Source organism: Capra hircus, chromosome 4 (genome assembly GCF_001704415.2).
Source record: "Capra hircus breed San Clemente chromosome 4, ASM170441v1, whole genome shotgun sequence".
Taxonomy (NCBI): Eukaryota; Metazoa; Chordata; class Mammalia; order Artiodactyla; family Bovidae; genus Capra; species Capra hircus.
Genome location: NC_030811.1, coordinates 48,178,972 through 48,323,150, shown reverse-complemented (window position 1 = coordinate 48,323,150; position 144,179 = coordinate 48,178,972). Strand labels below are relative to the sequence as shown.

General features: G+C 37.9%; 1 protein-coding gene across 2 annotated transcripts; it reads right to left on the bottom strand.

The window, feature by feature from the left end:
- On the bottom strand, positions 58,242 to 143,237 carry STK31 (serine/threonine kinase 31). 2 transcript variants are annotated; one of them, XM_005679294.1, is made up of 24 exons: positions 143,162 to 143,237; positions 141,065 to 141,111; positions 140,924 to 140,976; positions 134,996 to 135,094; positions 130,215 to 130,289; positions 128,569 to 128,727; positions 126,374 to 126,732; positions 125,086 to 125,260; positions 122,992 to 123,107; positions 118,475 to 118,634; positions 115,533 to 115,655; positions 101,799 to 101,978; positions 100,128 to 100,244; positions 99,043 to 99,162; positions 94,780 to 94,911; positions 93,468 to 93,569; positions 91,878 to 91,958; positions 90,077 to 90,202; positions 89,345 to 89,470; positions 87,465 to 87,551; positions 86,599 to 86,748; positions 82,866 to 82,988; positions 65,103 to 65,171; positions 58,242 to 58,629 (listed from the first exon to the last, which is right to left on the bottom strand). In XM_005679294.1, the coding sequence occupies exons 1-24, from the start codon at positions 143,209 to 143,211 to the stop codon at positions 58,399 to 58,401; spliced, it is 3,060 nt and encodes a 1,019-aa protein (XP_005679351.1). In that variant the 5' UTR covers positions 143,212 to 143,237; the 3' UTR covers positions 58,242 to 58,398. The 2 variants fall into 2 exon arrangements, with proteins under 2 accessions (XP_005679351.1, XP_005679352.1); XM_005679295.1 differs by lacking the exons at positions 65,103 to 65,171; positions 143,162 to 143,237 and having other exon boundaries at positions 58,245 to 58,629; positions 141,065 to 141,105.

Here is a 144,179-nt window from a genome sequence, read left to right as displayed (position 1 = left end):
TGGCTGCTGGCTTCCTCAGCTGTAACCACTCTCTGCCTCCATCTTCACAAGACACATGTCAGATCTGTCTCTGCTCTGTCTCTTGTAAGGACAGCTGTGATATAATTAAAAATAATCTCCTCATCTCAAGACCCTTAATTTAAATTGCACCTGCGAAGACTCTTTCCAGATAAAGTAAACACTTCAGACTTTGGGGATCAGTACCTGGATATAATTCCCTGGTAATCTGCTTGCCAATGCAGGAGACGTGGGTTCTATCCCTGGTTCAGGAAGATCCCCTGGAGGAGGGCATGGCAACCCGCTCCAGTATTCTGGCCTGGAGAATCCCCGTGGACAGAGGAGCCTGGCGGGCTACGGTCCATGGGGCTGCAAAGAGTTGGACACAACTGAGAAACTAAGCACAAGCACCAGTATTCTTGCCTGGGAGATGCCATGGACAGAGGACCTGGAGGGTTACAGTCTATGCGGTTGCGAACAGTCAGATGTGACTTAGCGGCCAAACAACAACAATAACAATCCCTTAGTGAGCCATTTTCATGCCTATCATCTACAAAGGTTTATTTCCACATGCTAATTGGGATACAACAAAATCGCATATGTGATCTGTATAAATGCCATCTCCAAACATAAATTTAATACATTTAACAAAGGGTTGTCCTTTAAAAGCTATTTTCAGCAAAGAAGCATCAAAATTTCAAAGAGTGCTCCATGAGCCAAACCCAAAGACTCTGAAATTTCCTTCTATTATGAAGTCACAAACATAGCCCTTACCCACCTGGGCTCCCATCACATATTCAGATTTCTATGATTCACCTGCAAGATCCAAGTCAGCAAACAACGGTCTGCGAGTCTGGATTTTAACACGAATCCTGGTAATTCTACTGGTAATTCTAACCATCAGACATATTTGAGAAACACTGCTTAAACCAGCAGTTCTCATCCTTCACTGCACATTACAATCATTTGGGGAAATTTTTAAAAAAATACTGAGTCCCAGGTCCACCCAGACCAATTCAATCTGATTCTCCTGAGGTGGATATTTTGCAAAGCTCCCTAGATGATTCTAATGTGCAGCCAGGCTTGAGAACCACTGATTATACCTCTCCAGAGCCAGTTAAGTGAGTTAGAGGTGATTTAACAGACTGAGGTAAGCCACCCATTATACGAAAGACTCTCTGGGCTACTGCCCTTTTCAGAAGATTTGCTTAAGGATCCCTCTTCACATGATGGACCATGCCTGTGAAGCACTAGGCAATTATGAAAGTGCTTTGGAAAATCAGCGCCACAGGAGTTCCCAGCCCAGCCACGAGAGCCCATGCACAAATGGCCTTCTCCAGCCGCTCATGAGCATTCTGCATCGAAGAGCAAAGCCACGCCCAATCAAGCCTCTAGCTCATCCCAAATCTTGCCCTTCTTTATGAAGGGGAATTTATTTTATTCTCTTTTCCACATCCTTCCCCAGTCTCCATCATGCCACATACACTTACTTCTAGTCCGACAATACCAAAGTAATAAAGCTAAAGAAAAAAACTGTTCAATTACTAATCAAAATATTCCCTAATCCAGTAAAGGTGCTGGCCCTGTCCACTCAGGGTTTAGCCAGTCAGTCCTTAGGGTTTTGTAACAGAAACATAAAATATAACCACAGTTGTAGCTAAAGAAAACAACTTACAGCACATTAAACAATTAGCTCCTGAGTAACAAGCTTGATATGATTTTATTTTGCATTTTGTGATGACACAGGAGTAATAAAGTTGCTTTGGATAGACGGGATCCTCCTCCAAAGTTAACAAGACATGGGGCTCATCTAAAAAGAAAAATTTGGCTAAAAGTTCTAGAGGTTTATTTACTCAGCAGCCTAGAGTTAGATACCATCAAAAGTTAGAAGCTGGAATAATGGTGTCCTTGCAGAGAAAGCAACACCATGAAAGATGTACTGAGCAGTCAAGAAACTGCACTGTGAAAGTAAAAGTCCCACTCATTTTGCCATCATGGGCAATGAACAGCTTCTTGCAATATTTTTTCTGTGATGTAGGACAACTGAGGAGTCAGAGAGACTGATTAAGGAGACTATTGGAAAAACCCATATGCAAGATGATGGCAGTTTGCACCAGGACAGTTTTGGGAGAGGTGTATGGATTGGGAATTACTTTGGAAGTTTAATCAGCCAAACTTATTGATGGATCAAATGCATGAATGGAAGGATTGAGAAAGGCTCCAGTGCGTTTGGCTTCAGCAATTGGGTGTGTAGAAGTGGCATTTTCTGAAACAGAAGAGCTAAAAGGGTATGACCGAGATTCCACAGTTCAGTCTTGGGCACTGAATGGTTTTTTCACTCCTGGCACCAATCATGTGGTATCTTTTCCAACACTTCTCCAGCATTCCCACATCAATTAGGTGTCCTACAATCCAGTTTAATTCTGACATAAACCACCTGTAGTTAGCATCAGACATCACAGGTTTCAGGCCTCAGTCCCACAGGACTGCTTTCATTTCAGAGGCCAACCACAAGTGTCAAGTCACCATACTCTGGCCAACCAGCTATAAATCAGGGGTTCCTAACAACCCCCCACTCAGTTCCCATAATTTTCCAGAACAGCTCCTCACAGGACTCAGGAAGCCAGTCTTCTTACATTTACAACTTATTACAAAGGGTACAAATAAGCAGCCAGACAAGGAGGTACACGGGGCAAGATTTAGAAAGGTTCCAAACCCAGGAGCCTCTGTCCTCATGAAGTTGGGATACACCATTCTCCCAGCACAAGCATGTGTTCAGCAACTCAGGAACTCCAGGAACTTTACTGAGGAGTTTTTGTGCAGGCTTTATTACATAGGCTGGGCTGATTAAATCATTGATCGCTGATGATTAACTCAACCTCTAGTCCTTCTCCCCTTGCTGGAGGTTGGGACAGAGTTGCCTCATTACAGTCAAAGACTATTTTATTACCCTTATCACTCAGCAAACTTAACAGGAGCATAGATCTTTCTGATGCCACAAGTACAGTTTCTGATACTATCACTACCATTTCACCAAGTAGGTAGTTACATAAAACCCTGGAACTCAGGTAGGCCAGCTTCAAATACTGTTTCTGTCATTTATTAGCTTCTGTGGACAGGTGCTTGGTCTCTCCATGCTTTAGCTTCTCCATCCCCAAAATACAAATAATAACCAGCTTGCAGTGTTCTATTAAAATAAGAGAAATAGCATGTAAAGTAATGATCCACTCAACACATATGTACAGTCTCTACTGTGAGATAAGAATTATGTTTAGGGCTAGAGGTAGAACATGGGACAAAACAAATAAAAATCCAGCCCTCATGAACCTACATTTCAGTGGGAAAGGCAGAAAACCAACAAATTAATGAGAGAACACATACCATACCACTGATGGTAATAAGCGCTCTAGAAAAAAATAGTAGGAAAGAAGAATAGGGAGTGCATGGTGGGTAATGCTGTCATCTTAAATAAAAGAGTCAGAAAAGGCCTCATTGAGAAGGGGCTTTACGAGCAGAGACCTGAGGAGGTGAGGAAAGAATCAGGCAGACATTTGAGTGGGGAGTGTTACAGGCATTGAGAAAAGCAAGTCCAAAGAGCCCTTAGGTAGAAACTTGCCTGGATGGGTACTGAGCCCAGCAAGGAGGCCAGTGTGACCAGAGGTGACCTACTGAGAAGTGACAGCCCCTTTTCAGGATTCCCAAAATATTCACTGTGAGGATGGTTGTTTGGCCTGCATCCTAAGCTACTACTTTCCAGATATATATTGTTTTAACTTCTCAATTTCACTCTAATTATTTATCTGCTAATTAATACATTGACAGCAGAGCCCAGAATACTTTTTTTTAATTGCTATTCCTATCCTAACCAAGTACCTCAGATAGGAAAGATCAAACGTCATCTGGAAACTGACCAAACATACACAGACACATGGACACACACACACACACACACACAAATTGCCAACTCATTCTACTCCCTGAATTATTAGTTTGTTTGCCCAAGTGTCCTTATCTACACAATATAACTAAATCATTTTTAAGTTTATTTGCATTAAGAAGTGTTTACTCTTAGGAATTCACTTTTAACATGGCAATTCCACCAAGACTGGCTTTCCTGAAATTCCTTCAGCAAGGATACTGCTTGCATGGGCTGCATCAACAGTTAACCTGACCCTGGCAAGAATGAATCTGAATATCACACACCAGAATGCCTTAGCATTCAGGGTGCTTTATTAGCAACATGTGTTTTCTCTACAGTTCATAAATACTGATTGTTCCAATGACCATAATTTGAGGAGTAAGTTTCTAAAGAACTAGAAATGCGTGTGGAGAAAGTTAGGAAGGATCATGTGTCTTCATAATTGCCCTGTTAACAAAGAATATGTATCCCAGGGAAAATAATCACTACCATTTATTGAGCATTTATGATCAGCCATGTAATAGTGCTAAGTGTTTCAATAAGCTCATTAAGTTAAATCTTTACAATATCCTGCATAGTAGGTATTAGCCCCATATTACAGATCAAGAAATGTCATCTCAGAGAGGTTAAATCATTGGCCCAAGGTTACATAGCTAATGAGGGGTAGAATAAAGATTTGAACTCAGACAAACCAGTAGTAAAACAGCACACCCAATGTTTATGAAACAAAGATCCAACAAGTGATTTCATTCTGAGACTTAGGGCAAAGTTTCTCTTTGCAGAAGTAGAAGGGTTGTCCCTACTGGTAGCCATGAAAAGTTAGAGCTGAATACCTGAATGGATCATGATCAATTCCCAAGACAAGAGGAAGAAACATGCTGAGTGACTGGACTCCTTTCCACAGGAGCAAATTGACAGATAAGCTGAATTTGGGTCCATGGGGCTGGAGTCTTTCCCCACGAATTAGCTGTGGGTGCTTAATGTTGATGACTGAGAGCAATTACACCACTCAGAGCAGATGGGAGCATATGGCACCAGCCAAAATGAATCAATGTGTCACAGCAGCAAGGCTCTTGAATAAGATTTAGAAAATGTTACCAAACAGTGATTATAATACAACCATGGGGTGTAGGGCCAGCAGTTACATCTTTCTGCCAATAATTTATGGCACTTTCTTTCACCCGTATCCAGTTGCCATTGTTACAGCTCCAGTCTGCTGGTGGAGAAACGGAGGTACAAAGCAGTTTGACTCAATTTACAGAGTAAGTCATTGGCAGAATTTGTAGGGTTTTGAGAGAGACTAAAAAAAGACTCCTTTTTCCTGACTGAGTCTTGAACCAATTTAAAAACAAAAGAAATAAAATAGCAGAGGTGGAGGTAGAGCACAAGATGCCATCTTATTATAAATAAAGCTAGCTTGGGAGACAAATGGCCAACTCCCACACAATCAACTCAGCTACAGACAACCCAAGGGGAAGGTGAGTCTGGCCAGGTCACTGCCCCTACTCACTGGCCTGGACAGAAGAGAAAGGAGAAATCCCCTCTTCTCAACACCTTGGCGAGAGAGATTAGTTTCCAGTATAAACAAGGACCAAACAGCCAACAAGATAACGCACTTCATCCACCTGGGGAGTCAGTCCTTTTAGGGATGTCACTCTGCCCTGTGATTTTTCTCATCAGGGTCTTTAGGTCCAACCATAGTGTTCTAAGTGGGAGAGGGCCTTCTGCTGAAGGAAATAGATGTAACTGTTATTAATCATCCTGGCAAGAGGTTGACCCAGACAGGAATTTAGAATTCAAGAAAACATCTCTTCTTTCCAGGGATGAACATATTATTAGAGCAACTGTCCTGTCTCGAGGGAAGACACAAAAGGAAGCATCCATGCCACCACATTGGCTCACTCCTTAGATTCACGTTTCCAGGCCCACTCTTTGTCAGTGTTGCCTGATCCCACGCAGGCATAGGTCCACCCTCAGCACTAGGCAAGAAGAGTAAACAAAAATCTCGCGGAGAGCTGGGCAGCGCTAAAAGCCATTGTAGCAGGGAGCAGATACCATCAGTTTGGACGGTACATTCGGAAGCCTCAGGTCCACAGACCAAGCCTCACCAGCTCTGAGCATCACCCTCTCTCCTTAGTCTCTAATCTGCAGTCTGTTGCCAAGTTCTCAACTAAGATTTCTCATCTCAAATCTCCTTCTTCAGGGTACTTTCAAAGGTAAAAGCATTTTATGCTCCCAACCAAAATATCCTGCTATTCCACCCAACTGATGATGACATTCATTTTCAGAGTTTACTTTAGACATTTACTTCAAACAGAAGCAGTTTAGCCTCTGGCTGCATTAAACCTTTCCACTCCAAAATACACTCTTTCATTTATCTTTACATAACCAGAAGGCCTATTCAAGTGTTGCTTTTGTTGTTAAAGGAGAAATCTGACCCCAGAAGTCAAGTCGGACTTCCATCTGCAGGAAAACAGAGAAAATGCTGGCAATTTTTAAACAGTTATTGCCCACCTCTATCCCAGACATTGATTCTAGCCCTCAAGGTTTAAAAAACAGGGATGGTCCCATCTAGTCCCATTACAAAAGTCCTAGTCCTATCTCAGAGTGCAAACAGAGACAAACATTGTCCTTCTGACCTTAACAGAATCTTCATATTTTCAGAGCTCTTTTAACATCTTTTTCTGCCCCAGTACACTTAAGGAAGATAATAAACTCTGTCAGTAACAGCACCTTACAGACTCAAGAATTCTTTTGGGGGATGGAGTGCACAGACATAGAATCTTTAAGGAGAAAGAATTCTGCAGTTTGGAAGGTAATTATACCTCTCCACTCTAAATTCCTATCATCCCTGCAAATAAGAATAAACTGGAGGCTCTAATTTGCATGCTTTCTTTTACCGCGGCCATTATTTAATTCGGCTGGATATGTTTTATTGCAAACCTCACCACTCCTCAGAAGCCCTTATCTTTGGGTCACTTTAGTGTCTGCTTTCATTTTCCCTTATTCTCTGCCCAGCAACTTGTTAATACCTCAAGGTTCAGGAGGAACCCTACTGAGAAGCCTAATGCTCACCTCATTAGAACCAAAGTTTACATTCGCAGAGCAGAAATACTGCCTCCCAACACAAGGATCTGATTTCTTCCAAATTCCCTTATAGGTGTCCTAAAAAATATTGTGATTTTCTCAAGTGTTTGGAAGAGTGCTGCCCTATAAACTTAAAGCCTTTCTGTGGTTTTTCACCCTTAATTTTCAGTGGTTTCAAGAATATTCCTCCTTTAAGCAAGATCAATACATGGAAATTACATTACATGAATGAAAAATGCATATTCATTCTGCAAAATCATTTACCCATTTACTCAATTTATTTGAAATTTTGATTTACATACACATGAGGGGAATCACGTAAAAAGTTAGATATGTATGCGTGGGTGAATGCTAAGTTGCTTCAGTCGTGTCCAATTCTTTGTGACCCCATGGACTGTAGCCTGCCAGGCTCCTCTGTCCATGGGTTTCTCCAGGCAAGAATACTGGGGTGGGTTGCCACGCCCTCCTCCAGGGGATCTTCCCGACCCAGGGACTGAACTGCATCTCTTACGTCTCCTGCTTTGGCATGCAATTTCTTTACCACTAGCACCACTTGGGAAAACCAAAATTAAGTTATACCTACACCCATAAAGAAAATTCTTCCCAAAGATTCTCCAGTCCTTCTCCATACATGCTTTATATCTGTTATAGTCGCATATATCCCAAAGATACAAAATATGAATAACTACACAAAAATATCATTGCTAGCTGTTATTTTGGGAACTTGCTGCAAGAAAACCTCAGGTTTCCACATCACATCAAAAGTGACTGAGCTAAAATGTCTGTTTTCAGAATAAATACTTCAAAATGTGTGAATAGGTGAGTTAGGATCAGGTATCTTAGGTGCCAAAAGGCTCTGCCCTAAAATTTACTCTCTCTTAGAGAAGACAGCTATTTGAGTCAGAGGCAGGAAGATAAGAAAAGCTCTTTACATCTTCAAATTAAGTGAGTTGCCCGTTTTGCAACTGTGTTCACTTCTGACAGCCTGATAAACAAATATTTCAGGGGAAACTGTATATAAAGGAAATAAATTGCCCCTTGGAACTTTCATGCCCAGCACCCTTGAGAAATAAAGAGTCCCATCCTTATTCTGCACACAGCACTTCCTGCTGTTTTGTTCTTTATTTAGTTCTCTTTAAAGTTCAGCGGCATATTTATTCTTTCTCAAATTCTCCAAAATTCCAAAGCACTCCATACGTGACAGGATTTTGAATAAATCCTCAAGTTCTCAAAATACAAAGTCCTGAGCCGCAGCTGAAAACAGCAGCTGGTGGCTTTGTCAGGTGCCCCCTCAGCCCCTCTGGCCCAGCTTAGTGCCCTCGGTGGGCACATCTCTCCCTCCGAGTGACCACAGCAGCCTGCAGCCTCCCAGTCTCCTCGCTTCCATCTCTTGCTTCTCTCCTCATTGCTTGCATATTAGTTGCATCACCCTCCCTCACCTCCTTCCTCAGATTCATCTACTCAATCCCATTCATGCGTGCTGTTTCACCAGCCATTCTTTCCATGTAATGTTCCCTCCCCTGCAGTCCCCACACCCACCCACCTCCCACACACACACACAAGTTCTCCTTCTTCATCCAGACGAAGCCCCTCTGACTTTCAGCTATTGTGTCAGAAAGAGTCCTCGCCTACCTCTTCCCGTCCTCAGCCAGGCCACAGGTTCCTCCTCTGTGCTCAGAACTCTGTGCTTGAACCTGTCAAAATATTTATCTATCTCGCTGTTCTGGGAATGTGTCTGTTTACCTCCATTTTGCTTCCTTGGATGTTGAGGTTGTGAACTGTGGCCCACTCACAGGTGGGTTCTCAATAAATGACTGCTGAATGAATGAATATTCTGGAAGAAAGAAAAGAAGAACAATAGGAAGAAAGATGGAATTAGTTTAATACAAAAGAATAGACTGCATTTGAATCTTCAAGATTCAGAAGAAAATTGTGAATGAGACCTGAGAAACATTGTATCTCCACCAAGGGGTGTCTAAGACCTGAAGTGACCCTCCCTCAGCCACACCTCTGGTTTGACCCAAGGATGTGTGTCATACTACATGCCAATTTTCAAATTATGTGTACTATAGAATTATTATTGGGGCTTCCCTGGTGGCTCAGATGGTACAGAGTCTGTTTGCAATACGGGAGACCCAGGTTTGATCCCTGATTTGGGAAGATCCCTTGGAGAAGGAAATGGCAACCCATTCCAGTACTCTTGCCTGGAAAATTCCATGGACAGAGGAGCCTGATAGGCTATAGTCCATGGGGCTGCAAAGAGTCAGACATGACTGAGCGACTTCACTTTCTTTCTTTCTTATAGAATTATTGAATTCAACAAAAGATAATCCAATATGAAATTACCTGGTTTATCTAAACCAAGTCTTCCTATTAATACACATACCACACTTGTCTGGGATGGGGGTAAAAGACCACAGCAGCAGCCTTTAAGTGGGATCTGTGATTGTGCACTATCGCCCTGTAGTTAACGATGTGCTCCATCGCTCACCTGTTACTGGGGATTGGACCCAATAGGAAGGCCTCACTGGAGCAACGCCAAAAACCTTTCTCAGAGGCTCAGTCTCTAGGCTCAGGTAAGGAGGAGGAAAGCATACATTCTTGTAGTGAAAACAAGTATTAATATCACATGGCTATGAAAGCTTGAGAGTCAATGTAATACACTGTATACTGATAGAATAAAAATAAAACTCATATTTTCTTAATCGATGCAGAAAAAGCATTTGACAATATGCACTATTCCTTCTATGACTAAAAACACTTAATGAACTAATAGTAAGGAACTTAACCTGATAAATAGTATATATAAATCATAGCTAACATCATACTTACTGATATGTCAATTTCAAGGTACACTTCTAGGACACAATTTCCCTATACTTGAACCCTTAACACTTATAGTTAGCACAATTTTTCTTGATGTCCTAAGAGGAAAAAATAAAATTATAAAAAATTACAGGTCAACAGGCTGATGGTCCCAAAACAAACAATATCTTTCAAATAATACTGATGCAACACATAGCCATACAGTAATATAAAAGGCAAGGAGACAGATTTCCCATTGTTTATACAAGCCCATTAGTTTCAGTTCTGCAGTTGTGCCTCACATGTCAAAAGTATTCAGAAGGGAGAACTGGTCACCTAGAGGTATAATACCCTTACTTTCCAAAGAATCAAATACCTTCATTCACTATGGTGACAGGAAAGTACACCATGTACTGGTCATCCTTCTCCCCTCCCTGGTGGTGGGACATGGAGAGGTCATGGAGAGCATCAAGTCGAGGCATAAATAGAGCTTATCTGGGGTTCCCTGGTGGCTCAGATGGTAAAGAATCTGCCTGCAATGTGGGAGACCAGGGTTCGATCCCTGGGTTGGGAAGATCCCCTGGAGAAGGGACTGGCCACCCACTCTAGTATTCTTGCCTGGAGAGTTCCATGGACAGAGGAGCCTGGCAGGCTACAGTCCATAGGGTTGCAAAGAGCTGGACACAGACTGAGTGGCTTTCAGTTTTTTCATCTCCCTAAAGGCCAATTTAACTGAGTGATTTGAAGGGGGAACTGATGTCAAAAAATGGAAAGTAGCTTAAGACACTATTTGATATAAAAATAATTTATATATATTATAATGTCCAGGAATTTTAAAGATTTAAAAAAAAAATGTGAGCTTGTCAAAAGCAATTTCAGCTTCTGACTCCAGTCCCCATTTTCCCCAACCCCAACCAGGCTGGTAATCACTCCCTTTTACCTTGGGGTATTTTTACCTTGGAAAAGCTTAAGAAGCACTGAATCCCTATATGTTTTAAGAAATATTGAATGAGAATGAGGGCTGAAACCAAAAGGAGTGCTTGTGTGTACTCTAAATGTATGGAAAATACATCTAAACAGGATATAGGTCTCTCCATTCTAGAATCTGGTATCCTTTTTTTTTCTTGTATCACTGTAACTGCCCCAATCACTGCAAAAAAATAAACTCACATACATATTTCTGTTGCCCTCAAGCATTCTCAGTCAGCAAAGCTTTATTTGCACTAATGATAATGTGCATTACCCACGGACATATCCATCTATCCCCACACCTAACAATACCTGGACTGGACACCTCTGAGGATACAAAATGAGTGTGACGTTATCTCTACTCTGGAGAAATTCACAGGTAGGTGAAGTGAGTGAAGTGAGGTGAAGTCGCTCAGTCGTGTCCGACTCTGCGATCCTGTGGACTGTAGCCCACCAGGTTCCTCCGTCCATGGGATTCTCCAGGCAAAAATATTGGAGTGGGTCGCCATTTCCTTCTCCAGGGGATCTTCCTGACCCAGGGATCAAACCCAGGTCTCCTGCATTGCAGGCAGATGCTTTAACCTCTGAGCCACCAGGAAAGCTTTTTAAATGACTTTATAAAGTGATAGATTCATTAATAAAGCTCTGAAAGTGCTGTGGGCACAGAGTGGGATGAGGGGTTCGCCAGTCCTCATGGGAAGGCTTTTCAGGGAAGGCTTCTCAGATGAAGCAGCATTCAGGGCTCCACACTTACAGTCTCCGTGGCAGCAAGGGGAGCCTCCAGCTGAGCGGAATCCAGATGTGCTCTGGAAACTCCTCTGTCCAGCTGGCTTCTTGCTTATGCTTCTCCCTCACCCCAGCCCTTAGTGTTGCCACTGCCTGAACTCCCCTCAGCAGCCCAAAGACACTTTTTTACTTTATAAATTATATTATCATTATACCATTTGTTGAATATCTATCCTATGAAAGGAGGCCCTTGAATAGATTTTACCCAAACACTTAATACCTAAGGAGATTGAGCCTCACAGAGTTTCAAACCTAGATGAGTCTACACTTTCCACTGCACCCACTGTCTCCCCTGGTCATAGAGCTGCCTTGGCATGCAGGTATTTGACAAGCTTATGTCTATGAATGAGATACCAATATCTAGCCTGGCTATTAAAAATGATTCAAGAAGGAGAGGGTCATTTTTGATGATGGAATTAAGGATTAAAAAACAAATCTTTCTGCTTTTATAAGGATCTAGAGATTGTCACACTAAGTGAAGTAAATCAGAGAAAGACAAGTATCATATGATATTGTGTATATATGAGACCTAAAAAAATGATACAAACGAACTTATTTACAAAACAGAAATAGACTCACAGGTGTATAGAACAAATTTATGGTTACCAAAGGGGAAAGTGGGGTGGGAAGGAATAAATTACAAGTTTGGATTAAGATGTACACACTACTATACATAAAACAGATAACCAACAAGGACCTATTGTATAGCAGAGCATATTCAATATCTTATAAGTAACCTATAATGGAAAAGGATATAAAAAAGAAAAAATATATACAAATATAAAACTGAATCACTTTTCTGTATACCTGAAACAAAACACTGTAAATCAGCTTAATTTCAATAAATTTTTAAAATTGCCTTACCAAGTGTATAATATTTATAAAATGGAAATTGCACATTATTTATTTCTACTGAAAGAAGCATGGCTTCCCTGTAGCTCAGTGATAAAGAATCCACATGCCACTGCAGGAAAGGCAGAAGATGCAGGTTCGATCCCTGGGTCAGGAAGATCCTCTGGAGAAAGAAATGGCAGTCCATGCCAGTATTCTTGCCTGAAAAATCCCATGGACAGAGCAGTTTGGCAGGCTACAGTCCATGGGGTTGCAAAGAGTCAGACACAACTGAGTGACTGAAGCTGTGTGGCACTTAAGATAATTAGTCAGTTCAGTTCAGTCACTCAGTCGTATCTGACTCTTTGTGACCCTATGAATCACAGCACACCAGGCCTCCCTGTCCATCACCAACTCCCGGAGCTTACTCAAACTCATATCCATCAAGTCGGTGATGCCATCCAGCCATCTCATCCTCTGTCATCCCCTTCTCCTGCCCCCAATCCCTCCCAGCATCAGAGTCTTTACCAGTGAGTCAACTCTTCACATGAAGTGGCCAAAGTACTGGAGTTTCAGCTTTAGCATCAGTCCTTCCAATGAGCACCCAGGACTGAGCTCCTTTAGGATGGACTGGTTGGATCTCCTTGAAGTCCAGGGGACTCTCAGGAGTCTTTTCCAACACCACAGTTCAAAAGCATCAATTCTTCTGTGCTCAGCTTTCTTCTAGAGAAGCTCAAATTAGAAGACGCAGGGGGAGGGGGCACAGAAAAAGAGAAAGAAAAATAAGCAGGCAGAGAGAACTGAAGTGAAGCAGACTTAGAGGAAAAGGTCACACAGCCTAATCTCCACGTGCTTTGAAATTTTCAAGCCCAGGAACAGTGTTCATAAAATACTGACACGTTAGACTGCAAGGCAAACCTGAGAAATGTCAGAGAAGCAAGGCTCTTGAATCCAATACGCAATGGCTCAACTAGGCAACCCCTGGTGGTCACAAAGCACAGCGGTACTCAAGAGGGAAGACAGCATGGGCTTCCTGTCCCTTAATCAGAAGTGGAGAAGGAGCTTTCACTTGTGTTGGCACTGTCAACTTCTCTGAGCTTGGATGCAAAGCCAAAGCTGCAACATGATTTCCTACCCCAGAGTGTGCTGGACCCAGAGGGAGAATAGTACTTCCTGCAGAGCCAGGATCCAGACCCAGGCTATCAGGGGATGCCGGGAGACAGTGAGCCAAGAGGAGAATCCCTCCCCTTGTTGAATCCCTGCCTCCTGTCATTCCCTGACAGTGATGAGGGGCAGTACGTCCACTGCCACTTTGTCAAAGAACATTTCTCAGGATGGGTTTGTCAAGAGGTGGTGGGTAGAGCTTTCCATCAGAGCCTTCCTCATTGTGACTCTGGTGGCTGCAAGAAGGGATCTCAAGATAAAGACTCAGCAACAGGAAAGCAACCTAAATTTGACATGTTCAACTCCATTTTGATCCCTACTCTACTTCTGTGAGGTCCTTTTCAAATTCCAAGTGGGGTCATTAAAGCTCGCTTAGACTTATTAGAAGTTGAAGTGGAAAAAAAATCAGTAACTCCATTACTCTTTTTTGTAGCTGCCACATCAAAGGGCTGGGGGATTAATAGTTGCCATTTTCCAGGAGCTAGTTATCACAAAAGAAAAGGATTTTATTTGAGGTGAAAAAATAAAAGCCAGAAAATTGACCAATTTATGTTTCTTGGAAGCAGCAAATGCTGGGGACTGGATGCAGATAATATTATCTGAACTAAAAGTGTAGCAGATAGCCTGTTTCCCGGTCCATTTCTCATATTCTACTGCCAGTTAGAGAGAACCTCAACCTTGTATTTCTGAAAAGGGAGAGTCAGTAGTCAGACAGAAACTCAGATGAGAAGTATTAGTAGCTTTCCAGGAAGTAATTGAGAGAAAAACAGTTATACTATATAAAACTATATATATATATATATTTATATTTATATATATATGCTATAAACATATAGCCACTCACTAGCAAGTTTTTCTTTTTTAATTGAAGTATAGTTAATTTACAATATTGTGTTAGTTTCAGGTGTACAGCATAATAATATACTATTTTTACAGGTTTTATTCCATTATAGGTTATTACAAGATGGCTATAATTTCCCGTGCCACCTAACAAGAATATTTTCTTTTTCTCTCTTCCTTTTTTCTCCCACCCTGTGCACCTCCTTCCTTCTACACCCATCCCCCAAACTTCTTTTCCTTTATTTGACAAAAAGGGGATGAGTTACATGGTAATCACATGAAGCTTCATCCCATATGAGTTTCCAGGGGGTTAAATGAAACTTGGATTTCACACTCATGTTTTCACTGAGCTGATTGAAACCCAGATTTTAAGAATTTGGAGACATGGCAGATAGTAAAACTATAGGAATTTACTGGCTGCATAAAGATTGCATCTAGCCCTGCTGGTAAGGAGATATAGTAGAAAGAACATGAGTTTTTTGAAGCCTGCTAGACTTGGAAGTCAGAAACAACTAGATTCAAATCCAAGATCCACCACTTAATAGCTGTACAACCTTGAACAAATTGTTCAGTCATTCCGAGTCTCATTTTTCTCATCTCTAAAACAGTAGTAGCAATGTCTGATTTTCCAGTTAGAAAATTGTATTTCCAGTTAGAAGGTTGTATTAGTGAGGTGATAAATAAATGCAATACATGTAAATGTGGGTTTGTTTTTTTCTTTCCCAATAATTCACTCTCTTTTCTTCCTCTTGATCAAAGTATTAGTGGTTTTTTTAGATTTTGACAGCAGAGAGCTCAGTTCCCAGTTCCAGTTCTGGGATCCTGTGTCTTCAGCTGAAAATGTAGCTTTCAATATGGGCATCGGGTATCACATGCTGTAATCAGATGAAATCGATGTCAAATACCACGGAACCAGATGAAAACTACTGCCAGGTTCTGTAACACATCTCTTCCTATCTTTATTTTCAGAAAAGTCTACTTGAATGATTAAAAACAACAAAATATCACCTTCTATCTGAAGCCATTCAAAAGAGTAACTGACTACTCTCTGTTCTTACTGGACAATGTTAATAAAATGGTAAGCAAAACAGATGAGTCCTGCCTTCCAGGAGTAAATAGTGTATTCACAGATACGCCCCTTTCATGAGACTCCAGAGTCAGAACCAACTATTTTCTTTTTGAGCTTAGCATCAGTTTAGTTCAGTTCAGTCGCTCAGTTGTGTCTGACTCTTTGCGACCCCATGAATCACAGCATGCCAGGCCTCCCTGTCCATCACCAACTCCCAGAGTTCACTCAGACTCACATCCATCGAGTCAGTGATACCATCCAGCCATCTCATCCTCTGTTGTCCCCTTCTCCTCCTGACCCCAATCCCTCCCAGCATCAGAGTCTTTTCCAGTGAGTCAGCTCTTCTCATGAGGTGGCCAAAGTACTGGAGTTTCAGCTTTAGCATCATTCCTTCCAAAGAAATCCCAGGGCTGATCTCCTTCAGAATAGACTGGATCTCGTTGCAGTCCAAGGGACTCTCAAGAGTCTTCTCCAACACATAGGTGTTCGAAAAAAGTTTTGTTGAATGAATGAACAATTGGTTAAATACAATATTTCACAAAATTTGTCCTTTTTTTAAAAAAGGGGAGAAATCTTTCAGCAGATGTAATTTATGGAACTGGAAGTCAAAGAAAAGTAGAGGAATTATCTAAAGATAGTCGGTGTTCCTCAGGGAAAATGACCAAAACAGGTGAATATACCAAAAATCACTCGGTATGAAACAACCAGGAAGGACCTACATTCCTGCTCTGATTCATCTGTAAAGCACAAAAGCAAAGGAGTCAGGCAAAATGGTTGCTTAATTAACCAATTAAAAATGAGTCTTTGAAAAAACTACATTACTGTTCAGAAAGAGAGTAGAATGGTGGCTGTTTCATCAAAGACAATTAGAAGTAAACTCAATGTTCTCGAACATTCTGAAAGTGATACTCTTGGCTCTGATTCTGAATTTCAAGAAAGCATCCATACTTTATCACACCTGACATAGGAGTAAATCTTTTAAAATTATGTTTTTGACTTCAAATTTTAATAAATTACTTGTGTTTTTATAAAAAAGAAGTCAGGTATAGTTTAAATATATATATATATATATATATATATTTGTTTTTACTTTTAAAAAGTAGTGTTTATTACTAATACATCTCTAGTGGATTGGTTACTGTTTTGGCCTGCTGGGGCTACCATAACGAAATACCACAGCCTGAATGGCTTATTAAACAACAGAAGTTTATTTCTCATAGTTCTGGAGGATGACTAATCCAGGATCAAGGTGCCAGCCAATTCAGTCCCCCAGCTAGAGATCCCTTCCTGTTTTTCAGATGACCACTTCTAGCTATGTCTACACACAGCAAGAAAGAGAGATCTCTCTCTTTCCATGATCTCTCTCTTCTTATCAGGGCACTAGTCCCATTATCTGGAGAAGAAAACAGCACCCAACTCCAGTACTCTTGCCTGGACAATCCCATGGACAGAGGAGCCTGGTAGGCTACAGTCCAAGGGGTCGCTAAGAGTCGGACACGACTGAGCAACTTCACTTTCACTTTTCACTTTCGTACATTGGAGAAGGAAATGGCAACCCACTCCAATATTCTTGCCTGGAGAATCCCAGGGACAGAGAAGCCTGGTGAGCTGCCGTTTATGGGGTTGCACAGAGTCGGACACGACTGACGTGACTTAGCAGCAGCAGCAGCAACAGCAGCAGTCCCATCATCAACAAAGGTCCATCTATTCAAAGCTATTGTTTTTCCAGTGGTCATGTATGGATGTGAGAGTTGGACTATAAAGAAAGCTGAGTGCCAAAGAATTGATGCTTCTGAACTGTGGTGTTGGAGAAGACTCTTGAGAGTCCCTTGGACTGCAAGGAGATCCAGCCAGTCAATCCCAAAGGAGATCAGTCTTGAATATTCATTGGAAGGACTGATGCTGAAGCTGAAACTCCAATACTTTGGCCACCTGATGCAAAGAACTGACTCATTGGAAAAGACTATGATGCTGGAAAAGATTGAAGGCGGAAGAGAAGCAGACAACAGATGATGAGATGGTCGGATGACATCACCGACTCAATGGACATGAGTTTGGGTAAACTCCGGGAGTTGGTGATGGAAAGAGAGGCCTGGCATGCTGTGGTCCATGGGGTCACAAAGAGTGGGACACGACTGAGCAACTGAACTGAACAGAACTGAGTCCCATCATGGAGAGGCCCATGCTCATGACTTCATCCAGACCTAGTTATCTCCCAAACGCCCCATCTCTGAATACCTTCACTATAAGAATTAAGCCTTCAGCATATGAATTTGGAAAGGACACAGATATTCAGTCTATAAATGATACTTTCTTTCATCAGTCACCCAACAAAGTCAAAGGGTATATTTTTTAAATGATGAGTTTGCTTTAGTTTTAAAAAAGAAAGATATAAAGTTTCCCAGGGGCAAATATCACATTTCATGGAACAGTCAGTATCTGTAGATCCTAACACTCACTCCCTAACAAACTATGTTAGACTTTGATCAAGTCATTTCATTTTCTTATTCTTAAAAGGAAAGGAGATTGAATAAGTGAGTCTCAGGTCCCTCTCTAATTCTGCCATGCTGGGATTCTTGTGGTAGTAGCCATCATAACCATTATTTTTTAAATTTTAGAGTCCTTATTATTGCTTTTCTTTACTACAAAATGAAAATGATAGCTGTTTTCACTTAGGACTGCATGATCTGAAAGTTGGCCAGTTGTTTTTAAGTCAATGAATTTAGAACACACTCTCACACCCTACACAAAAATAAACTCAAGTTGGCTTAAAGACAAATATAAGATATGGCACTATGCAACTCTTAGAAGACAACATAACCAAAACATTCTCTGACATAAAATTTATCAGTTTTTTTTTAGGTCAGTCTCCCAAGGCAATAGAAATAAAAGCAAAAATAAACAAATGAGACCTAATCAAACTTATAAGCTTTGTACAGCAAAGGAAACTATAAACAAAATGAAAAGATAATTTACAGACTGGGAAAAAATATCTGGATATGATGCAACTGGCAAGGGCTTAATTTCCAAGATATTCGAACCGCTCACACAACTCAATAACAAAAAACAACAAACAAACAATCAAATCAAAAAATAGGTAGAAGAACTTAATACATTTCTTCAGAAAAGGCACAAACATGGCCAATAGACTGCCAAAAAGATGCTCATCATTGCTAATTATCAAAGAAATGCAAATCAAAACTATAATGAGGTACCACCTCAAACTGGTCAGAATAGACATCATTAAAAAGCCTACAAAGAACAAATGCTGGAGAGAGTATGAAGAAAAGGAAACCCTCATACACTGTTGGTGGGAATGTCTGCTGGAGAGGGTATGAAGAAAAGGGACCCTCATACACTGTTGGTGGGAATGTCAGTTAGTGCAGCCACTGTGGAAAACAGTAGAGAGGTTCCTCAAAAAAACTAAAAATAGAATCACCATATGATTCAGAATCCCAGTCTTGAGCATATACCCAGACAAAACTATACTTCAAAAGATGCACCCCAATGTTCATAGCAGCACCACTGACAATAGTCAGGACATGGAAGCAACCTAAATGTCCATCAAGAGCTGACCGGATAAAGAAGGTACAATGGAATACTACTCAGCCACAAAAGAATAAAACAATGCCATTTGCCGCAACATGGATGGATCTAGAAATTATCATACTAAGTGAACCAAGAAAGTGAAAGATAAACATATGATATAACTTATATGTGAAATCTAAAGGATCACATAAATGAACTTATCCACAAAACAGAAACAGATTCACAAACCTAGAGAACAGACCTGTGGTTGTCAAGGGGGAAGAGTGGTAAGGTAGGGATGGATTGGGAGTTTGGGATTAGCAGATGCAAAGTATTATATATAGAATGAATAAAGACAAGGTCCTACTGTATAACACAGGGAACTATATTCAATATCCTATAATAAATCATAATTTAAAAATGTGAAAAATATGTGTGTCTATATATATATATATATATATATGAATCACTTTGCTATACACCAGAAACTAACACAACATTGTAAATCAACTATATTTCAATAAAATAAAATTTTTAAGAAACAGCTCAGGAAAGCAACTGCCCTCTCTTTCCCCTCCCCTACATATGTTCCCAGGTCTCTGATTAAAGCACACAGATTCCTACTGGAGGCAATTTGTACTCAGCTTTTTCAGTGAAAAGACAAAAATTGAAACAAAACTTAGTCTCCTTCAGAGGTTATCTGGAATTTGAAAACATAACCAATTCCACTTACATAAAAGATACTCCTTGGCAGTTTGTAAATGCTTATATTCAAGCCTAATATATTTTAAAAAAAACAACCATATAATTTCTAAATTTTTAAAAAGACTGAAACTGATATAGTGCTGTTATTGACATATGCTGTATTTCTATTTCAAATTCTGCTAATGTGTAACTGCAATCAAAAAAGATATACTCATAGAATCCTCAAAGTACAGAAAGCCCCAGTTGACCTACTATTTAGAATATTCATGTTGCTAGTTCAGATTTCCTCTCTGTGTTTTCCCCAGATAACCTTAATCTCAGTTGGGAATTTTAATTAAGTTAGATTGGTAATAAAAATTAAAAGGACCTCTTTCCTTCCCCCTGCTGTTTTCTATTAGCAATATTTTACATTGTATTATTTCCTAATGTTTACTTAAAACATCTCATAAATATCAGAGAACTTGGCTAGCAAGAATGGTGACCACAAAATAATGAAGAGTTGAAAGTCAGATATTTGAACAGAAGAAGTTCACATACCATATTCACATGTGTAAAGGCAGTCCAGGTCCCCCTTCAATGCAGTACACTCTGTGAAATCACCTGGGAAAGATGTAGATTTGCTTTCTTTTGCATTGAATCCTATGGTTACTCCCTTTTTGCTGGTAGATGGTGACTCTAAAGTAAAGTACAAATCAGCAAAGTACATGCCAATATGCAAAACTAACCATTTCTGATCACCCACCACCTGGCAGACCCAAGGCCAGAAACCTCCACTGTCTCATGCAATTCTCAAATATTATGTTCATTTTACAGGTAAGAAAACTAAAAGATTGTAAGAGATTTCTCCAGGGTCACTCAATTGGTAGGTGATAAACCCCCAGCTCTGATAGATTACTAAACTGTTTGTTTTTCTTCACTGTGAACAGAGAGCACAAGTGCTGTCATAGTCGTTGATGGATCAAAAGACACCCTATGCTATAGACTAAACTATCTCCCCCCACAAATTCATATGTTGAACTCCCAATCCCAATGTAACTACATTTGCAGAAAGGATCCTTACAGAGGTAATCAAGGATAAATGAAGTCATAAAAGTGAGGCCCTGATCCAATAGGATTAGTGTCCTTCTGGGAAGAGACACCAAGGAGCTCCCTCTCTCTCTCCCCTCTCTCCAAGAGCACATGAAAAGAAGTCATGTGAGCACACATCAGGAAGGCAGCCATCTATAATCCAGAAAATGGACTTTAACCAGAAACTGTATTGGCTGGAACCTTGATCAAGGACTGTTAGCCTCTAGAATTATGAGAAAATAAATTTCTGTTTAAGCTAACCAGTCTTTGGTATCTTGTTACGGCACTCTGAGCAGACTAAGACATTTTCATATCCTGTGCACCTACTCATCCTTCTCTAATCCTACCATTTCATCTCTCTTCTATTGCACTGTCCTTGGTCCTCCCCCTATCCTATCACCAATGTGATCTTTCCAAAAACAAATCTGATCCTCACTCTCCATGAAACATTCCCGTTGGCTTCTGAACTATTAATAAGAAATCCACTCTCATAGACTTTTCTGTGTCATTGGGAGAAATTGAAAACAGACATTAAACTTGAGCATAATAAACTCCAAACTCCTGAACTACTGAGGCTCATCACAAAATCCCAGTCTGCTTTTCCATTTTTATCTCTGATCATTCATACCACATTCCAATACATACCCTAACCAAATATATCCTAAATGTTTTTATACCATATTCTCTCCCCACCAGAAATACAATTTCTCCTCATTCCATATTCTCCCCATCCATTTGGATAATTTCTATTCATTCTTCAAGACCTAGTTTACCTCCTCCTTGAAAACTTCTCTGGCAGAATCTTCCCTCCTCCTGGGATTCCATAATAAATGATGCTTGCCAGATGATAAGTATTTATAAATATCTGGTTCCCTAGTAGGCCCTGGCATTTATCCCTATGCTTGACACACAGAAGGTCCAAATAAATGTCTGTTGTATAATTTTAAAAATATGTTTTGCAAGAGGATTAAAAAGGCTATATCATTAGTTTCCAAACATTGCTGCATATTAGTGCAGTGCTTCTAAATCTGACTTGTTATTGTTTGGTTGCTAACATGTCAGACTCTTTCGTGACCCCATGGACTATAGTCTGCCAGTCTCCTCTGTCCATGGGGTTTCCCAGACAAGAATAATGGCAAATGCCATTTCCATCTCCAGGGGATTTTCCTGATCTAGGGATCAAATCCGAGTCTCCTGCTTAGCAGGCAGATTCTTTACCGTCAAGCCACCAGAGAAGCTCAAACTTTACCTGAGAACTTACAAAAATCTCAGTGCCCCAGACAAGTTATGTTAGAATGTCTATAAGCATTGATCAGACAACAGCATTTTTTAAAAAAAATCTACAAGTGATTCTAATGTTCAAGATTAGAAACCACTAATATATAATATATAATATATATTATATATTATATTAATAATTATATAATATATTAATAATTATATAATAATTATAATTATATAATAATTATAATTATATAATATTTTTATATATAATTATTATATTTATAATATATTATAATATATAATATATTAATAATTATATATAATATATATATTTTTTACTTTGTGGATTTGGCAGTGAGGCACATGGTAAATGTTGTATACATGTTTTTCATTATAAAATAAATTTATAATCACTATCTTGTTGCCTGGGCTTTAATTATACACAGCTGTTGTATTTTGTCTAATTTTACCAATAAAAAATGAAAGTTTCATGATTATAGGTCACTCACACCAAACTAAATCCTTCTGCCACTGTTGTCCACTGAATGCAATGTCCATGTTGCCCTCTGGTTGTGCCAAGAGAGAGGAGAGCAGAGGGACTGCCTCCGTCTGGTTTGGAAGTCAAATGGCTCTTTCTCACCAGCAGGAAGGCTGCAGGAATTATGTTGAGATACATTTTCTATACATAATTTGGTTAACAGTTTTTATCAGGAACAAATGTTGAATTTTGTCAAATGCTTTTTCTGTGTTTATGAGAAGATCGTATGATTTTTTTCTTTCATCTATTAATATGATTTATGATATTTACTGGCTTGTGATTGTTTAACCATCCTTGCATCCTAGAAATAAAAATAAATTGCACTTATTTGGCTTTGATATCAGGGAAATCCTGGCCTCATAAAATGTTTAGGAGTGTTCCCCCTTTTTGAAAGGGTTTGGGGAAAAATGGAAATGATTCTTCTTAAAATGCTTAATAAAATTAGCCAGTGAAGACAAATGGTCCTAGGCTTTTCTTTACTGGAAGATTTTTGATTCAATCTCCTTATTAATATTGCTCTGTTCATATTTTCTATTTCTTCATGATTCAGTCTTGGTAAGTAATATACGTCTCAGAATTTTTCCATTTCTTCTAGGTTGTTCAGTTTGTTAGCATACAATTGTTCATAGAAGCCTCTTGTTCAGTCGCCAAGTCATTTCTGACTCTTTGCAACCCCACGGACTGCAGCATGCCAGGCCTCCCCATCCCTCATGATCTCCTGGAGTTTGCTCAGACTCATGTCCATTGAGCCCGTGATACCATCCAACCATCTCATCCTCTATTGCCCCCTTCTCCTCCTGCCCTCAATCTTTCCCAGCATCAAGGTCTTTGACAGTGAGTCAGCTCTTCACATCAGGTGGCCAAAGTATCGGAGCTTCAGCTTCAGCATCAGTCCTTCCAATGAGTATTCAGGGCTGATTTCCTTTAGGATTGACTGGTTTGATCTCCTTGCAGTGCAAGGGACTCTCAAGAATCTTCTCCGGCCCCACAGTTCAAAAACATCAATTCTTCGGTGCTCTGCCTTCTTTATGGTCCAACTCTCACATCCCTACACAACTACTGGAAAGACCATAGCTTTGACTATACAGATGTTTGTCAGTAAAGTGATGTCTTTGCCTTTTAATACACTGTCCAGGTTTGTCATAACTTTCCTGCAAAGAAGTTAGCATCTTCTAATTCATGACTGCAGTCAACATCTGTTGTGATTTTAGAGCCGAAGAAGAGGAAATCTATCATGAGCTCCACCCTTTCCCCTTCTATTTGCCATGAAGTAATGGGACTAGATGCCATGGTCTTAGTTTTTATAACATTGAGTTTTAAGCTGGCTTTTTCACTCTTCTCCTTCATCCTCATCAAGAGGCTCTTTAGTTCCTCTTTGAGCCTATTAAGATCCTTTTTTTAAAAAATATATAAATTTATTTATTTTAATTGGAGGCTAATTACTTTACAGTATTGTAGTGGTTTTGCATACATTGACATGAATCCACCATGGATGTACATGTGTTCCCCATCCTGAACCCCCCGCTCCCATCTCCCTTCCCATTCCATCCCTCTGGGTCATCCCAGTGCACCAGCCCCGAGCATCCTGTCTCATGCATCGAAGCTGGACTGGAGATTTGTTTCACATATGATAATATACATGTTTCAATGCCATTCTCCCAAATAATCCCACCCCTTGCCCTCTCCCACAGAGTCCAAAAGACTGTTCTATACATCTGTGTCTCTTTTACTGTCTCGCATATAGGGTTATTGTTACCATCTTTCTAAATTCCATATATATGCGTTAGTATACTGTACTGGTATTTTTCTTTCTGACTTACTTCACTCCGTATAATAGGCTCCAGTTTTATCCACCTCATTAGAACTGATTCAAATGAATTCTTTTTAACGGCTGAGTAATACTCCATTGTGTATATGTACCACAGCTTTCCTATCCATTCGTCTGCTGATGCATATCTAGGTTGCTTCCATGTCCTGGCTATTATAAACAGTGCTGTGATGAACATTGGGATACACATGTCTCTTTCAATTCTGGTTTCCTCGGTGTGTATGACCAGCAGTGTGATTGCTGGGTCATATGGCGATTCTCTTTCCAGTTTTCTAAGGAATCCCCACACTGTTCTCCAGAGTGGCTGTACTAGTTTGCATTCCCACCAACAGTGTAAAAGGGTTCCCTTTTCTCCACACCCTCTCCAGCATTTATTGCTTGTAGACTTTTGGATAGCAGCCATTCTGACTGGCGTGAGATGGTACCTCATTGTGGTTTTGATTTGCATTTCTCCGATAGTGATGTTGAGCATCTTTTTATATGTTTGTTAGCCATCCATATGTATTCTTTGGAGAAATGTCTGTTTAGTTCTTTGGCCCATTTTTTGATTGGGTCGTTTATTTTTCTGGAATTGAGCTGCAGGAGTTGCTTGTATATTTTTGGGATTAATTCTTTGTCAGTTGCTTTATGTGCTATTATTTTCTTCCATTCTGAAGGCTGTCTTTTCACCTTGCTTATAGTTTCCTTTGTTGCGCAAAAGCTTTTAAGTTTAATTAGGTCCCGTTTGCTTATTTTTGCTTTTATTTCCAATACTCTGGGAGGTGGGTCATAGAGGATTTAGGATCCTTTTTATTTCTGTAGTATCAGATTACATTTTTCATTCATTTCCTTACAGAAATGACAATATACTATTAATGCCCTTCTGCATCTTGATTTTGTTTAACTTAACAAATAAACTTGAAGGCCATTCAATATCAGTACACAAACAGCATCTTCATTTTTTCAGATGTTGATAGTTTTCCATTACATGGATATATCATAATTATTTACTCAATCTCCTTTTGTTGTATAGTTAGGTTGTTTGCAGTATTTCTCTACTACAGCAAAGTTGCAGTGACTAGCTTTGTGCATGAATCATCCCATAAATGAATACTTACTTATTTTTGCCCATTGCCCAGGCATAATATTTACAGGTTCCAGAATTTGCTCTTGGACCTTCAGAATTACTGTTAAATGATTCTCCCAGGTGCCCATTTTCTTGCCATTCTATTTTTTCTCTTGTTTACTTTCACCTCCATCATAACAAATGCCTTTTTAACTAGCACTGTCAACGTTCTTTTTGTTTTATATTAAAGAAATATGATGAGGTTAATAATATTCATGTATGACTTCATGGACTGTCAGGCTCCTCTATCCACGGAATTCTCCAGGCAAGAGTACTGGAGTGGGTAGCCATTCCCTTCTCCAGGGGATCTTCCCAACCCAGGGACTGAACCTGCATCTCCTGCATTGCAGATTCTTTACCATCTGAACTACCAAGGAAGCCTATATGACCTCAAAGCTAGATGCAAACAAGGCAAACATATTGAAGACAGTTAAGCAATGCAGTGAGTACACACAATCACAGAAATAGCAAAGACTATGTATTCTTTTTTTTATGACATCACCATTTAATAAATATCATGAAGGAAAAAATATTGGGAGTTATGGAATATTTAACATGAGGGAAGACTATGTATTCTTCATGATAGAGTCTTTAAATTCTCAGAGCCTGTGTCTACTTGGTGTATAGGCAATTCTAATGAATAAAGTCCTCTGGGTTCTCTCCCAGAAGATTAAGAGTAGCACATAATAAAGCTAGACATAGACACTAATAACAGCCAGAGTGATATTTTACAGTGAAGGTGAGGCATCTAAAGCTATAAAAACATAAAAGAACACTCTAAGATAATTTAACGTATAAGAAATAGCCCTATATAAGCAAACTGCTCCTGAGGGCACCACTTACCACATTACAATACAAATAGCTGATGAACCAGAGTTACTAAAATACTAAATTGTGTTTAATCTGCTCTTTTTGAGAAAACAGAATAAAAGGGGAGGGTAGATGTGTAATTTTCTTTTTTTTTAATTTTCTACCTATAAAAAGATAGGGATACTTTGAAAAGGATTTTCATATTACATTATCTCATTTGACCACCAATTGCTTTGAGGTAGACATTATCATTTTCATGTTAAAGATGAGATTCAGAGAGCATAAGTAATTTGCCCAGGGTTACCCAACTACTCAAATTCAGGTCTGATTCCAAAGTCCTTACTTTTTACATTGCATCACACACTGTGTCTCTCTTGCTGTGCTCACTGCTACATTGAGTACTAAAGTGCTGTGAGCTAACACAGGAATCTAATACCTGTTCATAGCATCATTTCTCTGGAAAGAATAGATGACCCGTATCAAGCACCCTACACATGGATTTTAAAAACTCAGCTTATTCATTCCTTCAGTTTTTCCTGTAGTACACTTGTTACCCCTTTGCCGGGGGCCAGTGTGAGGAACTCCGCCCATGGCAAAGGTCATGAGGAAGGAGGCTTGGCATACGCAAAGGCGTGATCAAGCCTCAGGAAACCCCCTATTTCCGAGCATCTAACCCCAAAACCAGAGTCTGTTTTATGCTCTCACCTACACCTCTGACTTTACGGGGGGCTCTCCCCCATAACCGTTTCTCTCGGAGAAGGAGTAAACGTGCAGCTCCAAGGCAATAAAAATTCCTGGGCGTGACAAGAGTGTTTCAGCTTACGGACTCCTCTGAAGGTTATCTAGCCCATCTGTATAGGTTCGTCCGGCCACATGTGATTGTTTACAGCCTCCCAACCTGGGAGGCACGAGATGTTTTAGACTTACTAAAGGCAAATTCTTTTGGGGAGTTGGAAATTATTAGTATAGTGGGTTGGTTAGGAATTATATTGGTGAAGGGTTTTTCATTTGTTGTGTCAATAATTGCTGCTAATTCCCTGCCCTGGGTGGGACAAGGATGTCTCAGGTCAAACCTCTCTGCTGACAGACTAGCTTGTGTGACAGGATTATCCATACTCCTGCCACTATGAACATGATTGTTTACTACTTCTTAACCATAAACAGCACAGAGAGTTTTCGAGTATTTTGAGAGTCTTAATTAGCATAGGGCTTTTTCTTCTTGTTGAGTCAATGATTGCTGCCAGGCCTCCATATCCTTAGGCACCTTGGAATATATTAATCAATGTATTTGGAATATAGAAAAGGAAATATAGTAGTTTTTAAGGTTAGCAATACTAGACTTTTTGAGTTAATGGATTTTCTCTTTTGTAGTAGATCACTGTGCTTTGTTGTAAATCACTGTGTTCTTGCTATGTAAAAATGTAATTTATCACTATCTTAAGACTAAATAGATCTTAAGGGGAACATTGGTGAAAGGATTTTCATTTGTTGGGCTGATGTTTGCTGCTAAATCTCCATGTTCCCTTCCCTTATAACGAATATAACTAACATATAGGAGAAATAAGTATTAACCTTTAAGCATATAGGAGAAATAAGTATTAACCTTTAAGATTAATCATGTTAACCTTGGGTTAAATAAATTCCTTTCTTGATTGTAACTCACTACACCCTCACCCTATAGGAATGCAACTTTATTTGGAGGGTGGTGCCTGGTTTAAGAAAAAACACCCTTGGAAAAAATAAGTTTTTTTGTTATCAGAAAGAAAGGAACATAAAATGTCAGCAGATCTCATGGCCAGAAGATGATGTAATATCCCTAAGATCTTTTTTTATACATTTATGTGAAGCACCTGATTTTGATAAAGGTCAGGACTGATGACCCCCCGTGTGACTCTGTATTCATCCCTATATGTAACAAAAGGTATATAAGCAAACCCAAAAATAAAGAAATTGGATCAGTTTCCGGAAAGACTGATTCCCCCATGTCGTTTCTTTCTTGCTCCCGGTTTTTCTGGCTGAATTCCCATCTGGAGCATGGATGCTATTCCACGTAATCCAAGTTATTCAGCCTCTTTTTCTCCACTAATCTTCCTACTACACTATCTGTTTCTAATCTCTCTATATATCTGTAATTAAATATGTATTATTCCAAGGATGCCGACGCCGTCCCCACCTTCGAATTCCCTGGATCCACCAGGGCTGGACCCCAGCACCCCTTAAAATACTCCTTAGGGCAATTCAGGAAAGAGAAAAGGCTTCATATATATTTGTTGGATTTTTAGATAGTTTAGTTTTTAGATAGTTTCTCATGTCTTCATATTATCTATTTAGACTTCTGTTTTAGGTATATCCTTGTAATTTTATAATATTGGGGAAATGTATTTCATGGAAATAAGTCATCTTTGTCGATTATGAATTACACAGTGGATGAAACCATTTCCTTCATCAGATCTATTGGCAGGAAGTTCTCTGTTAGAATAATGCCACACACACAGTAGGTTTTTTGAAAAATTGCCAGTGAATGAATGCATAAATTCTTCATAAATGAATGAAGAGTATGGCTTACAAAAGGCAACTCAACTTTGGCAAGCAGGTTTGCCTGGGGAATCAAAATCTGGAAGTAAATCAACTCATTGAAAATCAATTCATTGAATGAGCTATTTGCCAATGTTACAGCAAAACTGAAACAAATTGGTGAACTGATTTTCTTATGAATTCATCATTTGGCAAATTGATGTTGGCAAACTAGTTAATAGTTAAATTGGTCACTTGAAAAAGCAGTCTTGAGTAACAACTGAACCTTGCATTTTAAAAACAGGAATATAGCCTGGACTGTTTCTGCAGCGCTGTCCATCTGATCAAGTATATGTCAAAGCCCATCTATTTCGTTTTCCTCTCCCTTACCTAGGCGGCACTTTCCTTCCCTTTTTTTGCATGTGTGTCCCTCTACTCCTCAACCTACTGCCTCTTGTCACAATAAACTTCCCTTTCTCTTACCTCTGGTATGCATTTCCATCATTCCTGTCAGGTCTACAGCTCTGGGCACAAACTGTTGAATCTTTGTGTCCTTTCTGCTCTCACTCCTCATCCTAGTTCTACAATAAGCCTCCAACCGCATTATGGTCTATTTGGGCAAACATTTGGTGAGGGGGAAAAAATGTCTTTCAGTAGAAAACTATGCCTTGTCTAGGGGGTACCTCTCCTGGTCACGTGCTTGTGGCCTTTCATTGTTGAGCACTGTCTACATATAGCATACTCTGCCAAGTCATCTGATTTGAGCCCTTTTATTGTCTTTATTTTTTAATTCTATAAATTGAAATTTATTTCTATTTATAGTCAATGAATATATGTTTTATATGTTTTTAATTCCCTTTTGAACTGATTATAACATCTGTCTAGTTCCCATTTTGAATGGGTTAAATAATAAATCTTTAATATATGTTCATTTTTATACCTATATGCTTTTATCGTGTTTTGGAAAATTATCTTTTAAAATGTTGTTTTCCTCTGCTGCTGCTGCTAAGTTGCTTCAGTCGTGTCTGACTCTGTGCGACCCCACAGATGGCAGCCCACCAGGTTCCCTGTCCCTGGGATTCTCCAGGCAAGAACATTGGAATGGCTTGCCATTTCCTTCTCCAATGCATAAAAGTGAAAAGTGAAAGTAAAGTCGCTCAGTTGTGTCCAACTCTTCGCGACCATATGGACTGTAGCCTACAAGGCTCTTCCACCCATGGGATTTCCCAGGCAAGAGTACTGGAGTGGGGTGCCATCGCCTTCTCCATTGTTTTCCTCTAGTTTACCTATATTTGCACAATTTTAGAGTGTCACATGGAAATGGGAGTAAAGTGCACAATCTGCGTGTTGCTGTCTATGGTCTTGAATAGCCATTATGATTCAGAGTACTTTGGTTCACTGCTAACCTTTGGCTATTTACTGCTAGTGCTCATGGCGTCCTCTTTGCCTTTCGTTTCTGTCATAGTGAAAATATTTGCAAATAGTTGAACCATGAGTTACTTTCAACAGTGTTATCGATATATAATTTATATACCATCAAGTTCACCCATTTAAGTACATAGTTCAATGAAGTTTATCACATTCACAGAGCTGTACCATCATCATTATCACAAACTTGGGAACATTTTTATCACTCCAAAAAGAAACTCCATATGGATTATCAGTCACTTCCCATTTACCAACAACTCGCCAAACCCTTGGCAACCACTAATACACTTTCTGTCTCCATTAATTTGTCTATTCCAAGTATTTCATGTAAATAGAATCATGTAATATGTGACCACTTGACTTCACATTCCAAGATGTCTGGCTCTAGATTAGTGATCACATCATCATGATTATCTGGGTCGTGAAGATCTTTTTTATTCTTGCCACCTCTTCTTAATATCTTCTGCTTCTGTTAGATCCATACCATTTCTGTCCTTTATCGAGCCCATCTTTGCATGAAATGTTCCCTTGGTATCTCTGATTTTCTTGAAGAGATCTCTAGTCTTTCCCATTCTGTTCTTTTCCTCTATTTCTTTGCATTGATCACTGAAGAAGGCTTTCTTATCTCTTCTTGCTATTCTTTGGAACTCTGCATTCAGATGCTTATATCTTTCTTTTTCTCCTTTGCTTTTCACCTCTCTTCTTTTCACAGCTATGTAAGGCCTCCCCAGACAGCCATTTTGCTTTTTTGCATTTCTTTTCCATGGGGATGGTCTTGAGCCCTGTCTATGTACAATGTCACGAACCTCACTCCATAGTTCATCAGGCACTCTATCTATCAGATCTAGACCCTTCAATCTATTTCTCACTTCCACTGTATAATCATAAGGGATTTGATTGAGGTCATACATGAATGGTCTAGTGGTTTTCCCTACTTTCTTCAATTTGAGTCTGAATTTGGCAATAAGGAGTTCATGATCTGAGCCACAGTCTGCTCCTGGTCTCGTTTCTGTTGACTGTATAGAGCTTCTCCATCTTTGGCTGCAAAGAATATAATCAATCTGATTTCGGTGTTGACCATCTGGTGATGTCCATGTGTAGAGTCTTCTCTTGTGTTGTTGGAAGAGGGTGTTTGCTATGACCAGTGCATTTTCTTGGCAAAACTCTATTAGTCTTTGCCCTGCTTCATTCCGCATTCCAAGGCCAAATTTGCCTGTTAGTCCAGGTGTTTCTTGACTTCCTACTTTTGCATTCCAGTCCCCTATAATGAAAAGGACATCTTTTTTGGGTGTTACTTCTAAAAGGTCTTGTAGGTCTTCATAAAACCGTTCAATTTCAGCTTCTTCAGCGTTACTGATTGGGGCATAGACTTGGATAACTGTGATATTGAATGGTTTGCCTTGGAGACAAACAGAGATCATTCTGTCATTTTTGAGATTGCATCGAAGTACTGCATTTCGGACTCTCTTGTTGACCATGATGGCTACTCCATTTCTTCTGAGGGATTCCTGTCTGCAGTAGTAGATATAATGGTCATCTGATTCAAATTCACCCATTCCAGTCCATTTTAGTTCGCTGATTCCTACAATGTCGACATTCACCCTTGCCATCTCTTGTTGACCACTTCCAATTTGCCTTGATTCGTGGACCTGACATTCCAGGTTCCTATGAGATATTGCTCTTTACAGCATCAGACCTTGCTTCTATCACCAGTCACATCCACAACTGGGTATTGTTTTTGCTTTGGCTCCATCCCTTCATTCTTTCTGGAGTTATTTCTCCACTGATCTCCAGTAGCGTGTTGGGCACCTAATGACCTGGGGAGTTCCTCTTTTGGTATCCTATCATTTTGCCTTTTCATACTGTTCATGGGGTTCTTGAGGCAAGAATACTGAAGTGGCTTGCCATTCCCTTCTCCAGTCGACTCTGACGGCAAGGGCAGTGGGCTGGTGCACTAAGCATGGCCAAGAGCTACCCCACCTCCAAAGTCAGGGACAGCGGCCCAGAGTGCCAGGCTGTGACGGTGCAGGAACGGCAGGAGGAGCCACCCAGCGTCCGAGGTCAGGGGCAGTGGGCGAGAAGAGCTACCCCGCATCCGAGGTCAGTGGCAGCCGGGAGGAGACACCCCACGTCCGAGGTCAGGGGCGGCCAGGAGAAGCCACCTCGCGCCCGAGGCCAGGGATGGCAGCTGGGTGGAGCCACCCACGCCCAGGCCAGGGCCGTTGGCCGGGAGAAGCTACCCGAGGAGCGGTGGCTGAGCAAGCACAGGAGGGCCTAGAGGAGCTATCCCACGTTGAAAGTCAGGAACGGTGGTGGTAAGGAGATAGCCCTGTCCAAGGTAAGGAGCAGCGGCTGTGCTTTGCTGGAACAGCCATGAAGTGATACCCCATGCCCAAGATAAGAGAAACCCAAGTAAGATGGTAGGTGGTGCAAGAGGGCACCAGAGGGCAGACACACTGAAACCATACTCACAGAAAACTAGTCAGTCTAATCACACTAGGACCACAGCCTTGTCTAACTCAATGAAGCCAAGCCATGCCTGTGGGGCAACCCAAGATGGGTGGGTCATGGTGGAGAGGTCTGACAGAATGTGGTCCACTGGGGAAGGGAATGGTAAGCCACTTCAGTGTATATATACGTGATAGTAAAAAAATTAACAGTATGAAAAACTGCAACTTTTGAGAAGTGACAAAATATTGTAAAAAATTAATATCATGCATTTCTTAATTTTTAAAAAGCAATTTATTGTTGTTGTGCAGTCACTCAGTCATGTCCAACTCTTTGTGACCCCCAGGGACTGCAGCACGCCAGGCTTCCCTGTGCTTCACCATCTCCCAAAGCCTGCTCAAACTCATACTCACTGGGTCAGTGATGCCTCCAATCTTTCCCAGAATCAAGCTGTTTCCAGTGACCCGGCTCTTTCAGCTTCAGCATCAGTCCTTCCAATGAATATTCAGAATTGATTTCCTTTAGGACTGACTGGTTTGATCTCCTTGCAGTCCAAGGGACTCTCAGAGTCTTCTCTAAAACCACAATTCAAAATCATCAATTCTTCAGCACTAAGCTTTCTTTATAGTCCAACTCACACATCCATGCACGACTACTGGAAAAACCATAGCCTTGACTAAATGGACCTTTGTTGGCAAAGTAATGTCTCTGCTTTTTAATATACTGTCTAGGTTGGTCATAACTTTTCTTCCAAGGAGCAAGCGTCTTTTAATTTCATGGCTGCAGTTACTATCTGCAGTGATTTTGGAGCCCAAGAAAATAAAATCTGTCACTGTTTCCATTGTTTCCCTACCTATTTGCCATGAAGTGATGGGACCAGATGCCATTATCATTGTTTTCTGAATTTTTAGTTTTAAGCTACATTTTTCACTCTCCTCTTTCACTTTCACCAAGAGGCTCTTCAGTTCCTCTTCACTTTCTGCCATAAGGGTTGTGTCCTATGCATATATGAGGTTACTGATATTTCTCCTGGCAATCTTGATTCCAGCTTGTGCTTCATCCAGCCCAGCACTTCTCATCATGTACTCTGCATATGAGTTAAATAAGCAGGGTGACGATATACAGCCTTGATGTATTCTTTTCCCAGTTTGGAACCAGTCCATTGTTCCATGTCCAGTTCTCCCTGTTGCTTCCTGACCTGCATACAGGTTTCACAGAAGGCAGGTAATATGGTCTGGTATTCCCATCTCTTTAAAAATTTTCCAGTTTGCTGTGATCCACGCCAAAGGCTTTGGGGTAGTCAATAAAGCAGATGTTTTTCTAAAATCTCTTGCTTTTTCTGTGATCCAGTGGATGTTGGCAATTTGATCTCTGGTTCCTCTTCCTTTTCTAAATTCAACTTGAACATCTGGAAGTTCTTAGTTCATGTACTATTCAAGCCTAGTTTGAAGAATTTTAAGCATTACTTTGCTAGCATGTGAAATGAGTGAAATTGTGTGGTAGTTTGAGCATTCTTTGACATTGCCCTTCTTTGGGATTGAAATGAAAACTGACATTTTCCAGTCCTATGGTCACTGCTGAGTTTTCCAAATTTGCTGGTATATTGGGTGCAGCACTTTAACAGCATCATCTTAAGCATTTGATATAGCTCAACTGGAATTCCATCACCTCCACTAACTTTGTTCGTAGTGATGCTTCCTAAGGGCCACTTGACTTTGCACTCTAGGATGTTCAGCTCTAGGTGAGTGATCACACCATCGTGGGTATCAGGGTCATTAAGAACTTTTTTGTATAGTTCTACTGTGTATTCATGCACCTCTTCTTAACAGCTTCTGCTTCTGTTAGGTCCATATCATTTCTGTCCTTTATTTGCCCATTTTTGCATGATATATTCTCTTCGTATCTCTAGTTTTCTTGAAGAGATCTCTAGTCTTTCCCATTCTGTTGTTTTCCTCTATTTCTTTTCATTGATTGCTGAGGAAGACTTTCATCTCTCTCCTTGCTATTCTTTGGAACTCTGCATTCAAATAGATATATCTTTCCTTTTCTCCTTTGCCTTTCACTTCTCTTCTTTTCTCAGCTATTTGTAAGGCCTCCTTAGACAACGATTTTGCCTTTGTGCATTTCTTTTTCTTGGGGATAGCTTTGATCACAAAGCCTCCTATACAGTGTTACAAACCTCCATCCATAGTTCTTCAGGCAATCTGTCTATCAGATCTAATCCCTTGACTCTAGTCATCACTTCCACTGTATAATCGTAAGGGATTTGATTTAGGTCATATCTGACTGGCCCTCTGGTTTTCCCTAGTTTCTTCAATTGAAGTTTGAATTTGGCAATAAGGAGTTCATGATCTGAGCTATAGTTAGCTCCCAGTCTTGTTTTTGCTGACTGTATAGAACTTCTCCATCTTTGGTTGCAAAGAACATAATCAATCTGATGTTGGTATTCACCACCTGGTGATGTCCATTTATAGTGTCATCTCTTGTGTTGTTGGAAGAGGGTGTTTGCTATGACCACTGTGTTCTCTTGGCAAAACTCTGTTGTCCTTTGTTCTGATTCATTTTGTACTCCAAGGGCAAACTTGCCTGTTACTCCATGTATCTCTTGACTTCCTACTTTAGCATTCCAGTCCTGTATGATGAAAAGTACATCTCTTTTTTTTGGTGTTAGTTCTAGAAGGTCTTGTAGGTCTTCATAGAACCGTTCGGCCTCAGCTTCTTCAGCATTAGTGGATTACTGTGATATTGAATGGTTTGCCTTGGAAACAAACAAATCTTTCTGTCATTTTTGAGACTGCACCCAAGTACTGCATTTCAGACTCTTTTGTTGACTATGAGGACTATTCCATTTTGTCCAAGGGAGTCTTGCCCACAGTAGTAGATATAATGGTCATCTGAATTAAATTCACCCATTTTGGTCCATTTTAATTCACTGATTCCTAAAATGTCAATGTTCACTCTTGCCAACTCCTGTTTGACCACTTCCAATTTGCCTTGATTCATGGACCTAACATTCCAGATTCCTTTGCAATACTGTTCTTTACAGCATCGAACTTTACTTTCACTTTCAGACACATCCACAACTGGGTATTGCTCACACTTTGGCTCAGCTTCTTCATTCCTTCTGGAGCTATTTCTCTGCTCTTCTCCAGTAGTATATTGGAACCTGGAGGGTTCATCTTTCAGTGTCATATCTTTCTGCCTTTTCATACTGTTCATGGAGTTCTCAAGGCAAGAATACTAAATTGGTTTGCCATTTCCTTCTTCAGTGGACCACATTTTGTTCAAACTCTCCACCGTGACCCATCTGTCTTGGGTGGCCCTACACAGTATGGCTCATAGTTTCATTGAATTAGAAGAGGCTGTGATCCATGTGATCTGTTTGGTTATTTTTTTGTGATTGTGGTTTTCATTCTGTCTGCCCTCTGATGGATGAGAATAAGAGGCTTGTGTAGGCTTCCTGATGGGAAGGACTGACTGTGGGGAAAACTGAGTTTTGCTCCAGTGGGCAAGGCCATGCTTAGTAAATCTTTAATCCAATTTTCTGCTGATGTGTGGGACTGTGTTCCCTCCCTGTAGTTTGGGCTGAGCAATTAAAAAGCAATTTATAAATAATCAAATTTTCTTTTTTCAATTCAGTCAGAAGCTTAACATCATCAAAATGTCTACCTGGAATTTGATTTTCAGCTTCCTGGCTGCCATGGTCTTCAAAGGTCCCAAGTGTCTTAATTCCTAGAGGTGAGTTGCTTTTTGTCTCAGCGCCAATTGGTCCTTTCATCCCTTGCTATGTAGGCTTATTGTAATATAGGGCACAGTTCATTAGTGTACCACAAACCCTTCACAGGTGAACTACTATACATATAAAATTTACTTTTGCCATGAGTAAGAATATAAGGATATATACTGTTAACAATAACTAGTTATTAGACTTATATATTATGTGAGAGATTAGCACAGAGAAGATACAACTTGCTGCAAATTAGTAATAAGGTATGTGATGGAGTATATGGTCAGTTCAGAAAAAAAAATAATCCATGATTTGCTAAAACATGTAAGAACTGAAAGCCTCAGAGTATGAAGGAAAAAGTAGACAAAAAGATCAATAGTCTCAAACATAACAGCAAAGAATACAATAAATGTGAAATGCATTTTCTATTTCCCAGAACTTTTTTAAGAAAAAAAAAAATCCATCTTCTAAATTCCTCAAATCAAATGCCAAAATTTCTCTTCCAAAGTGCTTGACAAAAAAAGTTTTGAACGCTGAGATGGGTAACACTTTTTTCTAATCTCTCCATGTGTAATGCCTCTTTTCCTTTTCTCTCAAGCTCTGATAATAAAAAAGGAAAGCAAAACCTATGAAGCATATCTACTGTGTTTATTTGCTCTCAAACTGAGAAATATTTATCTCAAATTTGTATGAGAGCTTAATAAACTCATTTTAATCTCTTATTCAAACCAGAACTGGTAATTTTGAATTCCAAGCTTACCTATTTGTTACTTATTTGTTCTACATAAATGGTCCCTAGCAATGAGTTTGACCTCAAAAATGAGCTTCAATCGCAAACTGTTTCTATTAAAGGGATATCTCCTACAATAGTACATTTTGAAAAAAAAACAAAATTAAACATACAAAGAGATTAATAATTATTTCTTTATTAGATAGTGAATCTTTCTGCCAACCATTCAATAAAATTATCTTTACACTTGAAACTAACAAGCTTCACTTGCCAGAGCGGTCAAATAATATAGGATTTGATACCTAAGGTAAGAACATTTTGTTTCCTGTACAGAAGGTATCCTTCTAAGTGCTACTTCAAAAAAAAAAAAAATAGTCAGGAGACATGTATTTCAACTCTTCTAAGAATGCAATGGCTGGAAGGGAGTTTCAGGAGAAAAGGCACATCTGTATACTTCTATGGCTGATTCACGTTGTTGTATGGCAGAAACCTAAAGCAATTATCCTCCAATTAAATTTTTTTAAATTCTCAAAAAAAAGGATGCAATGGCAATAAACGGACTCATGCAAAAATAGCGGCGTTCCACTTCATTTTGGACTTCTCTGCTAAGACAGAGTTTTAGGTAAGCTCAATGACCCCAAGATTAATTCCCTTTTGTGGGAGACACTACTTTAGGATTAACAGCACTTAGCAAGTAATTCTTTTTTTTTTTTTTTTTCCAAAGATATGCCTTGTCTCAACCATACCAAAGGCTTTCTAAAAGAAAGACTCATACCACTTGGTGTCTTCAGCATCAATCTTGGTGTCTCACAAATAATTTCAAAGATGATAAATGTGATCCTTGCTAAAACGTACTCTCTCATGCATTTTCTTTCTTTTTCTGTAAATAATATTTGCACTTTATGGGGTTGCTGTGAAGACTATGAGATAATGTAGACAAAATACCTAGCATTTATCCACACTACCTACCTTCTACACTCTGGAAATTGACTCTATATAACCTTTTTTTTTTTTTAAACTTTTACATTTATATATGTATATTCTATATAACTATTATGCATTTTATATTTTCTTTAGAGTTATTCTTTCTTATTCAGTATTTACATTTTGGTATGTAGTGTTCCAAACCTGTTTTTATATATCTATACATCTTTTTCCATAAAAATGTGAGTATACATTTATATTCTAATTGACTATAAGCATAATACCTCTCTTAATAAAGATTTTTATTAAAAAAAAAGTATGAAAGTAAAAGTATTAGTTGCTCAGTTGTGTCTGACTCTTTGAGACCCCATGGACTGTATCCCACAAGGCTCCTCTGTCCATGAAATTCTCCAGGCAAGAATACTGGAGAGGGTAGCCATTCCCTTCTCCAGAGGATCTTCCTGACCCAGGAATTGAACTCTAGTCTCCTGCATTATAGGTGGGTTCTTTACTGTCTGAACCATCAGGGAAGTACAGTTGATTTACAAATTTGTGTCAAATTCTGCTGTATAGCAAAGTAATTCAGTTATACATACATACATTTTTTTTAATATTCTTTTCCATTGTGGTTTACATCGGCATATTGAATACGGTTCCCCATGCTTCATTGTAGGACTCTGTTGTTTATCTACTCTACATGTGATAGTTTGCGTCTGCTAAAGCCAGATTCCCAGTGCATCCCTCCTCCACTCCCCTTTGCCCTTGGTGACCATAAGTCTGTTCTCTATGTCTGTGAGCCTGCTTCTGTTTCATACATAATGTTCATTTGTATTGCATTTTAGAATTTGCATAAAAGTGATATCGCACGGTAGTTGTCTTTCTCTTTCTGACTTACTTCACTTAGTATGATAATCTCTAGTTCAACCCATATTGCTGCCAATAGCATTATTTCATTCTTTTTAATGGAGTGGTAGTCCATTGTGTGTGTGTGTATCACATCTTCTTTATCCATTCATCTGTTGATGATATTTAGATCATTTTGAAGTCTTGGCTATTGCAAATAGAGTTGCTATGAACATAGAGGTGCTGCATAGCTTTTAAATATGAAACAAAATATGAAACAAATGAAACATTTCCAGACTTTAGAAATTTTTAACACAAAAAGAGGGGAGAATTGAAAGCAGTAGATTAAAGAGCAAAGTATGTTTTTAGAATAAACTATTAGGGTCTAATGCACTTAAGTAAAGTCATCTATGGCTACTTTGGCTCAGAATTTTACTTTGAATATGTTACCATCATGTTAGAACAAACCACAGCCCTTCCCAACCTGCAAAAATGCGATGACATAATTTGTTCAGCTCATTAACTAATAAAGAATCATATTTAAAATAACCTCTAACCATGACTTTAAACACATCAAACAGGAAAAAAGATCATTTAATGGGGCATAAAGTTTATTATTTGCTTTAAAGAAAAGGCTAAAAATTCTTATAGCAGCCAAAAAAATTATCTAGGTCTGCCTACCAAAGCAAATTGTCCTCACATTTTTATACGGTATGACTGATGCTTATGTGAGACTGAAAAGGATATAGTGGAAATAAAATTTGTGAATCATAAACAGAACTGCAGGAGATGATGCAAGCCATGACTCAGGCAAGTACAACAATCAAGACCAAAATTATGCTTGCATTTTTCATATCTAGCTTGTCATAGCAATTGTGATTTGCAGTTGCCAGTTGGTTGCCATAAATGGAGCTGACATCAGATAAAAATAAATCGTGACGTTCAAGGAAAACCAAATAAGTGTTAAAATATTAATATGTATATTATTATGGGGCAGTTGCAAATACTTTGGCCACTTGATGCAAAGAGCCGACTCATTGGAAAAAACTCTGATGCTGGGATAGATAGAAGGCAGGAGGAGGAGGAGGTGACAGAGGATGAGATGGTTGGATGGCATCACCGATTCAATGGACATGGGTTTGAGCAAGCTCCAGGAGATGGTGCAAGACAGGGAAGCCAGGCATGCTGCAGTTCATGGGGTCGCAAAGAGTTAGACACAACTTAACAGCTGAACAACAACAAAAACATGATGGCAATAATAAGTGTACCTTAGTAGAAATTCAAGAAATATTTTATGTTTCAAACTTAATTCTTTCAGCAGCAATTAATCTTCCTCTAAGTGAACTATTAATACTGAAAAAAAAAAAGTTTTTAAAGGCCTAGGGAAAAGGAAAGAGGGCAAAGAGGAAAGCAGAAAAGGAGGAGGAGGGCAGGTATACACAAAATGGGTATACAATATAGAATATTACTTTCATTTGAAGGAAATGAAGGATAGTGAAGACTTTTGAAGTCCAAGCCCTACAGGCTGAATTTATATAATGACTCTTTTTTGTCAGGTACAGTTGAAAGAATACATAATAAGCAGTTGCTGTTAAGTTGCTAAGTCATGTCCAACTCTTCTGTGACCTAATGGACTGCAGCCTGCCAGGTTCCTCTGTCCATGGGATTTCCCATGTAAGAATACTGGAGTGGGTTGCTGTTTCCTTCTCCAGGGGATCTTCCTGACCCAGGGATCAAACCCACATCTCCTGCATTGGCAGGTGGATTCTTTACTGCTGAGCCATTGAGGAAGCTCGTAAAAGCAATAAACAGGACTAAAACAAAAAGTTAATCAACAATTGGATTCTTGAGCTAAGTAGTTTTGTAGTTTTGCTCCTCTGGCATTTCTTTTCTTTCTATAAAGTGAGTCCTGAAAACAACAACACTAATGTTTGTTCTTACGTTCTTGCTTGATGAATTTTTTTTACCATCTTATCTGAAATTCAAAAGAATGACACTAAATTCTTTGAGAAGGACATCTCTATTTACAATAAAGATTTCCCAAGACCTTAAATTCTGAATAGCTTACTTTTGTGAAAAAGACTACTGTGTTCATAGACTGTCAAATATTCTCCCCTTTAAAAAGGAAAAATACTTTAAATTGGAAAACCCTTTCCCTGGTTATTCCAGTAGACAGTTTAATTTATTTGACCATACTATTGAATTCTTGCTTCCATGGTTGTGTTCTCTGGGGTGAAGAAACAAATTGACAGTTGGTGGCATCTAATGCAGACAGAAATGGAGAATTTCTTGCAGGGAAAGAAGAGAAATCATTTTTGTTTAAAATGGATTTCAACAAATTAGGCTTTATTTTCCTTTTAGAATGACTATTCTTTTTTGCAACTAAAAACAGAAAAAAAAATTTAATCTAGGAGTTATTTTTAAACAATGAAGGGGATCTAAAATTAATCCTCACCATTATCATTAAAAAAATTAAAATGGAATAAGTACACTTTTTAAAGAGATTTATCAATTCTTACAAAATAGCCTTCAGTGAAAGTTTCGACTCACTCTTAAATTTATCAATTAACTAATATTTTTTGAGTGTCTGTCACTGTGCTAGTCCCAAACCTTATTGTCTACGTTTAAGGGAATACAGACATTAATCAAATAATCACACTAAAGAAAAAATTTAGTTTTGATAAGCTTTCACTGTATAAATTTGAAATTTTCTATTTCCATGACTAATTTAAACCTTCTTAAAGGTATCATTTCAAGCAGCTGGTAACAAACATAAGTAAAAAAGTCAAATTTCAGGTAAGAAAAACTGTGGCAAAGGTATTTTGAACAATAAAAGAAATATATAACCTAAATTTAACTTTAGATCTTAATGGAGGAGAAATTTACTCCAGGGGCTCTTCCTGGATCAGGAATCAAACCCAAGTCTCCTGCATTGGCAGTGGACTCTTTACCACTGTACCACCACGGAGGCTCGTAAAAGCAGTATAGAAGGATACAAAAAGTTTATCAACAATTTAACTCTTGAGCTAAGTAATTCTGTGGCCTTGTTTCTCTGGTATTTCTCTTTTGGAAAATACGAGCCACCCAGATAAACAGAAGTCTAATTGCATTTAGAAGTTCCTTTCTGTAAAACCTTCCTTGCAAAGGGTTATCCCAGGATGCGCTAGGCCCAGAGCGACACCTTGTGGCCAGACAGAAACTTACACTGTTCTAAACCAATAAAATTTAAGTTGCTCCTCAGTGAATCAAAAATAATCTTCTCTCAGGAAATGACATATTATTACTTGACAGCTGGGGGGAATTTTTTAAAATGTTATTTATTGATTTATTTCTATTCTTTAAAAAATTATTTTCCCATTAAGGTTATTACAGAATATTGACATAGATAACCAAGAAGGACCTACTGTATAGCACAGGAAACTCTGCTCAATATTCTGAAAGAAATTTTAAACTCAATAAAAAATAAATATAAAAAGATTAACATAGGTAGCTCTATATTAAAGTATAACTACATGCTAATGATATATTTTAATTATTATATATGAATATTCACTGTAAAATTCTTTTAACTTTGCACAATGTTGGGAAATGTTGATTATAAAATATTGAAAAAATAATGTTTAAAATGTTTCATCACCCATATTTTTCTCACAAACACATTTTTAGATATTGTTTTCAGTATATATGAGCATCGTGTGTGTGTTCATAATGCACGCTTTTATAGCAATCTTATACTCATGCGGGGCTTCCCATGTGGCTCTAGTGGTAAAGAATCCACCTGCCAGTTCAGGAGACATAAGAGATGTGGATCTGACTGCTGGGTCAGGAAGATCCCCTGAAGGAACCCACTCCAGTATTTTTACGTGGAGAATCCCAAGGACAGAGGAGCACGGTGGGCTCCAGTCCATAAGGTCGCAGAGTTGGACACTACTGAAGTGACTTAGCTTGCATGCACCTTATATTGATGTGCAATGAATCAGGAAACAATTCCTTGTTCTGTATTTATTCAATTTTCAATTCAACATTTACATAACTTTATTTCTGTTAAATCATGTTCCTAAGACACAATTTTAAGACTGGTATCATTAGGATCAAGGGGGAGAATCATTTTCATGGCTCATGAGACATAGGATCAAACTATCTACCAGTTTCACACTGTAAATGAAAACCAGCACCAACTTACTAATATCATAAGACCTCACCATTTTAATTTTGCTGCTTTACTAAGCATGAAATTTGCTTTTATTCAGAGGTCAATTTATACTTCGCTGATTTTTGAAAAAAAATTTTACATACTTATTATCTGACTTTTCAATTTTAGCCATCCTAGTGGGTATGAAGTGGTATCTCATAGTTTGCTTTGAATTTCCTTATGATAAATGAGGTTGAACATTTTCTCATGTGCTTATTGGCCATTTGTGTATCTTCTTAGGAGAAATATCCTTATAGAACATTTGCCCATTTTTAATTGGTTTCTCTTTTTATTATTCAGGTGTAGGAGTTCTCATATTAACTACACATTCTTTCACAGATGCATGATTGAACAATATTTCTCCCATATTGTGGGCTATCTTTTCACTTTCTTGATAGTGTCTTTCGAAGCACAAAATTTTGTAACAATAAATTCCAATATATCTAAATGGGGCTTCCCTGGTGGCTCAGATAGTAATGAATAAATATACCTAATATTTATTCTCTTTCTTATGCTTTTGGCATCATACCTAAGAAAACTTGACCTAACTCAAGGTCACAGAGATTTATACTTCTTTTCTTCTTTTTAGAATTTTATAGTATGAACTTGGTGTCTATGAACCAGTTTGAGTTAATTTTTGCATATAGTGTGAGATAGAGGCCCAACTTCATTCTCTTACATGTGAATATCCAGTTGCCCCAGTATGATTTGCTGAAAACACATCTTTCATATTTTAATTGTCCTGGTGCCATTGCCAAAAAATAATTGACCATATTTGTAAGAGTTTATTTACACGCACACACACACACGCATAAAAGTAAACTGGAAACTTTCAATCCTATTCCATGGATCTACATATCTATCCTTATGCCACCACCTGCACTGTCTTGATTATCATTGCTTTACAGTAAGTTTGGAAATTAAGAGTGTGATTCCTCCTATTCATTTTCCTTTTTCAGTATTTTTTTTGGCTATCCTGAGTCCATTCCATTTTCACATGAATTTTAGGATGTTTGTTAATTTCTAAAGAAAAGCACAGATTTTGAGAGACTGTGTTGAATCTTTAGATAATTAAAGATTATTATCAACAATATTTCAAATACTAAAAGATGATGCTGTTAAAGTGCTACACTCAATATGCCAGCAAATTTCAAAAACTCAGCCGTGACCACAGGACTGAAAAAGGTCAGTTTTCATTCCAATCCCAAAGAAAGGCAATACCAAAGAATATTCAAACTACCACACAATTGCACTCATCTCACACACTAGCAAAGTAATGCTCAAAATCCTCCAAGCCAGGCTTCAACAGCATGTGAACCATGAACTTCCAGGTCAAGCTGGATTTAGAAAAGGCAGAGGAACCAGAGATTAAATTGTCAACATCCGCTGGATCATTAAAAAAAAGCAAGAGAATTCCAGAAAAACATCTACTTCTGCGTTATTGATTACACTAAAGTTTTGACTGTGTGGATCACAACAAACTGTGGAAAATTCTGAAACAGATGGGAATACTAGACTACCTTACCTGCCTCCTGAGAAATCTGTATGCAGGTCAAGAAGCAACAGTTAGAACCAGACATGGAACAAGACTGGTTCCAAACTGGGAAAGGAGTATGTCAGGGATGCATATTGTCACCCTGCTTATCTAATTTACATGCAGAGTATATCATGTGAAATGCTAGGCTGGATGAAGTACAAGTTGGAATCAAGATTGCTGGGAGAAATACCAATAACCTCAGATATGCAGATGACACCACCCTTATGGCAGAAAGCGAAAAAGAACTAAAGAGCCTCTTGATGAGAGTGAAAAATTTGGCTTAAAACTCAATGTTCAAAAAACGAAGATCATGGCATCCGGACCCATCACTTCATGGGAAATAGATGGGGAAACAATGGAAACAGTGACACACTCGATTTTCTTGGGCTCCAAAATCACTGTGGATGGTGACTGCAGCCATGAAATTAAAAGATGTTTGCTCCTTGGAAGAAAAGCTATGACCAACCTAGACTGCATATTATGACAAAGTTCAATCTAGTCAAAGCTATGGTTTTTCCAGTAGTCATATACGGATGTGAGTTGGACTATAAAGAAAGCTGAGCACTGAAGAATTGTCCCTTGGATGCAAGGAGATCCAGATAGACAATTCTAAAGGAAAGCAGTCCTGAATATTGGAAGGACTGATGCTGAAGCTGAAACTCTAATACTTTGGCTACCTGATGGGAAGAACTGACTCATTTGAAAAGACCCTGATGCTGGGAAAGATTGAAGGCAGGAGGAGAAGGGGACGACAAAAAATAAGATGGTTAGATGGCATCACCAGCTCAATGAACATGAGTTTGAACAAGCTCTGGGAGTTGGTGATGGACAGGGAAGCCTGGTGTGCTGTAGTCCATGGGGTCGCAAAGAGTCAGACATGACTAAGCGATTGAACTGACTGAACAATATTATTATTGTAATAATATTGAACAATATTAATATTTCTTTGAAGCTATTCAACTTTCTTTACCTTCACCAATGTTTTCTAGTTTTAGTGTACAAGTCTTATACTTCTTTTAATTTATTCCCAATTATTTTTTTTATTTATGATTTTGGAAATGAAATTGTTATAAAAATTTTTAGGCTACAGGAATGTGATTTATTTTTATGGAATGAGTTTGGATCTGCAAGACATGATGAACTGATTAATTCTAAAAGCTGTAAAATGGATTTCTTAAAATTTTCTGTAGGCAAGATCAAGTTACCTGAAAATAGAAACAATGTTACACCTTCCTTTTCAATCTTGATGCCTTTTATTTCTTTTTCTTGTCTAATTGTCTTGGCTAGAACCAATAATATAGTGTCGAAGAGAAATGGCAGTAGATTCCTTCTTATGAGAAATCATCCAGTCTTTTACCATTAAGTATCATGCTAGCTATGAGTTACTTATAGATTCTATTTATCAGGTTCAGTAAATTCCTTATTATTAGTTTGCTCATAGGGTTTTTATCATAAAAAGGATGTAGGATGTTGTCAAATGCTTTTTCTGCATCTATTAAGAAAATATGAGTTTTGTTTTATTCTGTTAATATAGTATGTTACATTGATTGATTTTCAAATATTAACCTGACTTTGCATTCTTAAGTCCCAGTTTTTAATGGAGAAATTTTGCATCTATATTCATAAGAGATAATTATCTATAGTGCTTATGTGTGTGACGTCTTTGTCTGGTGGAATTCACCAGTAAGTTCTTTAGCTTGGATTTTTTTTGGTTAAGCGTTTTCTAACTTAATAATTCTTTCTCCTCAAAGTGTATTCAGAGTTCCTACTTCTTTTTCTCAGTTTTACAGGTTTCTGTCTTTCTGTTCATTGATTTGTTGGTATGCAGTTGTTCATAGTATTTCCTTACAATCTTATTTCTATAAGGTCTGTAGTGAAGTCCCTTCTTTCAGTTCGTTCAGTTCTGTTGCTCAGTCGTGTCCGACTCTTTGCAACTCCATGGACTGCAGCACACCAGGCCTCCCTGTCCATCACCAACTCCTGGAGCCTACTCAAACTCATGTCCATAGAGTCGGTGATGCCATCCAAACATCTCATCCTCTGTCATCCCCTTCTCCTCCTGCCTTCAATCTTTCCCAGCATCAGGGTCTTTTCAAATGAGTCAGTTCTTTGCATCAGGTGGCCAAAGTATTGGAGTTTCAGCTTCAGCATCAGTCCTTCCAACGAATATTCAAGACTGATTTCCTTTAGGATGGACTAGTTGGATATCCTTGCTGTCCAGGGGACTCTCAAGAGTCTTCTCCAACACCACAATTCAAAAGCATCAATTCTTCAGCACTAAGCTTTCTTTATAGTCCAGCTCACATCCATACATGACTACTGGAAAAACCATAGCTTTGACTAGATGGACCTTTGTTGGCAAAGTAATGTCTCTGCTTTTTAATATGCTGTCTAGGTTGGTCACAACTTTTCTTCCAAGGAGCAAGTGTCTTTTACTTCCATGGCTGCAGTCATCATCCACAGTGATTTTGGAGCCCCCCAAAATAAAGTCTGTCACTGTTTCCCCATCTATTTGCCATGAAGTGATGGGACCAGATGCCATGATCTTAGTTTTCTGAATTTTGAGTTTTAAGCCAAATTTTTCACTCTCCTCTTTCACTTTCATCAAGAATCTCGTTAGTTCTTCTTCACTTTCTGCCATAAGGGTGGTGTCATCTGCATATCTGAGGTTATTGATATGTTAACAACTGAAGTCTTTTTTTTTTTTTCCCTTGGGCCATCTAACTGAAGTTTTTCTCAGTTTTGTTGATGTTTTCAAAGAACTGAGCTTTGGTCTCAACTAATTTTCTCTAATGTTTTTCTGTTCTTTATTTCATTTATTTCTATTTTTGATCTTCAATATTTCTTTTATTCTGCTTGCTCATCATTTTATAGTTCTTTAATGGTAGAAACTAAACTCGTGTTAGGTTAGGCTAGTGACTGATATCTTACTTCTTTTTTAATATAAGCTTTTGCAGCTATAGATTTCACTCTGTGACGTGCTGTGCTTTGTCGCTCAGTCATGTCCAACTCTTTGTGACCCCATGGACTGTAGTGCACCAGGCTCCTCTATCCATGGGGATTCTCCAGGCAAGAATACTGGAGTAGGTTGCCATGCCCTCCTCCAGGGGATCTTCCCAAACCAAGGATCAAACCCAGGTCTCCCACACTGCAGGCAGATTCTTTACCCTCTGAGCCACCAGGGAAGCCCAGATTTCCCTCTAGCACTGCTTTAGTTGCATCTTTTAAGTTTTGGTATATTGTATTTTCATTTTCATTCACTTTGAAGTATTTTCTAATTTATGTTATTACTTTCTTTGATCCGTCAGTTATTTAGAAGTTTTTTAAATTTCCATATATTTGTGAATTTCCTGTTTCCTTCTGTTATTGATTTCTAATTTCATTTCACTGCGATTAGAAAACATGATCTAAATACTTTTAAAACATTTGAGACTTGTTTTATGATTTTATATATGGTCAGTGTTCCATGTATACCTGAGAAGAATGTGCATACTGCTTTCTGCTTATAGTGTTCTAAATATGGCCTTACATTTATAGCGTTGTTCATGTCTGCTTTTTTAAAAATATTATCTTCTGCCCCGTTATTCCATCCACTATTAAATGTGAGGTAATAAAATCCCCCATTATTACTGTTGAATTGTCTATTACTCCCCTCAATTGTCAGGTTTTGCTTTATTTGGGACTCTGTTATTAGATGTATATATGCACCACCTTTGTGATGCTTTGACTTTCACTGTAAAGACTTTTTCCTCTTTAGTAATAATTTTGCCAAAGCCTGTTTTGCCTCAGTGTGAGCACTGCAGCTCTTTCGGGCACTGTTTGCATGATCTATCTTTCCATCTCTCTATTCTTAATCTATTTGTATCTTTGGATCTAAACTGGATCTTTTTTAAAAATTCTAATTATTAAGTGAATGCTATATATACTATATATTTTATATATATATATGAAATGATATTAGTGATCTACATGTGCAGTTTTCTACCTCATGTACAGGAAAGGAAAAGTGTAAATGCACAGGATTTCACAGTCTCTTGGTTTAAAAAGCAAAGGATAAAGTAAGGTTTTCATTCTCTCATACACACATACACATACATACACTCAGAAGTGACCCAGTATTTCAAATGACTCCAAACCTTAGAAGGTTCACAGGTAGTAATGCTGAATTTCACTGATAGGAAAATATGTACTCATTGTTGAGTTGAGCCAACTGATAAATAGTGTAAAACTTTAGGGTCTTGTTTCTTTTTCTTCTAATCAGGGGAACCCTACCTCAGTCAGTTCAGTCCAGTTCAGTTGCTCAGTCGTGTCTGACTCTGCAACCCCATGGACTGCAGCACACCAGGCTTCCCTGTCCATCACCAACTCCCAGAGCTTGTTCAAACTCATATCCATTGAGTAGGTAATGCCATCCAACCATCTCATTCTCTGTTGTCCCCTTCTCCTCCTGCCTTCAATCTTTCCCAGCATCAGGGTCTTTTCAAATGAGTCAGTTCTTCCCATCAGGTGGCCAAAGTATTAGAGTTTCAGCTTCAGCATCAGTCCTTCCAATGAATATTCAGGACTGATTTCCTTCAGGATTGACTGGTTGGATCTCCTTGCTGTCCAAGGGACTCTCAAGAGTCTTTTCCAAAACCATAGTTCAAAAGCATCTATTCCTCGGTGCTCAGTCGGAAACACGACTGAGTGACTTCACTTTCACTTTTTACTTTCATGCATTGGAGAAGGAAATGGTAACCCACTCCAGTGTTCTTGTCTGGAGAATCCCAGGGAAGGCGGAGCCTGGTGGGCTGCCGTCTGTGGGGTCACACAGAGTCGGACACGACTGAAGTGACTTAGCAGCAGCAGCAGCTTTCTTTATAGACCGACTCTCACATCCATACATGGCTAGTGGAAAAACCATAGCTTTGACTAGACAGACCTTTGTTGGCAAAGTAATGTCTCTGCTTTTTAATATGCTGTCTACGGTGGTCACACAACTTTCTTCCAAGGAGCAAGTGTCTTTTAATTTTGTGACTGCAGTCACCACCCACAGTGATTTTGGAACCCCAAAAAATGAAGTCTGTTACTGTTTCCCCATCTATTTGCCATGAAGTGATGGGACCAGATGCCATCATCTTAGTTTTCTGAATGTTGAGTTTTAAGCCAACTTTTTCACTCTCCTCTTTCACTTTCATCAAGAGGCTTTTTAGCTCCTCTTCGCTTTCTGTCATAAGGGTGGTGTCATCTGCTATCTGAGGTTATTGATATTTCTCCCAGCAATCTTGATTCCAGCTTGTGCTTCATCCAGCCCAGCGTTTCTCATGATGTACTCTGCGTAGAAGTTAAATAAGCTGGGTGACAATATACAGCCTTGACGTACTCCTTTTCCTATTTGGAACCAGTCTGTTGTTCCATGTCCAGTTCTAACTGTTGCTTCCTGACCTGCATGCAGATTTCTCAAGAGGCAAGTCAGGTGGTCTGGTATTCCCATCTCTTTAAGAATTTTTCACAGTTTGTTGTGATTAAGTGTATAGTCTTAAAAAGAAAGAATAACACTTTAACTTATTCATTTTTTAACCAATCATACTTGGATCAGAAACTTTATCCCACTTACTTATAATCCTTCCCTAAGGCTGCCAAATCTTTCCTGGGTGTCTGAGAACTCCTACATGTCTTCTGATAAATCAACGCAGAAATGCCTCTTGGTATACATTAAGGTCAAACATGTGGCCTAGGCAGGTAACAGTGAAAGTCAAAGTGTTGGTAGCTCAGTGGTATCTGACTCTTTCTGATCCCACGAACTGTAGCCCTTCACAATTGCCGTGCTGTTTCTCGGCACACAGACAGCTTTCTGGACTTCAGCTAGGTTAACTCCTGATATCACCATGCATGGCTCATTATTGATGGCCACCCCGAAACCATTTGAAAGCGAATGTACAAACTGAAGAGTTCCTTGACTTTATGGCTGCGATTGTTGGGAACACCCTTGGGCACAACATCCACTTTGTATAGTGGGTAGCAGGCCATGAGCTTCCCAAGTTGAGGATCACACTTAACCAGCTGGTTGGAGAACTGAAAGACAGACTGATGTCTGACTTGGAGAGCTGCTCCTGGTAGGTTTTGCCAGTGGGGATGATGAGGGTAAAGATTGTCATGGGGAAATATATTCTCAGATAAGGCACTAATTTGTTCTGGAATTCAATTAGGTACCCATTCAAAGGCCCTTAAAACCAGAAGCAAGCAGGAGTAGACGACCTATAAGCCTAGTCATGCTGGCATAACAGGAGGCATTCTGTACCAGGCATATGATGGCATATGTCACTGATGGCATGAAGTCCACTGTGCAGCTACAGTTCAAGTGCTTTAAGAACAGAGTCCAAGGCTCTACAGCAGTGAAGATACTGAAGGCTGCAAATACAGAGAACTCAATTTAGTCTTCCAGCTATATTCTACCATGAGCCACTCCACTAAGAAATATGTAAATCCTGATTCATTATTTCCTCCAAAGCTTCAGAAAGTGAGAAACTGTTCTGAAAGCTTTCAGATGCTCTCTAGTCCAAGGTAGACAACCTCTGACACCACAGAGTAGTGACATCCCCACCTTTCTGCTAACAAGCTGTTCTGGGTGACTGGTACTTCCCTGTATGAATCCCATATGTAACAGTTCCAGGTTGGAAAGAGTGCTTGGGCATAGGATTCCCACCTCTTGTCTCACAAATAAGATATCAAAAGATGCATTCACATGCTTTATCTTAGCATTTTCCTACTGATCCTTTTTGCTGCCAAGAATGACACCTTCTGACTGAATCCCATATTCCAGGCAACAAAGTTTCCAGCAAGTGTCTCAATCTAGGTATCAGCTTGGCCAATATGAATGGAAAGGCATTCCCTCATGCTGATTTGAAGGTGTCAATGCTGCTCTGTGGTAATGACACTAAGATTGCATCTCTTACAGATAGCACAAAAGTTGGTATTTTGGAAAAAAAAAATTATTTTTCCAGTTTCTATCTTTTGACTGGAAAATGTAACACATTTGTGTGTGTGTGCTCAGTCCTGGCTGACTCTTTGCAATCCCATGGACTGTATCTTGGGGCTTCCCAGGTGGCGCTAGTGATAAAGAACCTGTCTGCCAACACAGCCAAAGTAAGAGACATGGGCTCAATTCCTGGGTCCAGAAGATCTCCTGGAGGAGGGCATGGCAATTCACTCCACTAATCTTGCCTGGAGAATCTCATGGGCATAGGAGCCTGGTGGGCTACAGTCCATAGGGTCGCAAAGAGCTGGACGTGACTGAAGTAACTTGCACACACACATTTAAAATAAATCAAGGTTTTCCAGGAAACAAGCAATTATTTGAACTTCTGTTGGTATGTTTGGTGATGTGTCGCAGTCCCTCAGTCTCTTCACTTCTATTCCCTTTTCTCTTTTCCTCAGTCTAGATGATCTAAATTGACCTACCTTCACGTTCACTGATTTTTCCTTTTGTCACTTTTAAATCTGCTATAGAGCCTGTCTCATGAGTCTTTTTTTAAAATTCTGGTTGTACTTTTCAATGCCTTAATTTCTATTTGGTTCTTCCCTGAAATTTCTATTGGCATTCTCTATTTGATGATACATTATTCTTGCTTTTTTTCCTAGCATATAGACCATATTTTTCTGTTTCATGTCTCGCTTATTTTTTTGCACAAAACTGGACATCTTAAATAGTAATTTCCAACTTTGGAAATTACATTTCCTCCCCTCAACACAGAATTTGTTATTGCTAGTTGTTATTGATGACAATCATGATGTTTGCTTAGTAACTTTGCTAGAATAATTTCTGTGAAGTCTGTACTCTTTTCAGTGCAGCTTAGCTTGCCCGCCTGCCTGCAAAGCCACTTCTGCCGTGTCCGACTCTTTGCGACCCTATGGACTGCAGTCCACCAGGCTTCACTGTCCATGGGATTCTCCAGGCAAGAATACTGGAGTAGGTTGCCATTTTCTTCTCCAGAATATCTTCCTGACCCAGGGATCAAATCCATTTCTCTTACATCTCCTGCACTGGGAAGCAGGTTCTTTACCACTAGCTCCAGCTGGGAAGCCGAGCTTGGCTTAACGGTCAGCTAATAATTGGAAAGATGTTTCGTTAAATGCCTGGAAGCCGTAAACCTCCCTGCCCAGACTGTTGAGGGGCTGTATGTATTTCAGGGCACACACTCAATTCTGGCAGTTTACAACTCTGCCTTACACTTCACAAGAACTTGTTTCCTGAACCTTAAAATCTGCCAGAGGTGGAAGGTCATAAATTTGCATGTCTTTCTTGGGCATGCACTCAGCTCTGAATATGTGTATGACCTTACAGAACCCTGAGAATTTGTTGGAGCTTTTCTACACCCTATGAACATTATTCCCAGACTTTCCTATTAAACGGTTTTACCAAGACATTATCACCAACTTGGGTTTCCCCAGCAGCACAGCAGTAAAGAACCTGCCTACCAATTCAGGAGACATAAGAGATGCAAGTTCGATCCCTGGGTTGGGAAGATCCCCTGAAGGAGGGCATGGCAACCCACTCCAGTATCCTTGCCTGGAGAATCCCATGGACAGAGGAGCCTGATGAGCTAGTCCATAGGGCTGCAAAGTGTTAGACACAACTGAAGTGACTGAGCACGCACACGTATCACCACCTCAGGCAGCTGTGACACATGTCACCACTTCAAGCAGCTGTGACGTTAAACAACTGTCACGACTTTTTTCAACAAATGCCCTGGGGAAAAGTCTTTTTCCATTGAGCAACATCTGAGTTACATCAGTTAATGACAAGACCTATAAATGAGGCTTTTCCAGGGAGCTGCCAAATTGGCCAAATAGTGTCAATTTTCTGGTAACGGGGCTGAGGAACTTAAAGCATTCTGCAAATTCCAAGGCCTATTAGACCATTGCTTTTCATAGTTAACATAATTGTGAGGCTGTTGGTTTGTAAGGTTATTATGGAACTGGGGACAGGAAATGGCAATAGGGCAAGTTAAAACACTACAAAGTTTGCAATTCTTACCAAGATTCAGCTTTTTTTTTTCTTTAAATAAAAGTTCTTCAAACTGTTGCAGGTCCCTGGTTAATGCCAGAGTTATGAAAACGTTGATTCTGACAATTTTTGCCAGTGTTCTTGTTACTTCTATGAAGGAATAGCTTTTCAGAGGTCCTTACATCCAGAACTGTAGTTTTAATGGTAGAAGATAGGGTTATACTAACAGCTAAGAAATGAAGTACGTCATTTGTTGAGTTAAAAGAGAAATGCTAAAAAGAAATTTAACAAATACTAATACTTAAATATACACTGAAATGACTTAGCACTGATACAATGAAATCTATGAAATGGACCAGAAGTTCCCCATAGATTTCTTCTGAGGATCAGTTTATATTCTTAATTCTCTCCTTTTCAATACCTTGATGCAAAACAGGATGTTTCTTTGCCTCAATTATTTTAGTGAAATATGCCATCCTTGACTTTATTTCCATTATTTCCAAATCATTAGCTATTTTATTCTAAAATAAACATGACTGTGTGATTCAGCTGCTCATATTTATAATAGAGTACCATCTCTTACAGAGCAACTCATGACCCTCTATGATCTGCCCCCAAAATACTTTTCTAAGCTTTCTCAGCTACCCCATGAATATGCTATACTCCAGGTAAATTCTTACTCTTTCCCAAATCCTTTGAGCGTTGTTGCTTTATCCAGTTCCAAATAAGCAGAATCCTACTGTACTTCTAAAATGAGCCAGAAGTCTATCCCATAAGCTCATTATTCCTCTCTTCCTTTCCTCTTCTTCATGACAGACATGTTTTGTTCCTGTAGCTTATTACACACTGCATCACTCTCGGACTGCCCACAGGGCAGTGAGCACATTTGTTTGCCTCTGCCTTGCCCTTAACACATATAAACGCGTATCTCAAGGAACATCTATGGCAATGAAGTGACACATGAAATTTTACTCTATGTAGAGTACTAATATTTGCCATTTTAAAACAAGTAAAAATAATTACTATCTAACTTGGTATGCCAGAAAATCTGAAACTCTAGTTTCAGAAGTTACTAGGTATGCAAAAAAAAATTGTTGCGCCAATTTCAACATATGTTGGTTAAATAAAACTAAACAAATTTCTTTTCTGGAAAACTTTTTAGAAACTTTACCCTCTAATATGCATGATCAAGTCTCCAATTTAGCATTACTCTCCAAAACAGCTAGTCACCATTTTTCTGTGATGAACATCCCAAGGGACTAGTGTTCAGAACACATCTGGAAAATGCTTATCTAATTCTTTATTTAAAATAGTAAGTAAAGTGATCTATTCTTTGTCCCTTTATTCAGGTTTGTTTAAAACCTAACTACTATCTCTTTATTACTTAATCAGCTAAAATTAAGTCCTACTGTAAAACAAGAAACCCCAAAAGGAACAAAAGCTTCAATGTGTGGCAATGGTTCTCTTTAGTATATATTACAAAAATTACTTAGAAGAAAATGACTTATAGTAGAACAAAGTTAGTGGAGGCCATGGAATTCCAGTTGAGCTGTTTCAAATCCTGAAAGATGATGCTGGTAAGGTGCTACACTCAATATGCCAGCAAATTTGGAAAACTCAGTAGTGGCCACAGGACTGGAAAAGGTCAGTTTTCATTTCAATCCCAAAGAATGGCAATGCCAAAGAATGTTCAAACTACTGCACAATTGCCCTCATCTCACAGCTAGCAAAGTAATGCTCAAAATCCTCCAAGCCAGACTTCAACAGTACGTGAACCATGAACTTCCAGATGTTCAAGTAGGATTTAGAAAAGGCAGAGGAACCAGAGATCAAATTGCCAACACCTGCTAGATCATCGAAAAAGCAAGAGAGTTCCAGGAAAACATCTACTTCTGCTTTAATGACTATGCCAAAGCCTTTGACTGTGTGGATTACAACAGCTGTGGAAAATTCTTAAGAGATGGGAATACCAGACCACCTTATCTGCCTCCTGCAAAACCTGTATGCAGGTCAGGAAGCAACAGTTAGAACCAGATATGGAACAACAGACTGGTTCCAAACTGGGAAAGGAGTATGTCAAGGCTGCATATTGTCACCTGGCTTATTTGTCACCTTGCTTATTTAATCTCTATGCAGAGTACATCATCCAAAATGCCGGGCTGGCTGACTGGAATCAAGATTGCTGGGAGAAATATCAATAACCTCAGATATGCAGATGACACCACCCTTATGGCAGAAAGTGGAGAGGAACAAAAGAGCCTCTTGATGAAGGTGAAAGAGGAAAGTGAAAAGGCTGGCTTAAAAATTAACATTCAAACAACTAAGATCATGGTATCCAGTCCCATCACTTCATGGCAAACAGACAAGAAAACAATGCAAACAGTGACAGACTTTATTTTCTTGGGCTCCAAAATCACTACAGATGGTGACTGCAGCCATGAAATTAAAACGCTTGCTCCTTGAAAGAAAAGCTATGACCAACCAACATAGACAGCATATTAAAAAGCAGAGATATTACTTTGCCAACAAAGGTCCATCTAGTCAAAGCTATGGTTTTTGCAGTAGTCATGTATGGATGTGAGAGTTGGACTATAAAGCAAGCTGAGCGCTGAAGAATTGATACTTTTGAACTGTGGTGTCGGAGAAGATTCTTGAGAGTCCCTTGGACTGCAATGAGATCCAATTAGTCCATTCTAAAGGAAATCAGTCCTGAATATTCATTGGAAGGACTGATGCTGAAGCTGAAACTCCAATACTTTGGCCACCATATCCTAAGAACTCCTTAGAAAAGACCATGATGCTGGGAAAGGTTGAAGGCAGAAGGAGAAGGGAACTACAGAGGATGAGATGGTTGGATGGCATCACTGACACGGTAGACATGAGCTTGAGCAAGCTCCAGGAGTTGGTGATGGACAGGGAAGCCTGGTGTGCTGTAGTCTATGGAGTGGCAGAGTCGGACACGACTGTGTGACTGAACAATGACTTACAGTGCTTGCTAACAGAATGCCAGGCTCCACCCCCAGATTCTTCTTATAAAATCTGGAGTGGAGCCTAGAATTTGCATTTCAAATAAGCCTTCAGGTGATGCTGAGTCTGTTGATATAGGGACCACACTCTGACATAAGGATTTCCTCTCTCAAGTAACATGAAATCTTGAGAGTAGTTCAAACACTCCAGAATTACCAGAAACATCAGTTCTTCTAACTTGCTGCTCCATCCTCCTAGTTCATGAGTTTCATCCTCAAAGTTACCTCATGATCCAAGGAGACTGCTCAGATTCTAACCACCATGTTATCTTCTGCTGCTGCTAAGTTGCTTCAGTCGTGTCTGACTCTGCACGACCCCATAGACGGCAGCCCACCAGGCTCCCGTCCCTGGGATTCTCCAGGCAAGAACACTGGAGTGGGTTGCCATTTCCTTCTTCAATGCATGAAAGTGAAAAGTGAAAGTGAAGTCGCTCAGTCATGTCCGACCCTCAGCACACCCATAGACTGCAGCCTTCCAGGCTCCTCCATCCATGGGATTTTCCATGCAAGAGTACTGAAGTGGGGTGCCATTGCCTTCTCCGAAGTTAGCTTCCAGGAAAAGGGCAGGATAAAAGGATACATCTCCAGTCTAAGTCAGCTCCTTTAAAGTAGCCTTACTTTGCAAAATTTAGTCAAAAAGCTTAAACTAAAAAGGAAAATGGTAAATGTATTCTTTTAACCAAGTACACTGCCATCCTAAATAAAACTGTTACGTATTACTAAGAAAGAAAGGAAGATTAGATTTTTGAATAGGCATTTAGAGACTCTAACATACTACTTTAGTCTACATATCACCAAGTCCAACAAAACTTCGCCTATTTCATAAATCTGTCCCATATGTTTCATTCTTTTTCTCTTTCTGTAGATCTTACTTTCATCACAGCTCACCTACTTTATCATAATATCCTTTTGATCACTCTCCCTACCTCTTATCCTGGTAGTAGGTATATGGTGGATTTTGAGGGAACCAAAGTGGTCTAAAATTCTTCAATAGCTCCACATTTCCTATAGAATTATGAGGTATGAGGCATTTCAGTATGTCATGTTATATCCCCCATATGACTGTTCTCTATTAAACACAACAAACTGCTTCTCCCTTCAGTGCTCTCATCATGCTTTCTCTGCTAAGAACGTACTCTTGATCCTCCTTCACCTTTACTACTCATCCTTTACGATTTAACTAAGGCACTACCTCCTCCAGAAAGGTTTCCAAGACACCCCTCTTCCACAGGATGAGTATCCTTTCTGTGCAATCACATAAAATCTGTCTAGAGCTATCATTAGATATTCTACATTGTATTATGAAGATCTGTTTAGATCTCCAACTTTCTCAACAGATGTATGTGCTTTTAAGTGTAAGAACCATGTTAAATTTATCTTTATATTCCCAGAACTGGGAATAAAGCAGATGCCAACTACCATCTGTTAAACAAAAGTATCACCCTTCATCGTGAACTGGCCTACATACTGTAACTCTGTATAGAACCTGTCCAACAATCTAATAACCTTTTCTATTACAAGTAATATAGTCTGATTATGCAATTTCAAAAAGTAACTACAGACAGAAAACCCTTCCTTAATAACTCCAGTTAAATGAAATTTCAAAGTATACATTTTTTTTTGCATAGCCAAACATCTTTTATTTTTTACAACTAGAATACCAAAGATACAACCCAACTAGCTCCAGAACACTTCCAGATTTTTTGTTTATTTAACCAAACTAAACAAAGGTTTTAAAAGGAACATCTGCAACAACAAAAGAATACTAATCTAGCAATCAAAGCTGGCTTCACCATTTCTTGTCTTTTCCTTATCTTTATCGAAGTTCTTCACCTTTAATTCTTCTTCCTCTTTTTGGGGGATGTATTCAGTATCTTTCTCTGAGTTTGGCATTGATTTTCCCTTTGGTAGCAAGAAACAGTCAGCATTCAAAACCTGCTCGGCAGTCATTGAACTTCTACAACAGATCAAACTACAGAGGAGGGATTTGACATTATCATCCTGCAAGAAAAAAGAGATGTTACAAAGCAAAAATTAAATCAAAATGAATAAAAGGACAAACTTGTAATAAGGAGTACCCCATTCAAAAATAATCTCAATTAATGATGTAGACCTAAAATCAATTTTTCCCATTTTTTAAAGCTTTTTATCAAAATCAACTAGTTTTTATTGGAAAGGGATTAATCTAGTATTAAAACAATGGAATCAAATGACAGGGGGGTTAATGCAGAAGGGAAAAGAAAAGAATCACAACGGAAACATTTATCAAAAACAAGTGAAATTCCCCAAAAACATCTAATATTTTTTTACTTTCCATTTTCCCTTTATTTAGGGTAGTAGTCAGAATTTGACAATGAAAATTTTACATATAAGTGCCTCTGTCTGAAACGATAGCCTCCTTTACTTGGTCAACTGCTTTTGGTTTCACTTCTGAAATGATCTCCTGAAACACATCCACCACCACTAACATTACCATGATCATTATGGAGGTCAGAATTTATAATGTACCACAATTTCAAAGCATGTTATTTTGTGTTATCATATGTTAATAACACTATCATGTTGTTCTTACATTAATTCCACCTCCCAAAGTATGTTTTTTCTTTTTTGTTCCCTGTGGATGACTCCAATCAGAGCACATTTTATATGGAATAAAAATCACCTATTTACTGCTAGTGTCCTCTAAGGAATATAAGACCAGAAATTTTACTTTCTCATTTCATCCCCAACAATGAGCACAGTGATAGAGCAGGTATTCAGTTTACATCTGGTAACTGAATGAATGTCAATGCCCATACTGCGTTCTACACAGTATGTTTTTAAACATAGTTAAAATGTTTAAGATAGTAACAGAGTCAATTCATAGGCAGATTGATAAGAATTCTGGGGATCCCCAAGGAGAGAGGGGTCTGGGATTCTTCAGGAGATAGGGGTCTGGAATTCTCAAGGAAGAGGAAAGGACAAACTTTTTTCCCTCTGCATTCCTTAGTCTTAGTCACATAAAACATTTTTAATCTTTAAGCCTGATGTATCTATAACTGATGATTACACAACAAACAACTCAGGTTAAACTCTGTACTAAGAATTAAGATGGAGAAGTTCTATACAGTCAACAAAAACAAGACCAGGAGCTGACTGTAGCTCAGATCATCAACTCCTTATTGCCAAATTAAGACTTAAATTGAAGAAAGTAGGGAAAACCGCTAGACCATTCAGGTATGACCTCAATCAAATCCCTTATGATTATACAGTGGAAGTGAGAAATAGATTTAAGGGTCTAGATCTGATAGACAGAGTGCCTAAAGAACTGTGGAATGAGATTCATGACATTGTACAGGAGACAGGGATCAAGACCATCCCCATGGAAAAGAAATGCAAAAAAGCAAAATGGCTGTCTGGGGAGGCCTTACAAATAGCTGTGAAGAGAGGTGAAAAGCAAAGGAGAAAAGGAAAAAAATAAGCATCTGAATGCAGAGTTCCAAAGAATAGCAAGAAGAGATAAGAAAGCCTTCTTCAGCGATCAATGCAAAGAAATAGAGGAAAACAACACAATGGGAAAGACTAGAGATCTCTTCAAGAAAATCAGAGATACCAAGGGAACATTTCATGCAAAGATGGGCTCGATAAAGGACAGAAATGGTCTGGACTTAACAGAAGCAGAAGATATTAAGAAGAGGTGGCAAGAATACATGGAAGAACTGTACAAAAAAGATCTTCATGACCCAGATAATTGTGATGATGTGATCACTAATCTAGAGCCAGACATCTTGGAATGTGAAGTCAAGTGGGCCTTAGAAAGCATCACTACGAACAAAGCTAGTGGACGTGATGGAATTCCAGTAGAGCTATTTCAAATCCTGAAAGATGATGCTGTCAAAGTGCTGCAGTCAATATGCCAGCAAGTTTGGAAAACTCAGCAGTGGCCACAGGACTGGGAAAGGTCAGTTTTCATTCCAATTCCAAAGAAAGGCAATGCCAAAGAATGCTCAAACTACCTCACAATTGCACTCATCTCACTTGCTAGTAAAGAAATGCTCAAAATTCTCCAAGCGAGGCTTCAGCAATACGTTAACCGTGAACTTCCTGATGTTCAACCTGGTTTTAGAAAAGGCAGAGGAACCAGAGACCAAATTGCCAACATCTGCTGGATCATGGAAAAAGCAAGAGAGTTCCAGAAAAAGATCTGTTTCTGCTTTATTGACTATGCCAAAGCCTTTGACTGTATGGATCACAAGAAACTGTGGAAAATTCTGAAAGAGATGGGAATACCAGACCACCTAACCTGCCTCTTGAGAAATCTGTATGCAGGTCAGGAAGCAACAGTTAGAACTGGACATGGAACAGACTGGTTCCAATAGGAAAAGGAGTACTTCAAGGCTGTATATTGTCACCCTGCTTATTTAACTTAAATGCACAGTACATCATGAGAAACGCTGGACTGGAAGAAACACAAGCTGGAATCAGGATTGCCGGGAGAAATACCAATAACCTCAGATATGCAGATGACACCACCCTTATGGCAGAAAGTGAAGAGGAGCTAAAAAGCCTCTTGATGAAAGTGAAAGAGGAGAGCGAAAAAGTTGGCTTAGAGCTCAGCATTCAGAAAACGAAGATCATGGCATCTGGTCCCATCACTTCATGGGAAATAGATGGGGAAACAGTAGAAACAGTGTCAGACTTTTATTTTTTTTTGGCTCCAAAATCACTGCAGATGGTGATTGCAGCCATGAAATTAAAAGACACTTACTCCTTGGAAGAAAAGTTATGACCAACCTAGATAGTATATTCAAAAGCAGAGACATTACTTTGCCAACTAAGGTCCGTCTAGTCAAGGCTATGGTTTTCCCTGTGGTCATGTATGGATGTGAGAGTTGGACTGTGAAGTAGGCTGAGCACCAAAGAATTCATACGTTTGAACTGTGGTGTTGGAGAAGACTCTTGAGAGTCCCTTGGACTGCAAGGAGATCCAACCAGTCCATTCTGAAAGAGATCAACCCTGGGATCTTTGGAAGGAATGATGCTAAAGCTGAAGCTCCAGTACTTTGGACACCTCATGCGAAGAGTGGACTCATTGGAAAAGACTCTGATGCTGGGAGGGACTGGCGGCAGGAGGAGAAGGGGACAACAGAGGATGTGATGGCTGGATGGCATCACGGACTCGATGGACCTGAGTCTGAGTGAACTCCGAGAGATGGTGATGGACAGGGAGGCCTGGCGTGCTGCAATTCATGGGGTCGCAGAGTCGGACACGACTGAGCGACTGAACTGAACTGAACTAAGGATTATAGAACAACAATTTATCCTGCTTGAGGACAGTTTCTCCTTCCTGAAAACCTTCTGGCTAAGATTATCTTAAAATGTAAATTATAGGAGTGGGTCTAGTAAGATCTTTACAACCTCCAGATATTCCTTTGATTTACTGTAATAACTAATTAAAAAGTATGTAAAGTGAATCACTCAGTCGTGTCCGACTCTTTGCGACCCCGTGGACTGCAGCCCACCAGGCTCCTCTGTCCATGGGATTTTCCAGGCAAGAATACTGGAGCGGGTTGCCATTTTCTTCTCCAGGGGATCTTCCCAACCCAGGAATCGAACCCAGGTCTCCTGCATTGCAGGCAGACACAGGCATACGTGTCTGCCTGCGTCTGCTACATAAAAAGTATGTAACTCCCTTGCTAACATGAGCAAGGGGGCACTCCTTCTGCCCCCTTCTGATGTCTATGTCAGAAGTTTTCTCTATCTTTTATACTTTAATAAAACTTTATTATACAAAAGCTCTGAGCAATCAAGCCTCATCTCTGGCCCCAGATTGAATTCTCCTCCGCAGGTGAAGAATCCCAGCGTCTTTCCTGGTTCAGCAACAGCCTTTCAATAGTACCTTTAGTATGTTTTGTTTTTATTGTTTAGTCACTAAGGTGTGTCTGATTCATTTGTGACCTCATGCACTGTGGCCTGCTAGACTCTATCATGGGATTTTCCAGGTAAGGAGACTGGAGTGGGTTGCCATTTCCTTCTCCAAGGGATCTTCCTAACCCAGGGATAGAACCCGTGTCTCATGCATTGGGAGGCAAATCCTTTAGCACTAAGTCACCTGGGAAGCCCAATGAGATACTAGCATACATCTCTAAGAATGGCCACAATCCAAAATACTGACTGAATAGCAGTAAGGCTGTAGAGCAACTCTCATTTATTGCTGATGGCAACCAAAACTCAAAAATGGTACTTAGAAGACAATTCTATACTATATTATTTAACACTACTATTAAAAACCATACTATTTTAAAATACTATTACCATATAATCCAACAATTGCACTCCAAGGAAATAAAAACTTATGTCCACACAAAAAGCTGCACATGGATGTTTACTGCAGTTTCATTCATAATTTGTCAAAACCTGGAAACAACCAAGCTGTCCTTCGGTAGGTGAACGTATAAATAGACTGTGGTACATACAGATAATGGAAAAAGGTTAATAATAAATGAACTATCAAACCATGAAAAGATGTGAAGGAATCTTACGTGGCCTATGATTATGTGGGAAAAAGCCAATTTTAAGAGGCTACATACTGTATGGTTCCAATTATATGACATTCTGGAAAAGTCAAAACTATGGAGACAAGAAAAAGATCAGTCTTCAGGGGTTTGGAGAAAGTAGAGATGAACAGGTAGAGTATAGAGGATTTTTAGGTCAGTGAAAATACTCTGTATATTAATGGTAGATATATGGCATTATACATGTGTTCAAACTTTAAGAATGTACCACACTAAGAGTAAGCCCTAATATAAACGATGGACTTAAGGCAACAGCAATGTCAATGGAGGTATCACTTGCAACAAATAACTCTGCTAGGGAATGTTGATAATGGATAAACTATGTATGAGAGAGAAGGAGATATATGGGAAATCTCTACCTTCTATTCACTTTTGCTATAAATCTTAAAATCGCTCTTAAAGCCATAAAAGCAGTTGTAAAACATAAAATAAATAATTTCTTTAAAAAAAAAAACTGGCAAGAGAACTTGTACGGCCTGATCATTATCCTTTATTGTAGTTATTAAAAATTTTATTTTTTAATAAAATATTTAAATTTATCCCTTATTGTAGTTATTAAAAATTACTACTATTATTTTTTGGCTGCACTGGATCTTCATTGCTGCGTGAGACCTTTCTCTATTTGTGCTAGAAGGGCTGTTTTCTAGTTGTGATGTGTGCACTTCTCACTGTGGTGGCTTCTCTTGTTGCAGAACAAGGGCTCTAGGGCACGTGGGCTTCAGCTGTTGCAGCCCACAGCCTTAGCTGCCCTGCAATATGTGAAATCTTCCCAGAGCAGGGAGCAAACCCACGTCCCCTGAAATGGTAGGAGGATTTGTAACCACTGAAGCACCGGGAATATCATTATAGTTTTGTAGACTTGTTTACTGCCATATTTAACCCCTTAACATCTAGTCACACTGGGGATGATTCCATTACAAAAGACTTTTATGTTTTCATGTCTTAGTTCAGATACTGTCTTTACCTGAAATGCCTTGTACCTCATTCTAACTTTCATAAAATCCTAATTCAACCTTGAAGATTCACTTCAAATAACTATGTGGTGGCATTTACCAATAGCTTCTTCCCTCCATCTTTTCCTGACAAATTAAATATTTGCTTCCTCCAAACCATTTTCTTAAAATTCTATATATACAGATATTGGTTGTTTACTTGTTCATATTTCTAAATCATTAATTTCTTCAATGTTTCAATCCTACAAGGCAGACCCTAGTTCAATTCCTGATATAGAACAGATTCAAAATATGTTGGTTGTATACATATGTATATCTCAAAGCAATATGAATAGCATAGATGTACGACAAAGAAAAGATACAGCTGCTGCTGCTGCTAAGTCACTTCAGTCGTGTCTGACTCTGTGTGACCCCACAGACGGCAGCCCACCAGGCTCCCCTGTCCCTGGGATTCTCCAGGTAAGAACACTGGAGTGGGTTGCCATTCCCTTCTCCAATGCATGAAAGTGAAAAGTGAAAGTGAAGTCACTCAGTTGTGTCTGACTCTTAGCGACCCCATGGACTGCAGCCTACTAGGCGCGTCTGTCCATGGGATTTTCCGGGCAAGAGTACTGGAGTGGGGTGCCATTGCCTTCTCTGAAAGATACAGCTAGGTACTTATAAAAAGTAGAAGAACACTAATTTTAATAAAATATTATCTTTGAAGATATAGAAACTACTGCTTTTCCTTAATTATTACACAGGTTATATATATAATTTATTTAAAAAATTCCAGTAGTAATCTATAGCAATAATTTTCTGGCAATGGTGTAAGTAGGGCACTTAAATTTTTTCAATACTTATTTACTGGAAACGTTATTTGTATTCTTAAAAAAATTAGAGGACTTCTTCAGTTAAATAAGTTGATACTACTGCTCACACCTATATCATAGGTTTCCAACAAGTAAATGACAAAAAGGTCACATACCAAATGAAACTGATCCATCTTCGGGATTCCATCCTCATTAGTTTCAAATTCCTGATTCTGAACTGAAAGCTGTTAAAGAAATGAGAATGAATAAATTCCAAACATACTAAAATACCGATCCCACAGCAAAGGCAACTCTGAAAACTGTTAAGGTTCTAGAGAGGAGAAGAACTCAAAGAAAGCATATTAGTCCTTGCAAGAAAAAAAAAAAAAACTTTCATAATAACAACTACCAAGAAGTCCCTGGGGTTCCTAACGTATCAATGCACACATGCTAAGCACATTGAATACTTCATTTTACAAGCAAATATATTAAAATGCAGTGGCTTATAAGGTGTTGGTTTCACACATACTCGTACGTTAAACACAAAGAAAATTTATCATGCAACTTTCCTTCTTCCCTGATAACTGTGTTCAAAAAATTCTTGTTAAAATTTTATGAATTATTAAATATGAAGAATTTCTTACATGTACAAGTTCAGTTCAGTTGCTCAGTCGTGTTCAACTCTTTGCAGCCCCATGAATCCTAGCACGCCAGGCCTCCCTGTCCATCACCAACTCCCGGAGTTCACTCAGACTCATGTCCATCGAATCCGTGATGCCATCCAGCCATCACATCCTCTGTCGTCCCCTTCTCCTCCTGCCCCCAATCCCTCCCAGCATCAGAGTCTTTTCCAATGAGTCAACTCTTGGCATGAGGTGGCCAAAGTACTGGAGTTTCAGCTTTAGCATCATTCCTTCAAAAGAAATCCCAGGGCTGATCTCCTTCAGAATGGACTGGCTGGATCTCGTTGCAGTCCAAGGGACTCTCAAGAGTCTTCTCCAACACCACAGTTCAAAAGCATCCATTATTTGGTGCTCAGCCTTCTTCACAGTCCAACTCTCACATCCATATATGACCACAGGGAAAACCATAGCCGTGACTAGACGGACCTTAGTTGGCAAAGTAATGCCTCTGCTTTTGAATATGCTATCTAGGTTGGTCACAACTTTTCTTCCAAGGAGTAAGCGTCTTTTAATTTCATGGCTGCAATCACCATCTGCAGTGATTTTGGAGCCCCCCAAAATAAAGTCTGACACTGCTTCTACTGTTTCCCCATCTATTTCCCATGAAGTGATGGGACCGGATGCCATGATCTTCGTTTTCTGAATGTTAGGCTTTAAGACAACTTTTGCACTCTCCTCTTTCACTTTCATCAAGAGGCTTTTGAGTTCCTCTTCACTTTCTGCCATAAGGGTGGTGTCATCTGCATATCTGAGGTTATTGAGATTTCTCCTGGCAATCTTGATTCCAGCTTCTGCTTCTTCCAGTCCAGCGTTTCTCATGATGTACTGTGCATTTAAGTTAAATAAGCAGGGTGACAATATACAGCCTTGACGTACTCCTTTTCCTATTTGGAACCAGTCTGTTGTTCCATGTCCAGTTCTAACTGTTGCTTCCTCACCTGCAGACAGATTTCTCAAGAGGCAAGTCAGGTCGTCTGGTATTCCCATCTCTCTCAGAATTTTCCACAGGTTATTGTGATCCATACAGTCAAAGGCTTTGGCATAGTCAATAAAGCAGAAATGGATCTTTTTCTGGAACTCTCTTGCTTTTTCCATGATCCAGCGGATGTTGGCAATTTGACCTCTGGTTCCTCTGCCTTTTCTAAAACCAGCTTGAACATCAGGGAGTTCACGGTTCACGTACTGCTGAAGCCTGGCTTGGAGAATTTTGAGCTTTACTTTACTAGCATGAGATGAGTGCAATTGTGAGGTAGTTTGAGCATTCTTTGGCTATGCCTTTCTTTGGGTTGGGATGAAAACTGACCTTTTCCAGTCCCGTGGCCACTGCTGTTTTCCAAATTTGCTGGCATACTGAGTGCAGCACTTTCACAGCATCGTCTTTCAGGATTTGAAATAGCTCTACTGGAATTCCATCACCTCCACTAGCTTTGTTCGTAGTGATGCTTTCTAAGGCTCACTTGACTTCACATTCCAGGATGTCTGGCTCTAGATGAGTGATCACACCATCGTGATTATCTGGGTTATGAACATCTTTTTTGTACAGTTCTTGTGTGTATTCTTGCCACCTCCTCTTAATATCTTCTGCTTCTGTTAGGTCCATAACATTTCTGTCCTTTATCGAGCCCATCTTTGCATGAAATGTTCCCTTGGTATCTCTAATTTTCTTGAAGAGATCTCTAGTCTTTCCCATTCTGTTATTTTCCTCTATTTCTTTGCACTGATCGCTTAAGAAGGCTTCCTTCTCTCTTCTTGCTATTCTTTGGAACTCTGCATTCAGATGCTTATATCTTTCCTTTTCTCCTTTGCTTTTCGCCTCTCTTCTTTTCACAGCTATTTGCAAGGCCTCTCCAGACAGCCATTTTGCTTTTTTGCATTTCTTTTCCATGGGGATGGTCTTGATCCCTGTCTCCTGTACAATGTCATGAATCTCATTCCACAGTTCATCAGGCACTCTATCTATCAGATCTAGGCCCTTAAATCTATTTCTCACTTCCACTGTATAATCATAAGGGATTTGATTGAGGTCATACCTGAATGGTCTAGCGGTTTTCCCTACTTTCTTCAATTTGAGTCTGAATTTGGCAATAAGGAGTTCATGATCTGAGCCACAGTCAGCTCCTGGTCTTGTTTTTGTTGACTGTATAGAGCTTCTCCATCTTTGGCTGCAAAGAATATAATCAGTCTGATTTTGGTGTTGACCATCTGGTGATGTCCATGTGTAAAGTCTTCTCTTGTGTTGTTGGAAGAGGGTGTTTGCTATGACCAGTGCATTTTCTTGGCAAAATAGTCTTTGCCCTGCTTCATTCCGCATTCCAAGGCCAAATTTGCCTGTTACTCCAGGTATTTCTTGACTTCCTACTTTTGCATTCCAGTCCCCTATAATGAAAAGGACATCTTTTTTGGGTGTTAGTTCTAAAAGGTCTTATAGGTCTTCACAGAACCGTTCAATTTCAGCTTCTTCAGTATTACTGGTTGGGGCATAGACTTGGATTACTGTGATATTGAATGGTTTGCCTTGGAAACGAACAGAGATCATTTTGTCGTTTTTAAGACTGCATCAAAGTACTGCATTTCAGACTCTCTTGTTGACCATGATGGCTACTCCATTTCTTCTGAGGGATTCCTGCCTGCAGTAGTAGATATAATGGTCATCTGAGTTAATTTCACCCATTCCAGTCCATTTTAGTTCGCTGATTCCTAGAATGTCGACGTTCACTCTCGCCATCTCGTCTGACCACTTCCAATTTGCCTTGATTCATGGACCTAACATTCCAGGTTCCTACGCAATGTTGCTCTTTACAGCATCAGACCTTGCTTCTATCACCAGTCACTGCCACAGCTGGGTATTATTTTTGCTTTGACTCCATCACTTCATTCTTTCTGCAGTTATTTCTCCACTGATCTCCAGTAGTGTGTTGGGCACCTACTGACCTGGGGAGTTCCTCTTTCAGTACAAAGATACTCTAAATCCCATGTATCTATCACCCAGCCCTGACAACCATCAACCAATGACAACTTTTGCCCTATGTACAAATCCACGCATATTATTTTTGAAATTCTACACATCTCATAATTTTATCTATAAATATTTTAGTATATACTTCTAAAAGGTCAAGTCTTATTTTGAGATAATCACAAAATCACACTTGTTGTTCTGTCGCTAAGTTGTGTCTGACTCTGGGAACCCAGGAACTATAGGACACCAGGTTTCCCTGTCCTCCACTATCTCCCAGAGTTTGTTCAAACTCCTGTCCGTTGAATCAGTGATGCTATCCAATCATCTCATCCTCTGCTGCCTGCTTCTCCTCCTGTCCTCAGACTTTTGCAGCACCAGGGTCATTTCCAATGAATCAGCTCATTGCATCAGGAGGCCAAAGTATTGGAGCTTCAGTATCAATTCTTCCAATTATAGTAAGGATTGATTTCTTTTAGATTGACTGGTTTGATTTCCCCTCAGTCCAAGGGATTCTCTAGAGTCTTCTCCAGCACCACAATTCGAAAGCATCAATTCTGTGGTGCTCAACCTTCTTTATGGTCAAACCCTCACATCCATACATGACTACTGGAAAAAACCATAGCTTTGATTATACAGTCCTCTACTGGCAAAGTGATGTCCCTGCTTTTTTACTTGCTGCCCATATATTCCATCATTTTTCTTCCAAGGAACAAGCATCTTTTAATTTCACAGCTGCGGTCACCATCCACAGTGATTTTGGCACCCAAGAAAATAAAATCTGTCACTGTTTCCACTCTTCCCTACCTATCTGCCATGAAGAGATATTTCTAAAAGATAAAGTCTTATTTTGACAGAGTCACAATACCACATTGAAAATTAATATAAAATATCATTTTCAAATTTTTAATCATCTCATACTTTACTTTTATATCATTTAAGTTTAGATCCAAATAAATTCCATATATTATAATTAAAAAATGAGCAAAGCCACTTCTAATATCTTCCTGTTTTTCATCACTAAGTACAACTATAAAGGCTGAAAATAACATAACATATAATCAAAGGAGAGCTCCACAGGTCAAAAGAGGAAGGCAAACTGATGAAAAGTCCCAGAACTGGACTACAACACAGTGACAAGGTGTCTTATGACTTTCTTCCACTAAAAAGAGATAAAGTCTTACTCTGACACAATCACAGTATCACAATAAAAATTAGTAATTCTCTTTAATATAAAATACCCAGTTTTTTTTAAAAAAACATGACTCAAATAGGGTAAACTCAAAGAAAACTAACTACATTCCTAAAAACTGAAAGTAAATTAATGAAATTAATGAAAACTAATGAAATTAACAAAAATTAATAACATTTATGAAAAGTGAAAGCAAAGACAAAAATCTTAAGTGAAAATAAGCATAAGAAACATTACCTAAACGGTAATAGAAATTTGACTAAAAGAGAATTTCTCATGCAAAACCATGGAAACAATAAGTGGGACATTTTCAACTGATAAAAAGAAAGAATTTTCAACCACAAATTCTATATTCAGTGAAACTCTCAGGAAAGAAGGTGAAATCAAGCAGTTTTCAGATGATGGAAAACTAAAGGAATTTGTCACTATGAGACTTAAAGAATGGCTAAAAGAAATACTTCAAACAGAAAAGAAATAATTTTTCTCAAAAAGGAGTATTGGAGCATTAGAGAAGAGGAGATGGCAATGTAAAGAACAGACACATGAATAAATACCAAAGACTTTCCTTCCTGCAATGAGTTTCCTAAATCATATATGATGACTCAAACAGAAGTTATAACACTATTTTGATGTTCAACATAATGATATTTAAAAGTGGGGTGGGTGAAGCAACTTAAATAGAAGGCTTCAGCACTTTGGTCAAACTGTTAGAACACTCGTACCAGTAGAATGGGGAAGACACATAAATGTGAAAAAAGGTATTATCAAAAAGACAAGAAAGAACAAGTGCTGGAGAGGATGTGGAAAAAAAGGAATCTTGGAATCTTTGTACACTATTGATGACACTGTAAATTAGTGCAGCTGCTGTGTAAAAATACAGAGAATTCTCAATTAGGAACAGAACTTGTATATGACTCAGCTATTCTACTTCTGAATATTTATCCAAATAACACAAAACCACTCTTTAACAGTGATGGGGATTTGGGACAAATCATCTCATTTCTCTTTGCCTCAGGTTCCTCACTTATAAGGCTAATGTAAGAATTAAAGTGGTTAAATACTTAAAAAGTAACTAATGCATGGCACACACTCCATAAGTGTTATCTACTTTTTAAAAATTTCAGATAACTTGGTACATATTAGTAAAATAAGGCTCAAAATTCTCCAAGCCAGGCTTTAGCAATATGTGAACTGTGAACTTCCAAATGTTCAAGCTAGTTTTAGAAAAGGCAGAGAACCAGAGATCAAATTGCCAACATCCGCTGGATCACTGAAAAAGCAAGAGAGTTTGAAGAGGAAATAAAAAGCCTCTTGATGAAAGTGAAAGAGGAGAGTGAAAAAGTTGGCTTAGAGCTCAATATTCAGAAAACGAAGATCATGGCATCCAGTCCCATCACTTCATGGGAAATAGATGGGGAAATAGTGGAAACACTGTCAGACTATTTTTTTGGGCTCCAAAATCACTGCAGATGGTGATTGCAGTCAGGAAATTAAAAGACGCTTACTCCTTGGAAGGAAAGTTATGACCAACCTAGATAGCATATTAAAAAGCAGAGATGTTACTTTGCCAACAAAGGTCTGTCTAGTCAAGGCTATGGTTTTTCCAGTGGTCATGCATGGATGTGAGAGTTGGACGGTGAAGAAAGCTGAGTGCCGAAGAATTGATGCTTTTGAACTGTGGTGTTGGAGAAGACTCTTGAGAGTCCCTTGGACTGCAAGGAGATCCAACCAGTCCATTCTGGAGTCTGAGTAAACTCCGGGAGTTGGTGATGGACAGGGAAGCCTGGAGTGCTACAATTCATGGGGTCGCAAAGAGTCGGACACGACTGAGCGACTGGACTGAACTGACCTAACATATAGTTAGCAATGTATATACTGTCTCTATGAGGGTCCCTGGTCTTATTACCAAGAACAACTATAATTAAATGTTGACAATAGTTGAATCTGGCTGAAGATAAGGGGTTTTCTTATTTCTTCCTTTGCTTTAAATATGTAAAACTTTCCACAACAGTTAAGGCAATATCTTGTCCTGACTTACTAACTTGCTTTTACCTGAGGGATAATGATTTATGTAACAGATTAAGTTTCTCATAATGGTTGGAAGAAAGGTAAGAGCTATCCTAGTGACTCATTCATCAGGGATGGGAAACAGGTTTGTTTATAAATACCAACTCTGTTCAGTCAATGCTGCTGCTTAATGGGTGCTGTCTGAGGTCATGTAAGAGCTCAGTGAACATGATTATCATCATGTTGCAGTGTCTACTATGAGCATAGAAGAAAAGAATGGCAACATACACATTGTATATTATCAGCTTTAAGTAGGTTTTTGTGGTGTGCATTTTGAAGCACTCCCATTCATGGCTCCACTTTATATCCACACCCTTTTTTTTCTTTCTTCTCATCTTCAATATATAATGTCCTGTTCTGCTTTCAATATCCCCCATGAACTGTCTTATAGCCTTTCTGGAACAAGACAAGGTATTTTGCAAATGAAGGTAAAGTTAGCCAGAAGGAAGGCATATATATACAATGCTGAAACTCCGGCAAAAGGACTACTTTTTAAAAAATTAATTGATATATTTTTAATCGGAGGAACACTGTTTTACAGTTGTGTTGGTTTCTGCTGTGTAACAATGCAAATCATTCAAGATTTACTCTCTTAAATGTGAGAATCACAACAAACAGGTGACACAAGAAGTTATGAAAATAAAAAACACCAGCCAAGGGAGGTCTGTAAGTGAAAACTTCAGCAGGTTGTGAGCTAAATCCTTAGACATGCTAATGTTTAACAGATAGGCAGTACTAAAGAGGATTAAAACAAATGCCCAAACATAAGGCAAAGGAATAATTTAGCAGGTGGTGTGTCATAAAAAATTATTACCTTAGATATTTTTGCAGATAGATCAGACTTACCCATAATTTTAGGCTGAAGGAAAGGTGAAAAGTAAGAGAAATAGACTAAAGATACAGTGAAGGTCGAGGGCACATACAGAAGGCTTGCAATGAAGAAAGAGCACTTTAATTCTCTGAGACAGAAGACGACGACAGAAAACTGGATAAAGAGACAACCAGTTTGTAGACAGAAGCACTGAAATTCGATGGAAAGCACATTACCATGATCTCAGTTTTTTTTTTTTTTTTTAAGGCAAGGTCTACTTAAATGAATGGGGATGAAATTTAGGCAGGGGCCTGAGGATAGCAGTAAAAGGTTTAAGAAATCATTGAGGGAAATATGAGAATGAACGGGAAGGTGAAAGGACTAAAAGAAAGCCTGAGACCTAACAGAACTGAGACTGATGGGGTGTCAACATTCTTCAAAAGCATTCACTTCCCAAGGTTTTCAAGGGCTCCCATTTCACACTAGTATCCACTTTTACATCTGAATAAAACACAATCAACAAACCTAAGACGACTCAGAAAGGCGGAAATGAGAAGGTAAAATGGAAAGAAGAAGGTGAGGTGACGAGGAACCTTGGGACTTAAGAAATGACACAATGGTGAATTCTGCGGGTTTTGACTCTATCTCACACTGGATGCTAGAGAAGTCTGCAACCCAGAAATGGCAAGAGCCATAGACCAAAAATGTCCCAAGAAAAGCCTACTACATCTAGTCAAAGGACTGGGAATAGGGTCTTGTAGAACAGAAAATGTTTTTGGTTCAGTTCAGTCGCTCAGTCGTGTCTGACTCTTTGCAACCCCATGAACCCCAGGACACCAGGCCTCCCTGTCCATCACTAACTCCCAGAGTTTACCCAAACTCATGTTCATTGAGTTGGTGAAGCCATCCAACCATCTCATCCTGTGTCATCCCCTTTTCCTCCTGCCCTCAATCGTTCCCGCATCAGGGTCTTTTCAAATGAGTCAGTTCTTCGCATCAGGTGGCCAAAGTATTGGAGTTTCAGCTTCAATATCAGTCCTTCCAATAAACACCCAGGACCGATCTCCATTAGGATGGACTGGTTCAATCACCTTGCAGTCCAAGGGACTCTTCAAGAGTCTTCTCCAACACCACAGGTCAAAAGCATCAATTCCTCAGTGCTCAGCTTTCTTTATAGTTCAACTTTCATATCCATACATGACTATTGGAAAACCCACAGCCTTGACTAGAGGAACCTTTGTTGACAAAGTAATGTCTCTGCTTTTTAATATGCTGTCTAGGTTGGTCCTAACTTTCCTTCCAAGGAGTAAGCTTTTAATTTTGTCTTTTAATTTCATGGCTACAATCACCATCTGCAGTGATTTTGGAGCCCAAAAAGATAAAGTCTGCCACTGTTTCCCCATCTATTTGCCATGAAGTGATGGGACCAGATGCCATGATCTTAGTTTTCTGCATGATAAGCTTTAAGCCAAACTTCACTCTCCTCTTTCACTTTCATCAAGAGGCTATTTAGTTCTTCTTTGCTTTCTGCCATAAGGGTGCTGTCATCGGCATATCTGAGGTTATTGATACTTCTCCCAGCAATCCTGATTCCAGCTTGTGCTTCTTCCAGCCCAGCGTTTCTCATGAGATACTCTGTATAGCAGTTAAATAAGCAGGGTGACAATATACAGTCTTGACGTACTCCTTTTCCTATTTGGAATCAGTCTGTTGTTTCATGTCCAGTTCTAACTGTTGCTTCCTGACCTGCATACAGATTTCTCAAGAGGCAGGTCAGGTGGTCTGGCATTCCCATCTCTTTCAGAATTTTCCATAGTTTATTGTGATCCACACAGTCAAAGGCTTTGGCATAGTCAATAAAGCAGAAATAGATCTTTTTCTGGAACTCTCTTGCTTTTTCGACGATCCAGTGGATGTTGGCAATTTGATCTCTGGTTCCTCTGCCTTTTCTAAAACCATCTTGAACATCTGGGAATTCACGGTTTACATATTGCTGAAGCCTGGCTTGGAGAATTTTGAGCATTACTTCACTAGCATGTGAGATGAGTGCAATTGTGCAGTCGTTTGAGCATTCTTTGGCATTGCCTTTCTTTGGGACTGGAATGAAAACTGACCTTTCCAAGTCCTGTGGCCACTGCTGACTTTTCCAAATTTGCTGACATATTGAGTGCACCATTTTCACAGTATCATCTTTCAGGATTTGAAACAGCTCCACTGGAATTCTATCACCTCCACTAGCTTTGTTCGTAGTGATGCTTTCTAAGGCCCACTTGACTTTACATTCCAGATGTCTGGCTCTAGATGAGTGATCTCACCATCGTGATTATCTGGGTCGTGAAGATCTCTTTTGTATAGTTCTTTCGTGTATTCTTGCCACCTCTTCTTAATATCTTCTGGTTCTGTTAGGTCCATGCCATTTCTGTCCTTTATCGAGCCCATGTTTGCATGAAATGTTCCCTTGGTATCTCTGATTTTCTTGAAGAGATCTCTAGTCTTTCCCATTCTATTGTTTTCTTCTATTTCTTTGCACTGATTGCTGAGGAAGGCTTTCTTATCTCACCTTGCTCTTCTTTGGAACTCTGTACTCAAAAGGGTATATCTTTCCTTTGCTTTTCGCTTTGCTTCTTTTCACAGCTATTTGTAAGGCCTCCTCAGATGGCCATTTTGCTTTTTTGTTTTTCTTTTTTTGGGGATGGTCTTGATCCCTGTCTCCTGTAGAACGTCACGAACCTCCGTCCATAGTTCATCAGGCACTTTGTCCGTCAGATCTAGTGTCTTAAATCTGTTTCTCATTTCCTCCGTATAATCATAACGGGTTTGATTTAGGTCATACCTGAATGATCTAGTGGTTTTCCCTACTTTCTTCAATTTAAGTCTCAATTTGGCAATAAGGAGTTCATGAGCTATTCCACAGTCTGCTCCCGGTCTTGTTTTTGCTGACTGTATAGAGCTTCTCCATCTTTGGCTGCAAAGAATATAGTAATAGTCTCTATTCCAGCCAAATACCAAGGGAAAAACTGTGTCAGCAAGGCTGAGTGGGGAGTTGGACCTCCACCCTAACCATCAACAAAGAGGCAGAACAAAGCTCTGTATGATGCCACTAGCTGCAATCTACCCAAACTGGTACTGCCAATGGGACCCAGCAGAGAGGTATCTTCTACTCTACGCTCAGCAGCAACAAAGCAGAAAAAGTAGTGTAGGCACTATTAGCCAGCACTCTATTTTCCCTCTCTATTCCCCAAGGGTCAGTAGGACCACACCAGTGGAAACAAAACTTATACCCTCACAAGGCAGCAACAAGGCCGTAACAGTTTAACACTTTGCTCCCCCTTTCCCCAGCATCAACAGGAGTCAATAGAGAGATGATTTCCTCTCCTACCCACCAGAAAAAAGAAGAGGCAAAGCAGTGCAAATGAGCATTTCACTTTTGCTGAGGTGGTGTCAGCTGAGCTCAGAGGGGAGCTGCAGATCTAATCTCATCTGAAACTGTACACCACACCTAAACAAGGTAATGACTGTCTGCCCAAAAAAAAAAAAAAAAAAGATTAAATAGGATGCACAGTCTCAGAACATAATAGCAGAAATGTTCAGGCTACAGTTGAAAATCATGTCAAAATAAAAACCAACAAGATCTTAAATGAGAAAAAAATAATCAACAGACATCAAGATGACACAGATATAGGGATTATCTGACAAAGATTTTAAAGTAACCATCGTAACAATGCTTAGAGACCAATTAGAAACCTGCATGAAAGAAAAAAAAAAGCCTCAGCAAAGCAGACAGAACCGACAGACAAAATCAAATAGAAATTTTAGAACTGAAAAACAACAAGAGAACAACAGAAAGAAAAAACTCACTGGACTGACTCAATAGCAGAATAAATATGACAATGGAAAGCACTGATGAAATTGTAGACAAAAATACCACAAAATACCCAATTTGAACAAGAAAAAGAAAATGAACAGAGACTCAGGACCTGTGGGACAATAACAAAAGACCCAAAATGTGTGTCATCAATCTCAGACAAAAAGGAGAGTGTAAGACAAACTGCAGGAGTAACAGCTGGACCGAATTCTACGTATTTGCTGAAAAACAAAGTGCAGCTGAACAAACCCCAAACAAAGTTAAACCCAAAGAAATCCATGCTAAGACACATCATAATCAAACTTCCGAAAAAAACTGACAGAGAAAAGTCTTAAAACCAGATGGAGAGAAAAATTACCTACAGAGGCATGATTCAAATAACCATGGATTTTTCATGAGAAACCAAGAAGGTCCAAAGAAAGCTTAACAGCATTTTTTAAGCAATGAAAAAAAAGAACTATAAACTCAGAATTCTGTACCAGCAAAAAATATTCTTCAGAAATGAAGGTGCAGTTAAGATGCTCTCCGATGAAGGAAAAAGAAAACTAAAGACTTTTTGCTCAGGAGACTTACCTTAAAAAAATGGCAAAAACAAGTTCTTAAAATAGAAAGGAAATGATAAAAGAAGAAACACTGGAACATCAGGAACAAGAAAGAACAAAGAAAAGAGTAAAACATGGGTAGACGTTATAAATGATCCTTCACTTCACACTTTGAGAAAAGTCTGAGATTCTTGGTTGGATCTCAGAGCAAGTTCAGAAACATATGAAATTCCTGCACAGAGGGCATTAGAGATGTTAGCAGTCCCATCCAGCTAGGAACCCTTAATCCTCCTACAGCCAGCTCCATAATAATGAGATCTAGTCCACTCAGTCTACTTAATCGTGATGTTAGAATCACTTCCAGATTTTAGGGGACTGCCATCCATTTCCCTTCTCTGAGATTTCTCTTAATTGGAGTATTTTTTGAGAGGTAATCATCATTGATCACATTAGCTGGGTCTAAAAGGAAAAACAAGACATGGAATATTACTTTTCCCTTGTCTCTCATTTTGGGATTAAACATCAAAATGAAGCATAATGTGCCAAAGGTATACCTGAACTCTAAACGTAAGTGTTACTCACATCTATTCAAGACTTTCTAGAAAGAGGACATCTCATCAAAGAACTCAAGGTTGGAGATGTCTTGATAGGGCACTGTAAAATGTAAGGGTCTTCACAGTAGTCACGGCAATGGCACTTAGTAGCTTATCTCTGAAGCCTGAGCCCCTTCTGCAACTGTTCATCAACTGGCTTCAGTGAAGGCTGTACCTCCAAGGCTGGATATGTGATGTGAATGCAGCAGGTGGTCTTGCATGGAGCCTCAAGATACAGAAGTCCTGCGACAGGGCATTATTTAGGAAGTGGTACCCTTCTCTGACTCTCACATGCCTAATGCCTACACTTGGGATGATGATGTGCTCCCTTCACACAACTGTTTAGGAGAAAGCAATGAGATAAAGTTCAAAAAGTACTTAGTAAGTACTTTAGTTACTTACTAGGTGCTCCCAACAAGGGAGGATGTTATCACCATGTTATAAATAGACATAATAATGTCCTTAGTTAGTTGGTGAAAATCGCTCAGTCGTGTCCAACTCTTTGCCACCCCATGGACTATCCAAGCCAGAGTACTGGAGTGGGTAGCCTTTCCCTTCTCCAGGGGATCTTCCCAACTCAGGGATAGAACCCAGGTCTCCTGCATTGCAGGTGGATTCTTGGGTTTGCATACTAGTCGAGCCACAAGGGAAGCCCAATAATGTTCTGAAATGAATAAATATAATGTCTGGTCATACTTTGAATAAAAATCAAATACATGTATCTTTTATAAAGTTATTCTCAAGAAATAAAACCTTAAAGGGAAAATATTTTTCTAAAAGCATATAAAGCAGATTACAAAACATCTAAAAATGAAGATTGTGTAAAGAGGCTAAGCAGAAGAATAGGAGTCAAAGGGTGGTCTAGACGTTCTATGATGAAATCCAAAGCTGAAGAAGAAAGGAAGAGAAGCTAGGAGGTTGCTGATTTATTTGGCAGAAAGGGAAGATAGTTAACAAACACAGTAGATGTAATAGTGTGTTTGTTAACACACACTATTAAAATGAGAAGATAAATGAGAAGATAGAAAGTCTTGTCCAGATAAAAATGTACTGGATTGGATTCTACTACTTTCGTAAAAGAAAAATTAAAGGAAATTACAAAATCCTGGTCTTGGAAAGTAACTGAAATTTCATGAAGACATGGGTCTCAAATTGTTAAGAAGGTCCAAAAAATGATAGGGAAGCCTAGCGTGCTGCAGTCATGGGGTTGCAAAGAATCAGACATGACTGAGAGACTGAACAACAGCAAAGTTGTTCAATGGGTGATCAATATGGCCACTAACATCTTCTAGGAATACCTTTGGAGTTGGAATAAAAAAGAAAATCTTCAAATAAGGTTGCAAAGAAAGGTGTAAGTGGCCATGGTGGAGAGTTCATCTACTGATCTTGTTTCACTCAGGAAACAAGAAACATTTGGGAAAAAAAAAAAAAGAAAAACCTAATACTTTAGCACATAATTGTGGCTAAAATTTTAATGTCCATTTTGCTACCCACAAAGGCATGCTTTTGTTCAGTTACTATTCCAGTGACAGCACTACCAGGAACACTTCTAGGCACAGGAAACAGTAGCAAACAAGACAGACAAGCTGCCTAAAAGGAGATTACATCCTATGGAGAGAAGCAGATGATAAAAAAGACAAAAGACGTAAGTAGTATGCTAAGAGAAAACTGAAGCAGGGGGAAAAGAGTTGCATTTTAAAGAAGGCCAAATTGAAAAAGTGATACCTGAATAAAAGAAAAATACATTCACTCTTCATTTTAAAATTATTCTGCTTCCTCGCAGTAACACCCACGAAATTTTTTTTTCCAGTATCACGTCAGAACTGCTCTAATTTTTAAAACTGACTTCTAGAAATGCCTTTAAGAATTTCATTATAACCTAGAAATATACAAAAGAACCTTAATATAAGCAACTTTAAGAATGTACCAGTTAAAAGACGACTTAACTGCTAGAGGTGGGAGGGTCGCCAACACTCAAATACTAAAATTTTCTGTAGTTAAAGGCAGTTTTCAGAATGTTTCTGTCATTTAATATGGGTCTCACAACAAAAATGATCCTAAAGCAAACTATCTTTTATGATACATTCCAAAATATTTAGTCAGTATTCCAGTGTTTTAATACTAAATAAGCTGTTACCTTCTACTTTTGCTAATTCCAAAACTTTTAAAAGTCATAATGTAACAGTAAACTATTCGTGATGCTGGAAATGAGATCCTTTGCTAATGATTCGTTTACCTTTGAAACACAGCCCTTGGGTCCTGACTTTTTTGCCCTGTTATATATTTCACACTGTGGTTTCTATTTTAACTTACCTAGTTCTTTGAGGAGGAAGATCAAAGTATCTGTAAACTTTGGTAATAACTAACTTTCCTATCAATAAAATAGCTGTTTTTAAAAAGAACTTGAACAATTAGAAAACAGTTTTTTAGTTTTTTTACGGTATCACAATAGCTCCAAAAAATTAAATACTGAAGTATAAAATCTAACAACACATATATAGGATCTCTAAGTTCAAAAATAACAAAATGCTGATAGAATAAATTTTTTAAAAGGCCTAAATAAATGGATTTGTGAATTAAAGGACTTAATAAAGATGTCAATTATTCAAAATGCTAATTCTCCCTAAATTGATCTACAGATTTAATGCAGTTCCAAGCAAAGTCACAGAGGTTTTCTGCATGTATAGACAAGCTGTTTCTAAAATGTGTATGGAAAGGCAAAGATACCTGAATTGCTAAAACATTAAAACTTTAACAATGATGCAGAGCATCTGAAACTCTCATACAGTGCTGGTTCTGATAACACAAAATGGTATATCCATTCTGAAAAAGTCTGGCAGCACCTTGTAAAGTTATACATATAGTTACAATATACCCAACAGTCTCCCTCTTGAGAATTTATTCTGGAGAAGTAAAAATAGGATTACACAAAAACCTATACCTAAATGTTCATCAAAGTTTTATTTGGAATAGCCCCAAACTGGAAACAATCCAAATGTCCTGCAACAGGTGAACAGATAAACAAAGCTGCTACAGTCACATAACAGAGTAGTACTCAGCCACAAACATGGAATCAACTCTCAATATACTACAAGGCTTGAATGAATCTCAAAGTCATTATGCTGAGTAAAGAAGTTAGTCTCAAAAGGTTACATACTGTAAGGTAACATTTATATGACCTTCTGTTAACAAGACAAAACTGTAGTGATAGAAAAGATCAGCAGTTGCCAAGGGTCAAGGGTTAGGGAGAGAGAATAGGGACAGCAAATAGGATTTCTTTTTTTTTCCTATGAGTTATGGAACTGTTGTGCATCCTAATTGTAGTGATGAGTATACTAATCTACAGTTTGTTAAAATTCACAGGATTGAACACCAAAATCCAATCAACTATACTACATGATAGTTTAAAAACAAAATTTGTAGAAGACCTCAGTCAACATTACAGAAGAGCAGGAATTCAGCACAACAATAGTGTCATATTCATAAAGCGTTTTACTACCAGCTAATGAAGAAAGGAAATTGATGGAATAAAGAGTGCCATTGCCACACTTAATTGATAATTTATGATAACTCTCAGGAACCTAAGAACATTTGAGACATTTACTTTTATCCTTATGATGTAAAGAATAAAGAGATTACTGAAGCAATGACAAAAATCATGCCAGTACAATAATCATTTCTATGACTATCATGGTTCTATGAAACCAGACAACTTTAAATACATATGACAACATAAGGCTAAAACTTACATAGGATTAACTGGGGTATGGAACTCCCACTGATTACTACTTGGGTAGGTATAAACACCCTTTTAATAATAGCTTTATTGCGGTGTAAGTCATGTACAATAAACCACGTGCATTTAAAGTATATATGATATATACTTCTACAAAATCATCACCATTATCGATGAACATGGTGATCATGCCAAAACATTTCCTTGCGCTCTTTTGTAATCTATCCCTCCCTTCCCCTCTACCCTCAAACCCCAGACCACTGCAAATTTCCTTTCTATCACCATCGGTAAATTTGCACTTTTTATAATTCTATATAAATAAAACCATAAGTATGAATTCTTTCTTTCCTTCGGCTTTTTTAACTTTGAAGAATTATTTTGAGATTCCTCCATATTACTGGGTATAAAGGCATACTTTGGAGACAGTGAGAATTCAGTTCTAGATCACTGCAATGAAGCTAAAACTGCAATGAAAAAGTGAGACAATTTTTTTGGCTTCCCATAACATATTTAGTATGCAATAGCATTATGTCTACAAAACAATGTACATACTTTAAGTATACTTAGTTGCTAAAAAATGCCAACCATAACCTGACAATGCAGAGTTGCTACAAATCTTCAATATATAAAAAAATACAGTATCTGCAAAGTGCAATAAAGTGAAGGGCAATAGTATAAGGCATGCTTGTATTAATACTTCATTCCTTTTTATTACTTAGTAGTATTCCAATGGGGCTTCCCTGGGGGCTCAGGGGTAAATAATCTGCTTGCCAATGCAGGAGATGTGGGTTCAATCCCTGGGTCAGGAAGGTCCCTGGGAGAAGGAAACAGCAGCCCACTCCAGTATTCTTGCCTAGGAAATCCCATGGACAGAGGAGCCTGGTGGGCTGCAGTCCACGGGATCACAAAGAGTAGGACACAACTTAGCAACTAAATAAAAACAATAACAAGTATTCCAATGGATATACAGTAGACTATTTACCCATTTATCTGTTTATGGACATCCAGGTTTTCCCACTTTTGGTTATTACAAATGTCTCTACATGTTCAGAGACATTTTAATATATTGAAAAAAATGACTTCAGATCATCACTTTCCTTCTTATAATGAAATATAACACATCTGTAAGTGTATATCTACATACACTATACATCCCTGTATAATGCATTATTATAAAGGCAAAATGGCCTTTTTTCCTGTTTTCCTGTGAAAAGTGAAAGTGTTAGTTGCTCAGTGGTGGCAATCTTGAGCTTCCCTCACGGATCAAACAGTAAAAAATCTGCCTGCAATGCGGGAGACCTGGGTTCTATCCCTCGGCTGGGAAGATCCCTTGGAAGAGGTCATGGCAATCCATTCCAGTATTCTTGCCTGGAGAATCCCCATGGACAGAAGAGTCTAGCAGGCTACAAACCATGGGATGGCAAAGAGCTGGACTCCAGTGAGCAACTAAGCACTTAACAACAACAAAATGACTGTTTCAATAAAAATGTAACATACCCACAATAAAAGGCAGCCATAAGCATATAAGTCAGAACTCGGAGAAGCAGGTTTTCCCATTTTCAGTTCAGGTGATAGCAAACTTAAGTCACCAACCATCATGTTCACTGAGGCTCGCTGAGTCTACAAAAACAGTAGGTCAAATATTTTAGAGGCAACACAGTTGAAGCAGCTTTCTGTGAAGTAATCTACATTTAATCAACATAAAAAAATATTCATTTGAAATATTTTATTCTCTCTCCACTCTGAAATATTTTTACCTAATTTCCACTATTATAAACTGCTCTTAAAATCAGTCTCATGAAATTTAACAATGAGACTACCATTACACTGCACATTGTAGACACCAGCTTAAATATTAAGAATCACTGATTCAATAAAATTTAGTACTTTCTTAAAATATACACTTCACTAAGGCAAGAGGTAGTGCTATTTTCTAACTCTGAAAATTATAAGTAGTTTTAAAAACACAAGTATAAAGTACTTTCCTTCCCTACTGACCATTTTCTAAGTATACCATTTCTAATGTGTCAAAAGGATGATCAATGGCAAGAACATGAATCCTGGATTCAGATAAACCTTGACTGCAATACTCACTCTGTCATTTACTTGCTATATGACCTTTGGCTTTAATCTCTTTGAGCCTTAATTAATTTGTACAAAGGAAATTAACTTGTAACTACCCTAGAGTTATTGTAAAGGTAATCAGCACACTAATTACTTAGCATATATTGCCAAGTGTTAATTATCTTCTCCTACCATCCTTATCCTTGCTTCTCAGAGTAGGATAGTTTGGGAGTAGTACTTACAAAGACCAGTAGCTATAGTAACACCTGGGAACTTGTTAGAAACACGAAATTTCCACTGCAGAAATGCTGAGTAAAAATCTGCATTTTATGCACACTTGAAACATATACTATCATATAATAACTTCACCTCAATTTCTAAAAACTGCATTTTAACAAGATTCCCAGGAGAATCACATGTAGTGTAAAATCTGAAAAGCAATGTTTTTGACTATGGACTACTTTTCAAATTACTCTTCTGGTTAGTACTTCAACTGAGATTAGGGTAAAAAATTAAGCAAGAGGTGAGTTCAATCCATATTTCAGAATAAATAATTTTAAGGGTTTCCCCAGTGGTCAACGGTAAAGAATCCACCACAATGTAGGAGATGCACAAGACATGGGCTCAATCCCTGGACTGAGATCTCTTGGAGGAGGAAATGGCAACCCACCCCAGTATTCTTGCTAGGAAAATCTCATGGACAGAGGAGCCTGGCTGAGGGGGTCACAAAGAGTCGGAAATGATTGAAGCAACTGCGCATGTGCATAACAGCTGACAAATCAGTATAAATCAGGAAGAATACATTGGACTCATATTTATAGCTGGAAGAATGGCAGGCCTTGGTAAACTACCCAGGATTCCTAAAAACAGAGAACTTTTAAAAACACAGTTCAGTTATTTTTAAGATGTTATCCTAATCTTCAAATACATATAAAATAAACCTTTCAGCAAATTTTATTTTTATAAATCCTCTATAGTCAAGCATTTCATTACAGTTTTACCCTTTTATTTTCTCATCTTTTTGAGGTACCACATGAAAACCACTGAAACTGTATATAAACAGATGGCATTATTCTATGACTTGCAGATGACCTATATATAGAGCATTCTGACTTTTACTAGTCAAAAGGGAACTCCACACACAATAAATATTGGCAAGGATGCTGAGAAACTGGAATCCTCATATTATCACTGAAGAGTAAGTAAAACAGTACAGACACTTCGGAAAACAGCTTTGTTTCTTAAAAAGTGAAACACAGGCATCTAACATTTAACCCAATAATTCCTTCCCTAGGAAAACATACCTCCACACAAAAACTTGTATACTGATGTTCACAGAGGCATTATTCATAATAATCAAAAAGTAGAAACCCAATTACCCACAAACTGATGAATGTAAAAACAAAGTACAGTACATCCATACAATGAAATACTAATTGGGCATTTTAACACCATAATCAAAAGAGACACATGTACCTTAATGGTCACTGTAGCACTATTTACAATAGCTAGGCCATGGAAGCAACCTAGATGTTCATCAACAGATCAATGGATAAAGAAGTTGTGGTATATATATACAATGGAATATTATTCAGCCATATAAAGGAATGCATTTCAGTCAGTCCTAAGGAGGGGGATGAACCTAGAGCCTATTATCCAGAGTAAAGTAAGTCAGAAAGAGAAAGACAAAGATCATATATTAATGTATATACATATGGAATCTAGGAAGGTGGTACTGATAAACCTATCCTCAAGGCAGCAGTAGAGACACAGACATACAGAATGGACATATGGACACAGGTGGGGAAGGAGAGGGGTGGGAAGAATTGAGAGAGTAGTAATGAAACATATGGATTATCATGTGTAAAATTATTAAACTGGTACAAAAGCAATTTCAGTTTTGCATTGTTGAACTTTACCATTTGATACTAGAATACATTCTGAAATAAATGTGGTTATGTTATTAAAAAATTTTTAGGAAAGGAATGAAGTTCAGGCACATGCTACAAGATGGATAAATCTTGAAAACATTATGCAGAATGAAATATGCTAATCACAAAAAGCCACATATTGTATGATTCCATACACAGAAAATGTCCACCATAAGTTAAGTCCATAGGGACAGAAAGTGGATTAGTGGTTTCCAAGAGACTTAATAGAGAAATAGAGGAAGAGTGACTGCAAAGCAGTATGGGGTTTCTTTCTGAGGGTGATAAAAATGTTTCAGAATTAGACAGTGGTGACTGATGCAGAATATTGTGACTATATTAAAATTAGTACTGAAATGTACACATCATATGTGAATTATATTTTAATAAAGAGAAATGCTCCCTTGTGATTGTATTTTGAAACTACTTACTCTACCAAAAAGAAAAAATATTGAAACTACTTACTCTACCCCCCAAAAAAAAAATCACAATATTCTCTTTATGATACATGTTATTGCTACAAACTACCTCTTCTGAGGTAACATGACACCAAATTAACAGCTAATGTCATCAAATTAGAACTTAAACTAAATGGAAAAGTCCAAGATTCCCAAGTTTCTAAAAATGCCCACTAATCAAAAAATAGCAAAGCCTGTGTATCTAAATCTAATCTATTAATTGGGAGAGCACAGCAGATGGGGAGACAGATGGCCATCTACTTTTCCTTGTGTATTCTAGCAATTAAATGTTTCTTGATGATGATAAAATAATTGTTGTTTGCTGTTATTTGTTAAGTTATGTCCCACTCTTCTGTGACTCCATGGACTGTAACCCATCAGGCTCCTCTATCCATGGGGTTTCCAAGGCAAGAATACAGGAGTGGGTTGCCACGTCCTTCTCCCAAGGACTGAACCCACGTCTCCTGCACTGGCAGACAGATTCTTTACCACTGAGCCACCAGGGACGCTCCAACTGATAAAATAATTAACACTAATGTTGTCAATGCCATTGACTGTAATTTCAGGTTGCTCCTAAAACTTATGGTTAAAAAAAAATTTTAATGCACAACTTTAGAAACTCTTGTCCTAGCATCTAGCTGATAACAGATTAACAGCTTACACTACATGATATACCTTAACCGAAGGCAAAGATCTTATAATAAATTACCATATGATGCAAAAGTGCCTAATACTACTAAATGAAGTCTAGAACTTATTTATAAAACCACAATATTTTACCCCAGATTTGGTGAAGTCAAAATCTCCAACAATTCCATGTTGACGGTTTAAAGCAAAAACATTGTTCTGATGAAGTGATCCATGAATTATGTCAGCCTTGTGCAATGTATTAAGGCCCTGGGCTACACCTTTCATGACCTTTAAAGCTTCCTATAGAAAATACAAAAAGAAGTCAGGAAGTAGACAAATCATTTTAATAACTGAACCTTTTCTCTAGCTAAAAGACTTTTTCAGAAGTGACTAAGCTTCCTCCAAATGAACCTTTAAAAACAATACAGCATAGAGAAAGAATTAAAGGCCAGAAGTCCTGATTATGTAACTGGTAATATCATGTAAACATATGTATCACATATGTGTGTATATATATATATTTAATATGACTGAGAGACTATAGTCTCTAAGAAGACTTGGATTACAAACAATGACCATAGACCATTTAGAAAAGAAAAGAGGCCAAAAGAGTTACCGTGCAGAAAGAATCAGGTCATTGTTTACTGTTATTACTAATCCAATTTACAACAGAAATGAAAGCTACTGCTTAAGACTAAGTGCTATACTATACAACTTACATATGACGCAGCCTAACAGTTACAAGGATTATGCTTTGGTGGCAAAAAGTTCCAACCCCAAGTCCCAACTCAGCCTCTGGATGAGGGACCCTGTACCAGTCACTTTAATCTCTGTGAGCCTCACTTTTCTAATCTGTATATAATGGGATAACTCATATCCCAGGGGTGATGTGACGATTAAATAATCAAAACTGTACATTGAAAGTGTGCAGCATACCCTCAACAAACTTTAGGTGATACTTTCTCACTAGACACATCCATGGAAATAATGTTTGTTTGTTTTTTGTTTTTACTTACTTCTGAAGTTAAAGGCATGGTGGACTGAACAGCATTCAGATTTGCCCTAGGATAATATGGGACCATCAGATAAGCCATAGGATCAGACTAAAGAGCAAAACAGAAAATGAGAATCTAAGTGAAAAATTCTTCAAAATATCTTCAGTATACAATGAATGTACAAAATAATTTTTCCACAGAGAATTACTTCTCTGCTGTGCAAAACCTTTTAAATTTAATTAGGTCTCATTTGTTTATTTTTGCTTTTTTCTTTTGCTTGGGAGACTGATACAAGAAAATATTGCTAACAATTTATGTCAAAGAGTGTTTCATATATGTTCTTTTCTAGGAGCTCTATGGTCTCCTATCTTACATTTATGTATTAAACTAGTTTGAGTTTATTTTTGTATATGGTGTGAGGGAATGCTATAATTTCACTGTTTCATATGTCACTATCCAGCTTTCCCAGCACCACTTGCTGAAAAAAACCGTCTAAATAAACGTAAAAGCTTTGCACAGCAAAAAGAATCCATCAACAAAATGAAGACAACCTATGAAATGGGAGAAAATATTAAAAAATGATGTGACTAACAAGTAGTTCAATAGCACCCCACTCCAGTACTCTTGCCTGGAAAATCCCATGGACGGAGGAGCCTGGAAGGCTGCAGTCCATGGGGTCGCTAAGAGTCGGACACGACTGAGTGACTTCACTTTCACTTTTCACTTTCATGCATTGGAGAAGGAAATGGCAACCCACTCCAGTGTTCTTGCCTGGAGAATCCCAGGGACGGGGGAGCCTGGTGGGCTGCCGTCTATGGGGCCGCACAGAGTCAGACATGACTGAAGCAACTTAGCAGCAGCAGCAACAAGTAGTTCACATCCAAAATATACAAACAGTTCATACAACTTGATATTAAAAACAATACAAAAATAAACAGAAGAATAGGTATGTTTCCAAAGAAGACATATAGATGGCTAACAGGCACAGGAAAAGATGTTCAATATCACTAATTATTAGAGAAGTGCAAATCAAAACCACAATGAGCTAGCTATCACCTCACAGCTATCAGAAGGGCTATCATCAAAAAAATTTTAACAAATAACAAACTTTGGAGAAGATATAGAGAAAAGGGAGTCCTTACATTGTTGGTGGTAATGTAAATTGGTACAGCCACTAAGGAAAACAGATGGAGTTCCTTAAAAAACTAAAAACAGAACCACCATACAATCCAGCAATTCTGCTTCTGGGTATATATCCAGAAAACAGTAACAACAACAACAAAAATCCTAAAGATATATACACTTCAGTGTTCAAAACAGCACTATTTACAGTGGTCAAGACATGGATGTAACCCAAATGTCCATTTACAAATGAGTGAATTAAGAAGATGTGGTGTATACAATGGGATATATATTCCCATTTGCAGCAATGTGGATGGACCTAGAGCATATTATGCTTAGTGAAATAACTCAGAGAAAGACATATACTATATAATATCACTTACATATAGAATCTAAAAAATAATACAAATGAATATATATACAAAACAGAACCAGACTGACAGACATAAAAAACAAACTGTGGTTACCAAACAGGAGATGGAAACTGCAAGGGACATATTAGGGGTATGGGGTTAATAGATACAAACTATTATATATAAAACAGATAAGCAACAAAGATTTACTATGTAATACAGGGAATTCTACCTATTATCTTACAATGGAATATAACTTGCAAAAATACTGTGCTATGAAATTAATATACCTGAAATTAACACAAAATTGTAAATCAACTATATATTCAATTTAAAAAGTTAAAAGCATTTACTTCTATTAGGCTTGTAACTAAAACATATTTTAAATAAAAAGTTTTCTGAAAGAGATTAGCATAAAAACTTTACCTTACACAAAAATAAGAATATCAGTGGTAGCAACCCAGATTCTCCTTTAGCTTCTCTCCAAGCTCTGTGATAGGCAGCTGCTCTCTGAATTACCCTGGCTTCCGTGTCGACATCCACAGAATAGCCCTTTTACCAAAAAAGAGGAAGAGGCAGTCCTAAGATTAAAATCTCACTCTAATTATATATCATTTCAACTTAAATTTTATGTAAGTTAAAATATATCTAAATTTATTTTTTAATTGCATGAGTAGTTTTCCTATCTGCTTTTAATGATATAATTTAAAAAGAAAAGAACAATTCTACCAGTAGCTTAAAATGTAGTCTACAATATATACCCACTAAGGCCAAATTAATTATCCAACTATTATAATTAACTGTTTTGCAGGTCAATGAAGAGAAGAAATCAAAGAACAGAAGACTGTTGGCAAAATAGTTGAGATTTCAAATAGAAATCTAAGAAAAATAAGAACTTTGACTCTTAGCTAGATCATATTAAGTTCTCCTGAAAAGAGAAAACCAAGTATATCCTATTAAAAACATATATTATTTAGGGAAATGAGGGAAACTTTAAATACAAGGTAGTTACGGCAGCCAAACTGGAAACATTATCATGATACCAGTTAATTCATATAATTTAGAAAATAAACAGTGGGTCTTTACTTTCCTGTAGAAGTACCACCACCACATGGTACTTCTCTGAATCTCCCACAAGTCCAAAGAACTTAAACTTACCTTTAAAAGAATTATCTGCCCATTAACCTCAGAACGTATCAAAGGACGCTTGCTGCTAAGCTCCTTCATAGGCTCAGCATCAAGAAGATCTCTTTCCAAGCTCATTGTAAGAAGACCACCAGAGTTCTAAGAATAAGTTTTTGTTATAGTTCAAGAAACCAAACAACCACAGCACTTTCAAATAACAAAATTAGTTACATACTAAAAGATGGACTGGATATCATGAACTCTACTGGAGATGCCAATAAAATAAGAATATTTAAAGTTTTATATTTTTTCTATTTCCTGGCACTTGAATTCCCACCCAGAATGTAATCACCATATACTTAATCACGCTACATCTCTACACGAGATTCTGAAAATGACTGGGATGAACCCTGTGTCCAAGGAACCCTGATGTTTACTTGGGAAACTTAATGTGTTTCCTAAAAAATATTAAAATGATGAAAAATAAAAAGAAGGCTGTAGAATGGGAATGAGAAGTCTAAAAATTAAGACTACCACAATTCTAGGAACTAACAGAGTTCTAACACCCCTGCCTCTGTTTGAAATGGAATCATTAAAATTGAAAATTTTTTCCAAATAATTTAATTCTACTATGTATTCCTGATACTTTTTAAAAGGAATAATTTTTTGCACTAAAACATGACTATCGACATTTTAAATCAAGCTGAGTTTTACTGTGGTATAGTCTTATTAATAATGAGGGATTGTGAAATTATTTTGTTTTTTTAAGTGTTGTCACCATATTTAAGTAATCCACAATATATAATCAACCTACAAGGGATTTCCTAAAGCACATATCACAGGAAAACACCTTAAAATAATTAAGGGTATCCATAACCAATCATATGATTATGATTAACAGTTTTGCAGGTCAATGAAGAGAATCATAAGCCATGATTAATCTTCCACAATAAAACAGATTAGCGTATTTTTGAAATTAATTTTCAAGCCCCATATAGTATCACATATTTACTCACGCATCCTACATAAAATAGTCTCTAAGCAAAATTAAATAATTGCAAGGAAAATCTCACATTATTTTAAAGTTTAGTCTGAAAAGATTATTCAGTAATTGCTTTAACAGTTTACAGGACTTTAATCTTATATATTTATCAGTTCAGACATCTATGTGAACATTCCTTTAGGTACTATATTTAAACTATTATCATGAATTTAATGACAATGTTAAAGAATAAACATCTCCTCTAGACCCTCATGGGCAGCAGACAAAATAACAAAACAGAGTTAACAGACTCTGCTCTGAGAGCCAGAGTTTACCAATCCTGCTCCACAATGTCCTAGCCAATACACTGATCTCCTAGCTTTGAATCCTGACTGCCTAGAAAATCATACTCACATTAACATATCTACCTTAACTTCTATCTCAACTTCTCTAGAATAATTTTTCCAGCCTGCTTTAAAAGATACATTCTGTTTAAAAATTCTTCATGACTATCAGAGTCCTGCTTTTATTCTAACTCTGGGAACAGGAGGTAAAATTGCTTCATCAATTCAAAAGATAAACACGTTTAATTCAAATAAGTGCCATGCAAAATGTTTTCTCTTTAGTTATAAGAAAAAGAGAAAATACAGAAAACATGCAAACTGATATAAAAATTAAAATACAGAATGCAAGTATGAAAGACAGTCTTGAGAAAGTTCTAATACTAAAAACCAGTCAGCAGAAACATTTTTATAGTGAGATTATTATAGATTTAACAATGATACATAATTGTTACATCATCACTTTTCAGCACTCTGCATAGTAGTAATTCTCAAAGGAAACAAAGCTTACCATGTACTTAAGTAATCCTATTTCAGGATGAAGTAGAGGAAGCTCAGGGAACCATTTTTGTACTAAGCTACTCAGCTTCGCCTAAATTTTAAAAATATATATATTTTTATTATAGATCAATGCATATTCAACCGTACATCCTGGTACCTCCCTTATTAAATATCTAACAAGACTTCTAATCTAATAATATATATATAACCTCATAAGACATAAAATCATTGATTTTGCCTTCTACCACAATAAATGAAAACCAAGCGTCAACCTGGATCTAAATTAACCACCTTACTAACAGAAGAAAAAGTTTACTACAAACTTTAAGCTTGGCTTACATATACAGGCACAAAATCTTGCCTAAGGTCAAAGTCCACACTCACTTTCAAGCTAAAATGAAAAAATGTGATGAAAAAATCAACTGGGGAATCACAAACTGTCACTAGTTCTCAAAATATAAGAACACAGTAACACTTTAAAATACTGGCTATTTCATGCAGGAAAAAAATCATAAAAACCTGGAAAGAAAAAAATAAACATGTAGCTCGAGAAAAGCTAATTTGCAGCAAGTGTGTCAACTGAATATCCTTAGAAAAGTCACTTATCACATGTTTTAGTCAGTAAAATTTCCAGACAGTTATCAAGTTCATGGGAGACAGTTATTTTATCCAATATTCACAAGGTGGATAATGAAGTACACACAGGTGAGTTTGCTAAATATCACATAATAAAGTGCCTATCATTTTCATAGTACTTTTATTCTTCAGTGCACTGTTTCTTACCTTCCTTTTCTTCCCATAATATCCCTAAAATATAAAATGCAATATTCTTTCCATTTTAAAGACAAGATATGCTGACTGAGTCTTCCAAAGTAACAAAAATCAGTGGTAAAACTCACCCTCAACCCAGTAGTTTTATTTTGTAATATTCAACTGAATTATGGTACCCTGTTAATGTTTTCACCGCAGTCTTAAGCTAAAATAATAATCATATAGATTTTAATAAAGGAAAAATCTTTGGGCTTTATGTTAAACAGAAAACAAGTAGTGTGCAAAACTGTCTGTGATATAATCTTGATTCTTGTAAAAATAAGACTAGAAGGAAGATAAGTTAAAAGTTTAGTGTAATTATACTACTGTTATCACCGATTGAGAAAGTTACAGATGATATTTCTTTATACTTTTCTGCAATTTTCTGCAAGCATCCGGAACAATGGTTATGAAATATTCTGTCATCAGAAATTAACATCTAAGTTCACATAAATATTATTCTATCAACAGTTAGTCACTTAGTTGTGTCTGACTCTTTGCGCCACCATAGACTACAGACTGCCAGGATCCTCTGTCCAAGGAATTCTCCAGGAAAGACTACCAGAGTGGATAGTCAAGCCCTTCTCCAGGGGGTCTTCCCAACACAGGGACCAAACCCACGTCTCCTGCTTTGCAGGCAAATTACCATCTGACATACCAGGGAAACCCCCATACCAAGATAACTATGCCAATATAATCTCTGCCTTGTGATTACAGTCCACTTCATAAAAACAGGTATTTGAATCCAATTTTAAAACTAATTCAACATTTCAAAGAATCAAATACTTACATATTCCTCCTGCTCATGATAAATTCCCTGAAAGACACTATTCCGTAACTGAGTTATTTCTTGTTTTATTTTTTCAATCTCAGATCCATCATGGTCATCAGACTTTAACCAGAAAGAAAAAAGTAACGTTACAGACTTATCAAAGTAGACTGAAAACAAGTCTTTCCTAGTAAGAATTAATGTAACTTCTATGGCAAATCACTGTCTGAGTTTTACATATCCTTCCATATCTAGCACTTAACAGTCCATCATAACATAATTGTCAAATTAATATTAGTTTAATATTAGTTTATTCTAACCCTGAATTTTCTAAAACCTACACAAAGGGATTATAAAAATAAAGCCATAAAGTCTATTACATAGATTTTTCTTATCTCTTAATTTGCTGTATAGATGTTCTCTAAGATGACCAACTGCCACCATAAAATAAATACCAAGAACAGGAACCAGAATACAATTAAATTCCACGGAATCTTTCTCCATGTAAAACTTAATTTTAAAAAATCAGTAAACATGTGGCATGCCTAGGAAAAACAATGTAGGACTCCTAAAGACTCTGTAAACATCAATGATAATAAATAAGTCTCCTTAAAAGGCACATGTCTTTAAGGTTAGATGTATTTCTATAACAGTTAAAAAAGTAAACTAAAAAAGACCTCACGTCCTACAGCCCAAAAGAGGATAAAACTAGAAGAATTTTAAACTATTAAATTAGTTCCACTCCATGCTTAACTGCTCCAATGAGAAAGAAAGCTAATTCATGTTGGATTAAGATATAATGTAAACCCCTTTGATAAGTAAATGGAATCCTCAAGGGAACAAAGAATGACAGTTTATTCACAAAGTTTCAAGCCTAAAAGCTAAAAGTGCCCTAATTCTTTTTGTTCTATTACATATGAAAACAACTTAAAATATCTGCAAGAAATACTATGTCCAGCCCTTAAAAAGAGACTTAACAAAAGACATCCTGATCTTTATAACAAAATTCTACCTTTGGGGGAGCACCCTGTCACCTCTGAGCATGTAAAGGCTTGTTTTTAATAGACATTGCAACAGTCCCAGTAAAAGTTTTTTAAATTATTCAAAAACATTTATGTTACTAACAACCAAGGCAACCATGTAAAACATTTTTAGAAAACATTTCATGACACAGGAAAATGTTTTACATTATTAACATAGTAACTTACAGAGGGAAAAAGAGATAAAGTATATAAAACAAAAAGGAAATAATTTTAAAGAGTGTATTTAAGAAGCAGACCCCAAGTAAAATTAGGTACACACAGAGTTCATTAAGAACCAACTGTTTTCTTACTTCTTCCAAATTATTCTTTTCAACCAATTTCCATCTCAGTCGAGCCTTTAAGCTTTTCAGTGTCTTTTTAATGGAGAGCAAGTGATCCACGCTGGGACTCTCATTTAAACATTCAATAATCTGTTTCTTAAACTAAGTGAGAGAAAGAGTCGTTATATTTTCAACACACAAACAACAATATTTATTGAACAGTCACCTTCGGATCACTCTCTCTATTAAGATTCAACTAATATTTACTGAGCTCAGATTGAAATAAAAAATTCTACAGTTTTGAACAAGACAATTCTACCCACTGACTTCTTGAATTTCTGCATATCTATTTAGAAGAATATCATTCTAGCAGTCAAAGGAGAAAAGGTAAAAAGTATTTCAAGCTGGACACACAGTGAGACGCACTTCACTACAGAAAATGCAAAAGGGAATTTCCAGTGAGGATGTAAACCGAATTTATCTTTTCCAAAAGTAGTTTGAAAATATATATCAAGTTTCAAGAATATTCATTCCTTTTGACTAAGTAATTAACAATTTTTAGGAATCTACTTGAGGAAATACACAAGATTATGTACAAAAACCATAGAGTTTCATGGTAAAAAAAAATGGAAGTAAACTTAATATCTAACACAGATGAAAGGTTAAATAACATCATATATCTATGCAAGAGATGATGTTTTATTCACTCACAATCACAGTATAGAGGAATTATTAATCATATGGGAAAATATTCAAGAAAAACCATTAAATGACAAACACATTTTCAAACAGTTTACAAAATGATGCAATACATATAATATTCATATGTACATATATAATATAAATGCCTTGAGAACCCCATGGACAGTATGAAAAGGCAAAATGATAGGATACTGAAAGGGGAACTCCCCGGGTCGGTAGATGCTCAATATGCTACTGGAGATCAGTGGAGAAATAACTTCAGAAAGAATGAAGGGATGGAGCCAAAGCAGAAACAATACCCAGTTGTGGATGCGACTGGTGATAGAAGCAAGCTCCGATGCTGTAGAGAGCAATATTGCATAGAAACCTGGAATGCCAGGTCCATGAATCAAGGCAAACTGGAAGTGGTCAAAGATGAGATGGCAAGAGTGAATATCAACATTCTAGAAATCAGCAAACTAAAATGGACTGGAATGGGTGAATTTCACTCAGATGACCATTGTATCTACTACTGTGGGCAGGAATCCCTTAGAAGAAATGGAGTAGCCATCATGGTCAACAAAAGAGTCTGAAATGCCGTACTTGGATGCAATCTCAAAAATGACAGAATGATCTCTGTTCATTTCCAAGGCAAACCATTCCAATACCACAGCAATCCAAGCCTATGCCCCAACCAGTAACACTGAAGAGGTTAAACAGTTCTATGAAGCCCTACAAGACCTTTTAGAACAAACACCCAAAAAAGATGTCCTTTTCATTATAGGGGACTGGAATGCAAAAGTAGGAAGTCAAAAAACACCTGGAGTAACAGGCAAATTTGGCCTTGGAATATGGAATGAAGCAGGGCAAAGGCTAATAGAGTTTTGCCAAGAGAATGCTCTGGTCATAGCAAACACCTTCTTCCAACAACACAAGAGAAGACTCTACACGTGGACATCACCAGATGGTGAATACTGAAATCAGACTGATTATATTCTTTGTAGCCAAAGATGGAGAAGCTCTATACAGTCAGCAAAAATAAGACAGGGAGCTGACTGTAGCTCAGATCATGAACTACTTAATGCCAAATTCAGAATTAAATTGAAGAAAGTGGGGAAAACCACTAGACCATTCAGGTACGACCTAAATCAAATCCCTTATGATTATACAGTGGAAGTGAGAAATAGATTTAAGGGACTAGATCTGATAGACAAGAGTGCCTGATGAACTATGGACAGAGGTTTGTGACACTGTACAGGAGGCAGGGATCAAGACCATCCCCACAGAAAAGAAATGCAAAAGAGCAAAATGGCTGTCTGAGAAGGCCTACAAATAGCTGTGAAAAGAAGAGAAGCAAAAAGCAAAGGAGAAAAGGAAAGATAAAAGCATTTGAATGCAGAGTTCCAAAGAATAGCAAGGAGAGATAAGAAAGCCTTCCTCAGCAATCAGTGCAAAGAAATAGAGGAAAACAACAGAATGGGAAAGACTAGAGATCTCTTCAAGAAAATGAGAGATACTAAGGGAACATTTCATGCAAAGATGGGCTCGATAAAGGACAGAAATGGTATGGACCTAACAGAAGCAGAAGATATTAAGAAGAGGTGGTAAGAATACACAGAAGAACTGTACAAAAAGAGCTTCATGACCCAGATAATCATGATGGTGTGATCACTCATCTAGAGCCAGACATCCTGGAATGTGAAGTCAAGTGGGCCTTAGAAAGCATCACTACGAACAAAGCTAGTGGAGGTGATGGAATTCCAGTAGAGCTATTTCAAATCCTGAAAGATGATGCTGTGAAAGTGCTACACTCAATATGCCAGCAAATTTGGAAAAGTCAGCAGTGGCCGCAGGACTGGAAAAGGTCAGTTTTCATTCCAATCCAAAAGAAAGGCAATACCAAAGAATGCTCAAACTACTGCACAATTGCACTCATCTCACACGTTAGTAAAGTAATGCTCAAAATTCTCCAAGCCAGGCTTCAGCAATATGTGAACCGTGAACTTCCAGATGTTCAAGCTGGTTTTCGAAAAGGCAGAGGAACCAGAGATCAAATTGCCAACATCCGTTGCATCATGGAAAAAGCAAGAGAGTTCCAGAAAAACATCTATTTCTGCTTTATTGACTATGCCTAAGCCTTTGACTGAGTGGATCACAAGAAACTGTGGAAAATTCTGAAAGAGATGGGAATACCAGACCACCTGACCTGCCTCTTGAGAAATCTGTATACAGGTCAAGAAGCAACAGTTAGAAATGGACAAGGAACAACAGACTGGTTACAACAGGAAAAGGAGTACGTCGAGGCTGTATATTGTCACCCTGCTTATTTAACTTATACGCAGAGCACATCATGAGAAACACTGAGCTGGAAGAAGCACAAGCTGGAATCAAGATTGCTGGGAGAAATATCTATAACCTCAGATATGCAGATGACCCTACCCTTATGGCAGAAAGTGAAGAGAGGCTAAAAAGCCTCTTGATGGAAGTGAAAGAGCAGAGTGAAAAAGTTGGCTTAAAGCTCAACATTCAGAAAACGAAGATCATGGCATCTGGTCCCATCACTTCATGGGAAATAGATGGGGAAACAGTGGAAACAGTGTCAGACTTTATTTTGGGGGGCTCCAAAGTCACTGCAGATGGTGACTGCAGCCATGAAATTACAAGACGCTTACTCTTGGAAGAAAAGTTATGACCAACCTAGATAGCATATTCAAAAGCAGAGACATTACTTTGCCAACAAAGGTCTGTCTAGTCAAGGCTATGGTTTTTCCTGTGGTTATGTATGGATGTGAGATTTGTACTGTGAAGAAAGCTGAGCGCTGAAGAATTGATGCTTTTGAACTGTAGTGTTGGAGAAGACTCTTGAGAGTCCCTTGGACTGCAAGGAGATCCAATCAGTCTATCCTAAAGGGGATCAGTCCCAGGTGTTCATTGAAAGGACTGATGCTGAAGCTGAAACTCCAATACTTTGGCCACCTCATGTGAAGAATTGACTCACTGGAAAAGACCCTAATGCTGGGAAGGATTGAAAGCAGGAGGAGAAGGGGACGACAAAGGATGAGATGGCTGGATGGCATCACCGACTTGATGCACATGAGTTTGAGTGAATTCCAGGAGTTGGTAATGGACAGGGAGGCATGGCATGCTGTGATTCATGGCGTCACAAGGAGTCAGTCACGACTGAGCGACTGAACTGAACAAATAATTTACCATTCAAAAAGGAAATACTCTGAAATCTAACACTGAATATCTCTTAAGCTAAGGGGAAAACAATCAGTGTTTTTATTTCTCCTCCTTATCTTTCTGTATATAGCAAGTTTTCCACTGTAAACTTGTATAGGCAGAAAGAAAAAGATAAAAGTTATGTTTTGGTGAGCATAATAAAAACCAAAGGTTAAAAAAAAAAAAACTCCATGTATTTTATCAGTAAATTTGCTATTGCCACTATAGGGTGAGTTTAATTATATACCAGCTAACAATGGCTATAGTATTTTTCCAGAAATAGTAAATAATTTATCTACACACTGGGTGTTAACTACTTAAGAAAAGTTTAAGTATTAAAAATTTCAAAGCATCTGTATGTAAGACCAATAATATAAAGCATACTCCAACCTCAACACTGTCCTTGTACTTGGATTGTACTGTGGCAATAAGGCTTTCCTCTGAACGGATTTTTTGTAGTACTTGACTACATGTTTTTAAAATGATGTCCTTGTCTGCATCACCTTGTTCCTAAATGAAATTACACAAAAAGAATTATATTTGAAGGAGTACAAAATAATTAAAACTTTTGATAACAATGGACAAAATTCAAAATATCATCTTTAACAAATTTGTATATTTCAAAATATTTCTTAAACATACATCTTTTTCTAGGGAGAAGTGAAACTTATGTCAAAGATGCTCATATGGGAAATTTTATTCCTATAACACTATTATTCCTAAAGCTGTCTAAACTAGAGCATTAAAGGAAATCAGGAATACTACTATGCTAGACATAAAAACTAAATAATATATAGAACTTCAACACTATTTTTATTAACAACCACATCTAAAATCAAGCCTGACAAACCATCTAAATAAGGACAACTTGACACAGTTGACAGTGGGGAAATACAGTAACGCGTATGCATTTTTTTTAATGTCACTCTATAAAATTACAAAGGGAAAAGAGAAACAAAATAAAGAACATAACCAGTTTAGTAAGCAACCTAAAAAGCTGGTTAGGAGTCCCAGTGAGCAGTATTAACATTATAAAATATACTAATTTTTAGCTTTATACAGCAATAGAGAATATATACAATATGGAAAGACAGCTACTAATCAATCTTGTGTATTCACTTCCAAAAGGTCTCTCAGATTTTATTTCACGTTTTTATAAACTCTGAGGAGTTTTATCTTATGGTTACTGAGTATGACAGACTTAATTGCTATTGAAATCTGATAGAATCAGATTAATCTAAGAGTTGTTTTCCTAGAATTAAATATTAGATTTTTTTTCTTTATGTGAAATATCCTACTAAAATGAAAATATCACCCTGTGGAAGATATAAGACTTCTCATTGTGTTTCGATTAGAACTTGGCAGTATTAGTATTTCAGACAGGCTTTTCTACAAGGAAAGCTAAGTCTACCTAGTAAAAAAACAAAAACAAAAACAAAACAAAACACTTTGCTTTAAGGAATACCAGTACTCACAATCAGAGATATCTCCAGCTCCTTGCAGACACCTGACTCAGTATTCTCCAGGATTTCATCAATATTATCAATTGTGTCATCAGAAATCAGTGATTCTTCCACAGACAGATCAAAGGCCTCATTTGTAAAAATAAAAGCATGAAGTATCTCATTTAATTATTTCAATTAGTATTGTATTCTTACACTTGGAGCAGAGCACTAGCCTATGTATTGCATAATATGGGGGAAATAAACATAAGAAATATAAAGTACTACCTTCAAAAACATTATGCATGGGAAAAGAAAAGGTACACACACCTCACACACTTAAAGAAAATACAGATTTTGTTAAAGTAATTAGTGGTTAAGAGAGATGAGAGGACAATACAGAGGAAAAGTATGAGAAAAAAACAGGGACAAGACCAGGATGATTTGAGGGAATAATGAAAGAGACTGTCCAACTGGTAAAGAACCTTGACTGTTCAGGTGGCAAGTTCAAACTGGACAGATAGTAGGTAGACAAAACCAGCCTTTATACAAAGGAATGGGGGTATGATTACACCTGATATATAATGATGACTCACTAGAATTGAGGAATCTAAAGAATAAAGGTTAAAAATTAAACTCTGATAGTTTTCATCTCATTAGGAAAACTAAGGTAATTCCTATCAGCAAACAGACTTTATAATAAGGTATAAAAATAGAATAAAATCATGGGTCCAAATTATTATATAAAACATAAAGGTCATAAGCAGTCACTCTGATTTCAGAGGTTCAGATCTGTGATTATGGAGGTCTAGATTTGGGAAATAGCAATGGAAATGAAAGATAACAGACAACCTAAACAGAGGATGATTCTGAAACAAACGAAGACAAAGAAATAACTTAGTTATGTTAATGTATCCATAAGAAAGCATCAAAAAAGAAGAACTCTACAAGTAGCTAGAGAAAAAGTTTTTTTTTTCCCAAAACAAAGCTAGAAATGCATATATGGAAACCAATCACATAGAGGGATAAATGATACCAAAGATGTTTTTGTCCTTGCTCAGGAGGTTGCAAAGCAGACAGAAGAACAGAGAATCAGTAACAAAATTGGGCAAAAATTCAGTTAGGGTTCTGAGTACATTATACAAACCACATATCTCAAAGCCTTTTAGAAAATTATGTAGTGTTTTCACAATAATAAATAAGAACTAAAAAAATTATATCTTTTCTAATATTTAATAACCAAGACTAATATTTGCCATTTTAGATATCTTTAAGATATTTAAGATAAGTAAAACCTGAATGACTTAAACACGGCCTAACATTTTAATGATGACTAGTTAACCAACTATGTTAAAACACATATATCTTTCTAAAAAAGAAAGCAAAAGGAGGAAAGCTCTATCTTCTAAAGCACATACCATTATCTCTACACTATAGCTGTAAAATAAACAATTCACTTGTAATAAACTCCAGATATTATCTTACACCTGTAGCTTGACTGAAGCTGTTTTCATATATGTCCTAAACAGAGAATGTAAATAGGTAAATCCCTCACTCTACTATCCCAGCATTCTCATTCTTATGTTTTTTCTCTCTCTCCCCCTCCCTCGCTCTCAGAAAGAAGTAAATTACATGTGGGAAATTTAAAAATATATATTCCCTGGTTTATGCTATAACATCACCAGGTAACAGAACTCCTGTTACCTTTAAAGTATTCTGGAACCATGATACAAGACGTTGTATACAAGTCTCTGTTTCACTTCTAACACTGGTGAACTCCTCTCTTTTATTACACCTCCAGTCATTAAATTTTTCCAGTATTTCTTCAGAGTTAATTCCTTCTTTGGCCTGTCCATATACTGCTTCTAAAGAGGCTGACAAATCCTGCAGAGAGATACTTCTGTTTATTAACGTTAATTAACTTTTTTTTTTTTAAATTTTTTTAAATTTTAAAATCTTTAATTCTTACATGCATTCCCAAACATGAACCCCCCTCCCACCTCCCTCCCCATAACATCTCTCTGGGTCATCCCCATGCACTTATACTAAGAGTAAAGCATCATATTGGAATCTGAGAGACAGTGAAATGATATATTGAATCTCTATCTTGGAGAAGTTTATAAATAAAACTTTGAATATCTAGACATAAAAGCATAAAACTACCTAGAAGGTGATTTACTTGGATTATAATAGTAGAAGTTCATTAAATGAATTAAGTTTATAAACAGATGGCTTTATAGTTTTAGGCTTTTAATTAAGTAGAAAGTATCCTCTTTTCTCTGATTTTACATAAGAATCTATTTTGTCCTGACATGGAAGTTTCTAAGGGCTACTGCTAAGTAAAAATAAACATACCAAACTGTACAAAGAATTCCAATTAGGGAAAGACATTAAGCATATATATCTAGACAACATATTAAAAAGCAGAGACATCACTTAGACAACAAAGGTCCATACAGTTTTGATCTTCCCAGTAGACATGTACGGATGTGAGAGCTGGACAATAAAAAAGGCTGAACACTGAAGAATTGATGCTTTCAAACTACAGTGTTGGAGAAGACTCTTGAGTATTCCTTGGACACAAAGAGATCAATCCAGTCAATCCTAAAGGAAATCAATCCTGAACATTCACTGGAAGGACTGATGCTCAAGCTGAAGCTCCAATACTTTGGCCACCTGACAAGAGCCAACTCACTGGAAATGACCCTGATGCTAAGAAAGACTGAAGGCAGGAGGAAAAGGGGGCCACAGAGTATGAAGTGATTGGATGGCACTATCAACTCAATGGACATGAATTTGAGCCAACTCTGGGAAACAGTGAAGGACAAGGAAGCCTGGCATGCTGCAGTCCATAGGGTCACAAAGAGTTGGACATGACTGAGCTACTGAACAATATACATTTAAAAGCATTTTTAGAAAGGACTAGAAGAGACAAGATAGCTTGATGGCTCCCTTCAGGACTAAGACCCGAGAAACAGCACAGAGACAAGAGGAAAACTTAATAGATCCCAGAAATTTTTATCACAAAACTGAAAAACCCTTGGAAAGAAAGAAGATGGCTGGTATTTAGCACTGAATGAATACAATCATTGCAAGTAGGAGACAGCCTGTGCACAGCAAAGAATCATCTTGGGAAAAAAGAATTTTCCTCATATGTTCTTCTCCCTTCCTCACACTGGGCAAAAGCACAAGCAAGAGGCAATGGGTTTATACAAGTACAGTACGGAAAACTAGAGGAGGCAAAAACTGATAACCAGGACAGAAGACTCGGCCAAGCACTCTTCCCCTTCCCCCGAATACCCAGTACCATTTACACCTAAGGGGAGCAGCCCCTGGAAAAGAGGAAAGGCTGAGGGAGAGGGACTGAGAGGTCCTCTGAAGAGTAAGATTATCTAGAACAGAAGCCAACAGGAAGTAGTTGACCGAGACTGTGTTATGGTCTTCTTGACAGACCAGAACCTGGGGACAGGAGTCGATGAAAAGAAAGCCAAGGAAAGAAGGATGCAGGGGACCCAAGTCTCTAGTGGAACAAGGGTGCTTTATTCAGGGCAGCGTGTTCTTATATATTGCAATACAAGGAAGCTTTAGGTAAAAAATAAGGTTAAGTAAAAAACACCAAAACCAGACGCATAACAACAGTAACTAGGGGAGTAACAATCGTCACAGGGCCAGAAGACAATCCACGTATTGGAAATAGGAACATGACTAAGGAGTTTTACAGAAAAGTAAAAGGTTACTGAAACGAATCCATGTATGTGTTCTGCCTCATGACCTTAGTCCTGAGAGCTGCGTGCAGCTCTGCTCATTCCTGTTTTCTAGTAACTGATAAGAAACAGAGGGCCCTTGAGAAACAGAAAACAATGTATAGGATTCCTTAAAATTAAGGAATTCCCTGACAAGACTGCAAGCCTGTAAGTTCTGAGAAGCAAGCCTATCCTATTCCCTAAATCTGCCTGAAGTCTCAAAGGTATGCTCCAAGCTTTCACTCTTCCCAAGGTCCCTCTTCCACACTAACGCATACACACGTTAACAGCACACCAAGATAGGTGATAATTCTTCAAGAGCATATGCAGTCCTGAGGAGAAGTACAGGGGAGCATGAAATGTGGCAGTAACACAAGCACTCTGAAAGAAATATAACAAACTAAGCCATCTTATTGATATTTCTTGATTCCAGCTTGTGCTTCCGCCAGCCCAGCGTTTCTCATGATGTACTCTGCATATAAGTTAAATAAGCAGGGTGACAATATACAGCCTCGACGTACTCCTATTCCTATTTGAAACCAGTCTGTTGTTCCATGTCCAGTTCTAACTGTTGCTTCCTGACCTGCATACAGATTTCTCAAAAGGCAGGTCAGGTGGTCTGGTATTCCCATCTCTTTCAGAATTTTCCAGTTTCTTGTGATCCACACAGCGAAAGGCTTTGGCATAGTCAATAAAGCAGAAATAGATCTTTTTCTGGAACTCTCTTGCATTTTGGATGAGCCAGCGGATGTTGGCAATTTGATCTCTGGTTCCTCTGCCTTTTCGAAAACCAGCTTGAACATCAGGAAGTTCACGGTTCACATATTGCTGAAGCCTGGCTTGGAGAATTTTGAGCATTACTGTAGTAGCGTGTGAGATGAGTGCAATTGTGAGGTAGTTTGAGCATTCTTTGGTATTGCCTTTCTTTTGGATTGGAATGAAAACTGACCTTTTCCAGTCCTGTGGCCACTGCTGAGTTTCCAAATTTGCTGGCATATTGAGTGTAGCACTTTCACAGCATCATCTTTCAGGATTTGAAATAGCTCTACTAAATTCTATCCCCTCCACTATCTTTGTTCACAATGATGCTTTCTAAGGCCCACTTGACTTCACATTCCAGGATGTCTGTATCTAGATGAGTGATCACACCATCGTGATTATTTGGATCTTGAAGATCTTTTTTGTACAGTTCTTCTGTGTATTCTTGCCACCTCTTCTTAATATCTTCTGTTTCTGTTAGGTCCATACCATTTCTGTCCTTTATCGAGCCCATTTTTGCATGAAATGCTCCCTTCATATATCCAATTTTTATGAAGAGATTTCTAGTCTTTCCCATTCTGTTCTTTTCCTCTATTTCTTTGCACTGATCGCCAAGGAAGGCTTTCTTATCTCTCCTTGCTATTCTTTGGAACTCTGCATTCAGATGCTTATATGTTTCCTTTTCTCCTTTGCTTTTCGCTTCTCTTCTTTTCACAGATATTTGTAAGGCCTCGCCAGACAGCCATTTTGCTTTTTTGCATTTCTTTTCCATGGCGATAGTCTTGATCCCTGTCTCCCGTACAATGTCACGAACCTCTGTCTATAGTTCATCAGGCACTCTATCAGATCTAGTCCCTTAAATCAATTTTCACTTCCACTGTATAATCATAAGGGATTTGATTTAGGTCATACCTGAATGGTCTAATGGTTTTCCCTACTTTCTTCAATTTAAGTCTGTATTTGTCAATAAGGACTCAGATATGCAGATGACACCAGCCTTATGGCAGATGGTGAAATGGAACTAAAAAGCTTCTTGATGAAAGTGAAAGAGGAGAGTGAAAAAGTTGGCTTAAAGCTGCACATTCAGACAACAAAGATCATGGCATCTGGTCCCATTACTTCATGGCAAATAGATGGGTTAACAGTGGAAACAGTGTCAGACTTTTTGTTTTTGGGCTCCAAAATCACTGGAGATGGTGACTGCAGCCATGAAATTAAAAGACGCTTATTCCTTGGAAGGAAAGTTATGACCAACCTAGATAGCATATTAAAATGCAGAGACATTACTTTGCCAACAGAAGTCTGTCTAGTTAATACTATGGTTTTTTTCCGGTGGTCATGTGTGGATGTGAGATTTGGACTATAAAGAAAGCTGAGTGCAGAAGAATTAATGCTTTTGAACTGTGGTGTTGGATAAGACTCTTGAGAGTCCCTTGGACTGCAAGGAGATCCAACAAGCCATTCTAAAGGAGATCAGTCCTGGGTGTTCATTGGAAGGACTGATGCTAAAGCTGAAACTCCAATACTTTGGCCATCTCATGCGAAGAGTTAACTCATTGGAAAAGATACTGATGCTGGGAGTGATTGGGGATAGGAGAAGAAGGGTACGACAGAGGATGAGATGGTTGGATGGCATCACCGACTCAATGGATGTTAGTTTGAGTGAACTCTGGGAGTTGGTGATAGACAGGGACACCTGGCGTGCTGTGATTCATGGGATCGCAGAGTTGGACAAAACTGAGCGACCGAATTGAACTGAAGCCACCTTACAAAAAGGAAGCAAAATCAATGGCCCAGATAACAGGAAGAACTCAAAATAAGCATAACAAATCTTCTCAAAAATAGAAAGGATATTGGAAACATAAAGCAAAACCAAGTAATTATAAATAATAAACAACTGAAATTATTAAGCATGAAGAAATAATTTTTGAAATAAAGAACACATGGTTTGGTTAAATGGCAGAGTACAGCAAAGAATCAATTAGTGACTATTGATTAGGACAAAAATGAGACTCATCAACTACAGAAATAAGAAAACAATGGATTATTATTTTCAAAAGTCTTAAGAGAAAATAGCCGTTGCATCTAAGATATTTTATAGCTCATTAAATAACTGTTGAAAAGAGTTTAAATGTAATCAGTGGCTTAAATATTTGAGTTGTTTAAATATGATATCCTGAGACATTTAATACCTTACAAAGTCAACCACTCAATCTCTGCTTGAAAGGACTCTCAGAGAAAGTACTCTAAAATACAGAGTGAACCAAAAGATATCCAACAATTTATGAAGAGTCAGAAAATAACTCAACTCTACAAAGTTTCTTACTTGAGTTTTCATATACGATACCTGTAACAGTCTGTGAGTAAAATCATAGACAGCAATTGTGATTGTTTGGTTAGCTGGTATTTGGGAGAGAGATAAAGACAGATAAGACCCACCAGAGGCAAGGGAGAATGTTCTAAGGTATACAAGGAAGGGGGTAGAAAAGGAGGAAAAAAAAAATCATGATAAACAGAAACACAAAAGTAGTCACAGAAATAAGTTCTAATAAAATAGTAATTATATATAAATCAATTAAGTTACCCATTCATTAAAAGGCAGATTTAAATGTTTTACTGGTTCTTTTAAAAAATGATCCACTGAAGTGTTGTCTAAGAGAGACATAAAAAATAAATGGAAGAAAAAAATGAATCTATATATAAGACAAATATTAACCAGAAAGACAAGTAGGATAAAAATTTTTAAAGGAAACAAAAATAAAAATTTATCCCAAAACACCTTAAGGAAAAACTATTATTACCTAATAGTTTAAAAATACATAGTTTAAAACAGATAATAATCATGAATTCATTAACACTTAACAATAAGCTCTGAAATATTTTGAAAAATTAAAGAAAGCCAGAATATATATTAACTAGAAAATATTAAAAAAAATCTCAAAATTTACAAAATGATCAGATAAAAAACTAAGCAAAGATACAGAAGATTAAAGCTTCAGATCATAGCTTACGCTGTAGATCAGAAACTGCACACAAAAAACCTAGAATATATTTTCTTTTTGAATTTATAAAAACAGTCATGAAACATTAACCATGTATTGTAGGCCACAAAAGAAGCCCCAATAAATGCTAATGAAATCAAATATTGTGACATTTCACTTCTTTGACCTTCATTATAAAAGTATATTACTTAAATACTTGAAGAAAATAAATAAAAATCTAACTATTTTTTAGCAAAATAGAGAACTTAAAGAATAACCTGAACTTATGCAGCTCAATTCCAGAAAAATAAACAACCCAATCAAAAAACGGGCCAAAGAACTAAATAGACATTTCTCCAAAGAAGACATATGGATGGCTAACAAACAGATGAAAAGATGCTCAACATCACTCGTTATTAGAGAAATGTAAATCAAGACCACAATGAGGTACCACTTCACACCAGTCAGAATGGCTGCGATCCAAAAGTCTGCAAGCAATAATGCTGGAGAGGGTGTGGAGAAAAAGGAACCCTCTTACACTGTTGGTGGGAACGCAAACTAGTACAGCCACTATGGAAAACAGTGTGGAGATTCCTTAAAAAATTGCAAATAGAACTGCCTTATGACCCAGCAATCCCACTGCTGGGCATACACACCGAGGAAACCAGAATTGAAAGAGACACATGTACCCCAATGTTCATCACAGCACTGTATATAATAGCCAGGACATGGAAACAACCTAGATGTCCATCAGCAGATGAATGGATAAGAAATCTGTGGTACATATACACAATGGAGTATTACTCAGCTATTAAAAATATTTGGATCAGTTCTAATGAGATGGATGAAACTGGAGCCTATTATACAGAGTGAAGTAAGCCAGAAAGAAAAACACCAATACAGTATACTAACACATATATATAGAATTTAGAAAGATGGTAATGATGACCCTGTATGCCAGACAGCAAAAGAGACACAGATGTGTAGATCAGACTTTTGGACTCTGAGGGAGAGGGAGAGGGTGGGATGATTTGGGAGAATGGCATTGAAACATGTATACTATCATGTAAGAAATGAATCGCCAGTCTATGTTCGATGTAGGATGCAGGATGCTTGGGGCTGGTGCATGGGGATGATCCGGAGGGATGATGTGGGGTGGGAGGGGGCTTCATGTTTGGGAGCTCATGTACACCCATGGCGGATTCATGTCAATATATACCAAAACCTATACAGTATTGTAAAGTAAAATAAAGTAAAAGTAAAAATTAAAAAATAAAAATTAAAAAAAAATGTTAAAAAAAGAAAGAATAATCTGGTGACAAAAGGGAAGAATAGAAAGGGAAACAAACCAGATTTGGCAAAAAATCTTTTAAGATTAAATTTTAAAAAGAAAAGAGTTTTAAAATGATCTTGGTTGCCGATCCTTTAACTCTGTAACAGTTAACGAAAAGAAATAAACCATTACAGAGTAAAGCTGCACTGTTGCTGCTGCTAAGTCGCTTCAGTCGTGTCCAACTATGCGTGACCCCACAGACGGCAGTCCACCAGGCTCCCCCGTCCCTGGGATTTTCCAGGCAAGAACACTGGAGTGGGTTGCCATTTCCTTCTCCAATGCATGAAAGTGAAAAGCGAAAGTGAAGTCACTCAGCCGTGTCCGACTCTTATCGACCCCACGGACTGCAGCCTACCAGGCTCCTCCGTCCATGGGATTTTCCAGGCAAGAGTACTGGAGTGGGGTGCCATTGCCCTCTCCAGAATCATGTCTAAGGCCAGTCAATTTTCCCCATGCCATTTTGCTGGTAGCATCTGTTTTGCTATTACCTTTAGAGCATCTCTGGTATGTTAACAAACCTCTGTTGGTTATAGTAAATATAGTTTATCCAATCAACATTTTTATTAATGGTGGACCACCAGAATAATACTGACTCGAACCCTGCTGCTATTTGGTTTCTAGCCTTGGATTCGTTAGGAATACTTCTAGGGACCCCAACAGAATAATTATATAGGGATCAAATGACCCACTCAGGGCAAGAGTGTTCCTTTTGGCTCTATGGTTAGTCTGCTTAAGAGGTGGATCCGAGTGTCGAAATGCCAGGGTGAAAAGGATAGCCAATTGAACTAGGGTGCAAATTCCACTCCAGTTGGCTGGTAGAGTCTCAAGTCATGGTCCTCCACAACACCAGATGTCTTCCCAGGCACAGAATGGTTGCTCATTCCCTCAAAGGACTGGCCTTCACTGCACCCGGACACATTCCCCAAGAATGCTAACTGTTCCCCCCACCTACAGAGGCACAAGGTATAGCTCACATTATGGAATGGGGGTTTGACTCTCCTTGCGGGTTATGCCTAGGACCCTTCACAGTCACGAACATTAGACAGGTGAATTCTTACATCACTGCCCTTTTCTATGCAAATCTTATTTCACCATTCTGGAATAACCTATACTATTTATTCAATTCTGTTTAAGAAAATGTTTCAAATAATGGCTCCAATGGTTCCTGAACCATACATAATAACAGGAAAACTACATATTAATCAAATTGCCAACATCTGCTGGATTATATAAAAAGCTAGGGAATTCCAGAAAAACATCTATTTCTGCTTCACTGACTAAGCTAAACCCTTTGACTGTGCAGATCACAATGAACTATGAAAAATTATCTTAAAGAGGTAGGATTACCAGATCACCTTACCTGCCTCCTGGGAAACATGTATGCAGGAGGTCAAGAAGCAATAGAACAGGATATGGAACTGTTCCAAATTGGGAAAGGAGTACATCAAGGCTGTATATTGGCACTCTGCTTATTTAATTTATATGCAGAGTACACCATGAGAAATGCTGGGCTGGATGAAGCACAAACTGGAATCAAGACTGCCGGGAGAAATACCAGTAACCTCAGATATGCAGATGATACCATCCTCAGGGCAGAAAGCAAAGAAGAATTAAAGAGACTCTTGATGAAGGTGAAAGAAAGAAGTAAAAAAGCTAGCTTAAAACTCAAATTTCAAAAAACTAAGATCATGGCTTCCAGTCCCATCACTTCATGCATGGCAAACAGACAGAGATACAATGGAAACAGTGACAAACTTTATTTTCCTGGGCTCCAAAATCACTACAGACGATGACTGTAGTCATGAAATTAAAAGACGCTTGCTCCTTGGAAGAAAAGCTATGAAAAACCTAGACAGCATATTAAATAGCAGAGACATTACTTTGACAACAAAGGTCAGGTCCATATAGTCAAAACTATGGTTTTTTCAGTAGTAATGTACAGATATAAGAGCTGGACAATAAAAAAGGATGAGCACTGAAGAACTGATGCCTTCGAACTGTGGTGCTGTGGTGCTGAAGAAGACTCAATCTTGAAATTGAGTCTCCCTTGGACAGCAAGGAAAGCAAAGCAGTCAATCCTAAAAGAAATGGGTCCTGAATATTCATTGGAAGGACTGATGTTAAAGCTGAAGCTCCAATACTTTGGCCACCTGATGCAAAGAGACAACTCATTGGAAAAGACCCTGATGCTAGGAAAGACTGAAGGCAGGAGAAGGGGATGACAGAGGATGAGATGGCTGGATGGCATCACTGACCTAATGGACATGAGTTTGAGCAAACTCCAGGAGACAGTGAAGGAAAGGGAAGCCTGGCGTGCTGCAGTCCATGAGGTCACAGAGTCAGACATGACTGAGTGACTGAACAACAACATCTTCAACCAGGTATACAGAAAGACACAAGTGCTCGGATGTCCCTTAATAACCTTTTATCCAATTTTCCAGCAAGCTTAACCCCCTACCTACAGTCCAAAACAAGATAGCTAGTATTCAGCTTGGTATTAAAGATATTGTCAAAAGCAGTAAAAATTCAAAGATACATAAAATGTAGGAGTAGAAGAGGGTTATTCTGTTCAAATGATAAAATCACATAGAAAGTCCAGAATATCAACTGACAAAGAGTAAAAAAGAGTTCAGCAGAGTTGCCAGAAAAACATCAGTATATAAAAATCATCAGCATGCCTCTATACCATCAAAAGAACAAGGGCAGTGAAAGTAAGACAGCATTCACAGAGGAACCAAAAATGCAAACATCTTGGAGTTAAATCGAGAAAAATGCATGAGGACTTAAGAGAAAAATTTTAAACAGCACTAAAAGATACAAAAGATCCCAATAAGCAGAAAGAAATACTATGCTAATAGGTGGAATGAACACTGTCGTGCCCATTCATTCTAAATTAGTCATTTCTGAAATGGTAGGATTTGACTGAAGATAAGCAGCAGCCGCTGTGCTTTGCTAGAGTAGCCGTGAAGAGATACCCCACGCCCAAGGTAAGAGAAACCGAAGTAAAATGGTAGGTGTTGCAAGAGGGCATCAGAGGGCAGACACACTGAAACCATACTCACAGAAAACTAGTAAATCCAATCACACTAGGATCACAGCCTTGTCTAACTCAATGAAACTAAGCCATGCCCACGGGGCAACCCAAGACGGGGAGGTTATCGTGTAGAGGTCTGACAGAATGTGGTCCACTGGAGAAGGGAATGGCAAACCACTTCAGTATTCTTGCCTTGAGAACCCCATGAACAGTATGAAAAGGCAAAATGGTAGGATACTGAAAGAGGCACTCCCTAGGTCAGTAGGTGCCCAATAGGCTACTGGAGGTCAGTAGAGAAATAACTCCAGAAAGAATGAAGGGATGGAGACAAAGCAAAAACAATACTCAGCTGTGGATGTGACTGGTGACAGAAGCAAGGTCTGATGCTGTAAAGAGCAATACTGCATAGGAACATGGAATGTCAGGTCCATGAATCAAGGCAAATTGGAAGTGGTCAAACAGGAGATGGCAAGAGTGAACGTCAACATTCTAGGAATGAGCAAACTAAAATGGACTGGAATGGGTGAATTTAATTCAGATGACCATTGTATCGACTACTGCGGGCAGGAATCCCTCAGGAGAAATGGAGTAGCCATGATGGTCAACAGGAGTGTCCAAAATGCAGTGCTTGGATGCAATCTCAAAAATGACAGAATAATCTCTGTTCGTTTCCAAGGCAAACCATTCAATATCACAGTAATCCAAGTCTATGCCCCAACCAGTAATGCTGAAGAAACTGAAGTTGAACGGTTCTATGAAGACCTGCAAGACCTTTTAAAACTAACACCCGAAACAGATGTCCTTTTCATTAAGGGGACTGGAATGCAAAAGTAGGAAGTCAAGAAACACCTGGACTAACAGGCAAATTTGGCCTTGGAATATGGAATGAAGCAGGGCAAAGACTAATAGAGTTTTGCCAAGAAAATGCACTGGTCATAGCAAACACCCTCTTCCAACAACACAAGAGAAGACTCTACACATGGACATCACCAGATGGTCAACACCGAAATCAGATTGATTATATTCTTTGCAGCCAAAGATGAAGAAGCTCCATACAGTCAACAAAAATAAGACCAGGAGCTGACTGTGGCTCAGATCATGAACTCCTTATTGCCAAATTCAGACTGAAATTGAAGAAAGCAGGGAAAATCGCTAGACCATTCAGGTATGACCTAAATCAAATCCCTTATGATTATACAGTGGAAGTGAAAATTGATTTAAGGGCCTAGATTTGATAGATAGAGTGCCTGATGAACTATGGAATGAAGTTTGTGACATTGTACAGGAGACAGGGCTCAAGACCATCCCCATGGAAAAGAAATGCAAAAAAGCAAAATGGCTGTCTGGGGAGGCCTTACAAATAGCTGTGAAAAGAAGAGAGGCGAAAAGCAAAGGAGAAAAGGAAAGATATAAGCATCTGAATGCAGAGTTCCAAAAAATAGCAAGAAGAGATAAGAAAGCCTTCCTCAGCGATCAATGCAAAGTAATAGAGGAAAAGAACAGAATGGGAAAGACTAGAGGTCTCTTCAAGAAAATGAGAGATACCAAGGGAACATTTCATGCAAAGATGGGCTCGATAAAGGACAGAAATGGTATGGACCTAACAGAAGCAGAAGATATTAAGAAGAGGTGGCAAGAATACACAGAAGAACTGTACAGAAAAGATCTTCACGACCCAGATAATCACTATGGTGTGATCACTCATCTAGAGCCAGACATCCTGGAATGTGAAGTCAAGTGGGCCTTAGAATGCATCACTACGAACAAAGATAGTGGAGGTGATGGAATTCCAGGTTGAGCTGTTTCAAATCCTGAAAGATGATGCTGTGAAAGTGCTACACTCAATATGCCAGCAAATTTGGAAAAGTCAGCAGTGGCCACAGGACTGGAAAAGGTAGTTTTCATTTCAATCCAAAAGAAAGGCAATGCCAAAGAATGCTCATACTACTGCACAATTGCACTCATCTCATACGCTAGTACAGTAATGCTCAAAGTTCTCCAAGCCAGGCTTCAGCAATATGTGAACCATGAACTTCCTGATGTTCAAGCTGGTTTTCGAAAAGGCAGAGGAACCAGAGATCAAATTGCCAACATCTGCTGGATCATCGAAAAAGCAAGAGAGTTCCAGAAAAAACATCTATTTCTGCTTTATTGACTATGCCAAAGCCTTTGACTGCGTGGATCACAAGAAACTGTGGGAAATTCTGAAAGAGATGGTAATACCAGACCACCTGACCTGCCTTTTGAGAAATCTGTATGCAGGTCAGGAAGCAACAGTTAGAACTGGACATGGAACAACAGACTGGTTCCAATAGGAAAAGGAGTACGTCAAGGCTGTTTATTGTCACCCTGCTTACTTAACTTCTATGCAGAGTACATCATGAGAAACACTGGACTGGGAGAAACACAAGCTGGAATCAAGATTGCCGGGAGAAATATCAGTAACCTCAGATATGCAGATGACACCACCCTTATGGCAGAAAGTGAAGAGAAGCTAAAAAGCCTCTTGATGAAAGTAAAAGAGGAGAGTGGAAAAGTTGGCTTAAAGCTCAACATTCAGAAAACGAAGATCATGGCATCTGGTCCCATCACTTCATGGGAAATAGATGGGGAAACACTGGAAACAGTGTCAGACTTTATTTTTTTGGGCTCCAATGTCACTGCACATGGTGACTGCAGCCATGAAATTAAAAGACACTCCTTGGAAGAAAAGTCACGAGCAACCTAGATAGTATATTCAAAAGCAGAGACATTACTTTGCTGACTAAGGTCCGTCTAGTCAAGGCTATGGTTTTTCCTGTGGTCATGTATGGATGTGAGAGTTGGACTGTGAAGAAGGCTGAGCGCCGAAGATTGATGCGTTTGAACTGTGGTGTTGGAGAAGACTCTTGAGAGTCCCTTGGACTGCAAGGAGATCCAACCAGTCCATTCTGAAAGAGATCAGCCCTGGGATTTCTTTGGAAGGAATGATGCTAAAGCTGAAACTCAGAGGAGAAGGGGACGACAGAGGATGAGATGGCTGGATGGCATCACTGACTCAATGGACGCAAGTCTGAGTGAACTCTGGGAGTTGGTCATGGACAGGGAGTCCTGGCGTGCTGCGATTCACAGGGTCGCAAAGTGTCGGACAGGACTGAGTGACTAAACTGAACTGAACTGAAGGTTCCACAATATCTTATGAGGTACTGTACTCTATCTAAAGATCTTAGGAGCCATTATCACTCAAGGATCAAGATCCCTCTCCCTAACTCTGACATAAAAGCTTTACTAGATTTTCTGCTAGAAAAATGTCTAACCTGCTTGCTACTGCTTTTTTCTCTGTGAGTTTTCCCAATGACTGCGGCTCTAACAAGCCTTATGTGCCTGACTATTTTACCTTGCTTCCAGGATACATACATACATATATATATATAAGCATACTAAATATATCAATATAAAATTTTAACATCATTAAAAAGAAACTAGGATTCATCAAAGAAAAGTTCTGCCGCCATCAGTACTGTCTGAAGTCCTAAGGCAAATGCTAACTTCACCTCTCAAATGGTAAACATATTTTAATGTATATTTAATATCTTTTAAAATTCCAACCTGCAATGTTTTTAAGCGTTTATTAAGAGATAACTCATCAACTTCCAGAATAAAAACTTCTACTGCCATGTACAGCTTCTGTTGTACTTCATTTCTTTCAGCAATCAAAATATTCCCTTCATTCTGAAGGAAGGAAAAAGGGAATAACCATCATTAATATATCATGTGTTTTTACACACTGACCTATATGAAAAAAACTGATCTCTTAAAATTAGCAAAATTTAACATTACATTCTCCAACATAATATTTAAGACAAACCCCTCTCTTCTTAGATCACCAAACTGACAAAGTTTCTTTCCCTTAATTAGAAATAAGATTTAAATTCCACAATTCTGCTCTGTTAATCTTTACTTTTCCGAAACAATAAAATTTTAGTTAAGAAAATTATACAAGTGTCTGCGACTAATTACATACTGCCTCCTTCCTACTCCCACCCCATGCTCAATTCCTTCATCTATTTATGTTTCAAGATTTACTTAATCTCCAACAGGATAAAACCTCCAATTCCCCCAAAAAGCTATGCCTGGAAGCAGATATGAGAGATATCCAAGAACCCTATGCATTAGCTCTATTCTAGTTCTTAATAAACTATATTAAAACTACCTATTTATGTATTTGTCCTATACCTGAAGTAGAGAGAGGAACAGCACGTCTTAAATTTGTGTCTCTACTACCTGTAACAGAGGTACATACACTTAAATGTCGGAATTTTAGAGTACTCTTTTTTGTGTAAGCTCAACCAGACCACTGTATAACTAATTATGAAGACAAAAGAAAAGACTCTCTTTCATCAAAAGTACGGGCGGGCTTTTCTGGAGGTTCAGTGGTCAAGAATCAGTCTGTCAATGCAGGAGACACGGGTTCAATCTGGGAAGCATGCCACGGAGCAGCTAAGCCCATGTGCCACAACTACTGACCCTGTCCTCTACAGCCCAGGAAGCACAGCTACTAAAGCCCTGGTGCTCCGTATAGCCTGTGCTCCTCAACAGGAGAAGCCACGCAACAAGAAGCCCACGCATCACAACCAGAGAGTAGCCCCCGTGTGCCAGAACTGGAGAAAAGTCTGTGTGGCAATGAAGACCCAGCACAGCCAAAAATAAATACACAAATAAAAAATGTTTTAAGAAGTACACATGGCAATCAAAGAACTGTGCAAAATATATAAATGAAAATAACAATCTTAAGATGCAAATTAAATGCAACAAGGGAAATAAAAAGACAACTTTATCTGAGGGACAATTATGCCTCTGTCCTTAATAATCTACAGGAATCTACTCTTCAATCTGTGAAATGAACTTTAGGGCAATAAAGCCCGAAAGTAAGTCCTGAAGTGTCAGCAGTAGTGGAGACAAATTGTTTTAAAAAATCACAGTTCTCCTACTAGAATACCAAATCTGACAGACACTGTAAGACCTTTTCCCCTCCGTGTCCTGAATCACTTTACTATTTTCAAATGACAAAACAAAAGTTAAAAAGCAGTTCTTTTTCAAGTTTCACCTTACTACATGAAAATAATTGTGAAATATTTTAATGATGGCAGTATGGAAATAGAATACACTTCGTAATCAAGACATCTGGTTTAAAATTCCAGATTAACATTTAGAAGTATATAATCTTGAAGTATGTAATCTTGAGCAATTTCCTTAAACCTTGTGGGCCTCATTTTCCTGAGGAGCAAAAATGCCCATGTTTATAAAGTACCTATACATACATGTTTCTAAAAGATGCAAAAATTATTACTTCTGTCACCTTTTTTTGTCTACCATCAGAAGTGACCAGTAAAGGTCTAATGTGTACAGTAACCCAAATCTAATCCCCTAACCAAATTAAATATTCCTGGCATTTCCAAAGGCTTAGTTATCTTATTTACTTTTCTCATTCAGAGCCAGTTAGGCTGCCAACTGGCCAAACGAGGTATGACTAGGGAATAAGACCTTTAGGGTACAATCTTCAGAGGCAGAAACCACCAATACTTAAGACAGGACAACTCCAAACTCAAGTATAAAGCTCATAGGTACTATGGAAAGCTATGACTATCTTATCAGATATCTTATATGAAAAACATGGAGTTCCACTCAGCTGAGTATAATAAAGAAAATTCCCACAGGAAAAAATATTTGTACCTACACTAATTAAGAATTCACATGAAATATTCCATTCTTCATATCCCTTTCCTACCCACATATAAAGGACAGGACAGGAGAGTGAGGTCACTCAGTTGTGTCTGACTCAAGGTACTAGAGTGGATTGCCATTTCCTTCTCCAGGGGATCTTCCCTAACCAGGGATCGAACCCAGGTCTCCCACATTGCAGGCAGATGCTTTACCGTTTGAGCCACCATGGAGGCACCCACATAGAATTACCTTTTCAAGAACAGATGGTTTAGAGAGCATTTAGGAGTAAGGCAGAGTCCTATACTGTAGCATAAAGCATGCTCCTGTGACCAGAAGTTCCACATTAGCAGGTGTGGGAGTCATCCTGGCTTATAAGCCTCATGCCCCTCAAAAACCACTCTCTCTTATAGGTATAGCTCCCAGGGTCCCTCAAGGAGTATGCCCAGTTGTTTAGTATTTGTAGTTTGCAGTGCCTCCCAATCTAGATACAATTTACCAATCAGGGATTTTATTTACCTAAACAATGTTGCCAGTAACATGACTGAAATTTCAATTTATCAAATTACCAAGGGAACAGAGAGAGGTAAATCCTCAGGCAAAATGGGAAAAGATTTTGTTAACCCTTTTCCACAACCACTACTCATTTACCTTACCCTTCTTCTAAGGCAACATAAGAAATCAAACTACTAATATGAAGATATTCCAAAAGTTAAAGATTTCATATAAAGTATCATTACAATATCTGCAGTCCTTCTGCTTTTTTGAAAGATATTATCTCCTTATAGTCAACAGATAAAAATCATAATGGAGAAAAATTCTTGACCCACCACATTCTCACAAGTTTGAATCTTCTCCTGAGCCAGATTATATTCTGCCCAAATTAGCTCTAATTCATTCAAAGAAGCTGGGATAGTAAAGCAGTCTTCATTCAACACCTGTATAGCATCTGAAAGGTCATTTCCAAAACGAACACTGATACTGACACGTCTATTCAAAAAAAAAAAAAATAGCAAAAGGAAAAGATCAAGAAATGTTTAAGGTGGTGTGAGAAAAAAAATTACACAAATAATAATGGTCTAAAGTTACTATTTACAACACTGGCTATGAAGAGGTGTTTTTTAAAACTATATAAAATCATAGATAACTTTGATATAAACCTTTAACTAAAAATACATTTCACTGGGAAAAAATTAAATATTTTATACAAAAAGCTTCAAAAGTCTGCAGAATTAAAATGATATAAAATTAGATTTGTAAATACTTCTTTTAAAATGTTATATTTAAGCCAATTTTATCAAGATGAAGGCACAGAGTACTTGTACCTTAATAAGCAGACCATCATTTGCATAATCTTAAAAAAATCCCCCCAAAAAACCCAACAAAGCAATCAGAGAGGCCAATTTAGGAAAACCAACAAGGTTCACCATTTTATTTGTTTTAGCTTCCAACCAGACTTCCGCCATTCTAATAGCACACTATTTCCTCAAGTACAGATCAAAATATATTGAACTATTTTGGCCTAAAGTCTGTCTCACAGCTTTTCCAGTGTAGTCACTTTGGCTGTGCGTTAAAAGTTGATTAACCTCTAGAGAGACCAAATTGCTCAAACTATTTAAAACCTATTAACCAGATGCTGACTGACAGATTTATACTGGAAAATAGATTCCCAATGGACAAAAAATGAACACACCGTATTAATTGAGAGCAACATCTTAGTGTTTCCAAGTACATGAAGAAATGAATTACTGGTTTAAGTTTTATGCATAGCACAAAAAGAGAACTAGATTGTTTTGAGAACCATTTTTTCCACACTCCAGAAAAGGGTGAAAAATTATCCCTAACCAACAATAAAGCAATTTTCTATAAAGTAAAATACCTACTTAATTCACATATAGAATCTGGGACATGCTGATTAAACTGCGTGAGACTTGCTAACCAACTGCTTTTCTTCTGACTCCATGAAAATCACTTTTCCTCTGATTTAGAAAGACTACTTTTGTCTTTCTTTAGACAGAGTATAATTAAATAATCTGGATTACTGAAATCTATAGTTTCTGTATAGGACTGAAAATAACCCCAAGCAAAACAAAGGGATCTAGTAGTTTCCCATCAAACTATTACTTAGAAGTTGTGTTGACTTTTTTTTTTTTAATTTATTTTTTTTAAATTTTAAAATCTTTAATTCTTACATGCGTTCCCAAACATGAACCCCCCTCCCACCTCCCTCCCCACAACATCTCTCTGGGTCATCCCCATGAACCAGCCCCAAGCAAGCTGCACCCTACGTCAGACATGGACTGGCGAATCAATTCTTACATGACAGTATACATGTTAGAATTCCCATTCTCCCAAATCATCCCACCCTCTCCCTCTCCCTCTGAGTCCAAAAGTCCGTTATACACATCTGTGTCTTTTTTCCTGTCTTGCATACAGGGTCGTCATTGCCATCTTCCTAAATTCCATATATATGTGTTAGTATACTGTATTGGTGTTTTTCTTTCTGGCTTACTTCACTCTGTATAATCGGCTCCAGTTTCATCCATCTCATCAGAACTGATTCAAATGAATTCTTTTTAACGGCTGAGTAATACTCCATTGTGTATATGTACCACAGCTTTCTTATCCATTCATCTGCTGATGGACATCTAGGTTGTTTCCATGTCCTGGCTATTATAAACAGTGCTGCGATGAACATTGGGGTACATGTGTCTCTTTCAATTCTGGTTTCCTCGGTGTGTATGCCCAGAAGTGGGATTGCTGGGTCATAAGGTAGTTCTATTTGCAATTTTTTAAGGAATCTCCACACTGTTCTCCATAGTGGCTGCTGTACTAGTTTGCATTCCCACTAACAGTGTAGGAGGGTTCCCTTTTCTCCACACCCTCTCCAGCATTTATTGCTTGCAGATTTTTGGATCGCAGCCATTCTGACTGGTGTGAAGTGGTACCTCATTGTGGTTTTGATTTGCATTTCTCTAATAATGAGTGATGTTGAGCATCTTTTCATGTGTTTGTTAGCCATCCGTATGTCTTCTTTGGAGAAATGTCTATTTAGTTCTTTGGCCCATTTTTTGATTGGGTCGTTTATTTTTCTGGAATTGAGCTGCATAAGTTGCTTGTATATTTTTGAGATTAGTTGTTTGTCAGTTGTTTCATTTGCTATTATTTTCTCCCATTCAGAAGGCTGTCTTTTCACCTTGCTTATATTTTCCTTTGTTGTACAGAAGCTTTTAATTTTAATTAGATCCCATTTGTTTATTTTTGCTTTTATTTCCAGAATTCTGGGAGGTGGATCATAGAGGATCCTGCTGTGATTTATGTCTGAGAGTGTTTTGCCTATGTTCTCCTCTAGGAGTTTTATAGTTTCTGATCTTACATTTAGATCTTTAATCCATTTTGAGTTTATTTCTGTGTACGGTGTTAGAAAGTGATCTAGTTTCATTCTTTTACAAGTGGTTGACCAGTTTTCCCAGCACCACTTGTTAAAGAGATTGTCTTTACTCCATTGTATATTCTTGCCTCCTTTGTCAAAGATAAGGTGTCCATATGTGTGTGGATTTATCTCTGGGCTTTCTATTTTGTTCCATTGATCTATATGTCTGTCTTTGTGCCAGTACCATACTGTCTTGATGACTGTGGCTTTGTAGTAGCGCCTGAAGTCAGGCAAGTTGATTCCTCCAGTTCCATTCTTCTTTCTCAAGATTGCTTTGGCTATTCGAGGTTTTTTGTATTTCCATACAAATCTTGAAATTATTTGTTCTAGTTCTGTGAAAAATGTGGCTGGTAGCTTGACAGGGATTGCATTAAATTTGTAAATTGCTTTGGGTAGTATACTCATTTTCACTATATTGATTCTTCCGATCCATGAACATGGTATATTTCTCCATCTATTAGTGTCCTCTTTGATTTCTTTCATCAGTGTTTTATAGTTTTCTATATATAGGTCTTTAGTTTCTTTAGGTAGATATATTCCTAAGTATTTTATTCTTTTCGTTGCAACGGTGAATGGAATTGTTTCCTTAATTTCTTTTTCTACTTTCTCATTATTCGTGTATAGGAATGCAAGGGATTTCTGTGTGTTGATTTTATATCCTGCAACTTTACTATATTCATTGATTAGCTCTAGAAATTTTCTGGTGGAGTCTTTAGGGTTTTCCATGTAGAGGATCATGTCATCTGCAAACAGTGAGAGTTTTACTTCTTCTTTTCCAATTTGGATTCCTTTTATTTCTTTTTCTGCTCTGATTGCTGTGGCCAAAACTTCCAGAACTATGTTGAATAGTAGCAGTGAAAGTGGACACCCTTGTCTTGTTCCTGACTTTAGGGGAAATGCTTTCAATTTTTCACCATTGAGGATAATGTTTGCTGTGGGTTTGTCATATATTGCTTTTATTATGTTGAGGTATGTTCCTTCTATTCCTGCTTTCTGGAGAGTTTTTATCATAAATGGATGTTGAATTTTGTCAAAGGCCTTCTCTGCATCTATTGAGATAATCATATGGTTTTTATTTTTCAATTTGTTAATGTGGTGAATTACATTGATTGATTTGCGGATATTGAAGAATCCTTGCATCCCTGGGATAAAGCCCACTTGGTCATGGTGTATGATCTTTTTAATGTGTTGCTGGATTCTGATTGCTAGAATTTTGTTGAGGATTTTTGCATCTATGTTCATCAGTGATATTGGCCTGTAGTTTTCCTTTTTTGTGACATCTTTGTCAGGTTTTGGTATTAGGGTGATGGTGGCCTCATAGAATGAGTTTGGAAGTTTACCTTCCTCTGCAATTTTCTGGAAGAGTTTGAGGAGGATAGGTGTTAACTCTTCTCGAAATTTTTGGTAGAATTCAGCTGTGAAGCCGTCTGGACCTGGGCTTTTGTTTGCTGGAAGATTTCTGATTACTGTTTCAATTTAATTCCATTCTCATATATAACTTTAGACACTATCATCCTACACGGTGACAATAGAACACTATAAAAACAGTATAAAATTTATCTCAGGTGTAACTGTCTTTAGTTTCCCTCTTTAAAATAATGAAAATATAAAGAATAAGTTTCAAAGTAAATATGAAGTGGGAGGGGACATGGGTAAACCCATGGCTGATTCATGTTGATGTTTGGTAGAAACCAATGCAATAACTGAACAACTATATATATGTGTATATATACATATATATATATACACATGGAGAGAAAGAGAGACAGAGAAAACCAGGAATAAAACCATCAAGGGTCCCCACTAAAAAAGTTAATTAATTTTAAAAAAGAAAAAGTAAAAATGAAATAAATTAAAACACAACTAATCAGCATTGTTTTAAAGCATTCTCCTCAAAAATTCACTTTTACCTACCTAATTCCTTTCAATATTTCAACCTTAGCTGCCAGATTTTTCATTCTGGTACCTATACAAGTCTTCAGAGCACTTTCCAAACGTTTAGTCAAATCCACGGTAGTTGCTTTCTCTTGCTGAAGCAAAGAAGAAACATATCTTAGTCACACATAGACCCACATAGGAAACTGTATTTCTACTGTTATTTAAATAACTTTTAACTACAATTTTAAAGGATTTATGAGGCAGTGTTCCTTGAAGAATGCCACATATGAATTTAAGGGTTGGAGATTGAGTTCAACTACCAATGGTCAATGACTTAACCAGGCCCAAGTAATGAAACCTTGATTTTAAAAAACTCAGAATGATGAGGTCTGGGGGAAGCTTCCAGACTGGTGAACAAATCCATGTGCTGGAAGAGTGACAGGTCCAGAGAATCCTCCAAACGATCCCCATCTCCACTCACATCATAACTACCCCTTTGCGTCTCTTCTTTTTATATTTGCCTGTTCCTGAATTGTATCCTTTATAATAAAACTGTCACCATAAATACAGCACTTTCATCAGTCCTGACAGTTGTTACTGAATTACTGAATTGAGAGCAAGGTGTGGGAGTGGGTCATAGGAAGTCCTAAACTGATAGAAAAAAGTGTGGGTAGCCTGGGACCTGATTTGTGGCTGGTGCCTGAATTGAGCTAAGTCTTGAGGGACTTAATCCTTGTGGAGTCTGAGATAACTCTTGGCATTTAGTGTCAAAAATGAACTGTGGCCATTCAGTTGATGTTAGAGAAATAGCAACTCGCGTTGGGGTAACATATTTGGTATTAGAAAAAGTTATACATTTGAAGACTTGAGCAAACCTTGATATTTAACTATCATAAAAGGAAATACATGGAGATATAGCAGCCTGTTAAACAACAATAGGATGCAGATGAAGCACTTTAAGAGATTTATCAAGCAAAATGGAATGTATAGGCCTAACTGGAAATCTGACTAGAAGAAACCAAACATAAATGACATTCATGGAACAATATGGGAAATCTGAACACTGGATATTAAATGATATTATGGGATTCCCTGGTGGCTCAGCTGGCAAAGAATCCTCCTGCAATGCGGGAGACTTGGGTTCAGTCCCTGGATTGGGACGATTCCCTAGAGAAGGAAAAGGCTACCTACTCTAGTATTCTGGTTTGGAGAATTCCATGAACTGTATAGTCTGTGGGGTCACAAAGAATCGGACACGACTGAGTGACTTTCACTTAGTGTGAACATAAGTTAGTGAACTTAGTGAAAGGATCATTACTAATTTTTAAATGTAATTGTATCATGGTTATGTCTCTTTTGAATTTCTTTTCTGTTAGAGATACACAATACTTTAAAGCATATACATTAAACTATTATGAATGGGATTTGTTTTGAAATTACTTGGAGGCATAGATTTTTAAAAAGACTATCTATTTAATAATTGTAAAAACTGGGTGATGGATACATAGTACTAATTATTCAATTCTCTTTTTAAAATGTTTGAAAATTTCCAGAGTTAAAAAAAATTTAAAGAACATAAAAGGAAATATAAATGAGAAATTATTAATCTTTCAAACATCCAATGAAATTCAAAGATCATTAGTTTGTAGCATAAGAAAAAATTTCATCTATAAATAAGTGTGAAGAAAGAGAGAATAAAGAGTAGGGAGAAGAAGGGATGGTAAGAAAAGGAGACAGAAAAGTATAAAGACAAATAAGAATCAGACCTTCCCCGGTGGCCAGATGGTTAAGAATCCACCCGCCAATGCAAGGCACAGGGGTTGGATCCCTGGGCCATGAAGATCCCACATGCCTAAGAGCAACTAAAACCATGCACCACAATTACTGAAGCCTGTGCACCTAGAGCCCATGCTCAGAAACGAAAGAAGTCACTGCAATGAGAAGCCTGCGCGTAGTCAGCTAGAGAGTAGCCCCACTCCTCGCAACTACAGAAAGCCTGAGCACAGCAGTGAAGATCCCAATGAGGTCAAAAATAAATAATGAATAAACCTTTTTAAAAAAAATAAGAGTAAATGAACACGATTTCCCAGTTGATCATTCTTTATCTTAAGCCACTGAAACATTCCATACCTGCAGCTCCTGGGCAGTCTGTTCTACTTTCAGTTCTAATGCTTTGCACCTTTCAAGAAGAACCTCCTTCTCTGTTTTAAGTTTTTCATTTTCTTCAATCAGTTTCTGGTCCTGCTTAATTTTTGCCAGGCTGACATTAGACCCTAAATTAAAGTCACCAACAGCCAAATTTTCCCTATTAAAAACAAATTCACTCATTTTAAAAACCAAATTGTTTTAAGTGTGACAGAGATCAAAACTTAAAATTTGGCTTTTTATACCATAATAAATATATATATGTGTGTGTATTTATATAAAGTTAATTTTGGAAACTAATCTTTACCTAGTTTCAACATTCAGTTCAGTTCAGTCAACTCAGTCGTGTCCAACTCTTTGCGACCCCATGAATCGCAGTACGCCAGGCCTCCCTGTCCATCACCATCTCCCAGAGTACACTCAAACTTATGTCCATTAGAAAGCATTTTAATGCAAACTAGATTTTATAACTGAAGTCATACTTCAAAAGCAATGCCTCCTAATCTCAGATATTTCATATTCCAACTTTTTGGTATCACTCCAGCAAAGACAGTAAAAAGCATTCCTGTATCAGTTTCTCCCAGTCTCTCCTCATTACTCCCACTCCATTTGACCATTTAGTTCCTAAAGCACTGATAAGATCCCAACAAAAAGCTTTATTACCCATGACACAGTATCATGGGCTAGATCATGATACAGAAGTAAAAGGATAGTTTTGTACTTTTAAAAATCAAATCTGGCTTTCTGCTTCAAGTTTGTAACTAAAAATTATCTAAAAAGTGAACATTTTTGTTATAATCAAATTCCATCACAGTAAATTTTCACAGGAAGAAAAAAGAGCCTCTCTTTTGTTAAAGAGAAAAGGCAACTCCCTAAAACTCATTAAAATATTCTCAGAGCCATAGGAAAAACTTCAAAGTTTATCTGAAATTCTGTCTCTTGACTGAATAATTTAGATTTAGGGGTAGATTTTTATGATAAATGTATTCAAAAGACTTGGAAAGAAGAGTTGGTATGTGAACTTCAAACAATTCAGGAATGATTTTTCTTTCAAAATGACTTTTAATTAAAATATCTCTGTTAAAGAGGAATTTATTTTTTCAGTGTGTTAGAAAGGAATACCTGTTTGAGAAAAACAGAAATAATCAGTATCATCCCTCAAAATCACTGACATAGCTGAGGACTCTAAAAACATAAGCCTTGACTATTATGACAAGAGCTTCTAACATAAATCAAAAATTAGGTAAGACTAAAAATCCCACTACAATCTTACTTTGGAAAAGTCACATTATTTCCTGCATCATTTTCATTCTTCAAGTCAAGAGACATTCTCCCACTTAAGCGCCCCTTTGGCCGGGTGAAGGTTGATTGGCTTGATCTATGCCCCCACAAAGGAATGGGGCTTTTGAGGTTCCTGAGAACAAGCTGACCAGGATCTGATTTTTTTTCCTCACAGACATTAGTGCTGGAAGTGAGTCTGCATTTTTCTGCAAATCCTTTCTTAGCCACCTCTTCCCCAATATCTACACTGCCATACTCAGCCTGCGCAATTACTGTTCCATCTTGATAGGTAGCTTTAATTCTCATTTTAATTTCCTTTTCAAAAATCAAGCTCCCCAAAAAGGTTCTGCCCTAAGAAAGATAAGAAAAAAGAAGATATTAATCAGCTATACCAACGTATTTTTCTTCACTTATTTTTTCTATTAATATCTAGTTTTTCCAATCATCATTTCTTCTTCATTCTGAAATCTCTACAAACGTGGTTTCACCTTGTTGGCTAAATATACTTCCTTATGTGAATACTATACTCCAATTACACACTTGATAAATCCTTTCCAGAAGAAGAGCTAAGACCTGTACAGGCATCTATATTTATACATGTTTTAAAGTGTACCAATTAAACACCCTAGAATAATCTCTTTAAATCAAGTAGATTCTGTTGACCATTTTGGTCCTAACTAAATATAAAGGTGTCCTGAGGAATTATAGCATGTAAAAATGAAATCTGGTATCTAGGAAAAAGGGGAAAATGTGGAAGCAGTAACAGATTTTCTTTTCTTGGGCTCTAAGGCACTGTGGATGGTGACTGCAGCCATGAAATTAGGAGATCCTTGCTTCTTGGAAGGAAAGCTATGACAAACCTAGACAGTGTATTAAAAACCAGAGACATCACTGTGCTAACAAAGGTCTGTATAGTCAAAGCTATGGTCTTTCCAGTAGTCATGTACAGATCTGAGAGTTGAACCATAAAGAAGGCTGAGAGCTGAAGAATTGATGCTTTTGAGTTGTGGTGCTAGAGAAGACCCTTGGGAATCTCCTGGACTGCAAGGAGATCAAACCAGTTCTAAAGGAAATAAATCCTGAATATTTATTGGAAGGATTGACACTGAAGCTAAAGTTGCAATACTTTGGCTACCTAACGCAAACAGCCGACACACTGAAAAAAACCCTGGTGCTGGGAAAGACTGAAGGCAAAAGAAGATGGTGGCAGAGGATGAGATGGTTAGACAGCATCACTTGACTCAAAACACATTAATTTGCACAAACTCTGGGAGGTAGTGAACAGGGAAGCCCATGTGGTCGCAGAGTTGGACACGACTCGGTAACTGAACAACACAGTTCTAGGTACAGAAATGTTTCTTAAAAGTAACTATAGTACAGACAAAACTACAGCCGGTGACCTAAAAGATACTAAAAACTAAACAAAAAAGAGGCAAAGAGAAGGTTTTCAAATTTTATTGTTCTTTCTAGTACTGATTATTTTCACATAAGTCATTTGAGCTGCTGAATATAAAATACGTATCTGATTACTTCGCAGTGCAGCATTCCTTCAATAGCAGTATCAGTTACCAAAAGAATATCATTTTTGCACAGATTTAAAAGGAGGTAGGATTCCTGTTAAGACTACCACTGAAATTATGAGGTCTTCCAGAATCAGGTTGCTAACCTAAAATTTAATGGAAATGAATGCAAACTGGAATCTAGATTAACAGAAACGTCACTGCCAATTACTATGTTGAACAGTATGAGCCTCTGCCAAGAAGATAAAATCTGATTAATTTACAACTCTGCTTATTTCAAATTTGTGATGTTTATGGCCACAGCTAAAGATCACTTTTATTTTATAAATATTTTCTCAAAAGCAAAAGATAACAATAATTATATGCATCAGTCTCTCAATAATAAGAGACTATTCTTTGAAGCTTTCTCATCAGAAGAAACTATTTACATTTATTATATGTGTATACACACAAACACCAGTCTTATCTAGAATGTGTATCCTAGCAAAGAAGAGTACAAATATATTATTATATAACTGCTTCTGAGTTATTCCATAATGTCACATTTTTCACTAATTTATACAAGCTTTCATATTATAGAAAATGAATGGATTTTAACCAGACATTTTTTTTTTCAAGCACATAGTTTTCTTTCCATTAACAAAAATATTTTAAATCTGTGACTTGCCTGATCAAACTGGGTAACTTCTTGGCCAGAAGGAATTTGTAGTCCCCAAAGTCTATACTTTTTGGCAACACTAGAAAACTGCAGATCCAAAGGAATCTCTACTATATCCGATCGATTCAGAATTTCTGTATTTCCATAGTCAATATATCTCACCAGACACTGGAAAATAATCAGATAAAAACTAATACAGAACTTAGATTAAATATCTCAAAAAAAATCACATATTTGCTGCTTTATGTCAATTACCTGTAAATCATGATAGCATTTCACCTGAAATTATCTAAATGCATTCAGAAACAAGAGCTCCAGCAATATCCTCAAAATACAGAAAACCCATAGTCCATGAGATCCCAGGGATTTTTCTATTTGGTACTAGTTCAACTAGTACCAAACAGTACTATTTCCAACAGTACCATTTCTCATTTTGATTTTTTTAAACCGTGTATTTAAATAAATATAAGTCTATGAAACTTATGACTCTCTTCTATCTCTAATGTTAAAACCAATCAACATTCTTAAGTTCAAGTTGGTAACAATAAAATCTGAAAAGGCAAAGTTTTAGGAAACTTTGATTAACTTAACTCCAGCTATTAGACCTTTGAAATGAATCAAATTCACTCTTTCCTCCAGCTCTATATCTATAAAAGGTAAAAAAGATAAATAGTTTATCACAAGGTCAAAAGCCATTTCGCCCTTAATTTAAAAAGTTAAAGCCAAATCAAAAGCAAACACAAAATATTATTTCCAGTTGTCAAACTGTGGGGAACAGGTCTATTTTACTAAGATAAATCATTACTTATAACAATAATAAATCACAAGATTTTAAAAATATATTTGGAACATTACTTAAAGCATTTCATCTTACTTTATTGCACCAAGAACGATATTTACAAAATATTATATAACATATTTTTAAGTCCAAGAAAGCAGACATTTAAAAAAAAAATAGTAACAGAAACCCTACAGAGATGCTTTTACACAGCCTGAGATGTCCAACTGCCTCCAAACAACTATTTAGAATCCTATCTCCACAAATTCCCTTAAAAATATTCCAGAATTTCACAATGTAAAAGACAAAATAGCTAAATGCAAAGAAAATTCATCACATTTAACCAAGGCACAAAAAAGAGGCAAGCAAATCTTCACTATTAACGGCATGCATGTCTACTAAGTAAAATATAAACATAATTTTAGAATTAAATGTTCTTTTTCTACTCAATCTTAATAAAATAAACTTTTAACTTACTCAGCAAGACTCAAATATAATTATTAAGAACTAAAATACAAAGAACCAACTGGTCACCAAAAATAATGCACAAATTAGGTAATCTATTCTTTGATAATCCAGGGTGATTATATGACAACGTAAAATCAGAAGAATATTTCTGAATCTAACTTTGACTTTTGTAAGCACTTCATTTCTTTTGTTGTTTTTTGAGTGGGGGGATGTATGTTTTAATCAATTCATATGTTATTCAACCATATTTTAAAATTTATTTAATTGGAGGCTAATTACAATATTGGAGTGGTATTCAACCATATTTTATACCACTATGAATAAGCAATGAAAGGCTAATTAAGCATCAAAGTTTGGAATGAAAATAAATATTCCTCATGGCAAAAAAAAGTTGAACACTCGTTCTTGCCTTTTCATCGTTAATGACTTTCAGTACTTGGCATCTGTACCAACATTTATCTTCAGAAAATAATCCACCATAAATCTACAGACAGAAAAAGAAAGCAAAATTATTTGGCATTTTAATGAATAGTAATGCTAAGTAGATCAGCTCATTTACTAAGCACTTTATGTATAACTTATTTTATTCTTACAACCCTATGAGGCAGGTACTTTGTTTTCACCATTACATGCCCAAAGTCACAAGCTAGTAAGCAGCAGAACCAGCTCAAACCCAGGCAATTGCCTTCAGAGTCCATCATATTATTCTGCCTCTCTAAAAAATAAAAAAAGAGAAGACAAAAAGCATAAAAACTGAAAACTCAAAAAAAAAAAAAAGCACAAACATCAAAGACTTCAAATCATGCTGTTTTGATGTCTGAAGACATTAATTGCCCTTAAAACACAAACATGCCAAGGTACACGCCACTTAACTATAATTCTTGACCATTACAGGATTCCTATGTTCAACCGGCCAAAAAAGATTCTCACATTTTTTACTTCGGGCTTCCCTTGTAGCTCAGTCGGTAAAGAATTTGCCTGCAGTGCAGGAGACCTGGGTTCGATCCCTGGGTTGGGAAGATCCCCTGGAGAAGGAAATGGCAACCCACTCCAGTATCCTTGCCTGGAAAATCTCATGGACAGAGGAACATGGTGGACTGCAATCCATGGGGTCGCAAAGAGTTGGGCACTACTGAGCGACTAACACACATTTTTTACTTCACATAGAAGGACCCTGGTATTATTTAAAAGTAAACAAATGATATTAGATAATATCCTTAATACTGAACCTTCATTTATTTTAAATTCATATCTTAATTATGTTTAATAAAAGAACAAAGAAAAATTTACATCCTTTAAGTCAGTGTATCAACCTCACCACTACTGACATTTGAGACAGAATAATTCTTTGGTGATGGCAGTGACACCACCAACTCAATGGACATGAGTTTGAGTAAACTCCAAGAGAGGGCGATGGATTGGGAGGCCTGGCGTGCTGCAGTCCACAGGGTCGCAAAGAGTGGGACACGACTGAGTGCTTGAACTGAACTCTTTGGTGGGGGAGGGAGGGAGATGTCTTCTCTCCTATACACTGTAGAATGTTTAGCATTCTACGTGTTTAGCATTCCCCCAACCCGGGCCCCCTGCCTCTACCGCTGTAACATGCCAATAGCCTTCCTTCCAGTTGTAACAAACAAAAATATTTCCAAATGTTGAAAATGTCTCCTGAGGGTGGAAATGGGAGATACAAAGTCATCCCAAGTTGATAATTACTTTAAATCACACATTCTTAATGGGAGAATGGGAGAAATAATATCCCTAAGGGAGTGAATATTGGTTCCTGGAGTGTGGAGGAGAATCTTAGATATTACAGTGGTTTGTAGCCCTCCCAAGTTCAACCCTACCTGACAACATAAACAGACATGCAGTGTATCTGGAGTGTTAAAATGTCTTGCAGAGAGGAGACCCACTGGCAGGAAAAGTGCCTTAGAAGGGCAAAATGAAAAAAAGGATTACTTTGTATTTTAAAATAAGGATCTACCACAATCCATTAACTATTCCAAGACAGATAACTGTTAAGAAGGTAGGCTCTGTGAGTTTAAATATTTGATCCACCATTAACTAGCTGGTGACTTTCATAAAGTTATTCTAGCTGTGTCTCAATTTCCAAAAAAAGAAAAAAACAAGTATCTGCCTCACAGGGCTGCTGTGAGGATTAAATAATTTGGTACAAATGAGTAAGGATTAAATGAGTTAGTAGCGAAGTCCTTAGAACACTGTCTCTGTCTCATGGAGGGTAAGATTCAAATGCTGCTGCTGCTGCTAAGTCACTTCAGTCATGTCCGACTCTGTGTGACCCCATAGACGGCAGCCCACCAGGCTTCCCCATCGCTGGGATTCTCCAGGCAAGAACACTGGAGTGGGTTGCCATTTCCTTCTCCAATGCATGAAAGTGAAAAGTGAAAGTGAAGTCGCTCAGTCGTGTCCGACTCTTCGCGACCCCATGGACCGCAGCCTACCAGGCTCCTCTGTCCATGGGATTTTCCAGGCAAGAGTACTGGAGTGGGGAGCCATCGTCTTCCCCGCAAATGCTAGCTATCATTATCAAATGCTAGCTATCATTATCATCACTACTACTACTGTATGTATTAAATGATATTTAGCTAATCTTCATTTTTGCCTATTACACATAATGCTATACAGAATATCTTTGTATAGACACCTTTGTGTACTTTCTGTACTTAAATGTCCAATGGGTAAATTCTTGGCAGAGAAGTTGATGTGTTCATGATTACAGGCATTTACTGTTTTGAAAAAGATGATTAACACTCATATATAGCCATCTGATTTAAAACAAAGATTCCAATACAATTGAACAAAGAAAGGATCATCATTTCAATAAATGGGGCTGATATAATTGAATATTCATATGGAAAAAGATTAAGTGTGATCTCTACTTGTAATCAGGGGCTTCCCTGATAGCTCAGTTGGTGGAGAATCTGCCTGCAATGTCGGAGACCTCGGTTCAATTCCTGGGTCAGGAAGATCTGCTGGAGAAGGGACAGGCTACCCACTCCAGTATTCCTGGGCTTCCCTTATGGCTCAGCTGGTAGAGAACTCACCTGCAATGTGGTAGACCTGGGTTCAATCCCTGGGGTGGGAAGGTCTGTGAGGTGGGAAGATCCCCTGGAGAAGGGAACGACTGCCCACTCCAGTATTCTGGCCTGGAGAATTCCACAGACTGTATAGTCCATAGGGTCACAAAGAGTGGGACATGACAGTGACTTTCACTTTCAACTTCAAATCACAACCAAAAATTTACTGGAGGTAAATACCATAGCCCTAAATGCAAAAACTTCTAGGGGAAAAACAAAATTGGAGAATACAGTCAAGGCCTTGGGGTAAGTAAAGATATCTTATGTCGGAAACAGAAAGCAGAAGCCAAAAAAGAAAAATTTAATAGATTTCAAATGTTATTAAGAAAGTGAGCAGGGAAGCCATGGACTAAGAGACACTGGCAACACGTGTAAGACAAAGGATTCATTTCCAGAATATATAAAGAACACAAGCAATTGTCCCTTGGTATCCACAGGGGAGTGTTTCCAGGACCCCCCTCGACACTAAAATCCCTTATATAAAATGTCACAATGTGTGCACATAACTTTCATATATCCTCCCATACAATTTAAAACATTTCTAGATTATCTGTTACACTTAATACAAGGAAAATGCTATGCAAATAGTCGCCAGTATGTGGCAAATTCAAGTTCTGCTCATTGGAATTGCCTGAAAAATTTCTGGAATGTTTCTAACCTGCAGTTGGGTGAATTCATGAACGTGGAATACATATATAATGGAGGCCCAACTGTATAGAACTTCCTATAAATCAATCAAGACAAATAACCTTGAAAACTGGAAAAAGATCTAAACAGGTACTTCACAAAAGATATCCAAATGGCTAATAAAACTTGAAGAGCATGCTTAAGCTCAGATTCCTAAGGTAAATAAAAGTAAAATCACAAAATAACATTACACACCCACCAGAAATGGCTAGTATTAAAAAGACTGACAATGTAAAGGGTTGGTGAAGACACAGAAGAACTAGAACTCTCAAAACTTTGCTGGTAAAGATGCAAAGTGGTTCAATACTTTGCCAAACTGACTGGCTGGTACCTACTGAAGTGAAACGCACCTACTCTATGACTTGGCAATTTCACTCTTAGGTATATACACAAAATAAATTAGTTAAAACATCCATCAGAAGTCTTGTATAAGGAGTTCATAGCAGTTTCATTCACAGTAGCCAAAAACTATAAACAATCCAAATGCCCAGCAAAGGAGAAGAGATTAATTTTGGTGTATTTATATATTTGGGCTTCCCTGGTAGCTCAGATGGTAAAGAATCTGCCTGCAATACAAGAGACCCAGCTTTGATCCCTGGGTCAGGAAGATCCCCTGGAGAAGAGAATCCCAACCCACTCCAGTATTCTTGCCTGGAGAATCCCATGGACAGAGAAGCCTGGCAGACTACAGTTCATAGGGTCGCAAAGAGTTGGACAAGACTGAGCAACTAGTATTTTCACTTTCATACACTGAAACTGCATAGGTTGAAAAAGAACAAACATACAACAATATGGATAAATCTCAGAAATTATATTGAACAAAAAAAGCCATACATACACAAAAGAGTATATATGTTGTATAATTTAAGAATAGGCAAATGAACCTATGGTGACAGAAGTCAGAATAATAGTTACCTCTGTTAAAGGACTACTGACTAAGAACTGACTGAAAGGGGCCTGAGTGAATTTTCTAAGCTGACAGAATTGTATCTTGATCTGGGTGGTGATCACACAGATGAAAACATACGAAAAATTCATCAAGCTGTGTACTTAAAAGATACATACTGCATTGTAAATTATGCCAATTAAAAAATACATGCACATATATACCGTCAAACTGTTCTCCATAAACATCTCTCTTATAAATTTTTGTGAATCAAGGTCAAGGACAATGATTCTATTCTGTTCACCACTGTGTTAAGTACCAGTGTTTAACACAGTGCCTGGTAGATAGCAGACAGTTCATAAGTATTTTTGAAAAAATAAATTTATAATGACTATAGTCTATACAAATTCTAAAAATGTTCCTCTTTCTTCAAATATAACAAAAATTCCAAAGTCTATAAAATCTAAGATCAGGAAAGCTAACAGGAAAGATGGAATAATTGTATCCAAGAATATGGCTCACCTTCTTTGGATCAAGATTCCCAAAAACTGAATTGGCAAGAGGACAGACTTCAGACAGTGAACAACCAATCTTCATAATATCCTTATTTCTATTGATACTCTAGAAGGAAGGACAGACATAAATTCATTAAAATATTATTAATATTTGCAATGTTATGCAAACAAGAGTTTTACTACGCATGATACTTAAAAGGTTTTGGAGCATTAGAAATTAAATAAATTCTCACATCATTACTTTTCATCATTCAAATGAGTTCTTTACTAGAAATGGAACTAGGCTATAGAAAATTTTTACCTCCCAATGAGTTCAAATTACATGGAATTCAAAATTAGATACTAAATATTATTAATATCATATGAAGAGATAACTTTGTCTCTGGATTTTACTTTAAATCAAATCCTAATTGCTCAAAATAGGTACCGTATTTTAGTCAAGTGACATGGGTCTTCTCACATATTTGTTGCTGTGTACAGGAAAAAGATGTAAAACTGATTTCAAAATGTATAGGTTCCTTTGTACATGAACACTGTTATCTACTTAGTAAATTTATTTCTCATAGGGGCATGGGTTAAAGATTTTGAAACTACTTTAGATGTATACGAGGATTGAACAAATAAATAAATACACTGTATATAATGAAAGCAGGCAGAAAGAAATTACAAATAAGGAAGGCAGGCTAGAATGAACCTGCAACGTTAGATTACAATTGCAAAGTATCAGTATGAATTCATGTATATATACATACATAGGTACACAAGTACACATGTTTATGTGTGAATATATGTATATATGAAAGAATACAGATAAATATAAATATGCACGTGTTAGTTATATGTATTTGTATTTTTGTATTACATTGATAAATTTATTTCCTAGCTCTGTCTGCTAAGAGGAACTAGAAGCAATAATATTCAAGTAGTGACAAGCACACCTAGTACCCAGATCTTGATTTCTAAACACCATTCTCTGATAAAAGAAACAAGATTTCTCTGGAGAGTGGATCATTCCAGGACTAGGACAGGGAAATAAATGATGATCCTGGAATATCTGGTGGTGCCAAAAAGTAAAGAAATATTCAAAAAAAAGAATGGGTGTCGCTTAAATGATACAGTAGTCAATGTGAACAATCTCCTAACGGCCAAAGCTGGAACAATGTAAACAACAAAATAAATGACAGTACTAGATTATAAGCCACAGGTGTATATTAATATAAATAACTGACTGACTAAACAAAAGGTCGTGAGGAAACAACTCTTCCTTAATAAGTAATTCCAATTAACAAATGCAGAGGGAATGAGGAAAACAGAAAATCATCATCAAAGACCATAGTCATAAATAAAATATCCGTGGGTAAAAAGTTTAAGAAAAACAAGATTAGATGGTCTCAATGTATCTTCTTCTAAAACACTCATTACTTACGAAAGGAAAAACAGTAACTTTACAATTGACACGTGGCAGTTATCCCCTTATAAAGTGCATCAAGGTTAATATCACCAATAAAGAAATATCTCCATATTATAAGTCCTCAATATGACATAATTTCAGTACATCATACTGTAGTATGTACTGTAGGGCTAGTCACTTCTGTAGTACTACTGCCAATTTGTTTACGAGAAACCATAAACAAATACAAACTGAGGGATCCTCTATAAAGTAACCGGTACTCATTAAAAATGTCAAAATCACGAAAGATAAAAGTATAAAAGAACTACCAAATGTTGGATGAGACTAAGGATACATGACAACTAAATAAAATGTGAGATCTTGAAGCAGATCCTGGAATAGAAACAAAAAGAAAATAAGAAAAACACTGGTGGAATTTGAATTAGGGCTGTACTTAAGAGTTACTAGTACTGTACCAGTGTCAATTTCCTGACTGTGACCACTGTACTATGGTTATGTAAAATGTTACAAACAAGGAAAGCTAGGTGAAGGGCATAATATTGAAAATAATTTTACCACTTTCCTGTAAGTATAAAGTTATTTCAAAGGAAACTGTTAAATACGTATGTTCTTTAAAAATGTATCAATAACACAGTCAATAAGGCTAAAAAGAATATGATTATCTTCGATAAATGAAAACAAACTCGAGTTTCTATGCATAGTAAAAATGTGAAGTGAATTCAAACTGACCCCAAAACACACTGAAATCAGTCTTTAATAATCCCCAGGAATGAACTCTCTGAAGTTCAGAATACACCAAAACATTTTACATAATTAGACTTTGTACTTTATTCAAATATCAAATACTTAAGATTCCTCCAATGGCTACTCAGCAAACTAGGCCTACTGAAATTTTCAAAGTGTTCTCATGTAAGTGGCTTAAATGGCAGAAAACCCAAAGTGGTAGAAAAACAGAGAATACATGTGAGCAGATCTTCATCTTGACCTGCCTCCGTATGTTTCTAAATCTCTATTTACTCTTCATCTACAGCCTATCAAAACCCTAATCAAACGCTATAATTAGCTTTTTTTCTGCTATATTCTTTCTGTAGAATTACTGTTTTATCATTGCCTTTTCTGTTAAACAGTATATACACATCAGGTATTAAAAAGTACATCTTACAATTGAGCAGGGGAGGAAATTACACAGAAAATTAGCATCGTGCAGCATTTTTCAGAAAAAAGAGTGACGAGGTTTTCAGAAAAAAAAGTGACTATTATATTACATCTATTATTTGATACTAAGAGATCCAATACAATTATATAAAATGTTAACATCAAATAATAAAACCAAAATTAAGATAGCAAAAAAGTCTTTTTTTTTACAGGAAAATACTCTTGAAGCAGGTATGTAACTGACCATTCTTTTTAAAGAAAATCCACTGCATGCAAAATTATCAACCTCCAGAAAAATCACATATACTAAGTCTATTCTCACAAAGTATACCACATGCACACTTGGAAAACACAAAATGAAAACAACTGTTAAGCAACAGAGTGAGCTTCATGTTTATAAGAATATGAGAAGTCCTTTCATGCTTAGCACTGCTATATAAAGAAATGTCTTTTAAAGTGAAATTCATGAAGTGTCCCCCTGTTGGGACCACACTTTACAAAAATACTGTGTTCTTGAAATGACCTGGGCTTCCCAGGTGGCGCTAATCGTAAGGAACCTGCCTGCCAATGCAGGAGACATAGATGTGGCTTCAATCCCTGGGTCGGGAAGATCCCTGTGAGAAGGAAACAGCAACCCACTAAAGTATTCTTGCCTGGAGAATGCCATGGACAGAGGAGCCTTGTGGGTTATAGCCCATGGGGCTGTAAAAGAGTAGGAGAGGACTGAAGCGACTTAGCATGCATGTGTTCTTGAAATGAGATTACAGACCAAGATAGAGCATCTTAGCAATGTCATTGTGAATTTTTTTAATTTTTAGCATTTTATCAAAACATATCAAAATTTCATCAAACATCAAAAGATGTCCCTTAGATGTACAGGATTCATTTAAAAAATTTTTTCCTAGAAACAACATACAAATGAGAAGCACAGTTATTCCCAACCAACCTTCTGGAAGATGCTTCCCAAGGTTGAGAAGGGTCTTCTCTTCTTCTTAATGACTGTTTTTGGCCTTAGCATGTGTTAAGGTACGAGATTTCAGGTTAGTCGACCAAGGAAATCTCTTATTACAACTGTCAGAGGGGCACACATAGGGCCTGTCTCCAATATGGATTCACATGTGTGCACAAACAATTTGCTTCTTAAAAAAAAAAAAATCTGATTCATATGGACACTTTAGTAGTTTTAGTTCTTAATCTTTTCATTCAATTAAGACATGCTTTCTCTCTTTTTGAAATGTCTTTCAATTTCTACAGGGGCCTCAACTTCATGGTTGAAATCAGAGGTTCGAAAATTATGAGTTCTGCTGTTTTGGTAAATAAAATTTTATTTACAGATATACCTATTTATTTATATATTGTCTATGGCTGCCTTTGTACTACAATGGCAACTTTTGTAGAGCTGAACAGTTGCAAAACAGCCACAAGCCTTAAAATACTTACTAGTATTAAACAGAAAAAGTTTGCTGACATCTGGTTTAAATCATAATTTCAAATTCAGGCTACAAATTCACATAAATGTCAACAAAAATTGAAGTCTAGAGCTGCACTGACCAATACTAGCCAATTCTTACCTGAAATGTGGCTCATCTAAGTTGTACTGTAAGTCTAACATATACACTGGGTTTTGTAAACTTACTATGAAAAAAGGAAAATAAAATATCTTGTTAACATACTTGTGTTCATTATATTTTAAAAAGATACTTAGGATGTGCTGAGTTACATAAAATGTTTTTATTAAAATTGATCTTGCCTGTTTCTTTTTCATTTTGAATGTGTCTTTTAAATTTAAATTACTTATATGGCTCAAATTATATTTCTACCAGGCAGTACTCATCTAGAAAATCTTATTTAATTAAGATAGTATATGTTGTTCCTATTTAATAAGCTTAAAAATATTTATCATCCAACACTGGACACTACTGAGAGGGACACGGGTGCTATTAATGCAGAGGAAATGGGGAAATGGGCAAAGACATGTGGGCACCCTTTAGAAAATGTGTCCCTAAGCCAAGATAGAAATTTGTTGAATTTTTCTACAAATATTACTCTTCTAAAATATGTTTTCTAAATAGATTTAAGAAGCCTGAGTTAATCTTATTTCTTCTTTAATCATTCTTTTTCATAAATCCTGTTTCCCATATTGCCAATTCACTCTACCCGCACAAAGAGAGTTGTTCTCAGGCTGCAGAATACACAGAAATGTTATTCCCTTCCCCTTCATATAACACAGCTCATAAAATTAAAAGTTATTGAGTAACTGTACATTAGAGAGATTCACCTTAAATTCTGGAACATAAGCACTTTGGTGCTTCGCTCTGTATTTAAAATTGAGTAAACTTATTTGCCTTGAAGACTGCCAATATAAAATTATAAATGTTCCATTAGTACTTTCAATTATATGATGAAAAAGATATTGTACCTCAAATTCAAAATTAAGCCAACAGAAAAAAGACAGAAATTTAAAAACAATATCACTTAAGAAATTTAAAAACAGTATTACTTGCTCCTCGGAAGAAAAGCTATGACCAACCTAGACAGCATATTGAAAAGCAGAGACATTACTTTGCCAACAAAAGTTCATATAGTCAAAGCTATGGTTTTTCTAGTAGTCATGTACGGATGTGAGAGTTGGACTATAAAGAAAGCTGAGTGCGAAGAATTGATGCTTTTCAACTGTGATGTTGGAGAAGACTCTTGAGAGTCCCTTGGACAGCAAGGAGATCTAACCAGTCAATCCTAAAGGATATCAGTTCTGAATATTCACTGGAAGGACTGATGCTGAAGCTGAAACTCCAATACTTTGGACACCTGATACAAAGAACTGACTCACTGGAAAAGACCCTGATGCTGGGCAAGATTGAAGGCAGGAGGAGAAGGGGACGACAGAGGATGAGACGGTTGGATGGCATCACCGACTAAACAGATGTGAGTCTGAGTAAGCTCCAGGAGTTGGTAATGGATGGGGAAGCCTGGTGTGCTGCAGTCCATGGAGTCACAGTCTGACATGACTGAGGCACTGAACTGAACTGAATCACTCAAGAAACAATCACATCCAAGACCTCTAGATGGAGCTGTAACTTCACAAATACAAGTTTCTCAGCATCTTCAGTAATTTATGCAGGCTAAATTGCTGATACTAAATTAAGTGTAATTTTAAAACCTCACATTCATAATTCTGGTATTAAGTTCAGTTTTTAGCCATTTGTCTTCTAATAACGCCCTGTGTTAAATAATGTTCAATAAAAATTAAGCATGGAAAATAACAATGACATATATATCATATTACAAGGTTTTATTTTCATTTTTGTTGGGGAGGATCTGGGTTAGTGGAGGAAGAGGTGGGAGAGGAAATAAGTCAGGCTATTTTACCTGGGCCCAAAATGTTACTGCATCTTCCACGTGACTTCCAACCACATCTTCAACTAAAATCAAATTACAATGCAAAGAAAATTAGAAATTCATCAAGATCATCTAACTTTTACATACAAAAATAATTTTTAGTGTCAGTACCTTTACTGCAATGTTTATCTTCCTCCATTTGGACAATTCCTGAAAAACTAAAACAATTCAATACTTTGAATTACATTCTATTAATCTGGCCATTAACAGTGAATTAAAGACAAAATCATATAACGTTCAAATTCCTCTGTGCATGTTTTGTCCCAAATAAAGTTATCAAAATCCAAACTCTATATTAAAAACAACTTCAAAGATGTGTTTTGCAATAATTATTTTGGGTATATCTTGCAATTTCATTGGATGCAATTTCTATCTTTGAAATTATCTCTCTAAACAAACTTTTATAAATTTACACTGAATAGTATAATTGATGCACACTCTTTTCAGTTACATAAATATTTCAGTACAAAGTGTATATTCTTTAAAATAATTGATGTCTTTCCTAAACAAGAGTAGTGGCTTCCCTGATGGCTCAGCAGGTAAAGAATCCACCTGCAATGTGGGAGACACGGGAGAGGTGGGTTCAATCCCTGAGCTGGGAAGATCCCCTGGAGGAAGAAATGGAAACCCACGACAGTATTCTTGCCTGAAAACGTCCCATGGACAGAGTCTGATAGGCTACAGTCCAAAGGGCTGCAGAGTCTAACACAACTGGGCAACTAAACACACATGCACTAAACAAGAGTAGCACTCCCACAATTAAAACAAAAAGAAACACTACAAACATATATACATAACACAAATGCTTCAGACTGGTATTTCATTTTTAAGCAAGAATATCCATTTTATGGTTTCTGCTTTTGAAGATACGCTGCATTTAAAAACTGCAAAATCAATCAAATTGTGCCCCTAACTTCAAAAACAGTTTTCATTACATAATTTGCTTTGCCAAATGCAAGGTATTTCAAGATGTGTACTAGTTCTAACTTTGCCCTTAAAACACTAGAATATGGCACTTTATATGCATAAACATTAGGTTTTGGAATTGAAAATAGATCTTTTGAAGAATTTTAAGAGTTAATTAAGAACATCACAACACCAAATATCCAAATCCTCCCCCAACCACAGGAAAAGAAGTTAATCTTGTGTCACACTGGGGGAAAGATCATAAAAAATTTTATACTATTATGATTTTTTTTACAACTTTACATTTTTCACATACACTAAGTAGGATCAAACCATCTTTAAAACAAGGATTCTTGCTCATATACTACTCAAAAGGTAAATTTTAAGTCGAGCAAAAAGTTGTAAAAACAAGTTAGAATCTGTCCAAAGAAACTTATTTCTCTGGAAGACACTCGCTTAATTTAAAAGATGGGGGCTTCCCTGGTAGCTCAGCTGGTAAAGAATCCACCTGCAATGCAGGAGATCCCGGTTTGATTCCTGTGTTGGGAAGATCCCCTGGAGAAGGGACCAGCTACCCACTCCAGTATTCTTGCCTGGAGAATCGCGAGAGTCAGACACGACTTAATGACTTTCATTTTGTTTTCTTTCTAAAATGAAAACCTTTACTTTGGAAATGGCACCACGCGACGTAAAATGTTTCAAAATCTTATTTTTAAAGGGGTCAAAAACACTTTTTGGCAATGGTTAACACGAGAGTGGTGAAGGAAACGGCAACCCGCTCCGGTCTTCTTGCCGGGAGAATCCCATGGACGGAGGAGTCTGGAGGGGGCTACAGTTCACCGGGTCTCAGGGAGTCGGACACGACTGAGAGACTTTCACACACTCACAAGAAGGGAGTGGTGCTGCACCCACTATCTGCAAACCAGGATTACCAAACAGCACTTCCAATTCACATCGAGAATTAGGAGTGAGTCCAGGTCGCTCCCAACGCCTGTCTTAGCAGGCATTTCGAAGTTTAAAAGGGCACAGAATTTGCTGGAAGAGAGAATTCCACCCGAGAACTGGTCTGCAGGCCTCTGTCTTCACCCAGAGCAGCAGGCCCAGTTATTTGCAGGCCAGCTTCGCCTTCTGGCAGCACCCTTACTTAGCGACTGGGGTGGCTTCACCCTCAGAAGCAGCGGGCAGCTTGGAAACCAAGAAGGCCAGGAAACGGCCACGCCCATACTTGTGGACCTAAAAGACAACCCAGGGTGAAAATACGGTGCTACCATCACCAAACCCACCGAAAGCACTGCTACTGACCTCGCACTTCCTGCCACAGAAGTTCTAGAAGAATGCCCCGGGCCCCACATGCCGGGCCCTCAGCTCTCCGCCCGCCGCCGCAAACGTGCACACTTACCTCACGTGTTCTGGCCACTGGGTCTCCAAACGGCGCTTGCGCGCGCGTTGCTGTGCCAACATCCTGCCTTTGCTCAACTGCCTCGCTCACGTGAGCATCAGGGCATGCGGCCTAGGGCGGGGCGTGCCGGCTGGGAACCACGCGCTCTGCGAGGAGCGCACGGAGTCTGCGCACAGGCTTTGTATGACGGCATTCCCAGCACCTGTGGACAATGGCCGTCTGCTGTCTCGTTTAGCAAACTTCAAACGGTGACGTGAGATAGTGGTGTGGACTTTTGTGTCCTTTCGTAATTTGTACATGTTGCTTAAATTATTTTAAATACCCAAGTTGGAAGAATCCCAGCATTTTTGTTTTTTTAACAAGGTAGAAAGGGGAGAATGACTTTAGTACAATGAAAGCATGATGCTCAGGTTAGTAGCTTTGCAAGCATTTCTCAGTCCAGCCTAGGGTCAGCTCTCGTTCGTGTTGCTGCGTTTTTCACATTAAGGCGGGGGGTGGGGGGTGGGTAATTAATATAGCTTATCTGGTTATGAGCAGATGTTACTTTCTGGCAAACCTTGCACAACAGTTGAAAATTATCTCCACTAATTTTTGCCAGTTTGAAGTATTATATACAATAATACAGCAGTAAAGTAGTAACAGTACACATATTAATGACAGACTATGTGTGTACACTGTTGAAATTAACCTCACAATTAAGAGGACAGTCATTTCCTTCACACCCTCCCCATGCCCCCCACCGCAGTCGGAAGTTTCTTCTTGTCCCTTTATGGTCGTTGGCCCCCGTCTACTCCAAGTAATAGATTCTGCTTTCTGTCACCAGTTTGCATTTCCTAGAATTTCATGTTAACCAAATCATACAGCGTGTCCATTCTGTTTTCTTTCATTCAGTATAATTGAGATTCATCCATTTTGTCACAT

What these genes read in the sequence shown, in the direction of transcription:
- STK31 (XM_005679294.1), bottom strand. Translation starts at nt 143,211, where the DNA reads ATGTGGGGCCCGGGGCATTCTTCTAGAACTTCTGTGGCAGGAAGTGCG. An exon ending in AAAAGAATAATTTGGAAGAA is followed by an intron (nt 93,570 to 94,779) that starts GTAAGAAAACAG and finishes TTCTGGTTAAAG; the next exon opens with TCTGATGACCATGATGGATC. An exon ending in TATTCTTATTTTTGTGTAAG is followed by an intron (nt 87,552 to 89,344) that starts GTAAAGTTTTTA and finishes TTTGCTCTTTAG; the next exon opens with TCTGATCCTATGGCTTATCT.